The sequence below is a fragment of the Desmodus rotundus genome, chromosome 3 (genome assembly GCF_022682495.2).
Source record: "Desmodus rotundus isolate HL8 chromosome 3, HLdesRot8A.1, whole genome shotgun sequence".
Taxonomy (NCBI): Eukaryota; Metazoa; Chordata; class Mammalia; order Chiroptera; family Phyllostomidae; genus Desmodus; species Desmodus rotundus.
In genome coordinates this window covers 11,626,659-11,766,872 of record NC_071389.1, presented here as the reverse complement: position 1 = coordinate 11,766,872, position 140,214 = coordinate 11,626,659, and the positions used below count along the sequence as shown (strand labels likewise).

At 50.9% G+C, this 140,214-nt stretch overlaps 5 protein-coding genes across 12 annotated transcripts; 2 read left to right on the top strand and 3 right to left on the bottom strand.

Annotated features, from left to right (window-relative positions):
- Positions 1-41,315: 41,315 nt before the first annotated feature.
- Positions 41,316-53,850, bottom strand: UBXN10 (UBX domain protein 10). 5 transcript variants are annotated; one of them, XM_045190759.3, is made up of 3 exons: positions 52,316-52,596; positions 51,172-51,504; positions 41,316-48,944 (listed from the first exon to the last, which is right to left on the bottom strand). In XM_045190759.3, the coding sequence occupies exon 3, from the start codon at positions 48,927-48,929 to the stop codon at positions 48,084-48,086; it is 846 nt and encodes a 281-aa protein (XP_045046694.2). In that variant the 5' UTR covers positions 48,930-48,944; positions 51,172-51,504; positions 52,316-52,596; the 3' UTR covers positions 41,316-48,083. The 5 variants fall into 5 exon arrangements, with proteins under 5 accessions (XP_045046694.2, XP_045046695.2, XP_053776979.1 ...); XM_045190760.3 differs by having other exon boundaries at positions 51,172-51,308; XM_053921004.1 differs by having other exon boundaries at positions 51,172-51,308; positions 52,562-52,577.
- PLA2G2C (phospholipase A2 group IIC) lies at positions 53,433-72,919 on the top strand. Of its 2 annotated transcripts, none has more exons than XM_045190763.2 (6): positions 53,433-53,563; positions 55,401-55,562; positions 59,178-59,288; positions 61,331-61,475; positions 63,242-63,345; positions 71,474-72,919. In XM_045190763.2, the coding sequence occupies exons 3-6, from the start codon at positions 59,252-59,254 to the stop codon at positions 71,641-71,643; spliced, it is 456 nt and encodes a 151-aa protein (XP_045046698.2). In that variant the 5' UTR covers positions 53,433-53,563; positions 55,401-55,562; positions 59,178-59,251; the 3' UTR covers positions 71,644-72,919. The 2 variants fall into 2 exon arrangements, with proteins under 2 accessions (XP_045046698.2, XP_045046697.2); XM_045190762.2 differs by having other exon boundaries at positions 55,282-55,562.
- Positions 72,920-79,958: 7,039 nt separating this feature from the next.
- On the bottom strand, positions 79,959-87,710 carry PLA2G2F (phospholipase A2 group IIF). The gene is made up of 5 exons (XM_024554089.2): positions 87,595-87,710; positions 86,846-86,895; positions 83,378-83,522; positions 82,327-82,436; positions 79,959-80,290 (listed from the first exon to the last, which is right to left on the bottom strand). Exons 1-5 carry the CDS (start codon positions 87,708-87,710, stop codon positions 79,959-79,961), a joined length of 753 nt encoding a protein of 250 aa, XP_024409857.2.
- An 11,475-nt stretch (positions 87,711-99,185) lies between these two features.
- PLA2G2D (phospholipase A2 group IID) lies at positions 99,186-103,292 on the top strand. The gene is made up of 3 exons (XM_024554101.3): positions 99,186-99,328; positions 100,206-100,312; positions 101,574-103,292. The coding sequence occupies exons 1-3, from the start codon at positions 99,225-99,227 to the stop codon at positions 101,723-101,725; spliced, it is 363 nt and encodes a 120-aa protein (XP_024409869.3). The 5' UTR covers positions 99,186-99,224; the 3' UTR covers positions 101,726-103,292.
- An 18,713-nt stretch (positions 103,293-122,005) lies between these two features.
- PLA2G5 (phospholipase A2 group V) lies at positions 122,006-139,300 on the bottom strand. Of its 3 annotated transcripts, none has more exons than XM_053921956.1 (5): positions 138,965-139,300; positions 126,898-126,947; positions 125,608-125,752; positions 123,972-124,078; positions 122,006-123,301 (listed from the first exon to the last, which is right to left on the bottom strand). In XM_053921956.1, exons 2-5 carry the CDS (start codon positions 126,935-126,937, stop codon positions 123,177-123,179), a joined length of 417 nt encoding a protein of 138 aa, XP_053777931.1. In that variant the 5' UTR covers positions 126,938-126,947; positions 138,965-139,300; the 3' UTR covers positions 122,006-123,176. The 3 variants fall into 3 exon arrangements, with proteins under 3 accessions (XP_053777931.1, XP_053777932.1, XP_024410435.2); XM_053921957.2 differs by lacking the exon at positions 138,965-139,300 and adding an exon at positions 130,382-130,455; XM_024554667.3 differs by lacking the exon at positions 138,965-139,300 and adding an exon at positions 130,115-130,170.
- Between the last annotated feature and the right edge of the window lie 914 nt (positions 139,301-140,214).

The window sequence follows — 140,214 nt, the reverse complement described above, 5'->3', positions numbered from 1 at the left end:
GTCCACTATTGCGTAGGAAAAAATAGATTTGAATCCTGCCCGTCTGATGTCAGGGCCCACACTCCTTCCATCAGACCATGAGATCTTCTCAGTGGCATTCTTTTCCTGGCTTCTCCCTTATTTCAGAGGTCAACCCTTGCATTTAGAGGTTTGACTTCTGGGTATTCCAGAAGGTGGGCTTCCGCCTTGAGTTTCCCTTCTACTTGTCACCCTCATTCTGGGCCACAGCAGTGGTTCTCAGCTGGGGCGGGGCAGAGGGGGAACGGAGGTGATTTTACTTCCCAGGTGGCATCTGAAAAATCTGGAGACACTTTTGGTTGTCGCAGGTGGGCAGGTGGGCTGCTCTTGCAGGTAGAGGGAGAGGCCAGGGATGCCGCTTAGCATCCTACAGTACCCGGGACAGCGCCCACCCTCCCCCCTCAAATTATCCCACCCAAAATGTCAGTATTGCTGGGGATGAGAAACCTGCGTTCAAGTTAGTCTTCTTTGGTCTTCTTACCACCAAGAAAGCAGGTTCTTTCTGGAAGGTTCCCTAAGTAGTTCTCACTGCACTTCCTTCTCCCCCTCTCGACTCTGGGCAAAGTAGTGAGATAACCCTGTGCTGGCTGTAGTTTCTACCTCTCTGCCCACCTCATACATTTTTGTTCATCTCAATTCCGTTCTTTGTAGTTGTAATTCTCATGAAGAGCCTGGCCTCCAGAGTCAGGCCTCCTGGCATTCTGATTGGGGTTCAGATGGCTTACCCATGGCTTACCTGGGACAAGTATTTAACTCCTGAAAGACTCAAGGTCCATCTTTAAAATGGAGATAACAATAGCACAAATCTTGTTAGCGTGGTTTTGAGAACTTAATGGGGTAATTCACGTGAACCAAAGTGCCCAGGCAGATGGTAAATACTCAACATGTGTCTGGCATTATTGTTGCTCTGAGCTTCTTACCTCACTTATTAGCTCTTTTTCTTTCTTTTTTTTTTTTTTTTAAGCCATTCCATTTCTTTGAAAAGCATCTGGTATAGTGTGAAGCAAGCAGACTCTGGCCTGAGATATCCCAGAGTTCCAATCCCAGAGCTGCTAACTTGCTGGCCCTGTGATCTTGGGCAAGTCTCTTCTCTGTGCCTCATTTTCTCATCTGTAAAGCTGAGATAATAATACTATTCATAGTTCTTGTAAGGATTAAGCTGCTTAACAGTCTGACACTTGATAGGCATTCAGTAAATGTTTGCCACCTACTCTTTCTATTTCTGAGTCTTCCTGGACATTGATAAATTAGCATTTTTGAAGCATCTTACACCAAGCTTGCAGAAATAATTCTTGCCTGAGAAATATTGGGGAGGACGGTCTACTATTGGGGGAACCAAAGAGCCCGTGGAGTAAATGTTCAGGGGCTCACCTCCGCGTGGTGTGGGGACTGAGACTGTGCACCTCTCTCAGAAATGTTCTCACTAAAGCACAGGGGAGACTCCATACCTGGACTCACTTGGGGGTCTGTGATGGAATTCAGTACTGAGAGCATTGTTTAGAAATTATGCTCCCAGGCTGCAGGGGCTAGGGATGAAAGTGGCTTTGCTTCATTTCTCTGCAGGAGTTAGCGAGCAGAAAAGCAATGCTTCCACAACTTGGTGCCCTTTGGACCCACTCTCCACGCTGCTCTCTGCTCCAGAAGGCCGACCACATGGGCCACAGGCGTGAGTTCTGTCATTTTTGAGTTTTGGCTGGTGAAGAAGGAGAGAGAGTAGGTGGGGGTATTTATTTCCCAGCCAGCTGGCCACTCTTCAAAGGCCACCACTTTTATTCAGGTGGCTCTCTATCCACTGAAAGTTCTCTTTCTTTGGCTTCCTGCTAACTGCCCCCTGCTCTCGCTCTCTCTCTCTCTCCTCTCTCTCTCTCTCTCTCTGGCATCCCAGGGGAGTAGTGGCTGCCCACAGTTGCTCCCCACGACATAGTGCATTCTCCCTGTGGTCCCACACCTGGCCTGAGTCAGATGGGTTGGGGACAGCTCTCTGAGAAGGCGATTTGAAGGCTTTTGCCTGAAAGGGACAGAGGAATCAGCCAGTTGACTACCCTGTTTGGGGTGGAGGATTCCTGGCAGACGAAATGTGGGCAAACAATAAGCAATCAGGTGCTTTCATCCAGAGAGCAACTTCTGCTATGCAGAGAGAGAGAGAGAGAGAGAGAGAGAGAGAGAGAGAGAGAATTTGGGAGGCATGTTTGTTTTCATCGGAGAGAAATTTTAAAAACCAGATTAAACAAGCCTCATTAGGGTGGGCCATTTTCCAGGACAGCCTGTCACACTGTCCCTGTACTTGGACTTTAGTTCTCCCCTCCTTTGCTGGCCTGCCCAGGAGCAAAGTTCAGCCTGGCTCCATCCTGTCTTAATGAGCTTCAGGCAGGGCAGGACATCACACGTCTCCTCTGTGTACAAAGACAACCAGGCAATCCCACCAAACCGATCGCAGCTTCCCCGTGGTCTGCTACATATCATGGAGGATTACTGTGCAGGAGCTGGGCTCATATGAAAATATTAATCTACATTTTAGATGTTTCCATTGTGCCCATGGGGATTCCGTTCCATATGTTTGTGAGAGCTCTGAGGCCGGCGGTGTGTTTGATTTTGAGTGTTTAAAATGAAGGCTAAATATGACTTGGAATAAAGCATGCAAGTAATAGCACAGTGGCTAAGATGCCCCCCTAGTAAATACTGGCTTCCGAGGCTTTCCTTCCCTCAAAGAACATCAGACGCTGCCAGGCTGAAACAGACCCCAGAGATCATCTCCTTTAGCTGGTTCGGCCTCTCAGTTTAAACTCTCCCTTTCCATCCTCCCTTCCTCTCTCCTTTCTTCCTTTTCTTCTCAAAATGTGAATTGACCACTTGTATGAGTTTCCTGTGGCTGCCGTAACAAATAACCACAGAAGTGGTGGCTTAAAACAACAGAAATTTATTATCTTTAGTTGTGGAGGTTGGAGTCCAAAACGAGTCTCATTGGGGTGAAATCAAGCTGTCAGCAGGGGCTGTGTTCCTTTTGGAGGCTCCGGGGCAGAATCTATTTATTTGCCTTTTCTGGCTTCTAGAAGCTACCTGCCTTCCTTAACTTACGGCCCCTTCTTCCATCTCCAAAGCCAAGTGTTTCTCATGCAGCATCACTTCCGCGCTGACTCTTCTTCCTCCCTCTTTCACTTACGGGGACTCGTGTGAGTCCACTGGGCCTGCCAGGATAGCCCAGAACAACCTCCCCCTCTCAAACCCTGAATTTAATCACGCTGCAAAGTCCCTATGTCACTTACAGTAACATACTCACAGGTTCGGAGGATTAAAATCTGGACAACTTTGGGAGCCCCTTATTCTGCCCATCACACCACCCCCATGCAGTTTTCTCATTGTTTATAGAATTTATTTTAAAAATTAAAATACTAGCCTTTTATTTATAAATATCACTTAATCATGTCAATAGTTTCAAATACAGAGAGTAAAAAGCTTTTCTTTTCTCTTCTTTGTCCCTCTCCAGTCTACTCTATAGGCTTTTCTGTGTATCTTTCCATAAATTTTGTATGAATATATAAGTACATGTGTGTGTGCTTAGAAATTATATAAATCAATGCTTACCATGTATCTAATTCTACCACCCTCATGCGGTTCAGTTTTTCCAAGCTGTATGTGTTCACAGCACCTACACTCCTACACTCGTTACTCTCATTGCCCATCAACACCGTCGTTCACCGCTTAGGTGTGAAATTATTACACAGCAGTTACATACACACACTGAACGTCTGCCCCCTAACTGAACAAAAGGCCTGATGTCAAGCCTAGTGCAACTCATACTTACTGAGCAGCTGTCATGGGCCAAGCACAGTGTGAGATACGGAAATAAACAACCCCGACTTGTTCTTTGCCCTTGTGCAGTTTGTTGTCTAGCGGGAGAATGAAAGGTTGAGCACACACACGCACGTGCATGATTTTACATGTGGTGAGCCCGGGAGGTTAAGGGTGCTCGGAGAGGGTGTGATAGGGAAGCTGACGAAGCCTGCACCACTGGTTCCAGTTCCTTTCCTCTCCTTGTAGTTTCAACCTCGTTGTGTGACTCTGAAGCTTCTTCCATAACAGCAGAGTGTATTTCCACAGCCCATTGACTTTCAGCTTGGCCATGTGACTTGCTTTGGCCAGTAAGATGAAGTAGAGGTGACAGTGAGCCAATTCCAAGTGCAGGTCCTGACGGGTCTTTGTGTGTTTCCCCTTGTTCTCTTGTGCCTCTGCCGTTGCCTTGAGAATATGATTCAATGAGCCCTCTGGTCCCATGAGGAGCCTAGATGAGCTGACCTCTGAGCCCTGAATGTGAGTAAAAGAGCCCAGATGAGATCAGCAGAGCTGTCAGGCCAGTCCCAACCCAGGCCAGCTGAACTCTAGCTAACCTGCACCCTTGTGAGTTCAAGAAATGCTTATGATGTAAGCCGCTAAGATTGTTGAAGGCCTTTTTAATGCAGAGTTATTGTTTGCAGTTAACTGATACACTGACTTTGTCTGAGCAGGCTATGGCAGGATGCCCTAGAGCAATGGCATCTCAGTGAAAGCTAAGGGGATGAATGAGAAGGAGAGGCATGTTCCGGGCTGAGAGATGAGCAAAGGCCCTGAGGCAGGAAGGATCTGGGGCAGGAAGGACCTGAACATTTGATAAGCTGAAAGAAATTAGGATTTTCTAGGAGTACATAGGTGACCAGGTGTGGTGGAGAGTGCCGGAGAGGAAACAGACATCTGTATGCTTCCCTGCTGTGTCATAGCACTAAGCAAAATTAATGTGCTGCTGTGTTGTGCATTTTTGTGATGTTTCCAGCTATAATTCCCTCGATGAAAGGGTCCATGATGTATTTGCCTTTGTCTCTTCTCACTCTTTCAGAGCAATGTCCTCCATCACAGTAAATGCCCAATATCGCAGGTGAATGAAATTCAGCTAATAAGGGAGGTGCTGAAAGAACAGCTCCCCAGCGTCTACTAAACTTCAGAGGGTGACTACAGTTTCTCTGTTTTGGTAATTAGTCCTTTGGTGAAGGCTCCTCTCCTTTACCCATCACTCCTTATTTTCCTATTGAGCTTTTTTCCCCTCATGGAACTTATTACTATTTGATGTCATATTTACAGGATTATTGCTTTGGTATGTCTCTTCCACTAGGACTTTATCGTCTTCATGGCTGTATCCTCAGTGCCTAGGACTGTGCCTGACACAGATTGTAGATGCAAAAACATATTTGTTGATGTATGTGTGATGAGATGCTGAAATAGTGCTGAAGAACCCTCAAAGAAGTGCAACCCAGAAGTTAGTGAACTCATTAGTTGTTAGTTCAGTAAGAAAGTGGGACAAAGCTTTCTCATATGGGATGGGAGAACCCATGGGCAGAGCAAAAGAGTGGTTAAGTCATCTGTGATTCTATGGTTCTTACTGGGATAGGCAGGGCCTTAGGGTTTTAACATACAACCCTGTAGTTAAGGGGTTACAGTATTGTATCTGTTACCTGCTGCTGTGTAGCAAACCGAAACTCAGTGGCTTACAACGACCACCACTGCATTTGCTCACAATCCTGTGACAGACGCATGGACAGACACATGGGATAAGTCCTGCTGGGTGGTTCTGCTGGTGTCCCCTGAATGAACTCACGTGGCGGCTCTCACGTGGCAACTAGACCAGGGCTGGAAGAGCCCAATGCTGGTGGTGATACGTGTTGACTAGGCCACCCAGTCTATGGGATCTCTCATCTTCCAGGATGATGGTGACCTCAGGGCAGCAAGGAGGGTGACCAGCCATACTGCTTTGCCTGGGACTATGTTGGGTTTTAGCAATGAAAGTCCCATATCATAGGAGACTGTGCAGGCCTAGGAAAATCAGGGTGGTTGGTCTCCCTAGCAACAAGAAAGAGAGTGGCAGTTACAAGGCCTCTAAGGTCTAAGCTTACAACTTGCACAGTGAGACTTCTGTTGCATTCTATTTATCAAAGCATGTCATCACAAGACCAGCCCAGATTCAAAAGTGTAGAGAAATAGACTCCGTATCTTGATAAGAAATGCAGCAAGCACCTATTGCAAAGGCGAATGCATACAGGGATGGGAGGAGTTTTACAGTCTGTTATAAGCATTATGGAAAGTAAGACCACAGACTCATAAGTCAAAGTAGGCTTCTTGGTTATTGAAAAGTCTACAAAGGAGAGAAATATTGAGAGAGCCATCACTAGCCAAATGTTGAGTGACAATGGCACTTCAGTGTCTTGTACATCAAAATTATAGGCTTGGTTTTATAGGTAAGTACAACCCAAGACACCCCTCCTTGGGAACAGTGAAAGTTAGGAGGGATGGTGAAATAATCAGGCAAAGGGGAAAAGACTTCTTGGTAATTAAGAGAGGGGAGGGCAAATCTTGTAATCAAATATTAACAATACCAAAAAAGGCTAGTTCAAGGGTAGTATTGATAACTTGCCTGTCCAGTAATATATTTGGGATAATAAACTTTATACTTCTATAATAGTGCTTACTGTGTTCTAGTGTGGGTGATTTATATCGATTAGCACGTTTAAAAGTCACGTTTGTGGATGAGGAAACTGAGGCCCGTGGTCACCAAGGTAGTAAGCGGTGGAGTTGGGAGTTAAACCCAGGCAGCCTGGCTCTTACCCGGCCTTTCCAGGAGCTACTGTTTTGCTGAGAGGTTAACTTCCTCTTTCTAACTAGTTGTCGGGAATAATCATCTAAAGGTCTATCTGTTGTGGAGGTTGCTCTTTCTCTTTGGGGTTAGAGAGAGGGGGCAGCCGAGAGAGTCTGGCTCCAGAACAGAAGTCCAAGGCTTTGGTTTCTACCCAGGCAGGAATGGAGGAGCCTCTTATGCGGGCGCGGTGGTTTAGTCTGTATTACAACTGGAGGTCTGCATCAGCCTAGAGTAGCCCTGAACCCCTGCACTCTGTCTCTCTCCCGCCCCCAACAGACATGGTTGTGGAGGTGGGTGAGGGGAAGTGGCTATCATGAGGGTCCGCAGGGCCTGCTGGCCTGGAAAACGCACGACCCAGAAGGGCCCTCAGTGCAGGCATGGCTGACGCTCTGGGGCCAGCAGGCGACTGCATGGGATTTCCCAGTCGTAGTAGGGTGGACCAGACCTCAGAGAGAATCATCTCAGCACCTGCCCGCATTGTACACCTGGGCAAACTGAGCACTGGCCCCTCTGGGAGCACTGGGAGAGAATTTAGCTTTTACTACCTTTTTTTCTGAGCCTGTGCTTCACATCTGTGAAGTGGAACAAACAGTTTCTCCCTGGCCTCTGTCCGTTCACCGAACACTGATTACGGTCTTACCAGGCACTGTGCTAAGTGCTACTTATTCACAAGATTATTGTGGGAAAAATAAATGAGATGAAAGTGAAAGCATTTGGCGTGCTTTTAAGTCTGTTATAAATGTGAGAGTTCTTAGGAACTCACATTTATGTCTGTAGCTTGTTTTTTATTAAGACACAGATCAAGCATTGCTGTTTTCTGGCCTCAGGTCATCCCACTCTTCCTGGACGGATTTCTTGTAAAGGGATCCAATTAGTCACTGAAAGAGCCGAGAGTGATGATTGGCTCAGTGCAAATATGACTATTGGTGCTGCCTTGCTCCGCGGTGCATCTTTACCACTCTTTCCAGGGGACTGAATGAGTGGGTAATTTGTAACTACCAAGTGTAATTTTTTGGCAAGTTTGGAATATATTTCAATCTCTTAATTAATTTGGGAGGTTGAAAATTGTTGATGTTGAAATGGAACATTTGGCTCCTGCTTCCCTTCCTTTCCTCGTTGGTTGATAAAAACCCATTAATAGGAAAAACACTGTTGGCATTCTCGTGGCTTCCTCTTTTCATTCCCAAGGCTCAGTGTTCCGTTTGTATAATATAGTATACATAATAATATTCATTCTTTTTGTAGATTAAAACATGTTTATACAGCCCTGGCTGGTGTAGCTCAGTGGAGTGAGTGGGGGCCTGCAAACCAAAGGGTTGCCAGTTCGATTCCCAGTCAGGGCACACGCCTGGGTTGCGGGCCAGGTCCCCAGTAGAGGGCACACAAGAAGCAACCACACTTTGATGTTTCTCTCCCTCTCTTTCTCCTTCCCTTTCCCTCTCTCTAAAATAAATAAATAAAATCTTTAAAAAGTAAATAAAGCATGTTTATACAATAAGTAATATGGACAACGTATTGTGCCAACCCCTCAAGACACAGGAAAATGACTATGTCTGGTCCCTGCTCTCAGGGAGCTTGCAGTATCGAGGGGAAAGAATGTAGTGTGGGGTCTCATACAAATAAGAGTTAAGTTAGGGCTAAATGGGGATTTCACAGCCTTCACTATTTTATTAAAGCCATGGGTTATTGTATTTCCTTCATGATTGGCATTATGTTTTTCAGTGAATGCTGTTTAGAGGCAAAGTTACACGCTTCCCTTATTTGTCATGAAAATGAATTTAAGTTCTTTACCTGCTCCTGGTCCACTGTACATTACCCCAGACACGCCCCTGACTCTGGGAACATACTCTCAAAGAACCTGTGTGAGGCACACGAAAGGGGAATTTCTGAGGCCTAAGTTTGCTTCTCTTGTTAGTGTTGTGGCTTTGGGGTTTGCTGCCCTGTCCCACAAACATGCGTTCTTGACTCTTAATCTCTCTGATCCTTATTTCAAGGTACAGCGGGTCTACCACCCTTTCTCGACCATCTGTATCAATATTGATCTTTCCCTTCTTTAAACTGTATGTAGCATTCACAGTCCGCTGCTCTTATCTTGACATTTAATCATAGACCATGTTGTATTGTTCATTGACTTTCATTACAAATTGTTGTTGAGCAGGGATTTGGGGAGAATGGGCAGTAGATGAAAAAGCACAGGTTTGGGAGATCAACCGATCTGAGTTTAAATTCTTGTCCCCCTGCTTATTGGCTGTGTGACTGAGATTTTGTGAACCTCAGTTTTTACAAATATCACATGTTCTGCAGGATTGTTACTCAGGCATGTAGTGAGAATGAAATAAGATGGGAAGCACCTTTCTTTCTTTCCTTCCTTCCTTCCCTTTATATTTTTGGATCCCAGCCCTATACACTGTGTCTATAGGTTCTACTTAACACTAGTTGTATGAATGAGGACCATTACATGCAGTTAAATTATGAGTGTGGATTAAAGGTTTTCTCTCACCCGGAATCATAAAATATTACAGTATACATCTTCTGATTTTCAGCCCAATATTCTGTCCACTATATGGTAGAATCCACAATGAGTATTTCTTTAGTGCACATTAAGCATGTTAAGTCCAAAGCACCATCTCTTCAAAGAAATAGATGTGGCAGAACTCCTGTTCTCGAGATGTTTAAGTCTGTCTGGGAAGCTAGGGATATCTATCTCTTACCTGTGTGACCTCTATTCCAACAACTGAACCTCTAAAATGTGGAGTTCTCTGGGCTATGGGCCGGGTCATCTTTTAGCATCACACTCTCCTTGGGTGAAATCATCCACTTCCATGGCTACCTGCCACATGCCAGGACCTTCCAAGTTTATGTCTAAAGTGAAGACTTCTCAACTTCAGACACATATATCCAGCTATCTACTTAACAAATGCATATATTCCACAGCTACTTCAAATTAAATGTATCTAAAACAAGCCTCCTTCTCCTCCAAACCTTCACGACCTCCCGTGTTTCCCATCTTTATCAACTGGCTAAAGCCAGGGACCCAGGAGTTATCCCTGTAGTCTCCCATCTCTCACGTCCCCCGGTCCACAACCCAATCACTAAACCATACAGCTTCTACCTTCAAAATGTAATGGAATCTGCTTAATTCTCCCCATCTCCTTTAACATCGCCAAAGTTCAAGCCACCATCATCTGTCCCCTGTAACAGTCACAGCTGCCTCTCAACTCTCCTCTAATCCATTTTCCAAGTGGCAACAAGAGTGATTTTTTTCAAGTATTGAGCTGATCAGGCTACTTCCCTGCTGAAAAATCCCCCTATGCCTTTGCTGGCTGATGAAGATTCAGTCATTCTAAATGTCAAGTTTTTGGAGAGTCCACAGAAGTTGCCCCTGCTGACTTCTGTAACTCCAGCTCCTACTGCTCCCCGCCTGGTTACCTCCTTCCAGCCACGGTGACCTTCTTTTTGCACATCGATGGTCACTTTTTCAGGAAGTCCTCCCTGCCCCACCCCGCTGTTTAGACTGGTTCCCTTATTTTATGCCTTCTTATGAAACCTTGACCTTTTTTGGTACTATGTATCTTAACTGTAATTAGATAGTACCCTGCATAGATATGTGGTTGGTGACCTGCCCATTAGTCATCAAGCTCCTTAAGAGTAGATACCAGGTCTCCTCAGCACCCAGCACTGAGCCTAGCACACATAGGTGCCCCTTAAATAATGGCTGAAAGAATGAGAGCCGTAGGATAGCTTAGGTCAAGTACCAAAGCAAAGCTGAAAATAGTGAATGTGATAAGAATTCAGAGAAGGGAGAGGTGACGGGGCTGTGGGTGGGTGAGATGAGTTATTTCTTAGAGAGAAACAAGACTTTTCAAAGGTGGCAATGGGTGATTAATATTCAGGGGCCAAAGAGAGTACCAGTTTGCAATTCAAAATAAAGTTGGGGGAGTACGTGGAGGGCGTCTTGTAGACGGCCTTGGGTGCCAGGCAAAGGAATTTAATCTTCATTCTATAGACAGTGGGAAGCCGTGGATATTTTCTAAGCGTGAGTGGTAACATCTGCAAATCGGTACCATGAAAACTGTATCTCCTGACACTCTCAGCTGCCAGCAGGAGGAACCCGTCCCAAATGGACTGAAGCAAAAGGGAATTCATTGGCTACCGTAACTAGAGAGTCTAGGGAGAGACCTCACTTTAAGCATAGCTTGATCCATCAGCTCAAATGATGTAACTAGTTTCTTCCTGAATCTCTCTACTCTGCATCCTTTGAGTAGGCACCTTGCTCTGGCAGGCTTTCCCTCATGGTGATAGGATGGTTGCAACAGCTCCAGAATCACGTTTTTCAAAGTTAACGTCTAGGAGAAAGAGATAACTTTCTCAGAGACGCAAAAAAACAAAAAATCTTAGAATTGAGTCTAGATGGTGGGACAGTCTAGTTTGGTTCGTGTGCACCTCTCAGGGCCAGTATTTGTTACGAGAGGAATGCACTGTGCCAAGCGGCTTAGGCCTAGTTCAAAATCACAGCCCTCCTCTTCAGCTCAGGGGAGGTCAGCCCTGACCAAACCTCACTGAGAGCAGGGATGGGAGTGAATTTCCAAATGAAAGCAGGATTATTGCTGTCACTTGGAGGCTGGGCCCCGAACCAATAAATGTTCATACAGGAAGAGGGTCAGCCTGGCAGCGTAGCGAACAGACTGAAGCAAAGAGAAACTGCTGCTGAGGTTGCTCGTTCTTCCATTTCCTGCAGTGTCCTGAGAGCATCGAACTCCACCACCCAGTTCTTAGCAGCCACCTCAGCACGTCCTACGAGGCCCTGCCTGCCAGGTGCTCAGAGATGTACTGATTATCTCCATGGAGACAACTCAGAAGGGGAAGATGGAATTAAGATGAATACAAGGTGCCTCGGAGGCCATACCTATTCCATGGCCGTACATTGGTCACATTCTGCCATTTAAGAAGAAGACCCTTACTGTTTCATTTTAGTAGCTATTTTAGCAGCAGTGCGTTTGAGAGGGGAAGGCTGCTGGCCTGGCAGGGTTATTCATCTGTCTAGATTTACGGTGCTATAATTCTTTCCGAATTTGTTGTTATCAAAAATGGGTTTAAAAAGATCAGGTTCTTTTTTAGTTTCCTCATGGCTTTTATTTATTGCACAAATAACACCACAACAACCTTAAAGGAAGGAAGAGCGGGGGAAAGAGTAGGCTATTGTAAATGTCATCTGAAAGAGATGGACAGCCCTTAGCAGACGTGTAAATATTATCTTCAATTTATCCTGTACCCTCTAAATGTGGACTTGTCAAAAAAACAAACCCTATTCTGTCACGGCACCAAGAGGTACCTTAGTACAAAGTACCACATAGCTCTGCTGAATATTTTGATACGTATCAGCCAGACAAGACGGGCCGTGGTCCTTCTTCGCCCAACTGAAGATGAGGAAGCTGGAGAACAGTGGGACTAAAGAAAAGCATCTGGATTCTGTTTATTGACCTTTTGCCTGCAGTTGTTTCTCCTACTACGTAGTCTCCCAAGTGAAGGAAATGCAGCTTCTAAACCATTTCCGGTCTTCTGGTTTAATCTCCTGAGAGGTAGCTGGGTCATTGAGTTCTCACCTTTCTGAAAGTCCCACGGAACCAAGAGAGCATTAAATACATGTTTGCGAACAAGGGTGATGAATCCTTTTGTTGTGATCTTGACTGTGAGGGGGATGGGGTGATATCGTGGTAAGATTTTCATTTGATGAACTGACCTACTTTGACACAGGTTTTTTTCCCCCTCCTGCACTTTTCAGTCTTTTAACAATTCGTGGCTCATCTATTAATTTAACGTGACCGAGACCAACCTCGAATGCTGCCATTTTAAGACCATAGTTGAAAGAGCACAGCTTTTTCCAAATGCGTGGGGAAGACTAGTAACTGCAGAGCCTCTGGACTTCAGTAACATTTGGCAGCTGTGCAGGTGGTAAATTGAATAAATAGGGTCTTTGATGTGTTAGAAAGTGGTTTCTATAAATAGGAAATTAATGTTGCCCACAATGAGTCAGGTCTGAAAGAATGGTGTTCCAAACTGTTGACTCCTACTCAGGTATTTTAAGGACCAAGTCGGCTATTCTTAACCCTTTTCAAAATGCAAGGTACGAGAAGAGATAGGAGGCAACCAGAAGCATTCTCTCCTGCCTTTGGGTTCATTTGCATAATACTCACTCAGGCTAATCCAATCGGCATGTATGAGCTCATGGCCTTCAACACTAATGGAGCCATTTCACAAATGCTTCTGTGGAATTTTCTTGTTCCTGTCTCTCCCGGTCCCGTGAAGACGCCCCGGTCTTTCCTCTCTCCCTAAGTGGAAGCAAACGCCATCCTGGCTGCCCCAGACCTCCTGGCTTTCCTGCTTCCATTCAGTGACCCGCCCACTGCAAACGGGGGCTCCCTCCAACGAACCATGTGCCTTCTGCCTTTCAGAGCTCGGTGTTCAGGAACATTGGAAGAATCACCACCAGCGTGTGGAAGTTTTAAGGCACTCTTTTTATGACGATTTTTAAAAACAAACCCATTTAACCTCCTAAGAATGACTGCAACCGATTCTGCAGGGCACGCACCTGCCGTGGGGACCAGTGGTCTGAACCTGTCTGTGGTGTGCAGACAGAGGTGCCCCGCACCGCTCTCCGTTCTCCCTCTGATCGCACTGTGCTCACGCTTGTCGTTGCTCCTTGTGGAGGTGGGACTCTGATTGCAGCCCTCCCCTGGGCTCTGCGTGCCTCTCGGCCTCGACTGCCCCCCAGCACTGTGCAGCACCTTGCACATCGCCGGCCCCAGTTCTGGGTGGGATGTGGGTACTTCTTCCCCACCACACGCTCTCTTTGTCAGCCCTGAGCACTTCAAGTGTAAACGTGGTTGGCAGGAGCAGATGTGCTGCTATCCACACCCCCACTCATCCTCATTTGCTGTCTTTCTTCAAGGCCATTCACCAGGGGGGTGTCAGCCCTAGTCCTGCCACCAATGCCGGAAGCCGGACTTAACTCCTAGCAATGGTTCCCTCTCTCTCCTCCTGTGCATCTCTGAGACCCAGTCAGAGAAAATAACACTCCTTTGGTGCCTCGGCCAGGAATGTTCTGGATGTACTGAAGTGCAGCCGTTTATGCCATTATGCAGAAAGCATATCCTCTCTACTCTATCTTGTAATCCTCACATCAACTCTGGGAGGTAGCTATGGAGTCAGACATACCTGGGTTTGAATGCTGGTGCTGCCATTCACCAGCTGTGTGACCTGAAGTATCTCAGGTGACCTCTCTGAGTTTGATTGTCCCATCTGTATAACCAGAACCAAACGGGTATTGCTTCTGGCCTTAACTGGAACAACTAAGAGAATGGGGGAAGAAGTAACATTCTCACCGATGACTCCACGCTCTTTAATGCCCATCAGTAGACCCCTTAATCATTTCACGTGTCTCCATTTCCTGCTGCGGAAGACACTGCCACATGGAGAGCTTGACAGGAGTCGTTACCCCATTGTACAGATGGCGACCGAAGCTCAGAGAGGTCACGTTCTTTACCCAAGGTCAGACATCCAACAAGTGGTCAAAGACAGGGTTAGAACCAAGGTCTTTCTCAAGGCAACACAAGAGAAATGTATCCACCTTTCACAGGCTTGGTGATGGGGCCCACTCAGGAGCACCAGAGTGTTTGCTTGCATTTTCTGTTGCAAGTTCATGGTCATTGAGCTCACTGAGTGCAGGTATCTTCAATAGCCTGAGAAAACCTGTCGCCCTTGGGGATGAGGGCGGTCCAGGGCCTGGAATCGGGCAGGAGAGGACCTTGCATTTGGCAAGCAGCCATGTGCCCACTGCTGCTTGCCCCGTTTGACATGGAGCTGCAGCTGTGCTGGGCCTGTCGTGGGGAGTGGGATCGGGGGGGAGAGAGGTGTCAGGACCTGAGGCTGTCCCAGGCATGCTGAGGTCATTGACCAGAGTGGTGGAAAGAGGAGAAGCCCATTGATTAGGAAAATACCTTTTGTGCCTCAGGGTTTTTTTTTTCATCTGAGAAATAAGGATGATACCAATACCTGCTCACAGGCTTGTTTTGAAGATGAAATGAGCTAAAGCTTGAGTGTCTGGAACATGCTGACTGCTCATTAAATGATAATTTTCTCTCTTCCTCCCCAATTTGGCACATATGTGAGGTCTGTCCAGAAGGTAACTAGCCATGTGCTATGAAAAATAGAGACATTTATTGAAGAAGATACAAGATACAAGAAACACCGTACATAGGACAAAAATGCATCAGTTACCTTCAAAGCAGGCACCTTGGGACCTCACACAGTTCTCCCAATCACCATTAGCTGCGCTGTTGTATTTTCCTGAATCTCATTGAAAGTCTGAAATCTCTTCCCTTTCAAAGGTAATTTTAGTTTTTGAGAAAAGCCAGAAGTCACAGGGTGCCTAATCTGGGCTGTAGGGAAGCTGAGTCACCTGGGTGATTTGATGTTTCACCAAAAAACTCTGCACAAGACATGATGCATGAGCGGGTGCATTGTTGTGATGAAGCTGCCAATCACCAGTTGCCCATAGCTACGGCCTTCTGAATGACCTGAATAGTTTCCACAGAGGAATGTTCAAACTTAACCCGAAATTTGATGTAGATTTGTTGCTCTATTCACTTAGTCATTTTGAATGCAACAGGCACACAGCGCACATGCTCACTCAACAGCATCTACCACCCCAACCGACTAGTACAGTGAAGTCATCATTGTTCACGCATGCACATTCCAGTCTATTCTCCTTGGCTGCCAGGTTACATCGATGTCGCATAAACTTTTCTTGTTATATTAACTGTGGCTGGGCTTTTTCTGGACAGATTTCAGTATGTTACCTTAAATCCTCTTCCCCCCAATCCCACCCTACTAAAAACTAAGTGATGGGAATGTAGTATCTTTCACAAATTAGGAGTGCCCTAATCAGTTGTAGTTGCTCATATTCTCCTACAAATTGTGGTTCACAGCCTGGTGAGGTACTTTTCTTTCTTTAAGAAACCCTTGGGCTTTCTGTCTGTTGCTATTCCAACAAGCAAAAATATCAGAGCGTCTGACATTTGCTGGGGCCACTGTTCTGTCTCGTATGGCATTTTCTGTCTCTTTCTGGCTGTGTTTCTCAGACCAGCTTTCCTGTGCTTTGGAATGTTGGAGTAAGTTGACTCTGGGAATTGCTGGGGTCACCCTCCCTGCCTGCCCCCACCACCCCATTCTGTGTCCTGCCTGACGATGCAGGCAGGGACCTTGACTAGGAGGACACGGTTGTTTTTCATGACACAAACCTCAAGGCTGTGCGGCCCAAACCTGGCGTTTCCTTCCTGGCCTGTCACGAGTTTGCTCTGTATGATTTACAGCAGCCCCTCGAGCTTCACCTTCACCTTCACCTTGTTCCTTTTCTGTGGAGTAGTGGGTTTCTACAAAACTGGGGAGGAAACGTTTCTTTGGCAGCATGGACTTACATACACTATCTCATCTACTTCTTCAACAATCCTCTGGAAAAGGTTCCATCATCGTTTTTGATAGATTAAGACATGGAGATGCAGGGAAGGTCAGCAAATGACTAAGATTGTACATCCAACAAACGACTGAGCTGGGAGGAGCCCTGGCACCGGCCAAGCCCCTACTGCGCCAGGTTAGGAAACCACGCCTTCCTTTTTAGACTCTGTGGTGCCCTGCCTGGGGGTTCTCTCCACCCCCTCAGGCTGAAGCCCTCATTTCTCCAGCTGCTGGGAGTGTTGGTGGCTGACAGCTCTCAACTGAGTCCCCTCCCCCAGCCAGCTGGTCCTAGGGCAGCACAACTCTGCAGGGCCACCCTGTGGCATCAGATGAGGCTTTAGCTGTGACTGCATCTCAGTTCTGTTTCTCCTTCTGCCCGTTCCTATGGCCTTCGCTCTCCCACAGCTGTGATGTGAGTGTACTCTCCAATAAGCTTCCTTGTACAACTGTCTGTCTCAGGGTCTGCTGCTCAGGGAATCCAGCCTTGAGTGGAAGTCTACTGGTGGGAATGCCCCTACCCTAGTGTCCCAGCATCTGGTACCTAAGCCTGCATCCTCCTCATGGGAGGCAGAGAATGGCCTGGGAGCCACGTGGCCTGGATCAGAATCACAGCTCTAATGATAGCAGCAGTGCAAACGTTTGGGTTGTTGAACCTTCTCGGAACCTCAGCTTTGTTATTTATAGTATGAGTATAATAATAACAGTATCTATCTCATCAGCTGCAGCAACCGAGATAACGTCAGTCGTGCATTTGAGCGGAGCCTGGCACGCAGTAACGAGCAGAAAGTGTGGGACATCAGTAGTAGCAGATGCTCTGGAAACACCTCCCCCCACCCCTGACTTCCTCAGTTTCCCTGAAATCACATTCTCCTGGTTTACCTACTTTTGTCACCGGTTGTCCTCTGTTCACTTTGCTGGCTCTTCTTCCTTCTGCCATCTTCTAAGGTGGGTATTCTCCAGGTTGTGCCCCTTTCCTGCCTCTGCTTTCTGTCTTTTCCCTCATTCTCTCTCGTCAATGCTATCCACCCTGCTGGAAAGTGTCCTGGCTTTTGAGCAGGGCTGTGTGTCGTCTTGAAGGGATGCAGTTTTACGGACAATGCGCAGATCTGTCATTTGCATGAATAACCAGAGCATTTCCCCCACGGCTGCTCCAAAAGTCAGCCTGTCAGAGCTTTTGAATTGTGTTAGTGAATTGTTTGCAACTTACGCCCTTGAGTAAGGGCACTGCCTGTCTTGTAATAGGCGGTATTGTCAAGGCTGCTAATGCAGAGGAGACAAGAGGAAACGGAGAGAAAGGTGACTACCATTTGACATTCTATGGCAAGAGACAGGGTAAAGAGATTCTTGGAAAGTCCTGGAATAGTGAGGGCAATGAGCCATTATTCTCAGGGCTTCATGTTTGGATGGTTTTGATCAGTCCCTTAATCTCAGTTGTTTGAATATGGAGTACGACTTCTAAGGGTGCATAAAACCCAAGAAAATTACATGCAGGAGATTCTACCGATGGCCTGTGATTTGGATTCAGTTGATCTACAGGTAAATCAATGGAAAAATATTTTCTGACTTTAAAAATGTGGTCCTAGGGGGCGGAGAGGCGGTGAGGACCCGAGAGAGGAAAAGACAACTAGGAAAAAAGATGGGAGAGAAAGGGGAGAAGGGAACTAGCATTTATTACTCATTACCATGTGCTCAGCACTTGATGAATGTTTTCTCATTTAATATTGAAAAACCTCTATAAGGATAGAGTCTGTCTGCTCCGTTTTACAGATAAGGAAACAGGGACTCAGAACAGATAACCACCCTTCCTAAGGCCATGCTCAGGCTGATCTGACCCCAGAGTTCCTGTCCCGAACACCCCACCCTGTGGGAAGGGCTAACTGCTGTAGGATGTTCTAACTTCGACAACTTTGCTTTCTGTCGTCACCCTTCTGATGCGTAGGGACCGTGCTACGAGGCCATGACTGAACAAGATATTGCTAAGAAGTGGCCTTGGTTTGTGTATAACACAAAGTAATGCTAGTTTTATGATGCATTCATACCTCCCACCCCTCCAACCAGCAGTGTCCAACCTGTGGCCCATGGGCTGCATTCAGCCCAGGATGGCTATGAATGTGGCCCAACAGAGAATCGTAAATTTACTTAAAACCTGTTTTTTGCTCATCAGTTTTTGTTAGTGTTTGTATATTTAATATGTGGCCCAAGGCAACTCTTCTTCTAGTGTGGCCCAGAAATGGTAAAATTTTGGACACCCAATACCCCCCTACACCCCACGCCCCCACCCACACCATCCCCTTAATTCAGAAATGTCCTTTGGAAAGCTTCAGTTTTGTTCCTTATTATACCATCTATGGTTCAATCAGTTGTAGCCAAAAGGATCAAACCCGCTTCCCATCTGCTTTCTGAGCTTCGAAAATTCCAGATGCAGAAAAACTTTTTGGATTTATTTATTTTTTATTCTTGTTTATTCTATGACAGTTGTCCCAATTCCCCCCCCCCACCCTCTTGGCCCTCCTCTGCCCAGCCCACCCCCTGCTCCCACAGTCCATCACCACATCGTTGTCCATGTCCACGGGTCATTCATACATGTACGTTGACTAATCCCTCCCCCTTCTTTCCACCATTTCTCCCCTCGCCCCTTTCCTCTGGCAGCTGTCAGTCTGTTCCCTGTTTCCATGTCTCTGGTTTCGTTTTGCTAGTTAGTTTATTTTGTTCATTAGATTCCTCTTATAAGTGAGACCATATGGTATTTATCTTTCACTGAAGGGCCTATTTCGCCTCGCATGACAGACTCCAGTTCCATCCGTGCCATCACAAAGGGTAGGAATTCCTCCTTCTTTCTTCCTGTTGCATAGTATTCCATTTGTAAATACACCACAGTTTTTTAATTCACTCATCTACTGATGGGCACTTAGGCTGTTTCCAACACGTGGCTGTTGTACATAGTGTGAACATAGGGGTGCATACGTTCTTTTGAATTGGTGTTTTGGGATTCTTAGGGTATTTCCCAGCAGTGGAGTCTCTGGGTAAAAAGGCAGTTCCATTTTTAGTTTTCTGAGAGAATTCCATACTGTTTTCTACAGTGGCTGCACCAGTCTGCACGCCCACCAACAGCGCACTAGGGTTCCCCTTTCTCCACATCCTTGTCAGCACTTGCTGTTTGCTGATTTACTAATGATGGCCATTCTGACAGGTGTCAGGTGATATCTCATTGTGGTTATGTAAGTGGTGGTACCCTAAAAGTCCTAGCAGAAAACACAGGCAGTAAAATTTCAGATATCCCATGTCGCAATATTTTTGCTGATATATCTGCTAGGGCAAGGGAAATAAAGGAAAAAAATAAACAAATGGAACTACATCAACTTGAAAAGCTTCTGCATGGCTAAAGAAACCATTATTGAAATGAAAAGGGAACTGACCATATGGGCAAACATGTTTGCCAATGATACATTGGACATGGGTTTCATCTCCAAAATATATAAAGAACTCATCTGGCTCAACAGCAAGAAGAAAAACAATCCAATTAAAAAATCGCAAAGGACCTGAATAGACCCTTCTTCAAGGAGGACATACAGAGGGCCCATAGACATATGAAAGGATGCTCAACGACAGAAGCAGAAAGTCCAGACGCAGGGGAGGGTGATAACACCTGGGTGCTATGAGAACACCGTGTGCTGAAGAGCCAGTGAAGTCCGTCCAGCACACGTGTGAAACATTCTTGCTTCTGTGAGGAGCCATACCAAAGGATTTCTTAACGTGATGCCCTTTTCTAATTTCAGCAAAGATAGGAAAAGAAGGACATTATTTGGAAGGAGAGAGTTTCAGAAAGAACTAAAGATATTTCATTTCCTCTGTGCTTGATTTAAAAACAAAACAAAACCCAGCAGTTGAAATTTGTACTTGCTCTGAAGGCTAAAATTCCCAAGCCTTTATGCTGGACGTTCATGGTCTCGGTCCTGGCTGCTGCCCCACAGCTGTCAGCTGAGCGTGGCCAGGGGTGGGGGTGGGGTGGCTAGTATTGGCAGTTAAAAGTCACATGTAGCTGACACCCAGCTGCCTCCACCTCAGAACCAACATCTCAAAGTGAAGTACTTTCAACATGGGGCGTGTGTTAGATGCTTGCCATCACTGTGGCGTCACAAGGCATGACGCTGGGGTTCGCGAATCTTAGGTCTGAGGGATTCTTCCTGGTTGCCTAGGGCCCCCAGGTTTCGTCAGGTCAGACAGGCATTCCAGACACAGCCTAGTGTGAACCAACAGCACCAGTTTTGCTTTCTCCCTTTATTCCTGCGGATGAAGTATTTTCCAGTTACTTTCCCATGCTGTCTGCAAGCAAGTGGTTCTCTGTGCGTTGCTGCCTAGATGTTCTAAGGAAGGGTTCGAACCGCTTGCCGCAGGAATAAAATCTTCATGGGACTCCCTCCACAGGGAAATCCACCTGCAACACGCAAGCTGGTGCCGCTGCCTCCGGTCAGGAAACCCATTTCCACTTCCTGCCAGTGGTCCTGTCGCCTTCGCTTCCCATTTCACACCCGGCTCAGGTTCTGATGTAAAAGCACTTAATTAGGGTGCTAATTAGGAGCTTATCTAGTTGCTAATGAAGTAGTTGACAGCCCAGATCAATTAAAAAAGGGAAAATCATCCTGGCCTTTTGTTTGCGGCCTCTACGGGATGACAGCCTCTTTTTAATTGCTTCGAAACAGGCTTTGCCGAGCCAATCAGCCCCTGTCACTGAGGCTTGGCTCCTGGTCACGTGGCCAGGGCCAGCGAGAGCCTGCACTGCAGCAGGAGGGGGACCTTCAGACTTGGAAAAGCAAGGTTTCTCTCCCCTCCGCGCATGCTGCTTTATAATTCGCACAAACCTAAGGGGGTTGCTCTACCCACCTGTCCTGCCCCTGACCACCGACACCCTGTGATATTAGCTATGAATTTCTACTAAGCTGAATTATTGTTTAACTGGCACATTCCCCATAGTATATAATTGCATCTACCTGAAAAAGTAGCAGTGAGCATAGAAATGAAACAAATGTTTTCATTCATATTTCTTCTTGTGTGTGTGTGTGTGTGTGTGTGTGCTGACCTGGATGTGGGACTCTAGACACAGAACTCTAGTGGAGTTTTGATGAATATTTTTGCAGAAATAACAGTACTGGGTGAACGGTGGCAGGGCAGGCACACTCAGTAGACAATGACGTTGCTTTCTTGCTGCAGTCCTCCCACACAGCGGGTGAGGGCTGTTGTGAAGCCAGGCCTGAGGACGGAGCAGAAGGGCCCGGTGGCCGGAAGCGGAGCGTGCAATGAGGGAGCGAGGAGAGCAGGGCTGCAGGAGAGGGAGGCGGGGACCTGCGGGCAGTGTGCGCCTACGTGGAAGGAGAGAAGAGATACGCAGGTGGTTTAACTAAGTACTTTTTAAAACACATACTGAGCACTGATTGTGGACAGGCACCGGGCTGGGCATGAGTTATAGAGCAATGAACAAACCCCGACCGCCCGGAAGACAGACAATAACCAAATGATTGCACATAAAACGCGCAAGAGCTGCGGAAGAAAAATGCTGCAAAGTGTAGGCATGTCCTCTGTGGGCCCTGCAGACTTCCCTGAGGAATGACCTTGAGGCTGAGAGGTGAAGGTCAAGTAAGAGGTGGCTGGGCAGAGGGGCCAGGACGGAGTCCCCATTGCAGGAATAGCGTGTGGAAGTGGGAGGGCGAGAGCAGGTTTTGCTCTAGGAGCTAAGAGAAGTCTGACTTGCCAGAGCTGAGAGAAGGGAAGGATCGCATGAGCTGAGGCCGGAGCAGTGCCCAATCATGCGGAGCCTTTTAAGCCACAGGAAGGACTTGGGACAGCAAGGGACAGTACAGAGGCAGTGACAGGTGTTGAGCAGGGGATTCTTACGATCAGATTGTGTTCCTGAGATACCCCAGCAGCTGTGTGGGGGGCGGATCAGACAGGGTCCAGATGGGATGTGGGGTTGGGGGATCGTCCTGGAGGTTTTTACAGCGGTTCAAGGGCAAGTCAGTGGTGGCCTGAACTAGGATGTTGACAGGGGGGTGGGAGAGGTGAGGAGGCCTGAGAGTCTGTTAGAAGATGGTTGATCAGGAATTGCTGGGTAAGGGAGCGCTGGAAGTGAGGAAGAGGGAGTCGCCAAGAAGCATTCCTAAAGGGACAGCTTGAGCAATGGGTTTCCCGTGGGAACTAATTTACTGAGATTAGGGTGCTGGGGGAGGGTACAACTGGGGTGGGGGTGGGGCAGTTATAATTCAAGTCTTGACCATATTTTTGGAGGCATCAAATGGTGATGAGGTCAAGATGGGCAGTGGGGTTGGTGGGTCTGGAGCTGGATGAGCTGGACATGTGGATCCCTCGGCCAAGAGAGGACCAGAAATCCGAGGCGCTCCATGAAGCTCCCTTGCAGGGGAGGCTCAAATCCAGGGCAGAACCCTGAGGAATCCCAGTGTTGGACGGTCTCTCAGCAGAGGAGGGCTCCAGAGTCGGCCAAGGCAAGTAAGAAGGAGCTGCCAGAGACAGGAGGAACCCGAGAGGACCTCTGCCGAGATTGTTTTCATGTTCAAGACTTTCCGTGAGGAGATTGCTGGGAACTGGTCACCATTCCAGGCCGGAGAGCACTGGCTTTCAAAGACACTTAAGCAGCACAACCTGCCTGAAAGTAAAATCTTACAAAGAGGACACCTGGAAAGGTGAGGCTGGGCTCACTCATCCCTTCCCTTGTCATCCCCCCTCCCACCCCTGAGCCCCAGGGCTCTGAGGAAGGATGGTGGAGCAGCCCTGCCCAAGAGAACAGTCACTGCGTTTAGAGCTACGCCTAGTAGAATCACCTTGGATCCTCTTCCAAGGCTGGGCACCTCGCTGCCCTGCGAACCAACCAAAGACCTGCTGCCCAGGACGCTCACAGAAATCTGACCTCTGCACTGATCCAGGTTAGGAAGTCTGCAGGGGCAGGTAGGGGGAGGGGGCAGTTACCAGACACCACCCTTCCTCCCGCTGACAAACGCTTCATGATCCTTCCAAACTCAGATTAGACACCCTTTACTTCAAGAACCTCCCTCAAGCCCCCAGTTCAGAACAGATCATGCCGCCCCACACTCCTTTTTCCTACACTCATCTCGCGACTACTAGCATTGTGTTTATTTACACCCCCCTCTCTCTACCAGATGCTGCGTTTCTCTAGGACAGGGGCCAAGTCTTTCCATCTCAAAGCCAGGACAATGCCCTGCATAGTGTGGCTGTTGAACAAACGTTTGCCCAGTTGGATTGAATTTCATTGAATTACACTTGAAAGGGCCCACAGTCAGCCGCCAGTCCTTCCGTCTTGTGTATAAAGGTGAAGATAAACTCTGGCTAGTTGCTGGCAGAACTGGTTCTGTAATCCAGAAACTGGATTTCCAGTCCAGTTTTCTTAGGATCTGTTCTTCAGTGCTCAGGAGTTTAGGGTGCTGAATTTGCATATGTAAATGTTGGAGGGAAAAAGCTCCCCAGTCTGCAAGCTGTAGGTGGCTCTCACTGGTTTAAATGTTGCTATCTCGGTATCACCCACCAGGCCCACGGCTTGAAGTGACTTTCTTTGGAGCCCTTTTTCATGGGGAGAAGTGTGATTGTCTCTCCTACTTGTCCTTGCCACCTGTCACGGTTCTGGCTCCTTCACAGATGCCTTGTCACTTTTAATTTTTACCTTCAAAAACGAGCCACTTCTCACCTTTCCTAGTGGAAATGCTTTGTTTGTGTGTTTCCAATCTCCTCCTGCAGGATTTGGCCCAGGATCCGTTCCAATAAAGGTTCTGGGGTTTTCTCAGAGTAGATGAGGGCTAGGAAATTCCTTGGGGAGGAAAGTGACATCCACTTCTCTTCCTTGGAGACAGAGCAACAGTTCTTTTTTGGAAGACCCGTGGAAGAGGGGCTTTCAGGGGGCACCTTTGAGCATAAAAGCTGCAAACATTTCTTTTTCACCACGAGTGGCGGCCGTGCTGGGACCCTCCAATCAAGAAGGAACCGGCTGAGGATCTGAGAACCTGGCTGCTTCACGAGTTCAAACCCCAGCTGTACCACTTACCAGGGTGCAATCTGCCTCTCCATCCATGAGCCTCACTTTCCTCCTCTGCAGAATGGGACCGAGAGCACCTCCCTCATCGGGTAGCTGTGAGGATGGGCACAAACGTGTATAAAGCCCCTGGCAGAGTGCTTGGCGCAGGTAGTTGCCTAATTAGTCGCCTAATTGTTTACAAACCAATTTTTGAAGGTGAAATCATTAGTTTTTACTTGCTTTAATCCTGCTTGCCCATCCAAAACTGTTTTCATGGGTGTGACGCCTGGTGCGATAAATGGTTTGCTACTCTAATTATTGTTGTCATCGCCATCACTGTTGTGATGCTTGTTGATGGGATGTCTCCTGTTAAGATAAATCCTCAGGCGATAAGTGGTTCTCTGTAGCGGAAGGCACACAAAGAAATGAAGCCCAGATTGCGTTATGTATTTTGCCCGTTTTACGTTTGAAAAATATGAATTAATCTGTCAAAATAAAAAGTGTTTAACCAATGGGGCCACTTGGACTAATTGAGTCTGGATTCTGCAGCTAGTCAGGGTATCCTTGGCAACGGTTTAGGCCAGAGCTGAGCTTCCCAGAGCTCTGCTTTCAGAGAAAGGACACATAAAGGTGACACTTGCAAAGCTCTTATGTCTGCCGGCTGGTGTCTGTAAGCAATATGTTGAATTACAAGGGAGACGTGGGTGGCCAGGTTCTCTCCTTTGAATAGAAAGATACATTGTACTTTTAAGCTAATGTCTGATTTTGATTTAATAGTGCTCTGTGAAGGGGTGCCGTATAACAGTATCTTAACCCCAGTTGAAGAGCAACCTGCAGAATTGCTCTGTCTGAGCGTCTTTATTCCGGAAGCCGTCAGTTTTCCATCCAGGGGCCCTCCCTAAAGAAGCTCTGCTCCTCGAGGAGGCCATTTGTTACATCAAACACAATGACTGGGTCCTATACTTTTTCTTTGCAGCATCGAGAATTTGCTGGAAACCGTTTAGTTTTGGTTGTACATGGGAGTATAACGCAAGAAAATAATTGGGCACACCAAAAAAAAAAAAGCTTAAGAAATTCATCTCGACATTACTCACAGTAGGACAACATCGGCAAGACCTGAAAAGTCCAGCACCGAGGAGGTGGGTAAGGAGGCGAGAAAACACCATAAGAGGAAGTTTTAGATAGTTTCTCAAAGCTGCATTTATGGAAAAATTTTCATGGAAGACACGGGAAAATGCTTATGACCTCACCTTAAAGTAGGATGCAAAATTGTATGTTGAACCTGACCTTAAGTTCAAAAAGGTCTATAAATGAAGACTAAAAGGATGTGTACCAAGCTGGCAACTGTACCAAAGTTGTTACTAGGGAATGGGGCTATAGTGATTTAAAAATTTTTTTATCCTTAACCAAGAACATTTTTTCATTGCGTTTTAGAGAGAGGGGAAGGGAAAGAGAGGGAAACATCAATTGGTTGCCTCCCAAACACGCCTGGATTGGGGATCAAACCCGCAACCTAGGCCTGCGCCCCATCCAGGAATCGAACCTGGGAACTTCCGGTTATGGGCGATGCTCCAGTCAACTGAGCCACACCAGCCAGGGCAGGACTCTAAGTGATTTTTAATTTTACTCTGTATATTTTGCCGTGTTTTCTAATTTCTCACAGTACACATTAAGAACTTCGATGGAAAGGAAAGTGTTATTTAGCTAAAGTAAGGGCAAAATCTCTTGGTTCACAGGGATGACAGTGGTAGGGTTTTTAAATGGCAGCTGCTGGAGTTTAATGTTTAGCACGTATATAACATTTCCTGGGAGATTTTTAAGGTGTTTTGTAGCAACCACACTCGTTTTCATGCCATCCCTGTGTGGCAGACAGCAGGAATCGTAATGATTTTGTGGGGAAGAAAAAAAGAGTGAACGATGCATTTTACATCTGATATTTTCAAGCTGTGAATGAAGAGCCCACGTGAGGACGTGTTGCCGCCATCCCCACCCACAGATGCGCAGACGCTGAGGACTGGCAGGGACCTTAGAAGTAGCATGCCATCCACTGCCTCTCAGAGAGGAAACCGAGGTGAGGCAGCAAGTTAGCCCAGCGTTTGGGACGATAATTCCCACCCCTTGTTGTTTAGCATGGAAGATACTCCAGAGGAGCTCTTTCCTTTATCATGTAGCATCATTCCTACTGAGGCCTTTAAAAGAAAAAGGATGGACGCTGAATCAGTATGTATTAGATTGAGATGAGGCTGGCAGGAAGGCCATTGGCATCTGGAGAAAGTGGGCCGCAACCCCTGCTGGCTGAATTCCCCTGAACCAGGGTATCTGGGGCCCTTCTGGTCCCCCCGGAACAGGCAGACTCCCCGAGCGCCTCCTCTGTGGCCCTCCAGTCTCCCAGACTTCCTGCTGCTGCAGTCTCCAGCCCTCCAGCCCATCTACGACAACTTTCAGATTTAGGTTTAACAGTTACCATCTCTGACATTCTTATCAGTGCCTAACTGAGGAGGAACGCTTTTCATAGCACCCAAGAGTTTGTAGGGATCCCAGAAAGAGGCAAATGTTCATCAATGATGCTACTTTGGGAGTTCTATAGATACTTGGGTTTGAATGGAGGTTCTCTCTTTGGCTAGTTGAACCTCAGCTTCTTCAAATGTAAAAAGAAGGTAATAAGAATAACACAGTAGTGGCTATGTTAGTCAGGATGGGGCAAGCTGTGCTGCAGTAACAAGTACATCTGAAGATGTCAGAAGCTTAGTCCAGCAAAAACGGATTTGTTTTGCTCATGTCAAATCTGATGCGCATCCTCTGGGCCCTGCTCCATCTGGTGACTCTGGGATGCAGGCATCTTCCTTCCAGAGTTGCCATCATCGCAACATATGGTTTCCAGGGTCACTGAGTCAGGGAAGAGGGAGCTAAAGAGTTGTGCACTGGCTTTTAACTATTGTGTTCAGAAATGACACAGGTCACTTCCACTAACATTTCATTGACTCAAACGAGCCACATGGCTTTGCCTAACCACAGGGGGATTGGGCATTTAGGAGAACACGCAGGCTACGGGGTGAGCCCCAAATGTCTCTGCCTCACTCCTGACATTCGCTGAGTCTCTCCTGTGCATCAGGCACTTTGGATGCTGGTCCCACTTGTTGCTAAACCTTATGAAATAGGTGCTAATACCTCCATCACACAGATGAGAAACTGAGCCAGAGAGGTAGGGCAGCTCACCACAGCCTCACGTCTGGTTAGTGATGCAGCCAGGATTGAAAACCAAATAGTCTGCCTCCAGGGCCTGAGTTCTTAACCTCTGCTGCCTGCCTAATAGTATCTCTCCTGGAGGGGTTTCTGTAAAACCAGAGGCAATGCAAATAAAAGACCTGGCAGGCGGTGTCTGACGTGTAACAGTTACTCACAAACAGCAGCTATTTCCATTGCTGCTGTTGTCGGCTGCCTCAAATCCTTTCTGAGTCAACGCCGGGTATACACAGATGACTGAGTGATAGAGCTTCATTAAGAGGGGGTCTCTTTTGTCCTGGCATCTGGGGTTGCAAGGAATGCCTTCATAGGACCTTGCAGCGAACTATCAAGTAATTGCCATCGTATGAAAGTGTTTTAGCAAGTCATGCCTATTCTTACCCAGTAATGGCATGAAAACAAAGTCTACATTTTAATTACCGGCCTGCCACGTCTCATTACTGGTGTCTGCTAAGGCTGCTCTGAGCAAAATTTAAGGACACGACAGTAGTTTATTTTGTATTTGTTGTAATTAAACAGTAGCGCTGATCTCGGCTTGTTCTGTTGGTAGTTCAAGTGAAATCACCATTCTGCAGAGTGACTTCTGAACCTCTTTGTGTAGCCAGAAATATATTTGGTGTTGAAATGACTCCCCTGTGTCTTTCCTGCCGTGAGCTGCTTGATGGTCTCAGGAAGCCTCGGCAGCCGGAGACAGCCTGGCGTGCGGAAGAGGGAGCAGGCAGCCCTGCCCTGAGAAAAACAGCTGTTGTGGATTCTCTCCATTGGCATAGACCAGGGAAGGATATCATGGCATTGCAGAAGGACTGGGGTGACTCACTGTGCACAGAAACCCGTGTGCTGTTGCAGTCGGTGCCTCTTCTCCTGGCCAGGTGGGAGATGGAAGGCAGACTCTTGTACTTGAGAAATATTTCTAACTCTCCCCAACCACTGGGGGCCGGGACATGGCTCCGTTTTATTTCTTACCTTCTTTCCGAAGCCCCATTCCTGCCATAGATCGCAGCCCATTGTCTCTGATGAAACCAGAGGCACCCCTAGGCATCTCTCATTCCCTTAACTCTCGAGTATCCAAGGTGTGGCGCTTGCACTTGGGCCAGGGTGGAAAGACCAGGAGATGCCGCCCAGCTCCACCACACTCAAGTAGTAAGCAGTAAACGAAGGGAGGGAGACCTTCAAAAGCACTAAATAGAATGCCCGGGGGAGTGCAGAAGAAGGGCAAATAACTCTGAGGGTGGAGCTGAGGGCCGCTGAGTCAGGTGAGTCAGGTGCGTGGATGCCTCAGAGTCCTTAGTATGCTAATCAGAGCCCGCAGGTGTTACTGTTGCTGGGAGCCGAATGGGTCGGGTGAGGTAACATAATTCCCCAGTATCACTTCGAGCTTTGACTGAAAATCATTCTAAAGGATCTCTGGATTAAGTACTGACACTTTTGTCCTTGGAAACCACGTCAGTGGACACTGGGTAAATTTTGGCAAGTCTTTAAAAAGAAGTATTCTGCACAATAGCGTGTATTCTGTGATTACAACCAAATAAAAATACCTTTGTATGTGGCCAGTATCCAAGTGGGAACACTCATGTGAAGGTGGTTATTTTGTCGTGGTGAGATTCTGAATTCACTATTTATGAATTCCTTTTCAATAGTGTATTGCCTTCCATTTAAAGAGAGAAGAGCAAATAATGATTCTGTTATAGCCAAAACATTACATCTTTAAAAAATCAGTGGAAAAAACATTAATGGTGAGCTCTAGAAAGGGAATCGTTAAAAATAACTCAGGCAGAGTCACACGTGACGGGAATTCTGACCTTTGGGTGGAGAACTTGAAAGGGGTTTAAAACTGAAACACATGTTTAGGGAAATACAGGAAGCTTTCCCCCATCACCCCCAGTCATTAGGAATTTGCTATTGATATTTTTCAAACATCAGAGCAAAACTAAAAAAAAACACAACACTTTAAATTTAAGAAAGAAAAACTCCCCCATAATCACACAAAAGCCACAAACCAAACTATCTTTCATTTGTTCCTTATACTCAAATATTTGCTCACAAAATGCAACACAGCTTCAGAGACATTTAGACCAGTCTCCACCACATAAGACTTTAAGTATTTTGACCCAATACTGCATTGTTTTAAATATTCGAAAAAGAGTTTACCGACTGCATTCTAAAACATGCCTATTCTAGAACATCTGTTGGCCTGAACTATTTGACCTTCTCTAAAAGAAATAATATTGAGATTATAGCTGCAAGGAGAGAGATGTCAGCTTTCTCGTCTTTGATTTGGACAGACACCAGGAAAGGTTCCGGTCACAGGTGACCTGGGCACCTGCAGCCTGTGGCAGGGATTGCCCCGGTGGGGGTAGGGGGGTTGGCCCTGAGCTTCTTTCCAATGCTTCAGAGCCTTTGATGGGTGGGGCTGGCATTCTAGAAAGCTGAGCTGAAAATGGAGGTGTAGCACAGAGCCTGTGCCAGAGTCCTCTGGCGACGACGTGTCCTCGTGAAAAGAGGGTACTCATATGTGGGGCCATGCTGTGGGGTTCAAGTCCAGGCCCTGCCTCCAGGAACCTGCCTGGCCTGTTCCACCTTAACCAGAGCTTTACCTTTTTAAAGCCAAAAGGATTTTTGAAGCGCAAGCAAGCTCCTGACCAATTCCTGTTCTGCCTGGAATCAACCTGCAGAACCAGATTGCACAATCTCAGCCTCCTGCTGGAAGGGCAGCAGCCATCCTGCCTGGCCTTGACTGTGCTAGGCCAAGTGGAACCACTCAACAAATACCCACAGGAGTGCTGCAGGCCCTGGCCCTGCAGTTGGAGGCACAGTGCCATCTAGTGGAGAAAAGGAAAAAGCCCCCATTGCTTTTTTTCTTTTTTTTAATTAGTGGAGAACCATTGAAGTACACCAAAGAATCAACTGTTCTCTTTGATACCAAAGGAGCTTGAGAACCAGAGAGTGAAATGAATTTTCCAAGTGTCACACAGCCAGCTAGTGGCAGTCTTGACACGGCAGGACCTTAGCATCTGAGCCTCAGTCTGCGTTCTTTACTATACCACAGTAAAGCAACCAGAAGGCGAAAGAGCCTCCAGTTTCGGCTGAGTGGCATTTCAGACCTCTGCTGAGGTGGAGGGGAACACGTGCTCGGCCAGTGTCTGGAGAGAAGGTGTCGTCAGTTATCTGTTGCCCTTAGGATGCCTCAGCGGGACCTTCGTGGATGGGTCCAGGCCAGAGCAAATTCTGGTGTGCACCTCACTCTTCCCCCCCCTCCAAATGGGCCGACCACGCACAGCACACTGAGTTGCAAGCAGGAGAGGAAGCAGGCCACCTGTGCCCTGAGGGGAGGGAATAGGGCATGCAGGCTGCCAGCCCCAGCCTTTCCATCCCTTTCCCCTGCTTTTTTAGAGCTAAGGAAAACTTTGCACATTCCTGGTCCCCAGGCGCTTCCTGGTCCTTCCAGGTCCTCGGGCTACCCAGATCCCACAAGGGGGCAGTGGGGAAAGCACCCTCATTTGCTGCACTCTAGAGCCTGTCTTGACCTTGATTAAAGCAGACTGGCACCGTGGGCTTCGCAGCCGGTCTGCAGCTGCAAGGCCTTTGACCCGAGCAGACTGTCACCCACGGCTGCGAAGGGGGAATGCACGCTGCGTGGTTCCATGTTGGTGTCCGTTTCAGGGGTGGGGGGGGGAAAGGTGGAAGCCAGAGCCGGACTTAATCCCCTCAAAATACAATTCTAATTGTTGCCTTGAAACATATGCCGGGGCTTTGGGGTCAGTCTGGGTCTCGTTTCTCGTGGATCGCCTACAGCAGTGAAAGGAGTCCTTGGCCGCGCTCTCTTCCTTCAGAGCCGGGGCCTCCCCTTGACTCCTAGACCCTCGTTCCAACGGGAAGGGCGAGCCCATCCTGCCTGAACGGAAGACCGCTGGCAGACTCGGGCCGTGTGTGTGACTGTGCGTGGGCGTGCTGTTACCCTTCAGATTTTCTCCCCTCATTTCATTTCTTCAGAGCTGATTAGAGTAAGGGGAACTTTTAGCACCATCTGTTTTTCTAACCCACAGAATCTGACTCAGGGACTTCTGTGGACTGGAATGTCCTGAACTGGCTTAAGGTGGGACGGAACCTTCTGTGCCCAGGGCACTGGCTGAGTCACAGGGCAGTGTCACGTGGGCTGGTTTACTCCAGGCAAAAACGTCCACGTTCTCTGGTGACAGAACAGCCTACTGAGGCCGAGCACTGAAGGACTATGCCCGGGGTGGGGCCCCCCCAACAGAAAGCCCACCCCCAACCCAGGTCCTGCTTCTTCTGTTCCTAGGGCCTCTCCACTCTCACTGGCTTGCTCTCCAAAATTATTTCTCCTTCCAAGCCCTGGGTGAAAACTGGGCGTTGTCACCGTGTCGGGAGTCTGTTGAGACGGAGAGGTATAGATGGCCCTGCCTTTCAGCCCAATCTGTCCCCAGAAAAAGAGTATCTTCGTGACAGAGACCATATTTTCCCACAGAGCACTGTTATAATTGGGCTGCATCTCTCACTGGCGGCCTGGCACCAAATGACTCACAGTGACATCCAGCGACACTTCAGCAGAGCCCACAGGTCCCCAGAACTCTGTAATCACCTACCTGAGGAGCGTCTCTGACAAGCCTTTTTCTCTTGATCCTGGCAGGGCCCTCTGCTCACCGCTCAGTGTCCCTGGACTGGGCTGTCCTGCCCTAGACACACACGCTGGAGCCCCTGGCTGTCCCCTCCTGGCCTTGACCTTGAGGCTGTGAACCCTGCCCTAGTTGCTCCATTCTAGCGGCTCTTGTCCTTTTCCCACTGAATTCCCTTAACTAAACGACCTTTGCCCATTTTCATATGTCCCCCCTCCCTCCCGTCCCCACATGGATGTCATCTGTGGTGTGATGAGCAGCCCCCCAGATCGTCCTAACAGCATCCCTCCCCCATTATTGACACAGGACTGTTATTAGCACGTAAAGAAAACCCCTATATACGTCTGAAACACATGTCCGAGCCCCTAAACGGTCTGTAAAGAACTCCATTCCTCCTTAAGGAGAACGGGTCATGAAACAGGGCATTCATTTATACCAGAGATACTGACTGATTTCCTTCTACGTCTTAGACACTTTCCAGGGCACTCGGGATATAGCTGTGAATCCAACAGATAAAAACCCGCGTGGAGGGGAGGGCACAGCGGCATTTGTCTCACAAGTAGAGAGCCCATCGGCTTGGGAGGCAGGAAGCCTGAGGAGCTAGTCGAGAAGCCTCCACTAACCAGCTAAGTCACTTCTCCCTCTCTCATCCTGTCTCTTCACTTGACTCCCCCCTACCTGTGACCATCTAAGGGTGCTTTGATTTGTTACTCTCCTTATGCTGCAGAATCTTTGGCTTCCCAGCCAAGAGAGGAGCGCTCCCCTGCTTCTCCTTAAGTGGGGCATTCACACCAGGTCCCCTCCTGGCCCTCACAACTCTTTTCTACTTTGATATTCTTTGGTCTTAACAAAGAAAGAAGCGAAAACACCTCTCCATCAGGCTAACCTGCCTGCCTTCCCCTCTTGTTCCCCTGTCTCCTCCCCTCCTCATTTCCACGTGGTCACAAACATTTTTCAAGTAACCCCTTCCTCAGAGATGGTTGTCATGAGTGGCACACTCTTTGGGGTCCCTGAGGTGTCTTTGAGGGCATCTGTGCCCGAACAAGCTCAAGAAAGCCAGCAGACAGATCACAGGGAGGAATTCAGTACAGTTGGTACCGTGAATCACTGGAAACCAATTAACAGGCTGAACACCAGGGAAAGGACGGTGGCCAAAGAACAGGCACCCCGCGGTAAACAATTACCAGTGTGGGCAGGGACGGCAATGTAGGGCAGCTCTCAGCCAGCAAATAGTTTTCCAAGTGCAAAATGTGACTCCCTTCTGGAAGCTGAATCTAGGCAAAGGTTTTCTTTCTATATTTGGGTAGATGACCACCTGGTTCCCTTGTACCTCCCCTAGGTTTCTGAGACAGCTGGTCTTGGCTTCCACCTCCCCTCCCAAAAAAAGCGGCTCAGGGGCCTTCTAACCTTGACCTTGTGGGTGGTGGTTATGAGAGAGCGGGCTGGGTTCTGCTTTACGAACCGGGTCCAGACAGGGTGCTCGTATTGTGCTCCCACATTTTGAGGACCCTGGGTATTTTCTGGCGCAGGTGTGGCAGATTCTTTGTTGTTCGTTTGTTGAGAGCATACTCCACGGTGCTTGTAAAGAGTTACCAGTTTTGGATGAGTCTCTGGGCGCCCTGAAATTAAGATCGACATCCAAGCTTTAAGCACACTTCTGGTGGGAATGTGGTCAAGCAGAAACAGAAGACTCTGGGGTTCAGACCCAGGGGGGTGTGAAACTGAGCCCCACAAGCCCTTCAGTGCTCAGGTCCGGAGGCTCAGGCCTGTCAGGGCCACGGGGATGTTAAACCTCCTGGGAACCTGTCACGGCCGCGGGCATTTGCAGAGTACAATGCGCAGAGTCTGCATTTGTTCTCTGGTTCCTCAGAACAGGCTGGGGAAGTAATCGGGCCAGGTATTAACATCTGTGCTTTGTGGAGGAGACTGAGGCCCCAAAGGCTCTGGGGGTGTGTTCATCAGTCAAGGCTGGAGGACAGTCTCCCAGTGCTGAGGCCAGGAGCCTCTGCCCCCACCCTCACCGTGATGTGCAGGGAAGGGTGGGTGTCTTCAGAGGCCCTGGCTCAGACAGGGCGGTGGTACTCACGAAAGCAAGTTTCCGGTTTCTCTTGCCATCCTTATTCTGGGTTTGCTAGTCACCCACGGAGGCTGGTCCTGGCATCTGGCTTGATAGCGGAGCTTAGCCCCCTGGGTACCACATTCCCTCAGAGGCCAGAGCCCCAGGACCCTGACTGGCTTTTTTCTAGTGTGGGCTCTATTTCAACAAGCCCGGAGAGGAAACCGCCTCTCCTAAATATTAGGGCTCCCAGGGCCTCCGCTCTCGGGTCCCCACTCTGGTGCAGCTTTGATACGAGGCTCTTTTCCTCTCTGATGCACTGTGACCTCTGAATTATGTGGAAGTGTTGACCCCACCCCGAGGTCCCCTCCTCTTTGGCACTGAGTGGGGAGTTTTTGTGGGGACTTCCGGCCTTGGGCCCTAGCAATGGCTGGACTTTCTGCTGGTCTTTCCTTGGAAGAACAAAGAACCGTCAACCTTGACTTAGCAACATCAGCCTCCTTGCATGAAAAACACCTGCTAACAGATACTCATGTTGCGTTTCTTAAAATGGCCTGTGAGAAAGTGTGCAAAAGCGGTTGTCCAGAATCCCTGTCTTAGTTACCGTTGCCAGCCGAGGTGTCTCCCTAAACCAACGCCAGTAGAATCCTGCTCAGACTCTCCTCCAACCAGAACGTCCTGCCTGGACTTCCTGTAGCTCACGCTGGCCCCAGACATTGCTCCATGCAGTAAACGCTGGGCATGAAACAGTTCGCTTCTGAGGCGCTCTCCAGGGCCTCGTTCTCGGGGGGGTCAGAGTTAGGAATGAAGGAATTCATTGTGCACCCGTAGGGGTTTAATGTCTTTTGTAAACCAGGAACTGAGAAGTGTAACTAATGAGCATACTGTATAAACCACCGACCACTTCATTAAATGTTGGAGCCGTTTCCCGGGTGGGCTGGAAATGAAAATCCCCAAAGAGAGTCTATCCCATCAGTTAATGAGGCACTTAAAAAAAAAAGTGTGATATATATTCAGGAGACATTTGGACAAAGAGGGTTTACCACACACCTCCGAAAACAAGCCCCTGGTTTCCGGGGGGATGTTGGTGGGGGTGAGGGAGGATGAGAGAGGTGGGGAGGAAGTCACTTCTCTCCCTGATACAGTCTTTGTTATCGAAGAGCGGCTAGTTTGGGATTTCAGGGTTTGGACGATTATGTACCATTTCTCCCTTCTCTCCAAGGACCCCTTCTGGCTTTTGATGCCTCTTTCAGAGCCCACCCCAGGGTTGCTATGAGGTTAAAAGAGAGTCCCCAGAAAGCTTGTGCCTCAGTGCTGGGCACACAGCAGGTGTTTTGGGTGTTCGTCGCCTGTGTTATTCACAACAGCATCATCGGGGGCGAGGATATGACCCTTCTTGTGACTGGGGAAACAGAGGCAGAAGTCGGGGAGCGTTGCTACCACGGCCCCTGCAGAGGGTCTCAGCAGCTCCCAGGGTGACCTGAGCAGGCCAGTCTGGCTGGAGTGTTAGTGCTGGAGGAAGCCCAGCCTGCAGGTCGGTGGGCTGCCCGTCAGGGTCAGGGTCAGGGTCAGGGTCAGGGTCTTGTTCTGCTGCAGCCCTGGCCCTCTTCCCAGGCACACTGGCGATCTGCATGGTGCTGAGACAGCGATGCCGACCCACCAGCATGGTTGTAAGTACAAAATCTGCACTCTGTCCTTTATAAAGAACCTCATGCGTCGCCTAATGGCTTGGCGTGAGGCTGTGCTTTCTGCTGCCACGAGCTCAGCTCAGGCCCTGCACGCTCATCTCCCTGCTTCCAGGCTGCCTCGCCGTCCTCGACCCTTTGTTCAGCTACCAAGAGGTCTTCCTAGAGCCAGCTTCTGATTTGGGTCACGACACATGCCTGCTTTAAAATGTCTGCTGGCTCCCCTCTGCCTGCCGGGCCAAGTCCACTGTCCTTTGTGGGGCCTGCAGGGCCCTTCACAATCACCCTCCTGACACTCCCCCAGAAGGATGCCTCTGGTCAGTCAGTGTGCTCTCATTCCCGGCAGGGCAGGGCTTTCCCAACTCGGAGCTTCTGCACACGGCCTCCCACGGCTGGAGGGCTGCTCCCCACCCTTTCTCTGCCCAGCAAACGCCCTCTGCCCCATTCCAGGCCTAGCTGGAATGATGTGTGGCCTTTCCTGACTTTCAGGGCAGTACCCTCCTGCCTGGTGAACGGCAACATGTGCCTGTCGTTCAAGAGCTGGCCCTGCCCCATGGCCACCAGCTCTGCGCTTGGGCACTGCTGAGTGGCCAGCCTGGCCTCAGCAAATGCTCCTCCGGCTTGTCCTGTGCTCCCTTTTCACTCTCCTCATGGTGTGAACGTTTGTCCCAGAAACTGTCCACAACGTGAAAATTGTGTAACTGATGATTCAGAGACAATAAACATTGTTTAATTGTCTCACCCTTCTGTGCTAACAAAACAGAAAAGCCTTGAAATGTTCTCTGAACTCTAGTGGGGTCTCAACGTGGAGGTGCAAAGGGAGATATTTCAGGATCACAGGGCTTCCCTGCACAGAGTGGGTGCTGGTGGCCCTCCCCCAGAATCTGTGGATCCCTTTGTTATCCAATCGCCGCTGATTCCACCCCCCTGGTGCTGAGCAGGGTGTCAGTGTCAGAGACCCTGGGGACACTGGTCTGCTGGGCAAAGTCACTCTTCCTTTCTGAACCCCCATTGCCTTGTGGACAAAAAGGAGGAAAGCCATTCTTTTTGTCCCTTCCTCACCTCAACTACAATTCACCCCGGGCTCCACAGGCAGCTGTGGAAGGAAGGAAGTTCTGGGCTGTGGCACAGAGGGGGTCAGGCCGAGGGTGGGAGGCCTTGGGCAAATACAGCCCCTTTTCCACTTCTTTCTCCTGCTTGGAGAAAAGCTCTGACCACAAATACTTCATAGCAAGGGGCTCCATAGGTTTTAACTCATGTCTGAGTTCTCATACTCTGGGATCATAGCTGTGCAGTGACCCCAGGGCCTGAAGGGAGGGACCCAAGAAGGAGCACTTTGGGAAGCAGACCGCTGAGGGGGTTGGGGGATTATGCTGGCAGGGACAGAGAGCTGTCAATGGCCTACCAGGCACCAGCGCAGGTTCCAGCTTGGGAGTGACCCTCTGACTGTGATTCCATTTGAGCTCATGCACCACCAGCAACTCCACCCGTTCTCCTTGCAGAGTTTTCGACAAGAGTGGTGACCACATGCCACGGTCAATTCTCAGGGCTTTCTGTGTGAGCATTCGTTTAATTCCCACCACCCTGGGAGCTAAGTGCACTAACCATCTTCTAGGAACTGGGAAACTGAGGCACATAGAGGTTGAATAACTTGCACGAGGCGACCTGGCTTGTGGGTGGGAAGCTCGGGATCGAGCCCAGGGGACGCGCTCTTCATCACTCGTCGCCCCAAGGCTAGCTGCTCGAGGGTAAGTCAGTGGCAGCAGCTTAGAGAGGATACTTGCAGGAAGCTGGGGAGCACCTCCTGCCTCCCTTAGATAATGTGCATTTGTGTTGCCATTTTTGAGAGGCCAGAAGCCAGTGTGCCAGGGCGCCACTGGGCTGTGGGATATTCGTTCATGTGTTCGGTACGGGTTCACCTGACAGTTCCTGGGTGCCAGGGGTACAGACAGGTGAGGGCCCGGCTCTGAGGAACCTTTCCCATTGGGAAAATAGCTAACACATCCATAAGCAAGAAAATGTCCGATAATAATAAAAAGCAAAGGAACGTGGAGGCAGGTTATGGGGCATGTACCGAGTGGCGGTGGGAGCAGGGGTGGGGAGAGGAGGGGAACGCTGTGCAGCGGGCAGAGCATTCCGTGTGAGTTCTGAACTAAACATTCCCCAGTTTGTGATCTCCTTCTGGCAGAGAGAAGGAAATCATCTGACTCGTACAGCAACCTCTACACACCCCCACAGGCCACCACCCTCTCCCATCCCAGCATTGCATTAAGTCACGGAAGGCTCATTGTCCGGGCGCCAGAGGTCCTGGAGCTGGCTCAGGCTGTCTGTGTGCCCCGCTGTTCACCTGGCCCCAGGTGAGCTGGTGTGGGGGGCAGGCCCATTTAGGCTGGACAGTTGGCCACGTCAGAGGGCTCCATGGCAATCCTTGAACCTGAAGCTCAGACTTGAGTGTTTTTCAGGCTTACAGCTTGGCGGAAGTGCTTGCTTTTAGCAAAATCTTCAGTTAGGAGTCATAAAGACCCAACCCCAGGTGAGCTAAGGAGTCGTGGAATTGAAAGGATCCTGAGAGACTGTCCAGCCTCTGTCTTCAGACAGAGAATGTGTCCCAAGACCGCCCTGGTCCCAAGGTTCCACTTCTCTTCCTGGCTAGATCCAGGGACAGAGATCATAGAGGGAGCCCCAAACCGTACCCACCCAATGTCCTCCCATCGATTCTCCGAGCCCGGGTCCTGCGTTTTCATTCAGAGATGCGGTCCTGGGAAGGGACCCGAGCAAGGGCCATTAGAGAATTTGATTGCTTTTAGGGTGGCTGTGTCACCTGCAGACTGGGCTTCTTTTCTTGTGAAAATGTAAACTATTTCAGAACAGGAACCCGCCTGTCTTCACGGGCCCCCGCTGCGAAAAAGACGTCCTGGTGAAGGAACGAGAGGCCTGCGCTGAACTCCGTGGAGGAGACCAAAGCAGGTGGACTGCATTGCCCTGGGCTGGCCGGCTCTGCACAGAGCACCGTGAGGACCTTCCAAACCATGCCAGGCTCAGCGGGGATGGCGTCATTGTGAGGCACGTCGCTGTGGACTGGCTGAAGGGCTTGGTGACCTGAGTGGCCCAAGTTAGGTGTGTGCCTTCCACGCTGAGGAGTTGCTTTGTATTGCTTTGGAAGCAGGATCTTGAAAAGTTTCACGATGGGGAGGTGAGCACGTACCACGTGCAGGGCCCACGGCTCGGCACCCAGCAGAGCGCAGATGAACCTGTCACAGGCCGGCACTGAAAGGCCTCGTGGCCTCTGAAAGAGGCCCGCTGTGCGCTGGTTCTCTCCAACCCGGCCCTCTGAGCCTCTGCTCCTGCACTGCTTTCCTGAGGCGTCCCCATCCCCGATCTGAGACTCCATCATGTCCTTTAATGTGTTCATTCAGTCCACAATCACTGCTACGTGCCAGGCGCTGTTCAGACAGCTGTGCTAACCTTGTGATGTTGCAGTTTTCTGTGTCTCAGTCTGCCTCTCGCCTGGGACGGGAAGCTCCGTGTGGGCAGGGAGTGCCTCCCTGGTGCCTGGTGCAACGCAGCTCCTCGGCAAAGGTGTGTGGGGCAAATGAAGAGAGATGACAACAATGTGAGATGGGTGGTTACTAAAATAAAAATCAGCATTTATATACATATATATATATATATATATATATATATATATATATATATATATATTACAGGTGTCAAAACATCCTTCGTCGACATTACTTCTTCATCTGATTCTTCACAGCAGCCCCTTGTAAAACAATCATTCCCATTCGCAGGTGGGAAGGTTGAGGCTTGGGCAAAGCATGACCCACCCAGACCTAGGACACGGGACTTTGGATGCCAAATCTGATGTTCTTTCTCTTCCATACAGAAGCGTTTCTTCTATGAGGACTTGAGCCACAATGAGTTGGGGACACCCAGGGAAGGAAGAGGTCACCAGAGAGACTGGGCCTGAAGCTGGGACTGACAGGTGGCTCCCGACGGGCAGAGCAGGGGTTGGCGAGGAGCAAGTCCACGCACAGATTTGAGAGCCCGAGGCAGCCACTGGCCTGCCCTGTTGAGACTGAGAGGAAGAGAATCCCAGATGATGGGTGCTGGAAGGGCCCCTAAACGCCCCGGCCCAGCCCAGCAGTGCTTCGCCCGGCTGCCCATAGGATTTCCAGGGCTGGGACAGGGGAAGAAGGCTGGCTCTAAAGGGCGGTTCCCAGGCTGTAACCCCAGAGACTGAGGCACATCTTTTTTTAAAAGCTCTAAAGCCTTTTGGATGCTGAGGTCCCCTTAAAAAGCCCATTACTCAGTTTCTGCCTATTGGACGCAGTCTTAAGAGCTCAAAGCTGTTTGGGAGGCGTTTCCGGCTATGCTAAGTCAGAGGTTTGTTGGTGATGGGCTCCGCCCCTGCAATGCTTGCAGCCTTACCCCTGTCTGCCAGCTGCACAGCTGCCATTTTGCACGCTGGTCTTCCCATCCTCTGCCCGAAAACAAAGGGACGGCCTCTGGGGTTGACTGTGAGTGTGTACATTGACTTACTTTCTTGGGCAGGTGGCTCGCACCGTGGACTTCCTGGAGGATGACACTGAGGAATCTAGATTGGTTGGCACCAGGTGCCTTGTCTGGCCCAGCCTTGTGGGAAATGGTCTGAGCAGTGTGGCATGGCCTGGAGAGCCAGGACCAAGTCCAAGAGCATTTCAATAAGCCCTAAGCGTTTCTCCTCAATGGCCCCTTTCTGGTATAAATGGCACTGGTGGCGAATGCCCTCTGTAGAGTGGCCTAATTTTCTGTGCTCCCAGACTGGCCTTTGCCTCAGTCCACCTCCCGTATGTCCTCCACCCTCTTTTTAAACCCCAATTAAAAGGCACTAGGTAGCCCAGGTGTTCAGGTGGCCCATGGCTTTGACCAAGCTCCTGTGTGGCTGGGCATTCAGACATCCTCCCAAGACTATTTGTTGCAGATCAATGGAGATATTTTCTGCCACTACTGTGCTTAGTTGGTTTCAGACTATTGTCAAATGAGGCAGAAGACAAGCATACTACTTACCACATATGGTGTTTTTATTTACATGCCTCTCCCCTCTAGATTGGAAAGTCCTTGAAAGCAAAGGCCTGTCTGATTCATCTTTCTGTCCCATTCTGGTGCATGCACTCACTCAGTTTGTTGGCTCCGTAAAGCATAAAGTGATAGATATTTAAATAAGACTTGGTTCATGAAAACCCAACAGGCCTACAGTTCAGTTCATGAGTATTTGTATTTTGAAAAGCGTAATGCTTATATCAAGTAGAATGCATGTTTCAACAACTATGAATTGAAAGACAGAGAAATTTATCTCTCAGCCCCCGTCAGTCCCCACTTTCCTTGGCTTTCATTGGATAGTGTCACAGATTATGACAACGAATTGAGTTTTTAATTTTAATATTTAAATTATATTAGAACACATGTAAAATGTTGATATTTAATAGCAATCAAAGACATACAAAAAAAACCCCTTTCAGTTTCTATTTTCCACCAACAAAAGTAAGGAAAATTATAAATAGGAGTAACCACAAAACTGCAGGTGCAGCAATAAAACTTAGGGGCTCGCTACACAATCCTTTGAACAGCAAAGCAAAATTCATAAAGTCTTTTATATAATTTGACCTACCTACCCTATCCTTACAAATTTGTCCTAAAGAAATAATTCAAAAGATGCAAAAAGTTATATCAATGAAGATTTAGCATTGACTTCTATAGCAAAAAACCAGAAATGTGTAAATGTGCCAAGGAAGGGAAATAGTTTAATAAAGTACAGTACAGCATATTGAAATATTACTCGGTCTTAAAATAATTATGAAGACTGTAGGCATTTGAAAAAAACAATACAAAATTGCTGTGATCGCTGGGATTACAATGTTAAAAATGTGCACGTGTGCCTACTGTCAATCCAGGAATGTGCAGCCCTGACTGGGTGGCTCAGTGGGTTGGGTGTCGTCCTGTAAAGTGAAAGGTCACCGGTTCGATTACCTGTCAGGGCACGTGCCCGGGGTACTGGCCAGGTCCCCGGTGGGGCCGCCTGCCAGCGGCAACCGATGGACGTTTCTCGTGCACATCAGTATTTCTCTCCCCCTCTTTCTTTCTGCCTTCCCCTCTTGCTAAGAATAAATAAATAAAACCTTTAATGAAAAAAAGAATGTGCAAAATAAACTTATCTTTAAGAATGAAATAATAAATGCCAAAATATCACAGCAGTTATCTCTGACTGAAAGGAGTTTGGACGATTTTTATTTTCCTCTTCAATCTTCTCTATATTTTCCAAGTTTCCCATTGACGAAGAGAATGTGTTTTGTTTATAGGACAGAGTGATATGGATCCTGTAAGAGCGAGCCTCTTCTGCCTGGAAAAATGATGCACATCATGCGCTGGCATTCACTCGGGTACTCTTCTATTACAAAATCAGGTATTACTGGTTTAAGTAAATGGATTATGTACTCAGAAGCTGACCACTTCTCATGACATCTGTGGCTATCATTCCGGTCTTCATCTCTTCCTTGGATTCTGGAAGTCACAGCTTCTACTTGGTCTTCTATCCCATACCGCCACCCATTCTCAGCACAGCAGCCAGAGTGCTGATTTGAACTAGACCGTCAGGTATGATTCTGCTGCTCCGCACCTTGCAGCGGCTCCCCATTGGTGCTAAAAGGCCCACTAATCTGTCTCCCCACCTTCTGACAGCTCCACCCCTCCCTAGCTCCAGCCACTCTGGCCACCTGCCTTTTCTCTAACAGGCGAGATGTGCTCCCTCCTTAGGACCTTTGTGTCCCCTCGGCCAGAAACCTGTCCCCCTGCCCATATCCACACAGCTGACTCTCTCATCTGCTTCGAGTTCTCCACTCAGATGTCACTTTGTCAAGGAGGTCTGCCTTGACCACCCATGTTAAATCTCATCTTCGCCCTGGCTGGTATGGCTCAGTTGGTTGGAGCATCATCCCATACACCAAAAAGTTACAGGTTTGATTCCCAGTCAGTGAGGATTAAAAAAAATTCTAAAATCTGCAAAAAGACAGCTCATCCTCTACCACCACCTGCCTCGTACTCCCCAGACCCCCCGCCCCCGCTCTGCCTCTCTGTTTTCCATTTCGCGTAACCTTCTCTATCACACCACATCATTTGTTACCTGTATGGTTTCTTTTCTGTTTCCCCCCATCAGAAGGTAACCTCCACAAAGGCAGGGATTTGGGGCCAGCTCTGTTCACTGACAGACCTCACATGTACCTGATATACAGGTGCTTAATATGTATGTGGCGAATGACTGTTACAGATGTTTGGGGTAAGATGAGGGGCTGCTGGGAACTCCACGAAGGAGGACAAGGGCAAGCTGAGGCCCAGGCCTGGGTTTGGGAAACTTGAAAACCCCCTATGGAGTCTGGAGCCATTTAAGTCTGGTCTGGATTGACACTGCAGTATCCCAGGGCCGGATGCAGGGCTGGCGTGGGAACAGCAGGTGATTTCGAGACTGCGTTTTCCAGCTGGGAGGGTGAGAGGTGCCGCCACATTCCCATGGCTTGTCCACAGATGGCTGGCCACTGTCGTTAACCGGGCAGGGGCCTGAGCAGACCCAGGCGCCCTGTCGGTGGTGCTCCAACAAGAGCGGACCCCTGGTCCCTACCTCTCCATCAGAGGATGGACGTCAGAGGTGGTTCTCAGCTGGTGACAAAGACTAACTGCACAGAGGTCCTCATTGTAAAGAACAGTTAGGCATGAAAAACACAAAACCAGAGGCTTTGTTAATGAGGCCAAAGGACAGTGGTTTTGTCTGTCCTCCCAAGAAAACATGGTCCCGAATCAGCTGCTGGGTTTGAATGACTGGAAAGGGGCGGCAGGGGAGGCAGGGGAGAAGGGGAGACAGAAACAATGTGTTATTTTACTGGAACAAGGATTTCTTTCTGAGCGACCTTGGTCAGTATTCATACCCCTAGAGTTGCACGGTAACTGATTTTGTTTAACGTGCACATTAAGTGAAACAGTGACCTTCGTAGCTGCATCTCTTCTTAATTAAAGCAGTTAGTGGCTTTGGGATTCTCTGCACCCCTGTCCAAGCTCATTCACGCGTTTCCTTCCCATGAAGGGAAACTGCTGGGAAGCATCTCTCCCTGGTCACCACGTCACCACGTGTGTGTCTCGTTGCTGCCACGTATGTTTGTTTGTTTTTGCAGAAGCAGTCCCCGCTGCTGACCTGGTCAGCTACGTCCTCTGGAGTAAACCCCACCTGGTCCAGCTATCTTGTTCTTTTTCCCCTTAAGAAAATAGATCGTATGTTCAGAAGCCGACCACCTCTCCTGGCACCTGTGGCTACCAGCCTGGCCCATGCCACTGTCCCTTCCCCTGGTTACTGTCCCCATGCAGGAGTTAGCCTCGAATCTCCTTGCTCCGCCCCCCGCAGTCCACTCAGCACAGCAGCAGGGCCGTCCGAGCGAGGCCTGCTTCATTGTGCCCACTGGCAGTTGTCACATCGGTGGTTCAGACTCTTCGGATGGGATTTAAGTGGATCCAGAAATACCAGCACAGATCTGTGCTTGCACAGCGGCTGTTCAGGAGCGCTGCTGCTTCCGCAGCTGCTCGAAGGTCGAGGAACACAGAGGGACGTCAGGAAGGGCTGGTAGAGACTGCCCTAGTCAGGAAAGGAAAATGTCACATCACCGGTGGAGACAAAACAAAACACCCAATTTTATTTTTGTAATGTGAACGACTGTCTGTCTTGTATGTTGTGAGTCACCGGGACGGCTGACTCCTCCGCGGGGGCCTCTGATCTCCTCTGCTTGTGGGGCGCGTCTGGCTGGTTCTGGTTTGGGGGCGAGGGTAAACAGCTCGCAAATGTTTCACCGTGTTGTGGGGCGCTGCCTTGGCAGACGAAGAGAACCCATGTTCCTGCCTAACGCTCAGAGTGATTTCCAAACTAGTGCTAAAGTAAAACAATCTAGTTTCCTTTGCAATTCTGTTCAAAGGTAACAAAGTACATCCTCTTACGATAAAATAGGATCATCTAAAATATATCCCAAGCCGCAGGAAACCGTGCACCCATTTATCCCAACTTATTATGAAGCTCTTAATACAACATTCTGGAAGGAGAAACTTTTTTGCCCCTTGGACAGGGCTTTGACATGAAAACCCGTTTAAAATGGCAGAAGAGCATGAACAGAAGCAGAGTGCAGTTTGTGGAATGTCTACTTTTGTCACGCGTGACGGCGATCTGTCACTGGGCCACTTCGCCCACTTTCTCTTTGTGCAGGATTGTCCCTGGGAGCTCTGGGGTGACTGCTGGCCCGCGGTCATGTCCACAGGCCGTCTCTTCGGCAGGGCTGTCCCGGCTTGATGGCTGTTGGCTAGGTCCCCCGGTACTTTCAGGGCACGACTATTGTGTTAAAACCACCTACCATCTGTTGGTGAAAATGTTTTGGATTCTAAATAATGAGTCACTTATTTCTCCTGCTGTTCCTTCTGCTGCCAGGACTAATTTACCTGTTGGACTCTATCGGGGGGTATCCCGGAAGACCTTATCATATCCCCAATGAGCGGCCTTCCTAGCGCCATCAGTAGAATCCATGGCCTAGAGTTGCCATTTCCACGAGGTAGGAAGAAGACACAGTGGTGACCTAGCCTGATCCTCCTCTACGGTCTTTCATGGAAAAAGCTAACAGCAGCCAACTTCAGCCGGGTTTGAGTTGAGAATCCAGAGGTGGTTTCATGTTTTCTCACCAATGCTGTCTTGCTAGGGTGCCAGTGCCGATCACCCAATGTGGCACAGGGTAGGCCCTCCATGACTGCTGGTTAAATGAATGACTGAGGTCTGTGATTACAAGTGGGTAAAGCTGGCCCTCCAGGGGCCACCAAGAGGAGTGCGCTGGGCCCAGCTTTGCCCAGGAGGCCAGAGTGCAGTGCCCTTGCCAACCTCAAGAGGAGAGTCCGTGGAACGATTTTTAGGAGAAATTCAGGAGCCTCTTTCCATAGACACAAGCCTCATGCTATGACAGACGCCGACAATGAGAGCTATAGGGGCAGAAGTCTGGAGCACCTGGGGAAGAGGGCTTGGAGCGAACAGCAGAGCTGAGTGCTTGCCAAGGAGAACCCCGAAGCTCAGGTTAACAAACCTTTCCGTCCACCGGAGTGTGGTAGCCGCAGCGTTGGGCTAAATGAGAAGATGCGCTTCTCCATCGACTCAGTTTCACACAGATCTGTTTTATTGTTAGAATCATCACCTCTTGTCCAAAAGAAAAAAACAATTATTAAGCTGGTTCAAATCTAGTTTTATTTTTATAGCCGAAAACATTTCTATGCTTCCTGCCTTCCCTAGTTTCCATCACCCCCAAATTCGAAGCTACATAGCAGCAGCACATCCTAAGTGCAGCAGGTTCTAGCTCGTTTGAGCATGCCCCAGTCCCCTGAAGCGTTCTAAAGATTTCCTGCCTGGAGAAATTATCGAGTCCCAGGTGGGTGGCATTTTATTCTTACCACTGTGTAGGTGTGATCTGGTGGGAGGCTCTTCCCCCAGCCTGCTAGATCAAAGGCAGAGTTATGTACTTGAGTCCTGGGGGGGAGGTGCAGCTCCTATACTGCGAGTACCAGGCTCGAGCCACTGTCCCTCTGTCATGGTCCATGATCGAGAGACCCGGTCAGTCGCATGGGCTGCCTGGGCCGACCTTTGCAGTCAGAGGAGCTGTTGACCAAACCCTGATGACTTAAGAAATTCTGCCACCTACTCTAGATTGAGCTGGGAGCTGTGGGAAGCCAGCAGGACAAGGCGAGCCTCCGTCAGTGGAAATGATGGTGGTGCTAATCTCCATGGCTAAGTATCGATTTTCTGGAAGCCACGTTTCCAACCACATTCCTTCTCTGTGGCCAAGATGCACTCGCTGTGGAGGCAGTGGCAATGACCTGCTTCTAGAACTCCTGCCTTCTCTGAGTGTGTATCTGTTCTCAGGGCTTCACTATGGTGGAGCGGGGAGTTGGGGGGCCAAGTTTCCTTGCCCTGAGTAGTGATTTGGCCGTAAAGGGGATCCAGATGAGACGTGGGAGTCTTGCTAAACTAGCAATACAAGAGAACTTTGGCAAATTGTTCACGTCACCACTCATAGTTGGAAAAACAAGACTGCGGTCTTCCATATAGCTACAGGCTAAGGCGGTCAGAAGTGCTTCATGCCAATCAGCCAGACACGTGGTCACATGGTCTCTCAGCAGAGGCACAGCATGTGACACCGCACCCAGGTGCCCTCCCCCCATGGGGATTTCTAGATCAGAGAACAGGGGCGCCCCTGGAGCCTCTGTGTTCAAAGTTGAGGACTAGCTGAAACTGGGGATGAAACAATGTATCCACCCAGATAAGTCCAGCAGAGCCTGTACTGCAAACCTGTACAGACTTGTGGGTTTATACAATTCCAAAACAAAAGATTCCATTGCTGACCAAAGCAAAGGAAATCAGATTACACTGGCTTTTCTGAGTTTTGGAAGAATTTTGCACTCAGAGATTGGCTACCAGAAGTTGTAAACGCAGACAGTGTCTATTTCAAAGTAGCTACTGGCTAAGCTATGGCTGTGGAAGCAATTTGCTTTCCAGCCCTAGGGCTGTTTTAGACATGCTGATGTAGTGGGAGATTTGTACTAGCAAAAGACCTGTTCTTTCCTCTCCGGCTGTTCGCATAAACAGAAAACCCCTAGAAACTCTAGCCACACGAGCCCAGAAAAGGGGCTGCTTCCTAAACAGGGTCACCACCTGTTTCTTAAAGATACTTGCAAGAAATACAAATGCCAGTTCGACATTTTTTGAACCCTGGTTATTTACCAGACTAGAATCCTCTCTGGGAAGTGTTTAATCCTGTGTCAAATACATAAAGGCAAACCACTGGCTGAGTGAGAGAGAGAGAGAGAGAGAGAGAGAGAGATCATTGTAAAGGCAAGCTGGTGCTCCAAGAAGGTCCCAAACTCTAGGAAGAAGGCGGCCTGGTCACAGCTGTTCCAGGAGCAGCCCTGGTAACTGACCAGTTCACTCCAGGCGTGGAGGTAATTTAACAACCGGAAGAGGATCTTCTGAGTGCACTTGGTGCAGATGCACATTTCACTGCTTCAAAGGAGACGCTGCAAAGACGAGAGTCCCAGGAATCATAGCTGTACCAGGCTCCCAGGGCACTTGGAACCCTCTGCCCAGGAGGCCATGGCACCTGAGCGTGCTCCCTGCTCAGAGACCCAGGACCCAGCCGGGGGGGCTGTGGACTCAGCTCCACTCCTCCCCGTCTTCCTGGGAGATGCCCAGCACTGACTTGTGGGGGATCCTGCACTCTTGCAGAGACTTGGTGAGGTCAGAGAAACGTCTCCTGGGCACCTCCATCGTTTCGACGCAGCAGTGTTGGTAGGTAGCCTTGTTCTTGTGTTCAGCCACAGCCACAATGGTCTGTAAGTCATCGGTTGGCCGGAAGTGGCGAACGAACCTCCGGCCTGACGGCGATCTCACAGCCAGCAGCAGCCTTGGCTCTTGATCTGATGGTTCCTCCAGGACTCCAGCCCCAGAGGGGCTCTGTCTCCTGGTTTGGACAAAGAGTTTCTTCTCCGGGGAACGAACTGGAGCTCTGGAACCTTCTTTGCATGTCTTCATGATACAGGTTTCCTCTTGGTGCAGAGCCTGGATGTTGCTCAGTTGCAGGGAGCCAGCCTTTTTAGCGACTGTTTCCACAGCCCCCTCCTCCGGGGTCTTCCTGTTGATGGAAGGAAGGACCGGGTATTTATTGAGGGATGAGGAAGCCCCTATGGGCACCTGCTGCAGCAGCTCGGGGACCTCGTGGGGAGCTCCCTGATTTGGCGATCTGGGTGCACAGGCTCCTGGTTTCTGGCTGCCTGGCGACTCGCAGGGAATGGCTGGAGGCGGAGAAGATGGCGTGAGGTGCGAGCACAGTCCCGCGCCCTGGGGATTGTGCAGACTCGGCCGCGTACGCCCCTTGGCAGACTTGGGCCGTAGGACGTGCATGTTCAGTGAGCTTGGCGGCCAAACGAAACCGTCGGCTGCTGTGCTGACAACGGGGTTGCATTCAGTGGGGGCGACATTCACGGTGGCTTCTGTGGCCATTGCTTCTCAAGACCCCTAAGGAGGCAGGAGAAAAGAAAGGAGGCCATGGATTCACCTTCCTGACACTTCGGGATCCCAGCCAGGTACCAGAACAAGCCAACTGGCCACGATGGAGGGGGGCACCAGCTGCAATTCATTCATTCATTCATTCCAGGTATTGGAATATATCAGTGAACCAAAATCCTAGCAACTTAAATTGTCATAGTGAGGAAGTGTTAAACCTACATGTAAATAGTAATAACTGCAATGAAGAAAATAAAGTATTGCCTCAGGGAGTGACTAGGGTGGGGCCTAACTCTTATTCTTCATTGGGGAGGGGGAAGCTTTAAGCAGAGAGACTAGAATGATGAGAAGGAACATGTTAAGACCTAGACCAGGGCCCGGCTGTTTCTGTCAATGTTTTTGGCGTTGGGAGCCGTGAGATGATCTTGGTTCCAGCTACTGAACCCTGCCACTGCAGCACGAAGCCAGCCCCAGTTACGGAAAGCGGTGTTACTAGGGCTGCCTTGGCTCCAAAGAGCTGAAGTAGCCCTGTCAAGTCACCAAGCAGGAAAGCCAGGCTCAGCTTCCCTCCAGAGCCGAGGGGCAGACCAGCCGACTTCTCTTTGCTCCCTGGTGAGAGATGGTCCTGAACCAGGGGACGGCGGTGGGCTCTGCTCCAGTATTCACTGTGGAAGAGCCACTCTCTCTGACCCCCATTTTCCCTTTCTCCCTAAATCCTTCTCTTCTTTACCAATCTACCCCTAGCTTGCTCTTTCTTCATTTTCCTTCCTACTGTCATCTTAGATGGCCCGGCACTAATCACTTAGTGCATTGTCCCTCCACTGCCCCGCTTTGTCACCAGGGGTGGAGGGTGGCAGGGAGGTTCTGTTCCTGATCTGTCCATTGGCCAGAACTTTCGGGGATGTCCTCGGGCTCTAGATTAGGGGTCAGCAAACCTTTCTGTACATGGCCAGATGGTAAGTATTTTCAGCGTTGTGGGCCGTACGGTATGTCAGAAGCGCTCAGCTCCGCCCTTTTGGCGTGAAGGCCATGGGAGACACCATGTAAATGAACTGTGGGGCCGAGCTCCGCCGACGACCCTTCACTGATGGGCACGGAAATTTGAATTTCATAGAGTTTTCACGTGACACAGAATATTCTTCTTCTTTTGATTTGTTCCCACCATTTACAAGTGTAAAAGCTATTCTCAGCCCACGAGCCACACAGAAACTGGTGGTGAGCCGGATCTGGCCTGCGGGCCATCGCTAACCAACGCTGTCCTGGACCAACCGCAAAGGGGGCTCAGGGCACATGCAAATACTATAGACGCGTGCGCCAGAAAGGCAGAGCGACTTCCCTGCGGTCACACAGCCGGCTAGCGGCAGAGCCTGAACCCACCCAGGTCTGTGACACCTGGCCTGTTCTCGAGCACCAGCCTGGGCGTCTCCCCCCGCACCCACCACAGCCTGTCTCCTACTGTTTATTTTTCTGTCTCACTGTTTATGTTCCTGCCTTGGAAACACCGCGAGGGCCTCCGGATTTGTCTCTGGCACCTGGGGTGCTCAGGAGTGCCCGTGAAATCACACGGAGGCAGTGTTCTGAAGCCTGGCGGGAGGCCTGTGCATTTCTCTGTGCTGGCCCGCCATTGCCAAACCAGGCCTTTTCCTCTTTTCCGGCCATCGTGGTGTCTCTTTCACTGACACCGCTACAGCCACCTCCTCCTCCCAGTCCCCGGTTACATCTTCCCAGGACACGGCAGTGTCGTGGGCTCCCTGCCTCCCTCTGAGGCCCAACCACCATTGGGACTGCTGTTCTCTCCATCCACAGGCTGACCATCCCTCTAAACTCCTTCTGGTAACTTTCCAGTGCCTCGTGGCCCCTGAAGAAGCAGTGGTTGGGGTGCTAAGAACACAGGCCCCGGAGGCATAAGACCTGGGTTCTAGGTCAGGCTCTGCCCGGAGCTAGCTAGGCGACCGCAGGGCAGTCACTCCATCTTTCTGCTCCGTCACTTTCCTCACCTGTAGAATTAGCTCTATGACCTTGAAGACATTACTTACACACCTCTGCTCATCAGTCTCTTTATCTGTAACATGAGTTACAAGTAGTAATCTGTAATAATGTAGGTCAGGCCGTGACCACCAGGCTCGGGGCATAGTAAAGACAATTAAATGGTAAGGATTATTTATTTACTTATTTTTGCTTTTGTTTTTAGTTTTCCGTTTGCTTAGTGCTTTTATTATTTTAGGTCCAAATGCCTTACCTGTTGCTTCAGAGCTCTTCCCCAGGGCGTAGTCAACTCTAACTAGCCTGGTGCATCATGGGACTCGTGCCTGCCCCGCCCACTGCACGGAAGTGCTGGAAGGTTGATTCCAGTGAGCTCCGGCCTATTGACATTGCCTCAGAAAGATGAGATAAATGCTTTCTAATAAACCCCTTCTAAAGCCACACTTTAATCGAACACCACAAATCCGCTTGCTCTAAGCTGCCTTCATCACGCAATTCTGAACACAGCTCTGCATCCTAACATTGCCTTTCTGTGCGCGTTACCACCGTTGCCTGGTTACAGGGGGCTTCCTCTTCCTCTCCATTCCAACTGCAACCAAGCAAAACACGACATTCCTGTGTCTTCCTGAAGTCCCACTCAGGGCAAACTCTTGCACAGAGCCACCCTCTCTTTGTGACCCCAACGGCCTCTGTGTTTTCTCCTTTCTGCTCACAGAGCCTTCCCACGCTTGCATCTCCCTCTCCTCCCCAGTCTCTCACACCCAATCTGGCAGCTGGGAGTCCAGGAGCCTTCTCCTTGGCATCCAAAAAGCCTGCCCATCGCCTCGTTAATTGAGTCTATTTTCTGATCAGCTGTGAAGAACGTGTTGGGTTTTCTCCCTTTGGGTTTAGTTCTAAAGTCTTTCACTTGTAATTAAGCAACTCTGTACTTTCAGTCTGCACAGCGCAAGGAGGGCACGCCGGCCCAACTGTTCTGCCAAAGATAAGCTCACCCGGCACACCACCTCCCCCTCGCTGCCCACCCAGCCCCCTGGCGGAATGGCTATTAATTTGCCACAGCTTCTACAGAGTTATCACAGACTCGGCTTCCCACTCCCACACATGCCTCGGGAAGGCTTTACTGTCAGCAAGTTTGGTAACTTAGAAACCTCTTCTTTAACAACTTTGAGGAGGAAAGTCATGTGTTCTCCCAGGCTCTCTGCTGGCTTATTTTTAACAACCTTGAGTATGTGCGTGCACTCTCCCTATACCTTTCGGGACTATGTAATTATCCATGTTCAGGGGGTGTCACATTCAAGGCACAGTGGTCATAAGATAACTTGACTGTGAACGATCTCAGAAAAAGCCTCAGTGATGACTCATTCTTATAAGCCCACTCATGCTTATTTAGAGACTCACACCTCCTTCAGGTAAAACCGCTCCATCGAACCTGCTTTCATAACCCTCTGCCTCCCCTCTGGCGCAGGGACCATCTGTTACAGGGCAGGAACACCAGCGCTCCCCGGCATCTAGTACAGGGACAGGGGAGGTGGGGCCAACAGGTGTCTGGGGCCCTGGGACACCTTGTGCCCCGAGCCCTGCCCACCGCCCTCAGTCCAGAGAGGCTTCTGCAGCCCTCCTCACGACCCCTGCTCGGCTCATCTCACCACCTCTCCGCCTGGCAGACACACCAGAGGGCGATCTGACAAGATCTAGGCGCAGGAACCCATCAAGCTGCCAGCCCAACAGGCAAGTGGCCTGTTTACTTAAACAGAAAAGCTGCACCCAACAGGCCTGCTAGGAGTCAGGAAACAAACACTGAGGACTGTTTCCAAGGAGCTGCCAAAGGGCAGGTGCTCATTCCTTAAGATTAATCACCACGTCCACTGGAAAGAAGGAACATGTGATAGGAGGGGCTAAAACCATATTCCTGCTCTGCTAGGGCCCACCTCCCACCGCAGGGTCAGGCCACCCTATGTCACTCACAACACAAAGCTAAGCCTACAGTACATGCAATAAAATACAGCCACCCCCACACCATCTGCTGGTATGTGCCAAGGATGCATACATCTGAATTGGTCTTTTAAAAATATTTATCAGTTAATGCTACCCCCTGCCCACACCTCCCCTCCTTGTGAGGCTTTCGGGATGAAAAATGCTCAGAAGAACCAACAGGAGATAGCAGTGGGCCTGAGGATGGGAAAACTTTGGGACCATTCCCAGTCGGAACCAGGAGTAATGATGAGAATACACTGTCCTCTGCAGAGCCCACGTTAATGGGGGAGTGGAGAAATTGGACCACAAGCCACCAAGTGATCAAATGTTTGGAAAAGGAAGTGGGAATGATTCCAAGGGGGATTGGTGGAGGGGAATAGCTCAATTATCTCCCAGTACTGGAAGCTCCAGAAGGAAAGGAGCCTAAGCAGCAGGGGATGTGGGGGAGGGGCGAGAAGGAGAGTCTGGAAAGTGAGAGCTGACTTGGGCGAAAGAGCACTGGTGTGGGGGAGGCTCAGATCTGGCTCCGGTCTCTCCACGTGACCGATGGGATGTCCTTTCATCCCTCTGGGTCTGTGGCCCGTGTCTACTGCCCTGCCAGGAGGGCATGGCCCAACGGATTCCCAGGCCCCTCGGCTTCTGCAGAACCCTGGCGCCATCCCGTTCCTGCAACGGTGAGCTCGGGCAGGGCTGGCTTTGCCACTGGGGCGTCGCCACCACTCTCAGGGCCCCCGTCCTGTCTCCCACGGTTCTTCCTGTTCAGGTGTGGGGAGGCTCACCCGGAAGGGTCTGGGCTGGAGGGTCCGGTCTGGCCTCTCCCCGTCCCTTTCAGGCCTCGGGGGCATGAACAAGACAGGGGGCCAGAGGCCTGGGCTTCTCACCTCGCCTTTCCGCTCCATCCGCGGCAGCCACCGGGCTCAGTCCCCCCTGGTAAACAGCTCCCGTCGCCGGGGCAACCGCGCCGGTGGGGGTGGGGGGCACGTGCTTCCGGTCTGGCCAGAACTGGCCTGGCCCGGGTGAGGTGGGGCAGGGCCAGGCACGCAGGTGGAGGGCGGGGTAGGCGACCCAGATACTGGCTTGGCTTTTCGGCTTCCCTGCCTGGTTTCCTGTCTCCTGCGGAGGGAGCCTGGAGGTCTGGCCTGGAGGCTGGGGGCGAGGCACAGTCTGCCTGCCAAGCCTGCTTTGTGCCGTGACCCTGTCAGTGTCCCCAGGTTTTAGATGAAGCTGCAGGACTAACTGATTCCTGGTGTCCCTGGAATCTGAGTGGCTGCTTTAAGCACGTCTGTTTGAGTTGGGGACCACTTTTCTGCCTTATCTGCCCTCATTTCCCCATCAGCCTTGCACTTCCCGGCCACATCCCATCCGGGACCTTGTTTTCAACCACATTTCCACCTGCTTTGACCTCTCTGGCCAGGACCTCTCGAACTTGCAGCAACTCCAGTCACTTCTACCACATTTGTCTCTCAACACCTCGGAGGCTCCAGTCCCCTTCCCCCTCTCTGCTTTCTCCCTGCCTCTTAGCCTGTTCTTCCCTGGCCTGTCACCTTGGCCATTTCCTTGAAAGATGCTGCACACCCTGGCTGCTGCTCTCCATTCCCCCCACTTGATGAAACCCCTGTCAGACCACTGACAGCCAGGTACTGAAGAAATCTTGAGTAGCCACGTGACTACTGGAAAGGTGTGGTCTCTGACTTCAGCTGAGCCCTTAACCCTGCACAGAAATCCTTCCGCTCTCTCCAGCTCAGTTCTCTCTCCCTTCTCCCAAGGGGCTGTTTCAAACCTTGTTCTCTCTCCTGCAGCCTCCCACCTCTCCCCTTACCTCTTCCTGTTCAGAAGGTAAACTTCTGTCTCCAGAGAGAAAATAGAAGCCATCACATGGAAATGTTCCCGGCTTTCTGCCATCAGGCCTACAAACTTGTCTACTCTTGTCTCCCTGCTTTCCCCTCCCCCTCCTGTTTTAACGCAGGGGGACACGTCCTCTGGTTCTGTCCTGGAGTGACTGCTCCTCCACATCTGCGCTGAAGCCTGTTCTCTGTCACAGGGCCACACGTATGCACACGCTCACCGTAGTCCAGGCCTTTGTTCCTGCTGTCCCTTTTGCCTAGAACATTCTTCTCCAATCTTCCCAACCCCTCCTCCCCTTCCTTTCCCTACTGCTCACTTACCCTTCAGAGCTCACGTTGGAATTAAGATAGTTTCAGAAGGAGTCCTAACTGGACTATCATCTTCCGGCCATTGTTCTAGACTCTTGGAATACGCAGGTCAATAATTTAGTGACAATAATATTAGAAGATAATGTTAGTAGACACTCAGGAACCCTGTTAGCAGAGGAAAGAATTAGGATTCATGTCTTAGCATTGTGGCAAAATATTTGCTATCTCGCCTGTCCCAGACACATGGAGCAGGAGTACAATACGAGCCTGACGCCAACCCTCCTCAAGATGTTCCCGTTCGGCTGAGAAGACACATCGCACACCCAGACAGTTACAGATCAGATTATTTTCAATTCAGTCTGAGCCAAGTGTGGAAGAGCGGGCAGAGGCCGGACGGGATGACGTGCAAAGTGACTGGCACCGGCACAGCGGTCTTTGGGGTCTGCGACGGAGGCGACCATTCCAGTGGCGGTGTTTCTGCTCATCTATGAAGGAAGCGCTTCATCTGTGGGAGCTGCTGGTGAGGGCCTGGCTGGGAAAGCCTCCTGCTCGGGTCACCCCCTCACCCGCCCCGGGACACCCAGGGAGGTATCTGAGGCCCCAAGAAGGTGCCGGAGGCGGCGGTTTGGGGGAGCTGATGGGTTTGCAACTCTGTGCTGGTGGCTTATTTCCTGTAGATGATTCTGTCAGAGTATCTCAGCAATGCTCTTCAGCCCCTGAACGCCCCCGGGAAAAAGATGAAAGTGGGTTCTTCAGCTATTTTAATAGCACCTAAGAGTTCTGCAGTCTTTTGGAAAATCAAATTGGCTTCTCACCCCTCTTTGTGTGTGTGTGTGCGCGTGCACGCACGTGGGCAGGCCCTGGGGTGGTGCTCATGCCTGGGGTCTCTAACCTGTAGTTGGCCGTGTGAGCCTTCTGCTCCAGGTGTCATGTAAAGAGCAGGTGGGCACAGCGTGAAATGAGAGGGAGGCTGGGGGGAAGGAAAGGCAGCTGGCTGGTCAGTTGCTGTGCTCACCTGCTCTTCAAAGAGAGGCTGACTCTGCCGCCCTTGTCTCCCACCGTGCTTTAAAGAAGGTGTCTGCAGCCCTGGCCAGTGTGCCTTAGTTAGCTGGAGCTGCGTCCCGTAATGAAAAGGTTGAGGGTTGGATTCTCCATCAGGGCGCGTACCTAGGTTGCAGGTTTGATCCCCCATCCGTCCCCGGTCCAGGAGAGTACGGGAGGGAGCCCATCAATGCCTCTCTCTTGCATCAGTGCTTTGCTCTTTCCCTTCCTCTCTCTTTAAAAGCGATGAAAAATGTCGTTGGGTGAGGATAAAAAAAATAAAAAAGGTGTCTGCAAAGGACGAACATTATAATGCACACACGCAATGCAGGTTCTCGGCAGCGTGGTCAGAGGTCACAGTTGATGCCCGCTCACACGTAGACTCACTCTCCTTCCCAGCCACGGTTCCCTCTACGCCCCAGGCCTCTCCCTGAGCATCAACCAACTTGTTTCCCAAGTGGGCCCTCGGATTTTTCACCTCTAGGGAACCTCTTCGCTCATGCCTACCCCACCCTGCTCCCTTCCTTGAAGTTTATCCAAAGTCACTGATCCTTCAAGGCCCATCTTAAAAGTTACCTTTTTCATGAAGGCTTTCCCAAAACACCTTCTCTCTCCCAAAATCTCATGTCCTTTTTCTGGTCCCTTTTGGTCTGGTAGAACATGCCAGCCAGAAAGGCACCGTGCACCCTCACTAGGTCAGCCCCTGTCATCTTCTGTCGAGACAGCTTTCAAAAAACGACTGAGCCCGGCGGCCCCCCACTACCGGGGTTTTAAAATCCCAGTCCGGCTGACTCCAAAGCCCGCCCTGGACCCAGAGCCCCACCCCGCCCCCTGCACACCTGCAAGGCACTTCGTCTGTATCCTATCCACCTATTGCCCCACCTCAGGTGCTGCAGGTGTGGCCTCTGGAGTCAAATTGGAATTTTGGCTGCACCGCCTGCTAGCAGGGAAGCTTGGGTAACTCGTTTAACTTCTCTGGACCTCAGTTCCCACATCTGTGGCATGGGGATGATAAGAATAGGGTTGCTGTGAGGTGAAATGAGAGAATGCATTCGAGGGTCGTAGTGCATGGTGAGGGCTTGGTCAGGGTTCATGCTCATCATCCTATTTTTCATGTTACACTGCACGTCCGCTTCAGTAGGTCATGAGCCTGTGTCTGTGCCCCTACTTGCTCACACAGTACCTGCTTCGTGGTAGGCGGTTTGCAAAGGAGAATTAAATTGATGGTGATGATGATGATGTTGACTCCACAGCTGGCTTTTCTATTGAGAGATCCAGCAAGCTGCCAGTTGGTACCCTCCACTGCCCCCCCGCCCTGCCAAGGATACCTGGCTCGAAGTCTAAATGACCTCCCCCCAGGGCTGGGCTGAAGGCAGGAGCTCATTTGCTTTTCACCTTTGCAGTCTCTGGCAAAATGAAAGCTTTTCTTGGCGACACGAAGTCCCTAGTTGTGCATCAGGAGCAGTACTGCTGATGTGGCTAGGGCCGTCTCCCTGCTCTCAGTGGCCCCCGTTCGCAGGCTTGGTCAGTTATTGTTTTAATCCTTTCTCCCTCTCCTTTGCCTTCCTACTGAGAGCAGCCGCTCGGGCTTTATTCCTGTTCAACTTCTGGCTCTGAGAAGACGAGGCTGACGCATTGCTAGTACTGGCTCTGAAATAAGAGTGCTGCGGCGTCGCTCAGATGCTCGGGTCTTTTGGTTTTGTGTTCTCTGCTGTGTTTTGGATAGGGGCAGCTTTCTGCTCAACAGGTAGGCAGGAGCACTGCTAAGGGCTCAGGTGCCACCTCTGGAGTCAGACACACTTGGGGAAAGGCCTGGCTCTGTCAATTTTCAGGGACGATACCTGATGTCCGCGCATCTCGATTCCCTCCTCAATAAGCTGGGGCTGATTGTCCCTGCCTCCTTGGAAGTGTTCCGAGAGGATTCAAGGAGGTAAACCACGGACCGTGCTTAGCCCTGTGCTGGTCCTCAGTAGGCTGTATTTTGTTTTTATTTCTGTAACTTGCAGCATGATTGTACTCTGGCTGTTCCTTCTTTCATTCCCCAAATACTTCCTTAGTGCTCATCTCTCCATGCCTCGCCTCCTTATCTGCAAAATGAGGATAACATCAGTACTGATCTAGCTGGGGGATGTGAGCGCCTAATGAGTAAATATTTGTGAAGTGCTCAGAAACTGTGCAAAGAATAGAATAAGCGTGATGCGAATGTTACCCACCCTTATCATTACTAGTTTGTCCTGGGCACTTAAGACTCTGCAGATAAAGACATGAACGCATTGGAATGAGCCTTGACTCATGGATCTTCCAGCTCTTTCCTCCTCGTCTTCTCCATGGGGGAAAAAAAGCCAACCGACGTTTCCTCACCGTCTGAGATGAATTGATGGGTCTGAGAGGGTAGCTCTTAGACACCCGCCGTCATGGGGGCTGCTGCCCTAGAGGCTGGCATAGGAGGCCGTGCCACACTTCCTACTACACTCTTGCCCTTCATCAAGTCCCTGGGCCTCAGTTTCTCCATCTCTAAAATCATGATAAACCCTCTCCCGTTTTTCTGAGGATTAAATAGTGTAATACCCATGAAGCCTTTAAAGAAAACAGCACCCAGCAGTTAGTAATTTCTTAATAAGTGTTGGAAATGGTTGATAGGCATTTTTGGTCTCACTATAAGGACAGGAAGCCTAGGGGCTAAGTTGATGAATAAGACCCCGGGCATTAAGGAAGGAAACATGGGTGGGGTGGGGGGTAGCTAGCATGCAAACGGGGCTCAACTTCCCTGCACTGGGTTTCCATCGCGGACCTCATATACACCCTTGAACGTGGGAACAGAAGGAATACTGACTCCTCAAAAGAAAAAAAATAAACACGATGAAGAGATAGTGTTGCCAAAGAAAGAAATTAAAAGAAAAAAAAAACCCATTTGCACTTTTCAAACAACTGAAGCTTTCTTATCTTTATATTTAGGTCTAAATACCAGAAAGAGTATCATATTTAGAGATAATTGGGTTTGAAAAAGATTGGTTTGCTCTGAGCTCCCCACTGAGGGCCTTCCAAGGTCTGCACTGCCGCTGGGGCCTCATTTTGGTCTTTTCTTCCCAAATAGGAGTTCAACAACTGGCCCCTGGGGACCAGAGGAAGCTGTGATTGAGGGGCCTAGGACCCCCTGGCTCCACGGGAATGAGGGTCCTCGTTCTTGCTGTCTTCGCCTCCTGCTGTGAGTAGAGAGCAGCTGAGGGAGTTCCAAGGCGTTGTCCTCCTGCCTGTGTGTGTGTGTCCTTGGGGTGGTCCCTCTTGGGGTGGCTTCAGGTGAGGGGACATCAGGTGTCACTCAAAAGAGAATCAGGAGTGGAGCAGGCTCCCACCCACGTCCTCCTGCTTCTGTCTCTTCTGCAAAATGGGCTGATCCCAGTGTTGGGGCCTCCCAAAACTTCTGGGAAATCAAAGGTTGCAACCATTTGCTAAGAAAGAGGCTGTTTGACTCTGTTTTACCACACGCAGCCCCTCAGGGGTCTTTCCTTTGGATGCTAGTTGCCTTTAGGTCAGGTCACGTGGATTCCAGAACACGACCACAGGCATCTACCTAGCTAATCGAATCTCCATCAGAAAATCTCCATTCTCAGGGTGACTTATGAGATAATTGGTAATTAAAAGTCGTCGCTATATCGGGAGATCCGATTGCATACCTCTGCAAAGTGAAAAGAGTGTAGTGGGAAACAGTGTTAGTTCTGTTGGACAACTCTTCAACTCTTTGATTAGTTAAGTAAAGATTTGTCTAATTCCATTCTTCTACCTGTTTCAGCCGTGAAGCAGTAACTTTCAGGTCCCTACGTCAAAATGTCAAAAATGAGGTTCTCGTTTTCTCTTAGTGGTGGAATGTACAGTTTTCAAGATCACGGTATGGGGAACCCACATGCGGGAAATGCCACTTCTGCTGCCCCCCACCCTGTGGTGTGCCCAGAAGATCCCACCCTCTCTCTAGGGGCCACTGGTGCAGCAGGGACCACCCCCAGACTCCAGCCCCCTCTTTGGTGCTTTGTAATCCGAAACCACAGTATGTGATGGGAAGGCTCCTGGGAAAATTTCCCCAAGCCTTCTGTCTCTGTTGTTGGTTCTTCAAGTTCATGTTTTTATTTTATTTTTATGGCAAGATTAACATACGCTTGCAATTAAAAAATAAAGTAAATGAATATAGAGTAACACAGTGAAGTCCCTTGTTATCCTCCCCGACTCCAGGGTTTCTCCTACACCCAAGTGTAACCATTTATAAGAGTTAGGTATACATCCCAGCCCTGGGTGGTGAGACTCAGTGGATTGAACGCTGGTCTGTGAACCAAGGGGTTGCAGGTTCGATTCCCAGTCAGGGCACATGCCTGAGTTGCGGGCCAGGTCCCCAGTAGGGGATGTGCAAGAGGCATCCCTCTCTCTCTTCCTTCTCCCTCTCCAAAAATAAATAAATAAAATCTTAAAAAAAAATTAGGTATACATCCTCCGGGACTTTAGACACGCACACATTTTGATGGAAAAGTAATACATGCTCATTGTAAAAAATAAAAATCAGACAGCATAAACATACACAAAATTAATGTTGCCTGCTTTTCTTTCCACCTACCTACTCAATCCCATTGCCTTGGGTTATTGCTATTAAAAGTAGGCTGTTTCCAAGACATCATTTAGTTATAATCCCCCGCCAGTGGATAGGTGGGTAGTTCCCAGTTATTCGATATCACAACGCTGTAGCAAACCACACCCACACACGTTTCCCCCACACTTGAAGCATTTTTTAAAAGTAAAAATTGCTGGACCCATGTGTGTTTGCCCTTAAGAAAACAGACTGAGGTCATCTTTTCTGCCTCTGAAGTATTTGGTGTCATCTGTGAGACTGTTAATGCCCTATGATATCTGTAGGGCCTGGCATTTCTGGCTTTGAACTTGCCCCGTTCATGCCGAATGTCAGACCCGCGGGAGTTTCTGCCTGGCCTGGTGGGTTTTTACTTCGGGGAAGATTGCAGTTGACGGGGTTGTTCTGAACCTCACGGAAACTGGCTTCTCATCCTGGACTAGCAAGAAACTAGCTGTGTGACGCGGTGGATCTGATCCTAGGTCCTTCTCCACGAGAGGGGCCGGCGATCCCAGCCTGCTGACGCACCTCGCGCAGGGGCTCCCTAGTCCCGGCACGCGGGGCATTGCCGACGCGAAACACCACAACGGCAGGGCTCTCACGGCGCTCTGTCTTCTCCCTGATTTCCTTGTTGGCAGTGATAGCCCTCAGCCACGGCAGCTTCTGGCAGTTTCAAAGGATGGTCAAGCACATCACGGGGCGGAGTGCCTTCTTCTCCTATTACGGATATGGCTGCTACTGCGGGCTAGGAGGCAAAGGGACCCCTGTGGATGACACTGACAGGTGAGTGCCGAGGCTCCAAGGCCTCCTATCATGTGCTTTGCATTGAAACCCATGTTTGAAGAGAGGGGATGTATCAGGACTCTTGCATTGCAAGTAACAGAAACCAATTCAGGTGAACCTGAGCAGAAACTGAATGGGAGCTGGAGGGAGGTCTCGAGGAGCCTAAGACCAGGGCTGAGTCTCTGAACGTGTGGCCTGTGCAGCTGCGTGGGACCAGCATTCCTGGCGCCCGCACCTTCTTATCTTTTCATTTTGTGCCAGGCCTCGCAAATGGTGAAGTCAGCGGGCTCAGAGCTCTAGAAACACTTTCAATTCTCACGACAAATGTGGTCTTCTCTCAGCTCCCCAGTTGTTAGGAGTACGGGCGCAGCAAGACTGACCCACTGTCTCACAGCCCTAATTCCGTATTCCAGGAGAGAGAATCCGAGTGGCCCAGCTGGGAAAGTCACCCATCTGGGTGAGGTCACACGGCCCAAGTCTGGCTGCCAGGCCTACTCCAAGGATGGGGGTCAGGGAAAGTGAGTTCCTGGAAAAACAGAGTTTGGTGTGATCTGGGGAGGGTCTGGGAGGCCGGAAATGGGGGGGCCTGCAAGCCATTTCATTGGAAGAAGTAAGAAACAAAATGTTCTTTGCCACTTTAAACCTAGAGAGGATAAATATGTCCCCATGGGCCTGAAGTATCACTCCTAGAGCTTGATTTCTCTGGGTTGGGCTCCTGAGATCTGGAATGTTCCAGCTGGAAGGGCCCAGAGCCCTGGAGGGGACCTGACACTAACAAAATGCCCGTCATGTGCCGAGCCCTGGGATTGGTGATTTGCACATGGGACATCATTCAATCCTCACCACGTGTGACCGGGGCAGTGTGCCATCCTTGTTGTAACAAGGAAACAACAGGGAGGACCCACAAAACCCAAGCAGCGAAGCCGAAAGACATGCAGCGACGACTCTGTGGCAGAGTCGGGGTTTGAACAAGAATTTGCTTGTTTTAACGTCAAGGCCCTTTGATGCTCTGTGCCTCCCCTGTTCAAGTTCAAAGGCAGATGAGGAATTTAACACAGTTAGCCAAAGATGACAGATGGCAGAGAGCCTGCTTGCAGATGGGCACAGGGAGGGGGAGGACTGAGCATCTGGCCAAGGGCATCAGCCAGAAGCCTTTTCTTTTCTGTGTCTTAGAGTCCAGCGCCAGGTGTCTGCATTCCTGCCCCTTGTACGCTAGTTGAAGAAATGAGCCAAGGCCATTCCCGAGCTGTTTCCTTCCCTCAAATGTTCTTCCCTCCTGCCTCCGCCCCCATCCCGTCACTCTGAGCGCCACGAGAGCAAGAACCGAAGCATTATGTGTTTTTGCTGACAGCTGTCTCTTCAGAGACTGTCACAGTGCCTGGCATGTAGTAGGTGCTCAGTAAAAAGTCATTAAGTGAATGAACGAGTACACAGACCTGAAGTGGAAGCCTGCGTCTGTCAGTTTCCAGCTGTGTACTTTTGGGGAATTCACATCTGAGTCTCATTTCCTCCCCTATGAAATGGGGACAGTGGTTGCACTTCATAGGGTTACTGAGAGGATCTAGTGACATAGGTACTGGACAGGGCGCACTAAATGTGAGTGGTTATTAATAGTGTTTTTAGTATTGTCATTCATTTACCTCCCTGCTTCCCACGCCTTCTCATCCAGGGGAGGACGCAGGTGAGTCCTTTCCACCCTGGTCCTCCAGCCGGCTCCCCAAGGCCCGCCCATGGTACAGCCCCGCCCCCTCTGCTGTGACCCCCAGGTGCTGCCTGGTGCATGACTGCTGCTACGAGAAGCTGAAGCAGATCGGCTGCCAGCCCCTGCTGAACAGCTACCAGTTCCACGTCGCCAACAGCACCGTGGTCTGTGAGTAGTCTCTCTGTGGGGAATGTCTTTGAACCTGAGCCTCCCCCTAACATCTGCCTCCTCGTGGACCCACAGTTCCTTTAGGGAATGAGATTTTTCCAAGTGCTTTGAGATGGCAAGCAGCGGCAATGCCGAGAACCAGAGCTTCCTGGGAGTCCTTGCTGTGGCTCCCCCTGGTGGCCCCTCTCCACAGCTGCACCCAGCACCCCATAGGAGCTCGAAGCCGGTGCTTGCAGTACATGCTCAATAAACTTTTGTTGACTTGAGATTGTGCTGGATTTGCAGCTTCACTTGGCAACTGTTGCTGCTGGGAACTAGAGTCTTCCTTCTGTCTGTCATGCGCTAACAAAGCAGCTCTGCTGCCTTTCAGTTGAGCAAATGTTTGTTAAGGGTGATTGCATGCCAAGCACTGTGACAGGGACCCTGGGGGACACAAAAGTACATAGGACGGGGTGAGGAGGGGAATTCACATGTCATCAAGAGCATTCAAGGAAGAGAACAAAGAACAAGGGCAGGCAAGTACTGAATGTCCAGCACGGGGGGAGTGGCCCTGATATCCGGGGAGATGTTCCGGGGCCGCCAGGGTGGGATGTGGGCAGGGCCGGTTCTGTCTAAAGAGCTGCACGCTTGAGAGCCTGAGTCAGGACTCCTGGGGAGTGCCGCTCCTTCCAGCGGAGTCGGCGGTTTGACCTCCCCTGGGAGTGCGCCACTCTCTTCCTCCTCGGCCAGCGGAGCAGCAGGAGCCCCTTTGGTCCCAATGCGTGTGTATTCACAGCTGTGATGTGCCTTGAAGCTCGTGTCTCCTCCCAGGGTCAGGAGACCGCTGCCTCCCTTGTCCTCATCTCCCCCATTATACGGGGTGCTCAGCGCTCAGACCCAGGTCTCCCCTGCGTCCCCAACCTGGGTTCTGGCTCAGAACACACCAAGATGGACCAAGGACACTGTGCAGTCTCCCCAGTCCCCGTGCTGAGACCTGAGATGCGGTGGGCTGGAGGCTCAGGCCCCTGCCTCGGGTGGGCCAGCTGCAGCTCGTCTGCTTCTTGGCCCCCAGAGCCTCCTGCCCCCAGGCACACTGCCAGTGGGCAGAGAGCCCCCTTTTTCCATGTGAGCTCAGGGGGACTTCCAGTGTTGGAGCTGTCTGGCCATGACCGCCCTCAGGCCTAAAGCAAAGTGTCTCTTTTTTGAGGCCCCAAGGTCACGTCCAGGAGATGGGAAGAAATCAGAGCCCGGCGAAAGGGCAATGGGGTAGGGTGCAGAGGAGGTGGGCCCCAGAGTATTGTTTGCTTGGCTTCTGATGCCCTCTGGAGGCCAGACCAAGTGCCTGCTCCCCCAACAGGCCCCACCTCTGAGATGTGGGGCAAGCCGGCTGCTGGTTGGTAAGGGAGGGGGCACAACACAAAGATGCCCCCCCCCCCGACTCTTTTCTGAGGCTGGCTCATGGTCTTGCTTTCTTCTTACTGGTTTCTCCTCACCTCTTTTCACCTTGATCTTACATTTGTCCTGTAAGTGTCATCTTAAGTGATTGGAAAGGCAGGTGTTTTAGAGAAAATATACTCAAGAAGCTCTCTCCTCTGATGTCTCTGTGAAGCATGGGGACCAAGGAAGAGGGACAAGGTGCTCTGAATGGGGAGTGGAACTTCTATAGGTACAAAGACCGTCACACACATCAATCCCAGGCCCAGACCGAGCCTCCGCCCTCGGCTCCTGTGGGCTGGCTGTGCCCACAAGGGCTGACCTGGGCATGGTGCCTGGAGTGGCTCCATTATCAACCTCTTCACTTCCCATTGAGGGTCGGAGCCACCACCCAGGACCCCAGGAGATAGAGGAGATGGAGGAGTGTGACCTGGAACAGAGGCTGGAACAGCAGGTGGTGACATGTTCTCTGCTTGGCACGTGCAGAGAGGTGGCAGAAGGTGCAGGTAGGGGCTGGGAGCTGGACAGCCCCTGCTGAGCGGCAGTGACAGTCACTTCTGCAACTTGATGAGGCTCCCAGAGGCCAGGGCCCTGCTCGGGGGATTAGCATGCAGGGACGCTTCTCTGCCACCACCAGGGTATCAGCTTCCCCTTTCCTCAGCTGACCCAGCCAGTGAGTCCCAGGCAGACCCCCTGTCATCCTCACCCCACCTTGCCAAGGCCCTGATCCCTGGAATAGGGCCGAGAGCTGGGTGATCTGGGTTCTAATCCTGAGTCTGCTGCTATTAGGTGCTGAGACCTTACGGGAGACTCAGGCACATTCATCCACTTGTGCAGTAATGCCTGAGCACCCAGTGGGTGCCCTTCCAGGGCCAGTGCTGTGCCAGGGACCAGGGGCACTGAACAAGGCAGCCTGGGGCCCTGCTCTCTTGGTGTTTTCCAGAACCTAAGGCACCCTTAGCAATCATCCAGACTAACCCTTCTTTGTAACAACAGGGAGACTGAGGCCCAGATAGGGGACAGGCTTGACCCAAGTAACTGGCAAGATAGGACCGTGCTCATCTGGAGCCTTTCCAGCGCTCTGGAACACACTGCCTGGCCGGTGTGTTCTGCACCTCGGTCTCTTTGTCCACAAAATAGGTGTCATAATAATAGCTGTGGGTTGTGAGCATCTGTGCCAACACCTGGGACCCCCATGACAAGCCTTTGAAGTGGGCATTCTTCTCCCCATTATTGAGGAGGACCCTGAGGCTCAGAGAGGTTAAATGAGATGCCAAGATCATACAGCCAGGGAGAGAAAAGCTGGGCTTCGGACCCAGGTCCTCTGACCCCAGAGCTGGTGCTCCTGCCTCACGCCACACTCCGCAGTGGCAGGGGGCTGTCGGGAGGGTGACGGGGTGCACTTGGTTGGAGGACTCACACAAATGCCAACCTTAATGTCTGCAGCACTCATTAGGATGCTCAGCCGCGGCCCAGGGGGACAAAGAAAGGCAGATGGAGTTTGCTCCTCTGCATTGCCCCAGATCCTTCTGTCCTAGCTCTAGGTACCCTGCTAAGAGGCCCAAAGAGAGCAATGCTTTGGAGTTGGGCAGAGCTGGGTTTGAATCTTGGCTTCACCCCTTCTAGCTGGATACTTGCAAAACCACCTGGGCCTTAGGCTCCTCATCTGTAAAAGGGAGATAATAGTACCCACATCATGAGGTTGCTGTAAGGATTGACGAAAGGAACCCAACTAAAGGCCCTGGCCCATAGCAGGTGCTTAGGTAATGCCCTTCCTTTTAGCAGCCGAGCTTGCTTTTCACATCGAAGTTTTCTTCTCCCTTTTACTTTGTGCAAAAGCACTGGGATTTTCCTTATTACCATGGAGCCATTTCTTTGAAGCATCTCTGCACTTGCTTCTCCTTGAGCTCAAGCCAGGCCCCCTCATAGGAGAAAAGCTCCCCACCCCCACCCCAGTTACACTGAAGTTCAAAGAGCTCCCCTGCAAGGGTTAATTGCCTCCCCGGTTCTGAAATCCTGCACCCAAGCCCAGTCACAGGTTGCCTAGCAACCAGTGGCTGCTCTGGGATGCAGTTGGTGAGCAAGGGAGGGAAAGGAGAAAAACAACTTGGTCTGTCCACCTCTCTAAATGTCACTGGGAGATCAGTGCAGAGATAGGCCTGTAAACTGAGCCCTCTGGCCAATTTGCCTGGTGAGGAAGGCTGCCCTCCGGCAATCAGGGAGGTGATTATCTCTCCTGTGAGTGGGCTTACATAAGTACTTGGCATTTGCAAGGGACTGTTGGATCAGCCAGTGGTGACAGCCCCCTCCACCCACACAGGCCCACATATGTTGTGAGGGGAGGAGCCTGGCTGTGGGAGGGAGGCAGGGGCCGGGTTGCCGCCCACAGCGGCGTCTCCCTCTGCGGAAGGGGGTGAGGCGAATCTGGTAACCAGTGGACTTTGTTGTTTGCCCAGATCTTCCTCCTTTGCTACTGGATTTATTCCTCACAGCACTTGCACTCGCTGACACATCACCAGTTTTCTCTCCTAGTGGTGGCCTCCACCTGAAATTACCTTGTTTACTTGTGCACCACCCCCCTCCCCAACAGAATGTGGGTTCCAGGAGAGCAGGGATAGCCTGTCTTGTTTGAAGGTGCTCATTCTCAGAGCCCACAGGGAAGGATGCCCCTGGAGCTGTGCCATGTGGGGTCTGCTCACTCAGACCTCTACCCCCAGATTCTAGCCCAAGACCAGGCCCATCCTAATAAATGAGAGACCACAGTCCGTGCAGGTGTCCTCATCCCCATTGGAAAGCTGAGGAGCAGCCTTGGAGAGAAGCTCCTGAGATCCTGGAGGGTGCAGGCAGCAGGTCTGGACCCAGAGCCTGGCTTCCTGCTTCCTGGGACGGGGCTCCTTTTACTGCCCCACAGCGGGCAGAGGTCCAGCCAGTGAGGTGGCAGCAGGCAGCGATGGCGCGTTGACTGCGTGCGCAGGGCTGGAGATCTGCGAGGATAAGGCAGACTCCCTGCCCAGAAGGAGCTTGCGTCTAAGGAGGGAGACAGGTCATAAAATATTCAGAAGTAAAGACACGTTCGGGTGGTGACAAGTGCTATGAAGCATTTAAAATAGGGCATCAAGGTAAAGGAAGACGGAGGCGGGGGGAAGGGAGGATGGCTACTTTAAGTGGCTGAGGAAGGCTTCTCTAAGGAGGTGATATTTAGCCACTGTGGTGGGCACAGAGGAGACAGGAAGGAGGGGAAATGAGGGTGGACCTTGGACAGGGACGAGTCCTGCAGGGCCGGGGGACAGAGTGAGGAGCCCGCTTTCTGCTTTAATTACAGGGGATGCTGTTGGATCCTTTGAAACAGGGAGTGATCTGCACTAATTTTGCTTTAGAGAGCTCACTGTGGCTACTGCAGAGAAGTTGGGGAGCAAGGAAAAAAGGGGGAACCATGAGTGGGGAGAAGTCACCACTGCGTGGACGAGGGTGATGGCGTGGAGGTGGGGAGCGGTGTCAGGTGCTGGGTGTGTTTTGGAGGTAAATTGGCAGGACCTGCTGATGCATTCCATGTGGGGTGGGAAGGGCAGGGAGGCTGAGCCCGAGGTTCTCTGCCTGAGCAGCGTGGATAACGGCAGCATCCTCTGGGCCCGTGCCGATGGGGGAAGAGCAGGCTATGAAAACACAGCGAGGGCTTGTCGTGATCCAAGTGGGGTTTGAGACGCATGTCAGACGCCAAGAGGGAAGTCAAGTGGACATCTAGAGTTCAAGGGAGCCGTCTGGGCTGGTGTGGGAACAGAAGAGTCGTCGGTGGTCCTTAAAGCCCTGCAGCCAAACAAGCACCCAGGGAGGGGACTGGGAGACAGGAGAGGACTCGGAGGCCAGCACAGAGGCCTGGCATGCAGACAGGTAGAGGCCTGGCAGGCGGTCCGGGTTAGCCCTAGGCAGGAACACAGACCTCGCTTTGTCTCATTGGTGGAAGCGCGTTTTCATGGATTGAGAAAGAATATCCTAAATTGTCAGTTCCAGTTTTCATGCCTCAGTTTCCCCATCTGTAAATTGGAAGACGCAGGGTCTGGATTGAGGCTTATTTTTGAAAGGATGGCTTCCGGAGGTGGCCTTTCTTGGCCGAGGGCTGTCTCTTCCTGCGGGCCACGGCAGTCCTGATCCCCCCCACGGCTGTGAGGTGCCTGCACAGATGGCAGTCCACAGTCACAGACCACTCAAGGTCACTTCCAGACAGCCCTGGGACTGGGCAGGCCTTTAGAAGCAGAACTGAGTGTCAGGAGAGATTATACTCCATGCTTTGGAAAGGATTGGAAGACAAAGCAAGAGTGGGAGAAGGGTGTGAGAGAAAGGAAGGGGAGGTTTGCAGAACCGAGATGGAAGAAAGGAGAGATGGGAAAGAAGAGAGGAAAGGGAGAGGAGGGGGCCGAGGCAGGGAGAGAAAGTGTCTCAACTCAGGTTTCCAGAGACACAGCACCTGGGTGAGTGACAGCATGTGACACCAGGCTCTTCTCCGGGGACAGTGAGGTTGAATGGGCTGGGCCCTGTGCCCAAGTAGGCCTCCTCCCCTGAGAGGACCAGCCATGGACCAAGTGGGCCCCTGCAGAATGCCGTGGCTGCCCAGGGACGGAAGCAAAGGACGCTCTGGGTACAGCCGAGGTGACAGACCTAGACATGGATATGAGCTGGGGCTCTTTAGGGAGTTCCTGGGGGTTCTGGGGCTTGTTGGATCTTGCAGGATTTTCGCAGATGGGGAAGGGGGCATGTGAGGGCAAAGGTGGTCCAGGTGGCAGGCACAGTGGGCGCAGTGGGAATGGAGAACCAGAGGTGGGGACGTCCCTGGCACAGCCTGTCATGAGGGTGAATGAAGAGGTGGCGCTGAGGCGTGGGGTGGGTGTCTGCATCTCTCGAGAACTCATATGTCCAGGGAGACGGGGGAGGACAGCTCCTGTAGGAAATGTGGACCTTGAAGAGGGAGCGAGGCCCCGAGTATAGCCCCCCACTTGTTCCCACTTAAGAGGAGTCTTCTTTGTCCTACCCGTGAAGCTAAGGGCATGCCATCGTCCTAATAGTAGGCATTCACACAGCACTCTCTCTGTGCCCAGCGCACCCAGCCGCTTCATCTGCCAGCAACGACGGGAACCCTCGCAACCCTGGGAAGAGGACACTTACTTGCTTTTGACACTATTATTTTTTATCACCATTTTAGACATTAGGATACTGACGCTAACTTGCCCAGACTCGACAAACCAGGGCATCTGGCTGCCTCCCTTTCTCACTCAACCCTCAAAAGAGAGTGGAACTGGGTGGAGTTATCTATAAAGAGGGAGATGTCACAAATCTCTGTGCCTTAGGTCTCTCTCTCTCTCTTGCAAACACACAGCATTGCAGCTCTGACCACTAATAAAAGATGCTTGTCTAGTGGCATTGGCCAAAGGGAAGACACTTCATCTCAAAGGCCCATGGAGGCTTCATTCATTTATTCAGTGACTGTTTGTTGAGCACCTACTATGCGCTGGCATTTGTTCTGCATGCTGGGGGTACTGCGACGGACAGACAGACAAAGTCACAGCCTCGCACAGCTCACACTCTGCTGAGAAGGGACAGGCACAAGCAAGTAAATGAATGAGAAGCACCAGTTACGACTGTCCAGCGGATGAAATCAACAGGGAGGCGAGAGAGAGTGGCTGAAGAGAGCCTTGCGTCGGGTGTTCAGGGAAAGCCTCTTGGACGAGGACAAATTTGACCAAGACCCAAAATGTGGAATGGATCCAGCCCCTTGAACATCCTGGAGAGAACTGTTTCAGACAAAGAGGACAGCACGTGCAAAGGCCCTGGGACAAGATAGAGGAACCTACATGTAACCTACAGAGGCCGGCATGCCTGGACAAGAGCGAAGGTGGCCAAGTGATGGACAATGAGGAGGGACAGTTTGGTGGGGGCCAGATCATGGCAAGCCTGCTTTGGAGTCTGTGGCATGGATTTGAGGTGTCTTCCCCAAACAGTGGGAACCCACAGCAGAGCTTTAAGGAGGGAGCAAACCTAATTCAGGTTACATTTGGAGAAGGCACCTGTTTATTTCCTTCCATTAGGGAGGAAGAGCCAGTGAGGACGGGGATTGCGGTGCTGGCAGAGAAAAATGGAGAGAAGAGGGCAGAGTGTGAAGTATTTTAAACAGAGAGAAGTCAGTGGGGTGTGCGGGTGGACTGGGTGTGAAAAGTCAAAGCGGGGAGGGCTCAGGGTTGGCTGCTCGTTTTCTGGCTTGAGTAGGAGGTGGTGCCATTCACGGAGCCGGGAGTGTGGCTGCAGGACAGGCTTGGTGGGTGGAGGGAGCACTCACATCATGAATTCCCTTTCGGACGTCGTAAGTTGTTGGCGACTGAGGCATCCACATGAGATGCCAAGCAGGTGGTGGGAAATCTGAAATGAGTTCTGAGGAAATGGCTCCCACACCTGCCCGCTACCCAGGGGCACTAACTCAGGGCACCTCTCCATGCAGCCCACGCTCCCCTACTTCTCCTGTTTTCTTGTAGGTGGCTCCTTATGCCAGTACTTGTGACATGTCCAGGTGTGATCAGGCCTTGCGGACAAAGGAAAAGGACTCCAAGTGACCTTCCTTTTCTGTTTTCAACATCTGGCCCCTTACAGCAAGCTCTCTGTTCTCCCAAACCTTAGACCCAAACCTAGGGAGTGAGCTGGGAGCTCCCAGTGACCCTCTGTCTCTCTGCAGGTGAATGTGCCCTGGGTCCCAGTGTCAGCTGCCTCTGTGGGCTGGGGGCCTGCGAGTGTGACAAGCAATCTACGTACTGCTTCAAAGAGAGCCTGCCCACCTACGAGAAAAACTTCAAGCAGTTCTTCTTGAGCCGGCCCCGGTGCGGGAGGCATAAACTCCAGTGCTAGGGAGGCCGTGGGATCCTTTTGTTGGTCAGCATCTGCTGTAGGATCGCTTCGGGAAGCCGCCTCCCATCATCCCGACCAGCTCCAGTTCATGCACTTTGAGCTCTGGCATGTGGCCGGGGGTACCTCTTCGTCACTCAGCATCAGAGGGCTGGGGATCAAAGACAAACTCCTGGCATCCTATAGAGAGACACAGACCATAAGTATATACATAAATCAGGGACACATTCCCATCGTAGAAAGTGTTGGGAGGCAACAAAACAAGGTGACAGCATAGAGGGATGTCCCCAACTACCATCCCAGGAAGTTTCCAGGAGGAAGAGGCCCCAGGATCTTCCCTGAACTCTCCCTCCACCCCCACCCCAGATCAGGCTGTAGGGTGGACTTGGGAATGGGCCCACAATCCAGACCTAGCTGTGAGCAAAGCAGACATCCTGGAGAACAAACATGGTCTTGGCACAAACACCATAGACCCCAGGGGCACACTTGGAGTTTGTTTCTCATTTGCTCAAGTTCTGCCTTCTGAAAACCCCTGGGTGGGAGCCAATTGATGCCATTCTCACCTCTCAGGAGACAGAGCATGGGAATGTCACCCACTGCCACATTGATGTCGCGGCCAAGAAGATGTCGAAGAAATGGGGGAAGAGGGCGTGGCAGAGGGAATTAGTGACATCCCAAATTTCCATCCAAACTTAGAAGCTCCTAGCTACATCAGACATAAATTCTATTAGATGTTAAAGTGATCTAATCTGGGTGGACCCTGATCTTTATAATGCCCGACTGGTGCGGTGGATTGCCAAATCGGCCACAGTTATCCTTCCTTCTCTGTATCCTCACCTCCCACTATGTGACACTCAGCTTTTCCCATTGAGGGGCAGAGTATTTCCCCCACCCTCTGAATCTGAACTATGAACTGGCCTTGGGACTGGCATTGTTCAGTAGGATGTAGTGGAAGTGATGGTCTATCAGGTCCCCAGTCCAGGCTTTAGGAGGGCTAGTGTGTTTGACTCTTTCTCAGGATATCTGCCTCCATCATGAGAAAAGGCACGGGCCAGCATGCTGGAGGATGGGCGCCCACCTGGATCAGAGTGAGTCAGCCCAGTTGTCTCAGCTGAGACCTCAGCCAGGTGAGGATGCTCTGCGAAGATCAGCAAAGCCAACCCTTAGGCGACCACAGCCACAGGAGAGGACCTTGCTAAGACCAGAACAACCGCCTGGCTGAGCCCAGACTAAATTGCCAACTTGCGGGATTGTGAACTAAATAAAGGCTGCTGTTGTAAGTCCCTCAGCTTTGAGGTGGTTTGTTATGCAGCAGAGCTTGCTGTGTAATTGGTCTTCATTCACCAGGACGCCTGGGTTCCCAGCACTGTGCTGCACTAGGAGGCCATTTGAACTCCGGGAGTCCGAGTTCAAATCCCACTTCTAGTGCATGACCTTGAGCTTCTCTGGGCCTCAGTGTCCTCTCTGTATAAACAAAGCTATTCACAGCCCCACCTCATCGGGTTCGTGAGCCGGCACACACAGAGCTCTGAGCACAGTGCTCAGCATGCAGTAAGCGCTCACTAAATCCCACTCTGCTCACTGGGCCCCGGCAGCCTGAGACCCTGGACTGCCTGCCCTGATGGAGCGTCGGTGTTCCGGCAGGGTTTTGGTGGTGGGGCCAGGCGCCGGTGCCTGTTGTATCAGACACCCCTGCCTCCCAATGCCCAGCTTTGGCTGTTGTCACCCTTGGTGATGTCACTGCTTGTTAGAGAGCCACAGTGGGGGAGCTGACAGCCAGCACGGCCGTGCCAGCCTCTGGGGAGAGGGCAGCGCTGTCCGTCTGCAGTCAGAGTCTGTCCTGAGCGTGAGGAAGCGGTGGCCCCCAGCCCAGCAGAGGCCAGGGCTGGACAGGCTCCAGGTGCCTGGCTGTGGGCTCGGGACAGTGAGCGTCCACAGAACCCTGCTCTTCTTTCCTCCCTCCCCCTCTCCCCCCACCCCCGATTTTCCTGCTAAGTCACCGCTTGGCTTCTACGAGGTTTCCATCTGGGGAAGAATGTCCCCATGAATGTTCTGTCAGCTCCTCCTTCCTCCCACCTAGTGCTGTTTGCCAGTCGGCCCTGAGACCTTTGGTCCCATATGCCTGCTAAGGGCCCCAGTCACCAGCGACAACAGTTTCCATTCTCCAGTCCCGGCCCTATGCTAGGGACACGCCCACCTGTGGCCTCAACCCTCACGTTGTGCTCTTCATCATTACCCAGTCTACAGACGGGGCAGGGGAGTGGCCCTGACGGGGCAGAGTCAGGGGTGCACCCAGTCTGCTTTGTGAGAGGCGGCGTTGGTGGCGATGAGAAGATGGAGGGGGTGGAAAGTGCTCATCCTTTCTTCCCGCTCCGCTGGGCCGTGCCAGTCTGGGCCAGGGTCTCTCGCTTCAGGTCCAGAAGCAGAAGGGCGGAGGTGTGGAGCAGTGTGCCGCTGGTGACCTATCATGACCACTAGGTGCCGCCCAAGCTCTAGAGAAGTGTTGCCAGCCTCTCCCAGGACACTTTGAGGACTGACTGCCCGGGAGGGGCAGAGATGCCCAGAGAATGGAGAAGAGCCACCCAGGTCTGAGCAGGGACAGTGTGGCAGCCAACAGAGCCGCACAGATGTGAAAGCGGTAAAAACAGGTTTTATTCAAGAACTTTTGTGATGGGGGAAAGGAGTATGAACTGGGCTCAGTTCTGAAAAGAAGAATAATGAAGGTATATGGCTAAGGGCAGGGTCAGGGGTCGGTGGATAGGAAACTACTAAGAGGCTGGGGAAATTTTTGCTAGGCTGCTCTCACAGGATTCTTGCTGAAGGCTGGCCAGGGTGATCAGACAGCATGTGGAGGATGTGGAGGGTGAGAAATCTGCTCAGATATCGAAGGAGGGCGGGGATTCTCAGTACACTGACAGAGCAGGGCTGTTGCTAAAGCGCGTGACGCGAAGACGGGCACAGAAGCCCAGCGGTGGGGGTTGTTGAGAAGGTATCTCAGAGAGGCTGACTAACGTGTGGTCAAGGAGTGAGTTCACCAGGCCGTCTTCTGAACGACATTTAGTTTAAGTCCATTTCTGTTCGGCCACTTTGTTCATTAGTAACAGGTGGAGCCATTTGCTGAGATTTGGTCATAGAGGGTGTTTGCTGGGTGGTGTGACCCATCACCACTTAAATGAGGGGATTGCTCTGGAAACAAAAGAAAAACAAAGATCACAGTTGGAGCAGACTAGAGCCAGTGTCTGCCTGCAGGGGGCAGCCCGTTGACCTCTCTAGACTTTGACCTTGAAGCATCTTTACGGGTGAAGCGAGGTGAGCAGTGGCGCCCCAGCGGACGTCCTGGTTTGTCGTTTTGTTACAGAACAGACCTGGGGGTGCTGAACAATACAAAAGACTCCCCCTTTTTCTCCAGGGGTGCTTCCCCGTACTAGGTTCGCTTTGCCCGCCGCCAGGGGAAAGATGTCTCTCAATGCCAGATATTGGTGAAAAGGAAAGGAATTACTATTTATTTGAAATTATACAGACTAAAGTTCTTCAGAATACCCACAAACGCACACAGTCCTTCCTTCTCCCTCTGCCTAGTCTGGGGTACCGTATCCATGATTCAGGCTCCCAGCACCATCCACGTGGCAAAAAGGGAGCACTTCCAAAGCCACGTGGTCCCAAAAAAGAGATGCCAAATGCCACGTGGTCCCCAAAAGGATGTGTGGTCCCAAAAAGAGACCCCAAATGGCTGCGGAGCCTGGGTTTAAATCCCAGCGCCAATCTTCCTTTGCAGCCCTACTTCCGGCTCCTCCCACAATTGACCACAGCTGCCAGCATTCCTAGCAGGTGTGGCCCTGTGGTGTGAAGCCAATTATCTCCAAGCTCTTGTGAACCCCATTACAAATCCCTATTTGGGCCCCCCCTCTTGGCTGCACCCTGCTACAGATTGAATGTCTCTGGTGATGGCACAGCCACCAGTGTCAAAGTCATGGCATGAAGCTTCCAGCTTCCGCTTTAGGGCTCCTTTAGATGGTCCCAGTAAGGACTGGGGCAGTCGGGATTCTGTTCTCTGCGACTCCACGTCAGGAAGATGGGAGGAAAAGTGGAAATGCTGGTTTGGAGAATTGTAACCAGATCTTGAAGGACACCAGAAGAATCGACAGGAGGTGCAAAATGGCAGGATCCAGTGCGGTGTACAGGTGAATGGCAGAGTAGAGTGGAAAATGTAGCTTGACTCCACGGCAAAAATTAGCTCAAAGACAATGCATGTGACTTTCCTAGCCCGTGAGGGCAAGCCCTTTATCTAGAAGAGGAACCCCCTCTTTTTGATCAGTGTTTACAAAATAAGTCTGATCTCATTAGGTTATTTACATAGGGGCAGCAAGGATGGTAATTGACCACATGGGCCTTTTTGAGTTTGTGTTGCTAGAACCTTCCATGAGGAATCTCAGATCAGACTTTTAAAAGCTTCTCGAGGCCAGGAAGCAAAGCCAAGAACTCCCCACCAGATTTCTCTTGCCATACCCATACATTTGGGTGAAGTCCTCTCCTCTCAAGATTGCCAAGATATCCTGTCCCCTGGGTCTGCCAGAAACGGACTTTCCTTACTCATCTTTGTGGGGACCGGGCTGGTGTTTCCCGGAGGCCTCTGTAAGCATCGGCTCCATAGAGTCATCTCCAGTTCTTTAAACGATATTCTGGGTACAGCATTCTCAAATATGATACTCCAGCCAGGCCTTGGTGATGTAACCAGCGTTTCCAATTATGCTCTGTTCTAAGGAACCAGAATCCTATTGAACTGATGCAAACAATTGTGTTGTCATGAAAATAAGAATACTCAAGAGGAGTTTCCAAATTCTGGAAGGATCAGGCAGGGAGAAAAGATCAATGTTTCATTTCTGTTTGTGAAAACATAATCTACTAAATTGTCGTGGGTTATAGGTAACTGAAGATAAAAGGGAAAGAAGTTCCTTAAATCCAAAAAAAAAAAATAGAACATTCAAGAACAAGAAATGTTCCGGGCAAAGTGTTCCAAGCAATCACCCTCACTGGTTAGTGCAATCTCGTGGAATGAACTCTTGTTCTGCCTGGTCCGGGGTTAGCAGGGTTATGATCCCATCGGAGTCTCTGTTGGTTCCGGAAACCCTTACTCAGTCCAGAGGGATACGATGTCAAAATTTTCTGTGTCCTCGGAAACCTGTCCTTTCCATGGGTCTTGGAAATAGTGCTTTTTGATGAAGACCAAATATTCTGGCTACTTAGTCAGAAAAGCATCGAAGACAAACAACATCCGTAAATGACAAGACTCTTAAACTGGCCGTGCTTAAAGATCTGTTGAGACTTCATTACAATGCAGTTGACAAGGAACTGTGGTTGTCTCCGTAGAATACAATATATTCAGGTAATAACTGCAATCGTGATGGATAACTTTGTACCAGGACATTTTGTGGACTCAAGGCCATTGACAAAGTTCTATGAACTTCATACAGTTTTTAAAACACTCACACACGTAAACGTAACTTAGAGAAGGTGAAATCGTCCCGTCTTATTTGACGCCTGTCATGCAATTTAACATGTCAAATAAACCAAATTATTTTTAGCATCTATCTTTTTACAAGGCGAGAGAACAAATCTTTTGAGATTTTTCAGGGCCCTCTGAAAGGGCCAGTTTGAGATCAAGATTTCATTTAAGATTTGATTTGGGAAAAGCAAAACTGTCAAAAGTGTAAAAACAAAAAGAAACCAAAATATCCTGGGCTATTTTAAGAGTGAGAATTCTGGGCTCTCTTAAAAAGTCGATGACACAGTGAATATAAGCACAGGTGAAACACAGAATCATCATTTTCCTGGGCAATTTACTCAAAAGGTAAAGAAAAATCCTTTACAATCTCGTGTAAAGAGCAGACAAATAATCCAAGAAAACTTTGCTGTTTTAACAGAGACAACCAAATTTGCACTTTGTATTAATATACTGTTGTGCTCAATTTTAAAATCCTTATAAATAAATCAGTTCAGTCTTATCCAGCTTGACTGCACATGAATTTTTTTTCACAAATCCTTTACAACTTTCTATATTCAGTAAAAGGTGTTTTTGTCCTATATTTTTCTCTTTTTCATTCTGTAACAGTTTTTAAATGACTTTTCAACAGCAACTTTAAAACAAAATCACTCACCTTTTTTAAAAAACAAAAATGTATCTTACATTCTTCCATACAGAATTTTTTCTTCATTCGCATTATTCTTAGTAGTTTTGTTTACATGTGTCTAATAGAATTCTTAGCCCTTAGTAACCTTACTTCCCATGGGAAACAAGGAAGTAGACAATTGTTAACTGTCTGCCAAATAGCAACATTCTACAGTAAATTAGCAAATTTTATACATATACCATCTCACAATTTCTAAAAACATAGGCTTCCTCTAGTACAACTTTTTACGCTTAGGAAGAGACCCAAATATATGTTTCTATCCCTTACAAAAAGAAGCCAAAAGTATATAAGCCTGAACTTGTGCTTAGTAATTAATGTTTCAGTAGTTTTTCATCTTAGAAATGATCTAGCAGGGTGGACAGAGGGGTGAGGAGGTAGAGATTGGAGGGGCTCCTACCAACAGATTCATGGGATCGGCTAGAACACCAAAGGTTTAGAGGAGATGGGAAGGGAGCCAGTTTGTGGAGGTCTCCAGTTTCCAAGGAAGTCGTTGAAGTTCCAAAGTCAGCAGGGTTTGAGAAGCAGGGTTTCAGGTGACTGGGAAGTTCATTTGGGAGGAGCAGAATCAAGTAGAGAGAATAGAGAAGCTTTCCAAAGAGCCAGGAAAAAAAATTCAGCCTAGAGAGTCAGGGAGTGGATCCCTACTAAAAGAAAGAGCTAGGAAGAATGGCTCCTAGCCCAGCAGGTACTTCGCAGACAAAGCTGCCCGGAGCTCTAATCCAGCTTCAAGAGAGCATGCTCAGAACCTTAGGAATCAAAGCCTGTCTTCCCGCACTTCAGCAGACAGGAATCCACAGCGCTGCTGGCTCGGGAGTCGGGCCTCATCCATCAGACTAAGGCTTCCGAGGCGCACACTTGGGGTCCTGGGTGAGAGGTCCAGGGTCCGATGATGAATCAGACATCCTCTGAGTCACGACCCCATGACCATTAGAAAGCCAGATGCTGGACAGTAGTTTAATTGGTAGAAACAGATTTTATTCAAGACTATTGCATCAGGGGCCAGTATAGAACAGGACTCAATTCTTAATGCGACAATTACAGATCCTTATTTTTCTTAAGTGGGGATTTATAGCCGAGAGGAGCAGAGAGGTGGTTGCTAAACCGACCAATAGGATTCTTCAGACATCACCTGAGGTGGGGGGATGGGGGTGTGGATGTGGAATCTGGTCAGATATTGAGGGTGGCCGGGGATTCTCACTACCATTACCTGGCAGGGTTCTTGCTAAAACTGGATGATGCTGAGATGGGGCCGGAAACCCAACGGTTGATCAAAGGTCTCAAGGAGCCCAACTAAAGTTTGGTCAAGGAGGGCCTTTGTCAGCGGCAGCCCCCAGACCACTGTGACACAAGAGCAGCCCCTTGCTCAAGCCGGAGCCCTGCAGACTGCACTCGCTTGGAAGGAGCCCTAAGGAAGGAGAGAGCCTCCAGAGTGCAGGACCAAGGAGCCCCTTCCTCAGAAACATGGCCCTCACTCCTCCTCTCCCCCTTCAGAGACTTCAGATACTGCCCCCCAACCCCAGCGCCACACCTCTGGCCTAGACCTCTGACCCTGACCTTGTCTCCCCTCTCTCCCACCTTCTCTCCACCCTTCCCCCTCCCCCCAGGCTGCTCCCTCCCGCCTTCCTGAATCTTCCACACAGCTTCCCGCCTGGGCCTTCGTGTCCCTGGTCATCCCGGTGGGTCCCAGCCTTCAGCCCTTCTTTGCCCGGGGCTAAGGCCTTTCCACCCACTGGCCCAGCTGCTGCGTGGGGGGAGGTGCAGGAGAAGAGGCTGAGGGCTGGGCCCTGTCTCCTCCTGTGTTTGTCAGGGACCTGGAGGTCTGAGGCCTCTCTCTCAGGCCTTGCCTTCCATACTCAGAAGTGACCCCAACTAGCCACACGTTCCCTGCCAAGTTCTGGACCAACAGCAGGACACAGCCATGCCCAGTGCTGGACTGGAGGAGCCAGGTGGCCACAGTCAGGGCCCAGGCCTTCCTGAGTCCTCTGGGGGCCAGCCTTGCCAGAGGGCTCCAGGGAGGAGGTGGCAGGGTAGCCCACAGGCTCTGGATCCATCCCCACCTCTACCTACTCCATGTGTCTGGTCCCAGAGCAGGAACCACCATCCTTCTTCTCTGTCAGAGCCCAGAGGGTGCTAGGGCAGTACAAGGGGTGCTGGGGAGGTGGGGCCACAGGGTGCAGGAGGTGCCAAGGGAGTGGAGCGGCAGGGTGCAGGGGGTACAGAGGCAGTGGGGCTACAGGGTGCAGGGGCTGCCTGGGAGGTGGGGCTGCAGGGTGCATGGGGTGTTGAGGAGGTAGGGCTCCCCCAGGGCTGCTCATAGATGCTGCAGTTGGGGGTGGCGCCCTGGCAGTAGATATTGAGGTAGTTGCGATGCTGCTCGTTGTACTTATGCTTCTGGAAGCACAGGGCCACACCCTTGTCACACTCACAGGTCTGCCGGTCGCAGTCCGTCTCGTTGAGATCTCCTATGGGGAGGGGAGTGCATTGCTCTGAGGGTCCAGCGGTCCCAGGGCTGGCCTCCCCGGCACCACCGGCGGGCCCACCCCAGGCCTGCGGGCCGCGAATCTCTGGGCCGGGCCAGCCCCCTGTGTTTACAGCCCCCATGCAGCTCTGCTGGGTGCTAGCCTCAGAGACCCACTCAAGTCTAGCATGTCATTGCGTTGTTGAGAAACTGAGGCCCAGAAGGGGATGGGGTTTACCTAAGTCACCCAGCAAGCCCAAGGCAGAGCTGGGACAGGAGCTCAGGTGTCGGGAACTCCCCACCCCCAGGCCTGTTACTTTCTACCATCCCGGGCCTCCTGTCTTTGGTCACAGAACCACAGAACACCCACCCTGGAGGGGGTTTGTGGCCAGGATCCAGTGAGGAAAACACTTGAAAAGAGCTTAGCTCTGTTCCACTCACAGAGCAAATGCTTAGCACGCTGTAACTGCTGCTGCTATTGTTGCACTGTGCATATCAGCCTCCAGAAATGTTGATCCCGATCATTCCCAGCCTCAGCTGTGCATTAGAATCCGCTGGGAGGCTTGTTAACCAGACACAGACCTCCCAACCCCGCCCCTGGAGCTTCAGATACAGCAGGTCCGGGTGGGGCCTGATCATCTGCATTTCTAGCCAGGGCCTGGGTGGTGCTGAGGCCACAGGTGGGGGAACACCCTTTGAGAACCACCCACTAGCCAATGGTTTGCAAATACTTCAACCAAATGAAACTCTTTGCAGAAGGCTAATACAGCAATTGCTGACAGAGAAGCTTCCTAAGTTGTAATATAAACAGCAGCTGGACCACTCAGGGGCCATCGCCCACCCACTGCATCATCCCCTCTCATAGCAGCTGTCCCCTGCCCCCAGGAATCCCAGAAGCCATTGCCGAAACCATTGTTTGGGTTCTAATAGAGGGACACCCCCTGTCTCAAACCAGCCCCTCCACCCCACATTTGATCAGCAGAATAGGAGGGTCACAGAGCCCTGAGCTCCCGAGGGCTCCAGGTGTGCCCCGTTCTCCCCAGACTCTTTCCCAGAGAATAGGAGACTTGAGTTTCTTTGCAAAGCTGGGGTTGCTGGTGAGCTGTTAGTGAAGGACAAGGAGCAGAGCCTGGTTAGGACAGAAGACGAAGGCGGCCCCAGGCTGCCCACAGCACTGGATCAGGGGGCAACTGCTGCCCAGGGAGGGGCATGAAGGGGAGGGAGGGCAGGGACACCTGGGCCATCAGCTTGGCTGCCACACCCCTCCTCTGGGGAAAAGCCATGGAGGGTCCATGGCAAAGGCGGGAACTCCACCAGGCCTGGCTCCAATAGTTTGAATTCTGGAAAAACTGAGGGTCCTGGGATGGGGCCACCTTCTGGTGGGGTCCCAGTGATAGAACTGGAAGGGAACTGGTCTGCTCTGGTCCACATCCCTTCCTGTACTGATGGGGAGGCTGAAGCCAAGCAGGGAAGGGCCCCGCCCAGGGCTCCATGACAAGGAGATGCTGGCAGAACCCGGGTTAGACCCACAACCCCTGAGTCCCAGGCCAGTGTGTCAGAAAGCCTCACAATCACTGGAGGACCGGGTTAAAAGCAGGGACTCCTGGCCCCACCCTGGCCCACTGCATCAGAATCGCTCTCTACCAGGGACCAGTTCAGGCTTGGAGATGAGAACACACCAGGGACACGTGCCAGAGCCACAGTGAGGGTTGTTAGGTTTGCCAAGCAAACAAACAAAAGCAAGAGGCCTGGTTCATTTGAATTTCAGACAAATATTTTAGTATAAGCATGTCCCAAATATTGCATGAGACATACTTATGCTAATTCTTAGTTCTATACCAACACGAATTGATTTTATGTTAACATTTAATTTTAGTATAATTAGAACTCATGCAACATTTGGGACATACTTATGTGTAAACATGTTTCATGGTTGATCTGAAATTCAAATGTAACTGACATCCTGTGATTCATCTGGCAGCCCCACACAGGGTCCCTGCACAGGCTGTGGGCAGGGCAGACGTCAGGGGAGAGACTCACTGCAGACAATCGTGCTGTTATTCTCGACGGTGTATTCGTAGTGGTCCACGTAGGTGTGGCAGCCCTGGTCAAAGAGCTTCTGGTAGCAGCAGTCATGGGCGTGGCAGCACCTGGGGGCAGGCAGAGGAGAGCAGGCCCGCAGAGCCAGGCTTGGCCCATCTCCCACCCTCAGAGACCCTGATCATCTGCTCTATTTCCTCACCGGTCAGACCTTCAGACGGAGGCCCAGAGAGGGGTAGTTACTTGTCTGAGGTCACACAGCCAGGCAGAGCTGGCCAGTGCCCTGGGTTCTTGTCCACAATTCTGCCCCTTTGTCCTGTGCCCAGGGCTCCTGCATTCTCCTTGGAGCCCTGGCTGCAGCTGTGGGAAGGGTCAGGTGGTCCAGCCACGTGGTCAGGGTGGGAGGGAGGGCTAGGGTTATAGACTGACTGTATGCAGAGGCCGTACCTGGCTGTGCCTGACAGCCAGGAAAGACAAGGGTCTGAAGGGCTGCGTGGGGTTGGGAGTGGGGGACAGGAGGCACATGTGCTGTGGCTGTTCCTGTACCCTCTGGGGGAGGGAAAACAATTAGCCAACAGGTATTTATTTAGCTCCCGGTGGTCCCGGACTTGGTGCTGGCTGCCTTGGGGAAAATGGGAGCGGATGGGAGCAGGGCTTCTGGGAACCCCTGTCTGATGGAGGAAGTTGCTACAAGCTTGTCCTCCAGGGCCTCCAGTCGAGGGGTGGGGCAGGGGCCACAGCCCTCGTCTATGTCAGGTGGGAGCTATATGAGTGCTGCTCTCATGGGTTTGGGGAGATCAAAGGTTCCTTCCTGGCAAGAGTGGGAGCTCAGGTGCCTCCAAGCCCAAGACCTGGGAGATGGACAATAGAGATTGTCCAAGATAGTTGGAGAGGACACGGGTCAAAGGTCAGGGCTCATCATCACTAATTCATCAAATAAGCTTCATCCTTTGGGGAACAGGCCCTCTCCCACCTCTCGAAGACACAAATCAGTCTGACCTGCTCTGCCCCCACCCAGTTCTGACAGTGGCCCAGGCCTGCTGTGACCTACCAGTCCACTTCATCCATGGGCTGGCCACCACCCCCCAGCCCGCAGTAGCAGCCGTAGCCCACGAAGGACAGGATGGCATTTTTCCCGGTGATGGCTTCCACCATGGACTTCAGGTTGAACAGACTGCTGTGCGCCACGGGCAGGACTGCGAGAGAGCCGAGGGGATGCTATGAGCAGCCTGCCCTGTGGGACGGCTGTCCTCCCCACACCCAGGGCCAGGGGACCGGGCGCCAGCGGGCGGGCAGAGCAGGAGGAAGGAAGCAATGCACAAAGCACTGAATATGCTGCGTTGCCCACCTTCTTCCATTAAGCCCGACGGCCCTGAGAAAATAACCGTAGCTATTATTGTGCCGAGGACTTCTCGGTGCCAGGCGCTGTCCTCGGCTCTTTCCTGGGCATTAGCTCATCGAGGGCTCTCTGCAGCCCTACGAGGGGCTACTGTGGTGTAGCTGTCCCATTTTACAGATGAGTACACTGAGGTCCAGAGCACTTAGTGAGTGCATGGAAAAGCGGTGGAGACAGAATTGGGACCCAGGCTGGGAGAGCCCAAAGCTCAATCGTCCCGGGAAACGGTAAGGGGCTTCGCACGTGGATGTGCTCTTATGGATACTGGGGTTTGACTCTGGGCCCTCCTGGCTTGGCCTGGCTCCTGTGCCCCCCACAGGGGCTGGGGCATCTCCGGATAAATCCAGAGACAGCTGGGTGCCCTGGTCATTCAGGGACGACACACATACTCACACACACACTCCTTTCTCTCTGTCAGTGTTGCACAGGAAGCAATAGTGCAATGACCCCTCCTGTACCGGCAACATCAGCTTCCCGGCATCTGGCAGCCAGCCAGCCCGCCGGCTCCCAGCTGCCCTGCTTACTGGGCCCCCAGCCTGTGCTGCCTCTGCATCTCCTCCTGGCTCACCCCAGAACCAACACCAAGCCCGCCGCTTAGGTCCTCACCTGGGTGTGGCTGTCCCCTCCCCCACGCAGGCAGGAGAGCCGCTCTATCCCCATTGTATGGATGAGCAAACCAAGCCTCAGAACACTGCAGGTCATACAACCTGGAAGTGGCGGAGCCCAGACAGGCCCCCAGGCTTTTGTATCCCAGAGCTGCAATGCCACCACCAAGAAGGGCAGCTCCTGCCTGCCTCCCCCACCCTGGTTCCTCCAGCTGGGACCAGGGTTGGGTGCCCAATTCAGCACCTGCCCTATGCTCTCCACATTCCCCGCCCCGCTGTGCCACCCAATATAGGAAATGTACCAGGAGAGGGAGGAGTCAAGAACATCAGAAACTGGATGTTAGATGGGATCCCAAAGGCCGCAATTACTTGCTTCTTGAGACGTGGTTGTTCCACATCACTAGTGATGGGGAACTCACCACCTCAATGTGCCTTAGTGAGACAATCACAGACGTTGAAGTCAGACAGGCCGGGCCCCATAGCTACAGCTCCCTGGGGCTCCGTGTTCCCATCTGTAGAATGGGAACAATCGTACTGACTTCCTGGGATCCCTGGGGCCAGCACGCACCAGACCACCAGACGCTCACTCCCCCTGCGGCACCCGCCAGCTCCTGGCTGGACACCCCCAGCACCAGAGAGCTGATGTTGGGAACCCTGCTCCACCTGGGTCTCCCTGTGATCGGCTCTGTGATTTTCGTCATTACAGAGAAAAAGGAGCAAATGAGAGAGGACATGGGGGAAGGAGTAGGGAGAGTGACAGGTAGGTGACTTTAAGAGGATGGTTAGGAGCCATGCCAATGTCTACCCTGGGGCCCGGAGCAGGGAGAGAGAGGGCCCTTCCTCCCGTGGCCTGGGCCTATTTCCTGAGCTGCACAGAGATGTGATGGAGTTGGCTGTCAGAAGGCTGGGAGGGGTGCCTGGGGACATTAGTTCTCCCTCCCCCTCCCCAGGTCCTCTCTGCTGGCTTCTTGGTGCAGGAGAAGAATGTGTGTGCCAAGCAGCTTTGGAGTCAGACGGACTGGGTGTGCAAACAGGTTTCTCCGTTAGCACTGTGAGACGTTGGGCAGGTTGCGTAACCTCTTTGACCCCGATTCCTAAATGTGACGACAGCCAATGACGACATTCTCCTGCAGGGTGCCCTGTGCAGAGACCCGTGAGGTCCTGGCCTCCTATCCCAACCCACCCTCTAGTTAACCCCCGTGGGGGCGGGGGAGGTGCATCTTTCATACCCAGAGTGCACCACGTAAGAGAAGAAGAGTGAGAAACACACCTGACCACACAAAATGTGGACGGAAACACAGACATAAACACACCCGCCTTATCCTCTCCTTCACATCCTGCACACTTATACACACACTGACACGCAAGCACACACCCGTGTATACGTCATGCACACATCTCACACACAGATGCACACTACCATAGTTGCCAATCCCACCCACTCATATGCAGGGTCACCCATAAACACCTCCCACACTCAGGCACAACTTATACATCTCACTCTCATACATGCACTCACACATCACACATACACTCCCAGGCAGCACCCAGAGTGGAATCCGTGGCCAAGGCCACATCCACATTGGAAGACATGAAGTCCTCATTCGGTCAGGCTGTAAGGCTCTGTCCCTGGCCAGGGGTTTAAGCTGAACTCAAGTGTTTATTTTCTAAATAACAGGTTACGTTGCCTGAATGCAGCCAACAGTTTCTCTTGTCCAGCCCCATTTAGCCTTATTTTGTTTCTGCTGTTTCTTGCCCTCAGAGCAGGCTGTGTCCAGGAGACGGGTAACAGGCTGGGTGGACACCCAGCGACGGGTTCAGTCTATTTTCCATCAACCTCAGGCACCTGCCAGCAGAACACCTGGATGTGTGGGGGCTCGGTTTGTGTCAGAGGCCTCAGCTGTCCCCGATCCATACGCCCAGGGTCAGCACCCTGGGTAAGAAGTCCCCAGACCTGTTTCATCGTCGTTTTATAAGCTCACATAGATGGCACGGCTCCGCACACACCACATACAGATATACACACCCCTGTGTTCGTACACACCCATAGACACACACAACTCAATGCATACACAAGCACACGTTTTCTCCAAGTGTGTTATGCACGGGGCCATCACACACACAGAATGTACATTCTCGCACAAACTATCAGCTTGTCTACACGTACACATGTGCACAAACACACGCTCCTACGTACACAAACGCCTAGGTTTGCCGGGTGCCCAGACGCCCAGCTCACACCACCACTTTACGATGCTTGCTCAGCTCTGGGCCCTGCCTCTTGAGGCTTGTAAATGCCAACTGCTCGTGGCGTGTTTACAGGTGGTGGAGAAATTAACAGCCCCAGAGAGAGGGTGAAGCCTGACAGGGCTGAGCGGGGCTTTGGAGGCCAAGAGAGACGAAGGACAGGCCCAAGGTCTTGCTGCCGGTCAGTGGATGGAGAACTAAGAAGGCCAATGTCAAGGGAGAGAGTGTAGGGTTGGGGAGAAGGAGGCATCTCCCTGAAGCCTTTACTCACTGCTGCTGGCCAGGATGGCGATGGTGAAGAACTTCATAGCCAGGCTAGACCTGGGAGAGGAAGAAAACCCAGGGCCTGAGCAAGGCCATTCAACCTTCCTGCAATCCCAGGCCCGCGGCTCCCTCCCGGGCCTCATTGTCATGACAGGTGGCCTCAGTGCTGTCCCTTGATGGCCTTGGTGACATTGATGCCCTGGTTCCTGCTGCCCCATCCCTGTGATTAACACCTCCAGGGAGATTTGAGCACCTCCTACCTGCCCTGCACCTCCCGAAGGCACAGCCCCCAGAATGGCAGAGCCAGGAAGCAGCAGCGCGAGCCTTCTCCCCTCCCGCCCTGAGCGGGAATCAGCTTTCGAGACAGGCAGCTCACTGCCTTGTGGGGGTCAGATCAATGGTGCAGATCAGAACCAACCCCCTTGCATGCTTGCACCAGAAAGTCACACTGGGCCTTGCACTCGAAGCTGGAGCTGAGAGACCGGGGAACCTGGGTTCTAGTCCCAACTCTGCTTCTAAAATGCTGTGTGACCTTGGATAGATTTCTTAGCCTCTCTGGGCCTCAGTGGCCTCGTGAGGATTGACTAGATGATCTGTAAGGCCCTTCAAGTGCTGACAGAGTGGTGACATTTCTCAGCCATCACTCAGAGACTCAGAGCTCTCCTTCCCAGAGAAACCGGATCAAGGAGCCAGCTCCCCGCCTCCATCCCTGCTCCTCTCCTCAGAGGGCTCCATCCCGGGGGAGCGGGCACGTACCTGGAGGTCCTTGAAGAAAAAGAGGCCCTGAGATTTGAACCCCTCCATCCAGAGGGATGTCTAACCAGCACCTTCTTCCTGAACCCTTTGGGGTTGGCCTGCGCCCCATCTGCCATGCCCTGGGTTCTGGGGGGCCAGCGACATAGGGCTCCAAAGGTCTGCAATCTGCTCCAAAGGCTCTGGGGAGTAGGCCCCAGCTTCTCGCTGCCACCTACACTGGCAGGGTAGTGCCAGGGCAGTGCCCCTGGGCAGGAGGCCAGTGACACATGCCCTAGAAAAAGGAGGCTCCACCCCCTCCCTCCCACCACCCCTGCCACCGCCCCGCCCACAGATGCCACAGCTGGTAAAGTCCCCACCTGGGGGTGCTCTGGCCTGCAGAGGGTGCGGGTTTATGCACCTGACTGGGAGTTGGCCCCTCCCCGTGCATCTGAAAGAAAGTTCTATTCCCATCTAAAAAGGATGTTAAAATTATTCAATGATGCTTCCTAAAAGTGGGGTGGACTTTACTCAAGGGGGGCAACCGTAATAGGTTTAGGGACAACTGCATGGGGGTCTCACCTTGGGAAAGGGAGATTGGACTCAACTCCAAATACAACAAGGAGAAGTAGGAATATATAGCCAGGGAGGAGGTGGGGGGTCAGTGGGTGGAAAATACCAACAGGAACCATCAGGGGTTAGGGGGATGGATGCTGGCTGAAGGCGGGCCAGGGAGCTCAGACGTCACAGGGGAGAAAGGGGGAAGCAGGACCCCATCAGGTAGGTACTGCAGATGATAAGGTATTGAGGATGGAGATCCTGGCTGAACTAACTTAACAGGGTTCTTCCTAAAACTGGACGATACAAAGACGGACACGGAAGCCCAGAAGTCAAGGCCTAGTTGGCAGGGGAGCCCGCGTGGAATTCGGTGGAGGAGAGAATCTTTGTGAGGGTCTCTGTGTGGCTAAGCGTCATCCATAAGGGTTCCCTCCACGTCAGCAAGCGTGTGGGTGCCCACATTGGGCTCAGATGGGAGGGGCACAGACACACGCCTCTGGCAGGAAGCCCTCCACTCGCATGTGAGAGGGTGAGTCACCCTGACCACTGGCATGTGGCCCCACGCCCCTTGTGCTGAGCAGACCCCTGACCTCCACGCTAGATCCAGTAGGAGCCCCCTCCGCACCGAGTCTGACGACCAATGTCTCCAGACATCACAGATGTGTTTCTGGTTGGGAGCACGGTGGCCTGGAAGCACGGCGGCCTGGGCGTCGGTGACATGTGCCTCTTGTTAGGGGGTGGCATGTGTGGGGAGAGGATGGTCAGGAGAGAAGCAGAGGGACCTGGAGCTTGGGGAGCCCCTGGAGGCTGGTGCAGTCCCACTGATGGGGCTCTGACTCCAGCACCCCCACAGTGTGGCTCTGAGACCCTGGACTCTGTGCCCTCAGCTATAGACTGGCTGTCACCAGGCTTCACTAAGAGAGGATGGTGTGGGCAGGTGGCAGTGTCATGCCATGTGGGCACAGGGTAGGTGCTTGGGGAGGGACCCAAATGTTGCCAGCTAAGGATCCTTCTCCAGTCTTGAGGTGAACTGGGGTGGTGGGGAGGGGAACAAGGCCTGGGAGAGAATTAAAACTCCAAGTAACCCCCACCTTCACATTGGCCCTTCTCTCCTAATGTCCCCAAATTTGCTGACAAGGGACTGCAGAGACCCCCTGGGCCTTCTCTTCCTACTTGGGGCTCTACAGTACCAGTTGGCCAGCAGATGACACATGTCCCTCCCCCCTCTTCCTAGTCCCTGTCCTTCCTCTACTCAACTTCCTCTCCATGGGTCCAAGCCCTCCTCCTTCCCAGAAGTTCCAGAAAAACCCCTGCATCCAATCACACATGCCTCCCTGGAAAGGCATTCATCTGCCCTTCCTTATTCCTCTGTAGGTAGGTACGTGGCTGTGTTTTAGTATGTGGATCTTAAAAATTCACTGAGACTGGGCATCCTGGAAAACAGAGGACTTTATTTCCTCCAAAGCCTGGGGGGTTTCCCAGGGGACGGGACCTGCCTTGTCAGACAGGGCACTCCCTGAGGACTGAAAGTGGGGGGAGGAGAAGGCTGGGCTCTGCCTTCACTTGTCTGCACAAAGCTTGGTTCAGTTTTTGCTTGGATTTTGCATATGCTTCATAGTGATGTCACAACACTCCGAAGGAGGAAGAACCCAGAAGGAAGGCCCGGTACAGTCCACACATTGGAGATACAGCCTCCAACCTGTAGGTGACCCAGAGCCACTTAGGTCCATCTAAACACATGGCCAATAAACATATGAAAAGACACTCAATGTCATTAGTTATTAGGGAAACGCAAATCAAAACCAAAATGGGATACCACTTCACATCCATTGGAGTGGCTGTAATGAAAAAAAAAGACAAATGGTGACAAATGGTAACAAATGTGGGTGATGACGTGGAGAAACTGGAAGCCTCATCCGTTGCCGGTCAAAACGTACACAGGGGCAGCCACTTTGGAGAACGGTCGGCAGTTCCTCAGCGTGTGAAGCAGGGAGTTCCATACGACCCAGTGATTCCACTGCGCGGTACGTGCCAAAGAGACATGAAAACCCGTCTCCACGCAAAAACACACCCACAGATGTTTAGAGGGCATGATTCACGATCATCAAAAAGTGTGTCGGGGGGGAACCACTGTCTACCAGTTGATGATGGTATATCTATACAATGAGATAGTATCCAGCAATGAAAAGGAATAAAATGTTGTGCGCTATAACCTGGATGAACCTTGAAAACATGTTAAATGAAGGAAGCCAGTCGCAAAGGCCATATAGTAATATGATTTTGTTTATATGAAAGGTGTATAAATAATTTTATTTTTGTAAAAAGGCTGCAGCATATTATGTGATTCCACCTAGAGGATATAAACAGGCCAGTCTATGGAGACAGAAAGTAGATTAGTAGTTGGCCAAGGCTGTGGTAGCGGAAGATGGGGAGCGACGTCTGATGGGGAGGGTTTCTTTTGGGGGTTGTGGAAAATGTTCTAAAATTAGATCGTGGTGATGGTTACATAACTGTGAATATTAAAAAACCACATTGAATTATACACTTGAAATAAATAAATGGTCCCATATATCAATTATATTTCAATAAAGCCTTTTTTTAATGGATCATGTTACCCAACTTTTAAAAGGAAGAAAATTGTGAGGCATGCCATATAGATGAATCTTAAGGACATTTGTTAAGCAAAATAAGCCAGTCACAAAAGGACAAACACTGCATGACTCCACTTATGTGAGGTCAAGTTCAAGTTCATGAAGCCAAGTTCATGAAGACGGAAAGTAGAGTGATGGATGCCAGGGCCTGGCGAGGGGAACAAGAGCTTGCAAGATGAAGAGCTGTGTGGATGGGCCGTGGCGGTGGTTACACAGCAGTGTGAATGTGCTGAGTCCCGCCGAACTGTGCACTCGGAGATGGTTACTGTGGCAAATGCTATGTATACTTTACCAAACAATCTAAAAATAAATATCAAAAACAGATCAGAGACCTAGATGCAAAACCAGACAAACATCTTGGGGTCCACAGTCATCCCCCCCATTCTGACTGCTCAGGCAGATCAGCTCACCTTGTGCAAATCAGCACGAGGCCCACAGCCACACCTGCCAGATGGGCACCAGAGGTCTGTCTGCACAGCCCAATTTTCAATCAGCTCCATTGTGGCTGGTCACTCCAGGCACACCAGAAGTCCCTAGCGAGCAGGGATTTGGCTTGCTCCCCCCTCTCTGCACCCTCCCTGCCCAGTGTGCAGGGGCTGCCTAGGGGGCGGGCACACATTCAGTGCTCAGAAAAAGCCCATCCTGTGCTGGGCTGCTATGGAATTTCTTGGAAATGTGGTTTTTGTCTCCCACCCACTACCACTACTGAGCATTACTGTATACAAGCCAAGCGTGATAGAGGCGCCATGTCTCAGCATCCTTGCAAGAACCCTGCTAGCTGGGCCTTCTCATTTTCCTCCACCCCATTTAACGGACGAGAACACAGACAGGAGCCAGGATGCAGGTCAGGTCTGTGCGGCCCTGGCTTCCTCCTGATGACCACGCAGGTGCTGCTACCTCCCAGCAGGACGGGGCCCTGGGGAAGCCAGCAGGGGCAGCAGCAGGTCTGAGGACAGAGCAAGAAACTTCCAGCCATGATTGTGTCAGAGCTGCTGGGCATGGGGATTGTGGAGCAATTTGGAAAGAGCGTTCTGTGGCCACTAGTCTGAGCCTGGGTCACTCTGGGTTAATTGAGAAGTCACAGGGGAAATCCCTTTGCTGTGGGTGACCAGCTCTGTAGCAGTGAGAAACAAAAGCCTCTGGGACTGAGAGGTATGGGGGGAGAGGCCAGATTGCCCAGCCCCTTGCTTTGGTCTGAACTTGGGCCTCTTTCCTCCTGGGAAGAGGGGTCTCCAGGTGCCACGAAATCACTGGCCACCAAACACTGTACCTATGGCCGTGACAATAAACCTTCAGGGCATGCGTCATTGGCCCATATCTTGGATGGAAAACAGGCTCAGGGGGACCATGCAATGGGATCAAGGCAGTGCCACTATCGAGCTGGAATTGGAACCCGGATCCCTCCGATGTCAAAGCTGGGTTTCCTTTTGCCTCACAACCTCAGCTCAAAATCTGGAAGGCTCTCCGCAGTACTCCCCACTGCCCATTTTCATCATCACTCCAACTTGCAGAAGTATGATATACATGGAAAAATGCACAAATTAAAATAGCTGGATGAATTTTCACAACAGGCGCACATAATGTAACCAAAGCCCAGTCAAAGAAAGAGGAGCAGTGGCACCCCAAGCCCTCCTTTAGTCACCCCGCCCAGTCCCCACCCCTCAGGGGTACCTGCTTTCCTGACTTGTGTGATAAAAGCAGTTTGCCTGTGCTAGAGGTTCCTATAAACAGTCCTTCTCTCACAGTCTGTACTCTTCACTGTCGGCCTTGTTGGTTCAGCGTTGTGTCTGTGAGATTTTTCCTTGTGTCTGTGTGTCATTGTGGCTCGCTGACGTGTTATCCCAGAGTGGCTCTGCCACCCCGTATCCACTCTGCAGCAGGCAGACACTGGGGGGCCTCCAGCTGTTTAATCCCCTCGCTTTGGTTCTGTTGGTGCAGCTGAAGAACAGTGGGCCATTCTCCCACAAAGGACTGTCAGGCCTCTCGCTCCCCTCATCCCCTGCCAGGGCCTATCAGAGATGAAGCTGGGGGTGGGGCAGCTCCTTTCACTTTCCTCTCATCCTGCAAACGTCAGTAATTCTAGGCTGTGTCTCTCATACCCTATGGCAGCCTCATCACGGGTCAAGTCCAGGTAGGGGGACCACCTTAGTAAGTGGGGCTCTGCAGGGAGGGATAGGTCAAGGGGAGGGCCTGGCCACTGGCCGAGAGGAGGTGCTGTCACCCATGGGGTATTTCTTAGGAGATGGGGGGGTCCTCTTCCTTTTCAGCAGTGAGGTTGGGGACTGCAGACGTCCAGGCTCTGCCAGCTCTTCTCATGTCACCTCCATCCCCATCGGGAAGCCAAGGAAATTAGAGCAGAGACCCGGGGAGCAGTGACAGGTCTGTGAAACGGGCTCAGGGTGGTAACCACTTCCATTTCCTACGTGGGACCACTTAGGACAGTGCCTGGTCAGGGCAGGTCTGTGCAGACAGACCTGTGTCCTAGCCCAGACTCGGCTGCGTACCTGCTGTGTGACCTGGGTGAGTTTCTAGTCTCTCCGAGCTCCAGTGTCCTCGCCTGTGAAATGGACACAGCAGTATCCCCCTGATGGTGTGCATGTGAAATTTCAACAGCCCGGTGCCTGCCACTCGGTAGAGGCTCAGCAGATGGGAACGCTGCTTCATTGAGTATGCACTCCAGCATCTCAGCCCCACCCCTCCTTCCACCCACCACTCGGAGATCTTGATCGTGGCCTAACACGATCATCGAGTGTTTTTCCTACTGTCACCAAGGAAGTAAAAGCACACAGATTTGCTGACAAGCCTAAAAAAAACCCCCAGGCCCAGTGAATGCTCATGAGCAGCTGACGGAGGCAGAAGCAGGGGGTTTCTGGATTTTTGGGACTTCAGGCAAAAGAAGAGGCTCAAAAACATATTTATCCTCTAACCCAGCAATTTCACTTGGGGAAATTTACTTGAAAGAACAACCGTTTAGAAATAGACAAAGCCCTGGCCCCTTTGCCTCAGTTGCTTGGAGTGTCGCCCCATAAACCAAAGGGTCAAACGTTAGATTCCCAGTCAGGGCACGTGCCAGGGCTGCAGGTCGGGTCCCCTCTAAGGGTGCATTGGAGAGGCAGCCAATCAATGTCTGTCTCTCACATCGGTGTTTCTCTCTCTCTCTCTCTCCCTCCCTTCCCCTCTCTCTAAAGTCAATAGGCGTGTCCTCAGGTGAGGACAAGAACAAGAGAATAAAAATGGACGAAGCTTTACCATCACAGTGTTTTCTATGACAATGAGCAGTGGTGACCTTCAAGGCCATAGTGAGAAAAAAATCAATCAATAGAAACAGACCCAGAAATGACCCAAATTGTAGAATTCATAGATACAGACAGTAAAACACTTATTATAACTATATTCTATATGTGTAAGGTGGGAAAGCTTGTGCATGTTAAGTAGAAACATAGAAGATATGAAAAGACCCAGATCAAATTACTAGAGAGAAAAAATACACTGTCTGAGCTGAAAGATACAGCAGATGGGACTAACAGCAGATCAGACAATGCAGAAGAAAAGATTAGTCTATTTAAGCAGTGATGGTGTGGATGATGAAGAAGATGATGTTGGGAGTAACCATAAATAACACTTATCTCTAGCCATGGACCAAGCCCTATTCATATATCATCTTGTTGCATCCCACAAGAAGGCGATGAAGGAGATAGTATCATCACCCTTAGTATACACAGCAGGAAACAGAAGAGATGTTGCTGAGCACCTTGCTCCAGGTGAAGCAGCTGGAATCCAGGCCATCTGGTTTAGACTCCCACCTTCCCATCCTCCTCACCTCCACATAACACTATGTAACCCACGTTGTGGTCGTTGAAATGGCATTCTCTCCATGGGTGAGGCTGCGTGCAGTGTGCTGTATACATGTGATCTCTGGGCCCCACAGCAACACAGGAAGGACGGACTGTTGTCCCCATATTGTCCCGCGAATGTGGAAGCTGAGACTCACGGAGGTGAAGGGATTTGCCCAGCGTCCCACAGATGGTAAGAGAAGGAACCAGAGTTCAAATGGCATCCTTCTGATCCCAAACCCAGCCTTCCGGATGGGCCTTGGGGACTTCAGAGGTGTCCAGGACAACTTCTTTTGAGGTCCCTTTACAGCATCAATATCATGACTTCTTTCCCTCTGGGGAAAGCTTTCTGGAATCAACAAAGGCTCTGGTCCAGGCTACTTTTGCTCCTGCCCAATGATACCACTAGCTCTGGGAGGTAGCCACGTGCCTCATCAGGGGCCCAGATCTAGAAGACTGCTTGTAGGGTAAGGTCTGACTCTGGTAAGAGTGTAAGAGAATCACTACTGAGCACACATGGGGGGGGCTTGCCAAAGAATACGCCAGAGACACCCATTTTGCCTGCTGTTTAATCATTTTGTGTGTAGATTGTTTTCTCACACAGCAGGTGATCAGCTGGTGATGGGGTCGAGGAACGAAGGAAAAGTTAGATTTAGAAGAGAGAAGGAGAGTGGAGAGAGAGGACAACTCCCAGCAGCGACTCTTACTGGGGCACTTCTTTGGGTGGACTGATTAGCTGGCAGCAAAAAGGTCAGCTTGGGCACTCTGTCCTTGACCAGCCATCTAAGGGACATAGAAGAAAACCGATTTCCGCTCCCTATGGACAGCCCATGAAATCTTGAAAGGTAATATCAGTGGAGCCTTTGTGGGGGACCGAGACCCTCTCTTCACGATGCCTCCACGTGCCCTGCGGTCAGCACCTGCTCCTAGTGAGGCTGGATCCCTGGAACACATGGATCCCCACCATTGTTGTCAGTTGTGACCTGGGGCAGAGCTTCTGCAAGTTATCAACGCACGTCAGTCGCCTTCGAATTGTGCATGTGCTTTGCCTCAGCAAGTCCACTTTAGGAATCGATTCTATGGCAACAATTCTGGACATGAACTGAGATTTCGCCTTAAAGGTCCCTTTCACTGTGCCACTGTCCAGCCTAGAGCTGTCAACACTAACCCACATGTCCATCAATAGGGGATTCATTAAATGAGCGGCATAGCCATATAATGGAACGTGAGGCTGCCTTTCAAAATGTCACTGCAGAATATTTAACAATGAAGAAGTATGCTCAAGTTGAACTGGTAAGTGAAAAGAGAGGCGGCAAAGTACTAGAACGTACCACCTATAACATTTCCCTGATTCAGCCAGGGAAGAGTGTGGAGATGTATAAAGAGCAGTAGAACCCGAAGGGTATGGTACGTGCTTAGTTTCTTCTTATTGTTAATGTTTCCCACATCTTCTACATGAACATGTGTTTCTTTCACAATCAAAAAGTTAAAATAAAATAAAATTCCCCAGTGCCAAAAAAGAGGAAGGACAAAGAAGGAGCACACATGTGGCCTCCTCAAGAGCTAGAGCTGGGAGAGCAGGGTTGGCTCGCCGGGCCGGGGCTCATCTTATATAAGGCAGTGCCTGCGTGAAGAGGACTCCAGCAGCTGCTTCCACGCTCTGCGCCAGATCATGGAACTTCCCCTGCTGTGCGCGCTGCTGGTGCTCGCTGGTGAGTGGAGACAAGAACCACGGTTGGGAAGGGAAGGAGGGATGCCAGTAGGCCCTATATCTTTTTCCTAGGCTGGCAGTGATCCCCACTGCCCTGGCCCCTCAAGCCTCCAACCCTCTAGAGCCCCTTTGCAAACAACCATCAGCAGCTTCCAGTCCCCTAGAACATTGGCTTTGGCCAGAGAGGTCTGAGTGGCCAAGCCGGGTGGCATGCCCCCGGGCTGCTGTGAAGGCCAGAAACTAAAGGTTCAGAATCCAGGGCCTGCTGAGCTGACACCTATGGTACTTTGGACAAAAATTACAGAAATGGATCTCCCCGCCTGCCTGTTTGACCAAATGGTAGCACTCATTTCCATAGACACAGCATAGTATATTTTTACAACCCATTCACACTCACTATCTCCCTTGAACCTGGAAAGAGCATGCGTGGCCACCCTTCAAGGCCAGGCAGGTTCATGGTATTCATGCAGACGGAAGAATATTCACAGAACTGTTGGGATGTCTGGCATGCCTTTATTCACGGGTGGGCAAGCCACGCAAGCTGCAAGCTGCGTGTCTGCATGTCTCATGTCGTGGCCCTTGATCCCAGTGTGGCACCTATCGTGACACCCGTCCCCTTGTGTGTGTCTCTCATCATCATCGCCCCCAGCAGGGAGTCCCTACCTGTTTAAGTACTAGAGGGAAACAAAGCCAGAAAACTGCCAGAACATTACATAATATAACACAGTTCTGCGCATGCGAGCCCACTTCATGTTACGGGAACCATTTACCGGACCCAGTCTCAAGGCTGTAAGAACACTGGTTATCAGGCCCTTCCAAGGCTATGGGAACGCTGCTCCCCTTAGTTACCCAGACACCTGGGTGAGGAAGCCAGACTTGCCTCCACTTACCCGGCAGAGGGTTCTGTGGACTCTTGGTGGGAGGTGGAGCAGTTTCTGTTCGATCTTTAGCAGATCAAATGTAAAAATGTGGTTGCTAGCGAATGGGCATTTTGTTTCCTGACTATCTCAAAAATACGTGATTATAGAAAGGATGTATTTTTAAATGTGGTTGTGTGTTACCTGGGGACTCCCAAATTCTGCAGAGGAACACATCTCCCGAGTTACAGTGAAAACCATTAGGAAAATTGCAGTCAAGCTACAGAAACCCATCTCTCAGACGTAAAGAGGCAAGACAGCATAGAGGTTAAAATACACAGATAAACCCGACTTACCGTCTGCTGGCAGCATGACCTTGGCCAAGCCACCCTGTCTCTCTCTGTCCTCATCTGTAAAATGGGCATGGGAGCACCCTCTTCATGGGGTTGTTAGAAGAACTTTATTGAGAAAATACATAATAAAATTGTAAGTATAATTAAGGAAGCAATAGCATAACACACAGCACACACACGAATTGGTGGCAGTGTTGCCTCCCACCTCCGTGGGAGCCCCTGAAAAAGAGGCTTCATCTCCCTTGGTGGCAGGTAAGGATGGAGGAAGATGCTAAGACAGGACTTGCTGAGAAGCTAAGCCAGTTCAACAAAGCCCTCATAGCCACAGGTTGAAGTCCTCAATTTCTCAGGGCTGGCTTCACCTCGCTGTAAAACTGGAAGAAATAAGACCACACAAAGGCATCCTGAATCAAGGCTGAATTTATGGATTGCCTGTCAAGAGAGAGCTGCATAGTTCAGGTGTGGGTTGGTTTGTGCACATTTTTCTTTTTTAAAAAGCATTTTATTTATTTATTTTTAGAGAGAGGGGAAGGGAGGGAGAAAGAGCAGGAAAGAAACATCAATGTGTGGTTGCCTCTCGTGCACCCCCAACTGGGGACCTAGCCTGCAACCCAGGCACACGTCCTGACTAGGAATCGAACCAGCGACCTTTTGGTTCTCAGGCCAGCACTCAATCCACTGAGTCACACCAGCCAGGGCTGTGCATGCTTTTCTAAGTTGAAATGGAAAAGGGTACATTTAGGGCAGAAGGAAAGATGGAGCTATACCAAAAAAGGCAAGATTCTGAATTCAGGTCTCTGATTGGCCCACATGTTGGACGGACGGTCACTCTCTGTCTTTGGGTTCCTTTAGCACCAAATCTGGGGGTCCAGAGAGCCTGAGATCATTCATCCGTACCGTTGAAGCTTACAAGATTTCTCTTTAACATCCAGACACCTGGAGCCACACTGAGGGGACACAGCGGGGACACAACAGGCTTGCAAATACCTGACACCACCAGTCACTTTCGGCTGTAGCCCAAGGCCACCTATTTGTAACCTCACCCTTGGTCCTCTGCATGAGTCCCTCCCAACCCCCTTTGCACTCTGGCCTCCCCCAGTGCGGAGCTCACACCTGGGCATACTATTTAATTTGTTTGCGTGAGGAACTTTCATTATAACATCGTTTCCCTGGGGGTCAGGGTCTCTATAACTAGGGTCACCCCAAGTCTCCCCGAGATTCGCGGCTCCATCTGTGTTCTTGAATCCTCTGTCGAGGCAGCACACACGTTCATTTCAGTCCCCTTCTTATTTTGTCTCTTTCTCGCAAATTCTCCCTGGAATTCATTGACTGCATATATTTCATTCCTCCTAACTCATCGTAACACATTTCTCTCTCCCAGTAAAATAAATGTCCCTTATGACCAATTCCAACCAGAGGCCGTTATGACAGAAATGAAAACTGTCCATGAAAATCACTGATTTCTAAATCACACCGCCTCCCAGAGAACCAGACATGGTTTTTACTACGTGAACTTCTCCACCAAATGTGGTGTTGGGAGTGGGGGGAGGGGGCAGTTCAGGAAGCAGGGTGAGTCTTCCTGTGGTTGAATGGGACCTCAATGCCCGGGACAGAGAATAAAACCGAAGTGCCTTGGGTCTTCTGTGGCAGGTGTGACTCCAACCCAGGGCGGGATTCGGAACCTGAACAAGATGGTCAAACAAGTGACCGGGAAGACACCCATCACCTCCTATTGGCCCTATGGCTGTCACTGTGGACCTGGTGGCAAAGGCACACCCATAGATGCTACGGACAGGTAACCCCTTCCCAGGCAGGCCCACAGGTGGTAGTCCTGTCCTGCCTGCACCCCAGGACTCTCTCCTCTCCTCTCCACCCATTTATTTTTTTACTGAATTTATTGGGTGACTTTGGTTAATAAAATCATACAGGTTCCAGGTATGCAATTCTACAGCACATCACCTGTATGTTGTATTCTGTGTTCACCACTCCCTGTCATCTCCCTCCACCACCGTTTATCCCCCCTCTACCTTCTTCCATGCCGTCATTCATTCTGTGAATTCGTTCTGTACTATGTGCTGGGAACTCTGCCGAGCTCCGATACAGCCCCTGCCCTCCTGGGGCTTGCCTTCTAAAGGGTTCCCCAAAGTCTCTGAAGACGCCCCCTTGCACTCCCAACCCCTAATCTATTTAGAATACCCCCACACACTGCCTGCTGCCATGGCACCGTGTTTTTAAAAAGTCCTACCTCTTTTTGCCACATTATCCCCTTTGATCTTCACCACAACCCTGGGAATCCACCAGAGGAGAGATGCGAGCCTGGCCAGGCCCAGGTCACTTCCATGATCCACCCCTACAGGCTGTGTGTGCTTGTGCATGAGGCTTCACCTCCCTCAGTCTCCGTTTCCTCCTCTGTGAGATGAAGATAACACGAGCGCCCCTGTCGGAGGGTGGAGGTGAAGGTTAAAAGAGCATTCCTAGGAAAGGCCTGGAACCTAGGAAACACCCAGTAAAGGTTCGTTAGCATGACCATGAGCAAGGCCGGAACCCTGCAGGCCTGGACTCCTCCAAGGGGGCCCAGGTTCTCCTCTGGGGCAGGCGTTGCCAAAGACCCGAGTCAGCTAAGGCCCCGCGGGTCTGTGCTCCCTGTCCCACCTCCTGTCCTCTCCCTCCAGGTGCTGCCATACTCACGACTGCTGCTATGCTCACCTGAAGCTCCACAGCTGCCATTTCTACAGGGACCATTACGAGTACAACTTCACCCAGGAGGAAGTCCAGTGCTGTGAGTGCATGGGCCTTGGGACTGGACTCCGAGGAAGGCGGTTCTGACACTCACTGCCTTTCCATGCTGTGCAGTGAGGCACAAGCTACTCAGCTTCTCTGTTTTTCTCGTGTGTCCAGTGGCAATAGCTGGGCCATGGAGGAGTGGCAAGGGTGGGGGCGGGAATATAACAAGGTCCAATGCGGGTGGGAGTAGGGAGATGTCCCATGGGGGCTTTGACCCTTTTAGCCGACCTCAGCTTAGATCCCAGACCCACCACTGACCACCTGTGTGACCTTGAACACATTGCTCACCCTCTCTGAACCTCAGTCCCTTAATCTGTAAGCTGAGGACAATAACACTGTTCTACCCCAGGCAGTTAGTTCAGGAACTCAAGTGAGGGCTGACAGAATGAACTTCACAGAGGCCTGCTGCAGTGCGCATGCCTGAGAGATGACAGGGGCTGCTGGTACCATTGTCACCACTCTCCTGTGACTGATCCTCACCGAGGGCCCAGCCAGGAGGCAGCCCCACCCAGATCGCCTCCAGGGCATAGGAGGAAACTGAGTGAAGAAGTGTTTGCCCGGGGTCACACAGCTACGAATAGCAGAGCCTGGGTGGGATCCCAGCTAACCTGGCCCCTGGGCCCGCGCTTGAGCACTGACTAGGTACTGAGTGCTCGTCTCCTCACTTAACTCCCCCTACAGCCCCCTGAGGCAGCACGTGATCAGCATCCCCATCTTACAGAAAACGAAGCTGAAGTACCGTGGTCCCTTCTGCCTCAGAGTCTTTGCACATGCCGTTCCATCTGCCTGGAACACTCCCCCTCCTTCACCCTGGCTTTCTATAGCGAGAGCAGACCCTTCCACGCTCAGCTCAAATGGCTCTTGTCCCACTGTTTCACTGTCCTGCAGCCTCGGCATTGCTCCTTACATCCGTGGAGCGCCGTTTGTGATGTTCGTTTCTGTGGTTCTCAAATACCTGCTGCCCCCATGGGAGTGTGAACCTCACAGGTCCGCTGTGTTCAGTCCTGTGCCCCTCCAGCCTGCCACAGGATAGGTGCTCAAATGTTTATTTAATGGATGAATAAATAAGTAAAGGCACGATGCCACAAGGGGAGGTCACGGTACTGCCCAAGGTCACGCAGCTAGAGACAAAGTAGCTGGGAGGACACCCTAAAGCTGAGCAAGGACGGCACTGCCTTCAGAGGTTCCCTCCAGGGACCCCGGACTCTGTCTCAGGCAGGGGCAAACACTGACCTCCCTCCTCCTCCAACCCACAGCTGACAAAGGGAGCTGGTGTGAGCAGCAGCTGTGCGACTGTGACAAGGAGATAGCCTTCTGCCTGAAGCGCAACTTGGGCACCTACAACAAGAAGCTGCGCTTCTCCCGGCTCTCCAAGTCCCGCTGCAAGGGTCAAACCCCTACATGCTAGGAGAAGCCTGCCCAGTTGTCCCACATCCCCTACCCCAGCCCCTGGAAGTCCAGCAGGATTGTTGACACCCCTGCCCCAAGGGTAGCTAACCCCCGAACCAGCCTGGCTCTTTTAACACACTCCCTAGAAGAGGGAGGGTCTCGGTTTCTTTCTCACCACCCCCCTTGCCCCTTGGACCCTCCAAATCTTCCCAACCTAGGCAGCAGTTCTCCACTTTGCGGGTGGATTGTGATCTTAGGAAAAGCCAAAGCCAGGGAGCCCTGGGGGATGGTGTTTGACCAGAAGCAGCAGGTGTTGGGGGCAGAGCCTGGGGGCCAAGGAGTGGCAGGTTCTCCCTGCCAATGGCACTCACTCACCAGGCCTTCCAGTCCCAATCTCACTCCTCCAATACACTGTCCAAGCTGCAGCCGGAGTGGCCTCTTTGAAGGGCAACACTGATCTTTCCATCCTCATGACTCTATTTCTTAAAAACCTAAGGTCCTCTATCACCCGAGGACAGGGCCTCGTGCAGGAGTTTGGGACCAGCACTGTCCGGCGCTGTATCCCTCTCCCTGCTAGGCTGGGAGGTCCTGGTTGGCGGGGCCCATGCCTGTGTTGGGCTCATTTGCATCCCTGGTGCCCAGAGTAGTGTCAAGAAGAGGCTCTGTAATGGTTTGCTTTTACTTGAAAGAGAGCATAGAAGATGCTCTTAACCATTTACTAGTGTTGAGTAAATGCCTCTGGAGTAAAAGGCCGAGGGAGCCCCTGCTCCTCTTGCTCCAGGCCCGCAAGCACTTGCCACATGTCTTCCAGGCTTTTTCCTTTGCTGCTCCCAGGCCTTAGCTCAGGTGGGCTTTCTGAGGAAATGTTCCACTTGCCTTCTCCAGGTGGCTAAGCCCCCCCTGGGCTCCTCAGAAGGCTCCAAGGAAGTCTCCGTGGCTGATTCCTCCCCCGCTCCAAGGCCTCACTCCCTCCTCTGAGCTCCCATAGCACTTTTCGGGTCTGCAATTTACCAAACTTCACCTTGAGTGGTAGATCATTGTCTGGTCTTCTCTGATCTCTCCCAACTAGACCGGAGCTCCTGGAGGGTGGAGGCCATGTCTGTCACATCCTTGTTTCCTCTGCGTCTCCACATAACAGGTGCAACCAATTCATGCTTTTTGATTGAATGAGCCCATAACAGAGAAGTGGAGGTTGTGGCAGATGTTGTTGGTGGCCCACTCAGATCCCCTCATGGCCCAGTTCCCCAGCTAAGCCAGATGTTGGCTCTGAAGGGCTCACATCTGCCTCATCTCTTAAGGAATGACCTTGTCTGCTGGGAGCTACCTTGTCTATCTGCCCACCCCCACCCCATCACCTCTAACCAATGAGAGTGGAATATAATGCCACGGAGAGTATGATTGCCCACCCTCTGTCTGTGCAGGACCATGTGGCCAGTACCTTGCATGTCCAAGAGCTCCTCCTGGGGTCAGGCTGAGGGTAGACATCTGGAGCCACCTCTTTGCTTGCTCTGTCCCCCTGCCTATCCTGTTTTCCTTGTTCCCTTACAGGTTTCTCCTGAGAGCACTCCCTCAATAAATCCTTCACTTGCACAAGAATCCTCATGTCAGGCTTGGTTTCTAGGGAAACTGACTTTGGATGGAGGGATGGATGGACGGATGGGTGGATGGATGATGGATGTACAGATGATTGAAGAATGGATAGCTTTTTCATATAAGGATTCACAGTCTGTCATTCATATGTAATTAGCCATATCTCCAGCAACAAGGCTGGGGTACCTGAAGCCACCCATGACCTCCAGCCTGGGACACACGTATGAAACAAGTGACCCAGCAATCTTCCATCTATGTGAAGTTCAGTGCCTTGTGCAAAGTAGCATAATAGGAATTAAGAACTATAGGTGCTGAGTTCAAATTCTAGTTATACCACCCACTAGCCACGTGCCTGCCAGGAGGGATCTCGGTTTCCTTGTGTGTGAAGTACAAATGAAATTAAGAAGAAAATAAGGTGAGGTTAGTGTATTAACAAGATCAATGCCTAAGTCTTAGCACAGTGCCTGGCACACGGTAACCCCTCTTCAAACGTTAACTGTATTGTGATTGTGACTGTTGTTGTTGTTGCTATGGAGAACCCAAATCTGGTCACCCCCACCATACATCAGGAGAGAAATCATGTTTCCCTCTTTCCACCCAATTCCTCTCTCCCTTCGGCATGACTGAGTAAGCTGTGTCGATTAGATCCTGAAGCACGATGTCCGGTTTATTCAAGGTCAAGAGCTGGCGACTCTAGTTGTCCATCAGAACGTCCATGTTGCAGGCTGTGACTTGGACGACATCAATGTTGGTGGATATGAGCATTTATTCCCATTTTAAAATTGAACAACCCGATGCTCAGAATAGACACAGGAACCTCCTGAGGTCCCACAGTCAGCAAAAGACAGAGCCAGGATCCCACCTCGGACTCTTGCCACTCTGCTCCCTTGCACCCCACCCCATTTGTACTAATCAGGAAGCTTCCTGCCGAAAACTGACTCAACGGGCTTCAACAGTGAGGGCATTTATGACCTTACATGACAATCATTCCAGGGGGGAGGTGGATCTTCAGTGGCTTGATGATGCCATCAGCCCTGGTTTCTCTCCTGCCCCTGGCTGGCCCTGAAGCCTTCCAGATAGCTGCTCCCAGCTCTAAGAGGGCGGCTGTGACCCAGACCTCAAGCCAGGACATGATAACATCCAGCAGAGAAAACGCTGTTGCTTTTGTGTCTCTTTTTAATCAGCCCCCCCCCTACTACCTGCAGATCTCCCTGCTCAGGACTGGTCTCCCTCAACCATGGTGGCCCCAATGAGTACCCTGATCACTTTCGATGCCTCAGGATTTATTTATCTCTAAGATGGGACAGGGTCAATGTCTCTGAGGGGTGCGCAGCTGCTAAAATGGGGGCTGTTGGGATTGTCGATGGGATCGGCATTGGGTGGGCAAACCTGGGGCTGGGGCAGGAGCAGGGCTGTGTCTGTAGTGCCCCCCTCTGTGAGCTAAGCACCTAGTGCAGGGCCTGGTGGTCACATAGTAGGTATCAATAGGTATCTGTTGCCATGAATGAATGAATGAATGAATGAATCCCAGGTTGGTAAAGACATGGCACTTTGGAACAAGAAGAAGGATGGGCAGATGGGGTCTCAGGGCAGCCGGAATTGAGTCCCTGAAATAAGGAAGTAAGTAAGCAAGTGAGTTCCTGTTCTGAGCCAATTTCCAGTCGCTGGAATCAGATGAGAAGCACCAGAGAGAGACTCCCAGGCACCTTCTGTTCTCTGTCCCCATCTCTCACGTACGCTTGGATGTAGGAGGCAGACAGAAGGATGCAGTCACTGAGCTTCCTGTTCCCTTGAGGTCAGGTTCTGCACAGGGACACCAGTGGGAGAGGGGCAGAAGGGACATTGGACATCTGATATTGAATACCTGTGGTGCCCACTTACCTACTTCCCTCCACTTCCTCAAGCCACTGTCACCTGCATTTTTCAGCTGCAGAAACTGAAACTTCAGGATGAATCATTTGTTGATGAGTGGCAAGGCTGGGATTTGAACCCAGGTCTGTCTGGCTCCAGGGCCATGTCTCACCCTACCTCCCACACTCTTTACTGGGACAATTGGTGACTCAGCCCTGGTGCCCCTTAGGGGGAGGATAGGCACACCCAGGGACAAGGAGGTGAGGTTGGGTGTGGCAGGGCAGCAAACCTGGGTAGGAGGGCCAGCGAGTGATTTACCGACAATAATAACAGCACTCTATCCCACACAAGCCCCTTCCCACCATTGGCTGGCCCAGTCCTCGGGTCCCCTGGATCCAGGGTTCCACCTCTGGAGCGTGGGGGTCCCACCCAGGGGCCTTATAAAATGATGACCTCTCTGCATGTTTGCCTGTTTTTCTAGCTGGATTTTGCTTCCAGATACCCGGGCTCCCTTTATGCATCCTCTCTTCGTGGTGATGTGCAGGTAGGGAGGGGGCTCCACCACACCTCAGTGCCCCTGGAGGGGGAATGGGGGCATCTACACTGGGGCTCCCTGCATCCGTGCTCACTACTGAGGTTGGCCGAGCACCAGCCTTTGACCCCAGGGCAGCCTGGGCAACCCAGAGTCAGGGATTATCTCTCTCTAGCTTAAGGTCCTCTGGGGGGGTGGGGCTTGTTTTTGGTTTTCTCACTGAAAATAAGAAGAGATTTTAAAGTGGTTTATGAGAACTTGAAGCTGAGAAGGCCGGTGGAGGGATCCCCCTCTGTTTTCTCTCTGCCTTAGGGTCTTGGCCAAGCCTTGCCCACCTTGGGGCCCCTCCGTGAAGGTTCCTTCAGGGCTCTCTGCGAGACTGGCCTCTGCCATCCAGAGCTCAGCTGACAGTCCCTCCCTCAGGAAAAGGTCCCTGCGTTCTCAACCAGAACCGATCCCCCAACCCCCTTACTTACTCCCAGTCTCTCTGCCTTATTCTAATTCTCTGCTTTCTACTTTCTGATGGTTTTCTTCTTCACTTACTCACTCAGCCATTAGCGCGTCTCACTCCAGCACTCACTGGAATGTAAACACTCCGCATGCGGGAACCCCAACATCCCCAGGATCCAGAACAAAGCGGGAGGCATATAAAATAGCTGTTGAATAAATGAATGGAAGAAGGAAGAAAGGAAGGAAGGAAGGAAGGAAAGATAATTGGTACGAAAACCCACCCTGTTTCTCTCAACTGAGCTCTCTCCCAGCTGTGAGACCTGGGGCCAGTGGTTTTACTTCTCTGATTCTAGATTTGTGGTCAGTAAATCGAGGTGATCACACCTACCTCTTGGGGTTGTTTGTGAGTCCCACGAACAGGATTTTTTGCCAAACCCTCACCTCTTTCTCGGTCAGAGCTTCCGGTTGGTGAGAAGTGTGGGAAAGAGTGGAAGGGGTTGGTATACAGAAAGGGGACACACATTTCATCACCTCCCAGTCCCCTCCATCACAACTATCACGAATCAAGAACACTTCCCTACTCCCAGGAGGCCTTGGAAGTGAGGTTGAAGGTCATTCTCCAGGTGGGCTGCTTCCTCTGGAGTTCCCTCCAGGAGCCAGGTTGGGCTGGGGTGAGCCAAAGGCAAGGCTGTCCCCTCTGCTCAAATACCCAGCCCGGAGATGAGTCTGCGCTGGTCTTGGTTCTGCTGACAGCCTGCAGTAAAAGCCCCTCCCTGATCCTAAACCCCAGGTCAGGGAACCCCAAGGTGGAAGGAAGAGGAGGAGATTTACCTGGTTTCCTAAGGGGGAGATGGGAAGATGCAGTTTTCTGGGTTCTCTTGTGCTGAGAACCTTACATACTTTTTTCTCATTCATTATTTCGCAGATGAGGAGTCAGGCTCCGATAAGAAATATCTTGCTGGAGGTCACTCTCTCAGTGAGAAGTGGCAGAGGCCAGCCGGCTCGGGAGGTCAAGCCCTGTAAGTAAGCCCGCATCCTGGTGCCGCACCCCCAGCCCAGGTGGGGCCTCCCTAAGGTCACGATTCTGAGACTTCACAAGAATCCCTCAGGGGAGCTTGTTTAAAATGCAGGTTCTAGGGCCCCGTATCCAGAGGGTCCAATTCTGGGTCTGGATGGGGCCCAGGAACCTGCCTTTTTAACAAGCACTGCTGGATGAGGATCACACCCCACAAAGAGAGCAGTCCCCCCTCCTCTCTCGCTGGGCCCCTGGTATCTAGAGCAAGAGGAATCTGTCCCCTATGCCTGGCATCTAGAGCAAGAGGAATCTGTCCCCATGGCCAACCCCAGGGCTGACCAGCTCGTTAATACCGAGGCATGCTCCCTTTGCGCTGGCACAGCTCCCAGGGCGGGGAGACTGGTGACCCACATTCTGAATCAGACTCCACGCAAGCCGGCTCTCTCGGCCTCCTCTGCTTCACCTGCCAGAAAGGAGGGGACGAGGGTGGTGCTCCCCAAACCTCAGCCTTTCTCACGTCACCATCCTGATGTCTGCTGTAATATTTCACTGTATGGAAAGCTTTTCCTACTCTAAATAAATTTACTTCAGAAAGAAACTTATTGCCTCGGCCGGTTAGTTGGAGCATCGTTCTTTGCACCAAAAATGTTACAGGTTTGATCCCCGGGCAGGGAACATACCTAGTTTGCAGGTTCCATCCCAGGTTGGGGCAGGTGCAGGGTGGGGGGCAGCTGATCAATGTTTCTCTCTCTCTCTCTCTCAATCAATCAATCAATACACACATCCTCGGGCGGGGAAAAGAAAACAAGAAGGAAATGTGTTGCTCTGGTATAGGGAAAACCAAGATCACTCGTCATAAAGGGAAGATGGCTGTAAGAATAAATACAACAAAAATAAAACTCTCATTGGGCAGAAGAGGTACACTATCAACAGCGGGGTGAGCCAGCAAGCGCCCGAGAGATGCTCAGGGTAGCCGGGCTCCACACTGACACCACCTGCACCTCGACACCGTCCGCAGGCTTCCCGTGAGTCCCTGTGGTCTGGATTCCTCTCTGGAGAGCCCCATGCCAGGGGAAACGAGGACGAGAACGTGGGATCTGCCAAAGTGGCAAGGCGAGCGCGCGGGGCAGGCAAGGAGCTGGAGCCAGGAGCCAAGAGGCCTCACACTAGGCCTGCTGGTCACTCCTTTGTTCCTTGGCCTCAAAAGGGATGAGCGCGTGCCACCCAAAATATGTGCCACATTGGAACTAGAATTACTTTGACCTGAAGGCGATTGAGAAGAGTTCTCTGTGCTCCCTTTATCTGCCTAAAAGCAGGGCCTAAATTTCACTTTGAAGAGGTGCCCACCCTCCGGCCCTGCCCCTGTATCTAATCGGGGCGTCAACACCATAGTGACTTTGCATACACTGACTACTAAAATAGCCCTTATCTTCCATTAGTCCCCCCCCCCATATTTCCCAGCCATTTCCCCCTAGTTTATGGTCCCACAAAGTCTAAACCCTCTTTCCTTTGCTAACGAGTTCGAGAAGCCGCTGAGTCCAACCACGGCGCCGAGTTGCGCTTCTTTTCCGTGCGTGCCGGTGCATGGAAATATTAACAAATACAGTGTGCCTCTTGTCCCGCTCACCTGTCCTTTGTCAGTTTAGGTCACAGGCCCTCATTCAAAGGCGAGAGGAAAATTTTTTCCTCACCAACACTGTCCTGCAGATCCCCTTTAACACCGCCGCCACCAAGGTGAAAAACGCAGGTTATGTGGAAAAATAAGTATCAGTACATCCTTCTTGACTCGCTGGGGAAAATGCATCACATGTTTGGCCAGAGAAACGCTCTGACTTGGTGGTCAAGAGTGTGGGCTCAGTGTCCCAAGGGTTGCCAGCTCCAGGGTCTCCCAACTCCTGGGGAGGGGATCTTGGGAACAAGTCATTAAAACTCTCGGAGCACAGTCTCTTTACCTATGAAATGGGGATTACGATACTGTCTTCACAACGTATTGGGAGGGATGAACGACAGACCCTTGGGAAGCACTTAGCAGCCAGCCTGGCACGTAAGGACCAGCCCGTGGGACGGGGAGCCGCTGCCATTGGGACTGTCGTGGCTGATGAGTGAATGCTGTCAGCTGCCACCGCACCAGCGTCGCCGTGTCGCTTTCTTCCTCCCACCCAGGGCTCGCCCGCCCCCACGCCGGCTGGCTGGAGCTCTCTGGCATGATCTCGCAGGCCACGGGGAAGGGACCCTTCCTCAGCTACCTCCTCTATGGCTGTCACTAGGACAGCCTGTGGATGCCACCAACTGGGACAGCAGGCAGGCTAGCCAAGATCTGAACTGAAACCTTGCCTGGGCGTCCTCGGAAGCAGGGGGCAGCCACACTGATTCGGGTGGGCTCTGGGGTTCACACACTTTCATCCTGCTGTGGTTCCTGGGCAAACTCCTTGACCTCTCTGCACCTCAGTCTCTTCACACACGGGATGGGGAGTTCGCGGTCCTTCCTTCACGGGTCAATGAGAAGACCGGTGGGACGAACACTGCGGAAGCACACTCGGGACACTGTCTGTGTTGGGTCTGCCCCACTGCGTCAGGCACCTGCAGGGGTCATAAAGGAGTCCCAGTCGCGGTCCTCATGAGAAACTCAGATGCTGCAGTATGGAACCAGCTCGGGCTGGGGAGATTGCCCCAGACTGTAGGGTCCAAGAACCCGGTTCAAGTCCTGGCACCACGAACTTGCATGTGACCTTTAAGCAGGATACTTTTCCGTCTCTCATTTTCCCACTCTGTAACACGAAATGTCTGGAGGCTGTACTGGGTCGTGGATATAAAAACACTTTGAAAAGCACACCATATTGAAAGGATCTGGGGTGTTCTACACAGGAAGGAAGTCTGCAAGCTGAAACGTGTTCAGACCTGGGCTGGATGTTCAACATGATATCACAGCTGTCATAGATAAAGAGATCCTTAGAGAAGATAATAGCAGGTTCAAGGTTTATAACCCACAGGTTTATTTGGAACCTGAGTAATCCCAGCGTCCAGCAGCTGGCTCACTTTGATTTAGAACAGCAATTATGCAGCATTCCAGGTTTTTTAAGTCATCTGTTTAGAATTGGTGACTCACAGAGTTTTAGACGTGGCAACTAAACAATTTTAGGTTCTCTGAATAAGGGGTTCTCAGGCTTGATAAATCAGTTGTTTGCCAATTCTCAGAACCTATCATTTAGGTGAGTTTGAGATGTGACTTTGCTTTCCATATGATTTATTCCACCTTCTCCCCAGCTCCCTGCTGGAATGGGAATGGGACGGCTGAAGTACATTGGGATGCCCCATGCAGAGGAATCGACACGATGACCAGGAATCTTCCAGATAAGGAGAAGGTCAAAAGAAAACTAGAGCCAGACAGTAGTTAAAGCCATAAAAGCAGATTTTAACCAGGAATGATTACAATAGAGGAAAAGGGACCTCGTATGGAACTGGGCTCCATTCCGAATACAGCAGGGACAGGTGGGTGGAGATTTACAGCCAAGGAACAGGCAGGGGGGTCAGTGGATGGAAAATTACTGAGAGGATGCCTCTGGGGTCAGAGGAGACTCTGGCTAAACGAACTCAACAGGATTCCTGCTACAGGCAGGCCAGGGTGATCGGACAGCACCTGGAAAATGGTGGGGGATGAAGAATTTGATCAGATATCAAGGGTGATCAGATATCCAGGGTGGGGGTTCTGGCTAAACCTACTTGACAGGATTCTTGTTCTTGAGGATGAGGCCCAGTCAAAAAAAGGTTTAGAGGAGTCTGACTAAAGCCTGGTCAGGGAAAGAGTGTCAGCCACCCTTTCTTGTTCAAGGAAAGAAGGAACATTCTTCCCTCTGAACAATTTAAGTCTGTTTCTCCTTTGGTCACCTTGTGTTCATTTAGGATCAACTACACCATCTGTTGAAGCTTGGTTATGGAGGATATTTGCTGGATGGTATAGCAGTCAATCATGTAATGGGCGGATGTCTACGAAGATAAAAGGAAAAGAGAGATTAGCCATTGGAAACCCAGTTTCTGCGTCCAGAGGGCAGACAACTGAGAAGATTTCTAGCTGTTGGACTGAAAGCATCTTTAGGGGATGGAGTAGGACAGGCAGTGTCAATCTAACACATTTCCTGGTTTGCAGTTTAAATGACTTCGGTGACGGCATCTGGTGTTCGGGTGAACTGTCTCAATGGCCCCCATAATAACAGGCATGAAGGTTGCCCATTCATGATCTCTGGTGGTGATTTCTCTGAAGTTTATATCCAGTCATCCAGCCCCTGCTTGCCAGGCTTCTGGAAAAGGGTGGTTTTAGTGCTCAGTGATGCCAAGTCAGGGAGATGGGAGAGTAATTAGAAACTTTAATTTGGAGAACTGTAGCCAGATATTGGAGAATTCCACAAGGGTGTACTGTAGTTTTTCATTGAAACACAAAATTGCTCTCTATAATTACCTCCCTTTTTGATCAGAGATAATGGAAGTAAAGTTATTCCTGTTCACACAATAAGTCTGATCTTTAGGTTACTTCCAGAAGGGCAGCAAGAATGGTACTGGACTACACAGGCCTTTTGGAGTTTGTGTTGCTGGAACCTTTCAGAAGGAACCTCAGACTAGACTTTTAAAAGCCTCTCAGAGTGAAGAAGCTAAGCCAAGAACTCCTTACCAGGCTTTGCCTTCAGTACGTACAGCTTTGAGTGAATTCTTCTCTTCTCGAGGCCCCCAAGATGTCCTCAGTTTCTTGGGCCCTCCAGGAAGTGACCTACCCTACTCACCTCTAAAGCTAGAAGCCCTGGAAGCCAGGTCCTAAACTATCATAGTTTTTCCAAGAGGGCTTTGTAAGCACTGGCTCCAATAAAGTCAACCTAAGCTCCTTAAAACTGTCTTGTCATACCTGAATCTATGCACACCATTCCCAAATATGACATCCCAGCCAAAGCCTTGGTGATATAGGCAGAGTTTCCAATTATTTCCTGCTGCAAGGAGAACAAATGCTGTTACCATGAAAACAGGAACACTCGGGAAGGGTTTCTGAATATCGAAGGCATCAGGTCAGGAGAAAACCTAAATGTTGCATTTCTGTTTATAAAAGCATAGTTTACTAAATGATTACAAGCACAGATACCTTAAGAGACAAGGGGAAAGGGTTCCTTATGTGGAGAAGACCTGGAAAATAGAATATTAAAACTCCAGCCATGCTGTAAACAAAAACCATAATCACCCCTCGATTCAATCAGTCCCGTGTTATTAATTCTTGTTCTGCTTGATCTTGGGTTGGTAGTTATATGAAGCCATCAGTCCCTGATTAGACGTGAAAATCCTTACTCAGTCCGGTGGTACGGGCACGCAGCTCCTCGAGCAATACCATCGCGAAGGTGTTGTGATCTGGCCTGTAGCTGATTGCAGATGTTTCCAGAGATGAATGGGAGTAAGACAACAAAAAGCTTAAGGTGGCTGTGGCTAAATATATGACACAAGTTCATTCAACAAAAAAAACCTGGCTATTTCTGTAACACCCAACATTTAAAAATAATAACCGGAAATATGACTAATAACATCAAATCAGGACATGCCACGGACAGCAAAAACATTGACACATTTCTGGAAATTTACACAATTTCTGAAATAACATTTTACATATGGAAATATAACCTAGGGAAGGCTAAGTATCTCTTCTTATTTGACACTGTTTTTCATGCAACTTAACGTATGGAATAAACCAAATTATTTGCAACATCTCTCCTTTGATGGGGGGCGGCCCTCTGGGAAATCTCAAGGTCAGTTCAAGCACGAGAAGATTTCATTGAGAATTTGATTTTGGGAAGTCTAGATTGTCAAAAATGTAAAAAAAAAAAAAAAAACCCCAAGATGTTACGTCTTTTAAATATGAGAACTTGGTTTTGGTTCTCTTCAACAACCAAGGACATGATAAAGGTTAACTTAATGTACAGGACATAATTCTGTTAAGATAAAATCTAGATTCCTAGGCTGATTACTTTTTATAATCTCTTATTAACAGCAGGCAAACAATCCAAGAAACCTTGCTTGTTTTTACAGAGAGAAAACCAAATTCTAGTTTTACATCAGTGTATTTTTGACATCAAAGCTAATCTTGAAAAGAACTTATAAATAAATCTATTCAATCACAGCCAACTTGACCACACATAAAATTCTCGTTCTGCCACCCTACAGTCTTATATATCCATTTAGGTTTTGTCCTCTCTTTTCCTGTTTCTGGAATGACCTGTTGTCTTATTTTAGGACAAAATTACTCTCTTTTTCCTTAATGAAAACACACCCTTCATACCTTGTATACTTTTCCATATTAAAAACACATCCTAATTTCCTTGCTACATTTTTTCACGTGTTATTTATAGTTGTTTTACTTTCACATGTGGGTCATAATGCTTAACTACGAATGATCTCTGTCCTACGGGAAAATCGGGAGGTAGAGGGTCGTGAACTGCCACACGCTGTGACATTCTGCGGCGGTCCAGCACTTTTTCTGATGACACCTCACCGTTTCCAGAGACGTATGTTCCTCCTACTGCAATTTTCCAATGTCTCAGAAAGAATATGTTTATTAACAGACTCAAATATATTTAGCTTCTCTATACCACATGAAAATAAGAAGCCAAAAATATGTGAACCCAAAGTTATGTTCATTACTTAGTGTTTCAGTAGTTTATCTTACTTATGAATGGTCTAGACTTTTAATAAATATCTATTGCTTCATCTAACTTAGTAGAGGTCTAAGGTTTCCAGTCACTGAAATGACTTGGAGAACTTTTTAAAGCTGAAATGTTAGAATATTAAACAAGGTTTAATCTCAACTTACTTTCCTGTTCACTATTTTTACAGCCCATGCATGTTAGGAAAGTATCGCCAAAGCAGAAAACAAATAAACAAAAACCCCCAAAACCAAAAAACAGTTAAATGCATGGGGTTTTTCTGTTTGTTTTACTGCTGTGTTCGATAAACATGAAATAGTGCATATTAGACATTTATCTTTATTGCATCTTTACTTGTATATTGGGTTTTAGGTTTAATTTATGATTCTAAAATCTTGACTGTCTAGTTGGTATATTAGCTTATTGAAATAGTAAACCCAAAGAAAATTAGAATGTATGCTCATTCCATGCTTAATGCTGTTACTCAGAAGACATAGCTGGTTTTTTAACCAAAAATACGTAACTAATTGTATTCACCAACGGTTTACTCAGCTCACATGAACTTGAAAACATTTGAGTTAGTCTCTGTATTTCTGGGAGTCTCAAGAATTTAATTTTTATAAGCGCTTGTTTATCTATATGCCAATTTGCATCGAACTCCTTTAAGGGACTTTATAAATGAACTTGGTCTTACCATCTGGAAGTGGAAAAACAGCACACATCCATCACATGTATACATAATCACACCAACACGCACAAAGTAGAAAGCTTAGGCTTTCGCTCTAAAATATCTGCTGTGAGTTAGGCAAACGCAGTATTAAACTCTCCCCTTTGCTTCACTCTTACGCTTTTTATTAGAATTGTGTTTCTGGCAGGTGGGGCAAGTAGAGGTTCCTTCCTCGACATGAGAGCTAACAAACATGTGGAGGGGACCTTTAAGACTTTCACTTGTCCCGTGTGGAATCTTAAGAAGGCTGTGGACTACGTTTTGGGTGAGAGACAAGAGAACGTCAAGCAGCTACCTGAATGTCTCCAAACCCATCTGAATGGACAAAATAGTCAGTCGGTTTCCAAGGAGACTTCTTCGCTTTCAGCCTCAGTAGGGTTTGGGGGTCCCTGTGGCCCTTGAGCGCCCCACGTCAGGATTTGAATTTTCGAGTGACCAGGGTGCTGGAGCAGGCAGGGAAAGTTCTGACAGGTGGACAGAGGGATGGAGAAGGTAGGCGTTCCCAGGGGATAATATCAAGGATTCAAGGGGACTGAAGGGAAGCTGAAGTGGTACGACGGGGAGACGGGAAGGGAAGTTCTGAGAGGAGCCAGTCTGGGGACATCTCAAGTTTCCCAAAGAGGCCATTGAAGTTCCACATCATCCTTAGTAAGGTCACGCCACCAGGAAAGGAAGAAGACAGAGTTGGCAGGGCATATAGTCATCAGGGGTTCGAGAAGGGAGTTTCCAGTCCACTGAGAGCTTCTGTGTTCTTAACGTGCCTGTGCACGGCGAACAGAGACACGCAAGGCTACACCGGCAGCCATTCCTCCCAGAGACCGGCCTCTCACAAACTCAGAACTCTGGGACTCTGACCCAGCTTCTAGCGGAGGTGGCCAGCCTTTTGGCGTCTCTGGACCACACTGCACTGGAAGAAGAGTTGTCTTGGGCCACATATTAAATACATTGAGACATATGACAGCAAAAAAAATCTCATCGTGTTTTAAGTAAATTGATGGTTTTGTGTTGGGCCACATTCATGGCCATTTTGGACTGCATGCGGCCCGCGGGCTGCAGGTTGGCCCCCCCTCAGAACCTCAGGGATCAAAGCCCGTCCTCACCACGCTTCAGCGCAGGCTCACATCTCGGACTCTCAGTGGATCCCAAGCCGTCAGTCAGGAGTGAAGACAAAGGCTTCAACGGCGCACACTTAGGGTCCTGGGCGAGAGGTCCAGGGCCCCGAGGATGAACTGGATCCTATCTGGGTCTCGGGCCCATGACTGTTAAAGAAACCAGAGCTGGACAGTAGTTTCAGCAGGAAAAGCAGATTTTAACCAGGAATGATTGCAACATGGGAAAAGAGGCCTCAGTAGGGAACGGGGCTCAATTCCAAGTACAGCAGGACAGTGGGGATTCAGGGCCGATTAGCAGGCTGGGAGTCAGAGGGTGGAAAATTGCCGAGCAGAAATGTCAGGGTACAGAGGGGTGCTGGCCAAACCAACTCAACAGGATTTTCGCCTGCAGGCCAGGATGATCAGACATCATCACCTGGGGACAGTGAGCGATGAGGAATTCAGTCAGATACCCAGGGCAGGGGATTCTCCGCAGTAAACTCACTTAGCAGGATTCTTGCTCCAAAGGATGAGACGCAGGGACAGGCCCAGTCCGAAAAAGTGCTTGGAGGAGAATGACTGACTTTGGTTAAGGAGATTTTGTCAGTAACAAAGGTACGAGGGCTGTGCTCGATTTAAAAGGCAGGCAGGTGAGTCACACATATTAAGAAAATGTTCTATCATAAAATGTGGAAACTGTTTGAAATACACATTTAATTAGAAGAGAAAGTTACAAGAGGTCCAGAGGCTAGGTGGATGAAGGTGGTGATGTACACTTCTGTATTTGCTAAGAGGGCATACCTCTTCCACTCCTCCCCCAGGGGCACCATCCCAAATTTAGAAATGTGGAACATGAGGACCAGGACCACAGGTTGCCCCAGTCTCTGTGGATGTCATTGGGCTGTGCCAAGGGACAGATATGAGTATATCCAGTAAGCTTTGCTCCCTTTGGTGACGCACACAGCAGCCTCCCAGTGTCCCTGCTGTCTGCATCACCCACGGAGCTTGTTTACAAATACAGACTTCCGGTTCCCAGACTAGAGCTTCTGATTCAGCTTGGGGATTTGTGTTTAACAACAGGTACTTGTGAAGCAGCCCATCTACCTGGCAGGCCCCAGGGTATCCTTAGAATGCATCAGGCTCCGCCTATGCAGAGCTCCCCCCCTGCACTAGGACTACATCCCTAGCCTTTCCCATCCCAGTAGAGAATGTGCACAGCACTGGGAAGCTCTGGGCTCTGAGCTAGAGTCACGAGGTGCCCCTGTATTGGCAGATGGGGCCGGGTGACCTCTTCAAGGCCTGAGATGTGTGATCGGGTCCTTTATGAGTCACACACGCACTCTTTGCTCGCTGTGGTGGGGACGGAGTACAGCAGTCCACGACAGACCCCGGGAAAATCTGGGGGGTGCCTGGCCCGCAGTGTCAGCCCACCACCTTCCTGCTTGGACAGTAGCCTCTGGTTCAACCCAAACTCCTTCATCAGACATCCCATCCTCACTGTGTTGTGGTGTGCTTGTCTGTTGCGGGTCTGTCTCCTTCCATTGACTGAGCTTCTGGAGGGAGAAACCTATGTTCTGTGGTTATTGTTCAATCTTTCTGTGCCCAGGGCCTAGGTAGGCCTGGCCCCTACAGGGCCTCCATCAGTGTGTGTTGAAGAAGTAATGGTGGGTGTGTGAGTGGACAAATAACTGGTGTTCTCTGGGAGCCCAGAAGAGGAAGGATGACCTCTGCTGGGGAAGATGTCACCTGGAACAGGTGTCACCTGGAGGTAGCATTTGAGCTCAGCCTTGGTGGGTGGGAGGGACTGAGCTGGTGGGGAGGTTGGAGGCACGTTCCAGGCTCAGAGCACAGCACAGACAAAGGCTGGAGGTGCCGAGAAAGGTGTGGCCCCTGGCCAGGCTGCAGCGCCTGCTTGCCCTGGGCTCAGTGTGGGCCTCTGCAAAGGTGCTGCTACTCCCTGCTGAGAGCTCGCCAGTGCACCCCAAATAGGACCGTGGTGCCACCCATGGCCACATCCAGTGTGGTGAGTGCTTCACGGGGCAGCTTGGGAAGACTAGGAGAAGAGGGCCCACCTTCTGCCCTGGACACTGACCCTGGCCCTCAGGGCTTATGTTTGGGGCCGACCATTTGCCGTCAAATCCCGTGGCCTTGGGGTGTGGCGGTTCTCTTCCATGGCAAATACCATTTATTGACTGCCTACTGTACGCCAGGCACTGCAGGGGGTAATTTGTGTGCATCGTGTCATCAAACATTTTTAACAACCCATTGGACAGCTGAGAAAACTGAAATCACAGGCCTTGAAGTTACATGGCAAGGAAATATGCGGAGTCGCAATATGCGCCTCTATCTGATTCCAAAGCCCTTAAACACTAGGTCCCCATGATTCAACCCAGGGGGCCGGATCTCTGCTTCCCAGTGAGGAGCCAAACACGAGTGTTCACTTACATCTAGGTCCTGTGCTGGATGGTGAGCGAACATTTAGAGACTGACGTCATCACAGACGTGGAGCACCACGGCCAGAAGCCCAGTTCTGATCTAATGGTGTTTGACGAGAAGGCTGAGGGAGTCCAGGGCATTGACCCAGGCAGCCTTTGGTATAAAGAAGGCTAAGGCACAGAAGCCACTGAGACACCCACCACTTCGGCGCCAGGCAGGCCCTGAGAGGTCGTGTGAACAAGGGTTTCTCACATCTTTCTGAACTGGACCCTGTCAACCCACACATACACACTCACAACAGAGACACAATTTGCTGAAACGGCTACTTAGTAAACACGTGCACACGCATGAACACATGCACACGCATGCAGACATGCCAGATACAACCCTCCCAACTGATTTTGTAATCCACTAATGGACCAGGGGTGCAGTTAAAATGATTTATCAAACTTGTTCCTGTACAATGGGGAAGCTGAGGTCAGGAAGGGTCAGGGGCCTGCCCAACGTCACTCAGGACATGTGCCAAGTTGGGACCAGAGCCCAGAGCCTAGTCCATGATGCTAGTTACCCACAATTCTGAGTAATAGAATGTGAACCCGGCTGAGTGCCAGGAGGTGTTTAGATGGCTTGGGTGCAAAATGCGTTCAGTTAGTGAGGGTTTCGTTCTGTGCTTCTCGTGGGTTCGGGGGGCACTTGAAACACTGCAGGGCCTCAGGGTCATGACGGCGGTCGTCCGTTTTCACTGAGCTAGTGGGGTCTCGGTGGCCAGGCTCCCCTAAGGCCAGGTTTTCTGTACTGGGTTTCTAATTTTGACTCCTAGCTGCGGCGCCCAAGAAGACGCAGACATGACTCCTGCTCTCCGAGCATCTGGGGTCTAAGGCAGCGCTGATGGAGGTAAACAAGGAAGCAGCGCGTGGGGCCTGACTCAGAGGACATTTACTGAGAGCTCCCTGTGTGCCAGGTGCCCAGACAAGCAGGTAGGGGGCGCTCAGAGCACAGGCCCTGCTCCCAGGGAGCTCAGGCTCTGGATTTGCACAGTCCTGGGTCCAAATCCCCACTCTGCCTATCACAGGTTGCTTGGCCAAGGCTAAATTCCCAGGCTCAATTTACTCACCCATTAAATGGGATAATTGTATCTACCCGTTGTGTTTTGGGGAAAATTAAATGAGATAACCTGTTTGAACATCCCTGGCACATGAAAGGCAATCAGTAAGTATTAGCTTTTTAAATTATGATTATCATTGTTATTATTGATAGGAAAAAATGCAATTCACAGGTAAGGATAAGGGGTGAATGTTCCAGAGGGGGAGACACCACATGAGCAGAGGCAGAGCTGAAATCAGAGGGCAAGATCCACGGGGTGGAGGTTTGGGGACGTAGGGAATAAATAATTGGGAGATCAAACTGGAAAGGCAGTAGAGCCGCTAGGGGAAGATGCTAGATGTCAGGCTAAAGAACTTGGCAATGGGGAACCACCGAAGGCTTTAGAGGAAGAGAGCAATGCAATTGGGAGCATGAAAGAAAAGATGGGTAGAGAGCTCTTGAGTGATAACAGCAAACCCCTGCCGGAGGTTCACTCACTGCATAGTTGTGGGCTTCCTGAATTCCACATGAAAACAGATTCTGTCACCATCCTGGGAGGCTTCTAGGAAGTGGCAGGATTTTTAAGGTTGTTGAGTGAGGCTCTTGCTACCTGGGTGGTGTATGAGTGGGATGGGTCTTTCTGGCAAACCAGAGGTGAGCACTCCAGTTTCCTTCCCAGGCTGGTACAGGTCCCGGGAGCAAGTACCAAAAGCAGGTCTGCAAGTGTGACCAGGTTGTCCTTTGTCTGCGGCAGCATCTGGACACATGCAATGGCTAGGACCTCACTACCAGGGACAGGTCACGTAGGAAGTCCACACCCCTTTGGGACATCTCCGCTGGCCTCCTGAGAACACCGCCTGGTGTGGCCATCTAATGGAGCTCCCACCCCCTCATCCACCACAACTCCAGACCAAGGAGACATCAGTGACTGGGAGGCCAGTGGGTGAGCCCAGCTCGTCCAGACTGCCCCACCAGAGAGGTCAAAATGTCACGACCGCTGTTTTGCCTGCTCAGCTTCTCAGTTCCTATTCCCAGACTTCTCTATGAGCGAGCTCTTTGAGGGCAGGAACTGTTCATCTGTTCATCTGTTCACTCATTCACTCAACAAACACTTGTTGAGCACCTGCTAGGCGGCAAGCATGCTGTTGGGCACTGGGGAGCCTTCTGTATCAACCAGAGTTTGGTCAGAGCAGCAGAACTACTAGGGCAGTGATTCTCAACCCTTTTCATCTCGTGGCACACAAAAACTAGTTACTAAAATTCTGCAACACACCAAAAAACCATGTTATAGTTTTGGCCGATCTGACAAATAATTTGGTATACTTTTGATTCATTTACACAGACAGATATTGCTGTGTTGGCTGTTGTCATTCTTTAATTTGACAGCGTGAGGGAAGAGAGGCCCATGTCCCTGACCCCTTTTGGTCAGGCGCTGCACGTGTGAAAAGTAACTGTGGCACACCGGTGGCACACTGGTTGAAAACTGCTATACTAGGGGATGCCTGTGTGTAAAACGAGGCACTTGTTTTACTGGGATGTGACATCCGTGAGGGAGGGAGCCAGTAAAAGCCTGTGTAAGGCTATCTCTTTCTGTGCCGGTGCCGCTGCCTGGGGTCTTGCAGCCCACGTGGGAGGGCAGACGGGGGCTGGGGAAGCCCTGAGGACAGCCTGGGACCCCCTTCAGCCTCACTGCCGCCAAGTCTCCAGTGAGAGAAGCTAAGGAGGCCATGGGGCAGGATGAGTTTGAGATGCCATTGAGCAGCCTGTATTTCTAAGGCTTCCTGTCTATTGTGTGTCTATGTATCTGTGCTGTCTGCCTGCTGTTATATAAAGTTCTACCCAGGGAGGCGTTGGAGGCCTGGTCTGCATATTTCAGTATCTGCCCTGAAAGGGCGGCCCTGCAATTTTGGGAGAGATGAGTCTCCTGATGGTTCTCTTGCCAGCCACAGTCAAATAAAAGAGTCAAGGAGCCCCCTCTTCCCAAGTTTCAGCCATCATGTGGCTTTGATCATTTCCCCCAGAGCTGTTTGCAGCAGTGAGGGTGGATCCAGGCAGTGGGCATAAATGATGCCCGTGGGGTCCCCTCCACTGAAGATGAAGGTCAGGGCCCCAGCCAGGCTAACCCCTCAAGGACAGACTCTGGAAGCCAGGAGACACTTAGGTCAGAGAAGAAGTGGAGCTGGCTCTCAGGTGGAATCCAGGGAATCCTTCTGAGAACCCCCAATGTGGCTGAGTCCCTGATCTATTCCAGGTTCTATTTTCTCTCCCTGTGGGAAGACAGTGGGAAAGTGGTCAGAGCCCAGGGTTTAGAACCAGCCATCTGTTTGTCGGTGTGCTGTGTGGCTTTGAGAATGTCTCCTAACCTCTCTGGGCCTCCATGTCCTGGTAGGTAAATGAAGGTTCTCCATGGGCCCTTCCAGGTCAAACCCATGTCAGCTTGTAGTGTTGCTTTCATAACTTCACAGCACCCCTAGTCCACAAATGCCTGTCAGCACCTGTCTGAGTACCAGGTCTCTGAGCTGGGATGCCCCAAGGAGAAGGGCCTGTTCACAGCCCCATCCTGCAGAATGTACCAGCAAGGCACCACCTTGCCTGCCGGGTGACCCTGAAGGGAAGGGAGAAGCCTGGGCTGGGTCTCTTCTCCATCATCCAGAATGCTGCAATCGGAGAGAAATGGCGTTAAGAGTAAAGTTCCTCTTTCCTCCATGTACCTGGTTAAAAGTGGACGTGGGAAACGGCTTCACTCAGGAAAGTGCTGTGAATGGTTGGACGTCTGAGCCCCATTCTGTGTTACACTGTCGAATGCAGACACGCGTCCACATCACACTTTTCTAAAACCCCAGTGCATTCAGGGCATTCAACAAATCAAACTTTATTTTGAAAACGGTTAACATTGGAAGTTTTTAAACATAGGTCCCATTTATCATGTGGCTATTTTGGGATCCGTCGGTGGAAGAAAGCCAAAGGTCTTTTCTTGGATAGGACTCTCCTTTGTTTTCAAATATGCCCTTTCTTCCTGCTGTCTGGGTGTTCTCATGAATTACTGGATGAGTTGGGTTTTTTAACGTCCTTACTTGGTAAAAATAAACCTTGTAGCTAAAACCTATTTTAAAAAACATTCTGCTCTGTGAAACCCCAGGACCTCAGCATCCCCGCGGCAGCATCCAGGTGGCTTCAGGTTTCCCAATTACGTGGTGTGAAACGTGAGTTTCTTTTTGTCAACGACAATGTTGGAGAGGTTCAGAAGTGGGCTGGGCTCGCCCAGCTGGAGAAGCCCAGCTGGGACTTGACCGTGGCCCTCTCTGGCCTGGAATCCCCGGCTGGTAAAATTGTCAATTGTCTTCTCCCCACCCCCTCAAGGAAAAATGAGACCCAATGCCTGGCTCCAGAGGACCCCCAAGATTTAAGGAGATGAGCCCCAAAGAAGGCCTGACACTCATCTCAGAAAACCTCCTATCTCAGAGGGCATGGTTAACTTTGGGTTTGGTACCCAGAGACTGAGAAAGGCGCAGGAAGCCCCCCACAGCAGAGAAACATGCCTGTGTGGTTTGTGTTACTCCTGAGGAGACATTTTGTTTAATATCTACATGTCAGATTTATGGAGTCAATTTTGCTTCTTGTTGAGTAATGGTCCCTAGAGGGGGGCGGAAACTGAGAAGTAAATGCATCCCGGGGAAGTCTTCCTCCCGGAGACTGGGCTCTGTCTTCAGAGGCGACAACGGCAGGCCCTGGAGTTAGGAGGGAGCTCTGGGCACCAGAAGGACTGACCTCACAAGTGGAAAGGCCAGAGACCTTGACCTTGTCGAGTCCTACGACCAGAGTCAATCTCTGGGGATTCTGTGGAGAGTGAAGGGTGGCCATGGGGCTCCTCCCAGGCCAGCGGACCATCAGGAAAAAAAAAAAAAAAAAAAAAAAAAAACAAGGGGCAAGACCTGGGAGCCTCTCTCAGGAGCCCAGAGTTGGTAAGCTCTGTGTTGTAGGAGGAGGGGACAAAAGTCATGATCTGGGAGGAGCTCACTGAGGGTCATTAGGTGCAGAAGAGGTTGGGGAAGTATTTGTAGTTAGGATTGTAGCTCCTTAGGTTTCTCTTCAGGCAGTAGACAAACTTCTGGTCACAGGCACAGAGCTGCACCTGGCAGCGGGGCCCGGGCTCTGCAAACAGGATGCCAAATGCAGAATGAGGAACAGAAGGTACACCCGCTCTGCCGACCTTGACTCCCAGGCTTGCTTCAGTCAGGACTTGCTTCTAGGCTGAGCAGATTCTTAGTCTGCTTCCTGCTCTGCGGGAGCACTCAGTCTGATGAGGGAGGCACAGCGCCTGCACTGGGGGTGCGTAATCTGATGGAAGAGACCCAGCTGCTGCCCAGGGGGAGGGTGCAGCCCAGGGAGTCACAGCTCCTGTGCTCAGGGAGCTCCTGGTCTGGTGGTGGGGATGGGCCCTGCTCTGAAGGAACCCTAGCTCCCATAGAGACACCATACCCAGACTTAGCTTTGAACTCAGATGGACCTGAACTTGAATCCCAACTCTAGCTATGTGTACTGGCAAGCCTTTGAGTTTCAGTTTCTTCATCTGTAAAATGGGGAAACTAAACCTACTCACAGGATATTTTCAGGGAGCAAGTAAAAGGAAGTATGCAAAGCATTTGGCACCTACTGAATACTCATTCTAAGAGGTCAGATACAGCTGCAATATTTCTGCCCCCCCTGGCCCCCCAGCTCTGTCTCCCAAGATATAGGCTGACCAACATCTAGGGGCAGCTGAACTCAGAGCCAGCAGAGGCCCGGGCTCTTCCAGCAGCCTGCATGGGAAGCCCCGCCTTACCGCAGGTGACCAGGCCCCGTGAGAATCTGTACTTGTAATACTGGGTCCAGACGTTGCAGTCTTTCTTCTCCAGCAGGTCATAGCAGTGGTCGTGCATCCAGCAGCACCTGTCAGTGCAAGACACTTAGGTCCTAAGTGGAAGGGGCGTGTCACTTAGGCAGAGGCCACACCGGCAGGTGTAGTCTGGCAGAGAAAGAATCGAATAATAATATACCCTTCCTCTAGGCTGCCTACCATTGGCTAGCAGCCCATAAGTGTACTTTGTCTTCCTAAGCTCTTGATGAGACTACATCCCCCAGCCTCCCTTGCAGGTACATGTGGTCACATGACCAGGTTCCAGCCTGGAGAATGTGGGCAGAAGTGATGCACACCACTTCCAGACCTACCCATAAAAACCTCACACATTATCCCCCCTCCCCTCTTTCTCCATCTCTCAGCTGGATGGCGATCCGGGTTTTGTTTGGGCGCGTCCTTACTTTCTGCATGTAAGAAGCTCCAGACTCATCTTGTGTATTTCCCGCCCTGCCCCTGGCATCGGCCATGTCTCCAAGGAGCCTTGGTCCCTTGCAGAATGATATTAGAAACCAGCTCTGGGCACTAATAGCTGTTGCTTATTGTGACTGAGGGGTTGTTTCTTTTAGGTCCTGCCAGCTGACAGAGTAAAAAAATATACAGGTGTCTATATTATCAACAACCCCGTGTACACACATGTGTATACGTATTTCCACATGTGACCCCCCGCATCTAGATGGAGCTAAATGGGTTGCATACTGAAGTGTCCACCTCTAATTCACCGCTACACAGAGCATTCCAGGGCCCTGTCCCTGCGTGTCCGTGACCTGCCGCTCCAGCAGGGAGAAGCTCGGCCCCCGCCGTCCGCCATCCGTTTGCTCCGTTGCCCCACTCCTTCATGCGTGCCTCACAGTGTCAGAACTGTCAACCCACGCATTGCCTTTTCCAAAGAACCATCACTCTCATCTCACATGCTCCGGAACTTGGACCCTTCCCGATCCAGAACTAGCTAGAACCTCCCCCTTAAAGCCACTGCGACTGCCTCAACCTAGAGTTTAATGGAAGGACCGCCATGACACTTCCGAGGCCTAATCACATAAGTGTGTTACTCTCTGCTCTTGCAGCCTTGGGATACTGTCTCTTGGAGCCCGAGAGTCACCGCGCCTGAGACAGTCCAAACAACCTAGGAAGGGTCTGAGTGTGAGGAGTGGGGGCCCCCAGTCCCCAGCCTCCTCTGAGCTCCCAGCCAGCAGACAGAGACAACTTGCCAGCTACTGGGGGGAGCCATCTGGGTCACCCAGCCTCAGTCAAGGTGCCCAAGCTGAAGCCGCTTGGAGCCATCCCACCAAGCCCTGGCCAAATGGCAGATTCTTAGTGAAATCAGCAGTCATCGTCACGTTGAGCCATTACATGTCAGGATGATTTGTTATGTAGCAATAGATCATCTGATTCTTCAGGCCACTGAGATCTGGAGGGTTACTAGATGTATCTTGGGCAAGTGGGTTAACCTCTCCAAGACTCAGTTTTCTTATCTATAAGATGGTGCTTTAATACTTGTGGGGTCAGAGGAGATAATGTGGGTGCAGAGCTTGGAGCAGAAGGGTAGTCATGAGGCTCAGCTCACCAGTCGGTACCGTCCTTGGGGGTCCCTTGACCGCCCCAGCCGCAGTAACAGCCATAGAAGCCGTACTCCATCAGGGCGTTCTTTCCCGTCACCTCCTCGATCATCGACTTCAGTTCCAGGAAGCCTCCCAGCACAGCGGGCGCACCTGAAAGACGGCCCGTCCCCAGATGGAACCCAGGCCTGCCTGCTGCAGGCCCGCTCTCCCAGCATGCCCCTGCCCTTTCCCCCACCCTGGGGCTTGGGGCAGGGGGTGGGGTGGGAGGGCAGAGGTCTCTTTTCGTATCCTCCCCATTAGTGGGGCAGGGACAAGGAAGGCCAGCGCAAGTAGTGTAGGGAAGTGGTTACAAGGTTGCACTTGGAGACTGAGCAAGCCTGGATCCAGACCGCAGCCCTGCCAGTAATTCACAGCATTCACATTGAGTGGGTCACTTATCTCTCAGAGCCTCCGTTTCCTCAGTTTCCTAAAATGTACGCCTAGCTCTTAGAGGTGTGATGAGGTTAAAATGAGATAAAGCATCTGTTGTAAATTTCGAGCACAGTGGCAGGTGCTGGAGGGATCAGAGACAGGAGGTGGAATTGACATGGTATCTGCGCGAAGCCAGCAGCCTGGCCCCCCTACATCTCCCCACCACGCGCCTCTCCCTCTGCCCCCTAATGGCACCATTGGGAACACAAGGCCCTGTGAGCAGGATGGGCCCGAGAGGTCACCGAAGCCAGCTCTCTCGTCTTGCAGACTGGGAAACTGAGGCTCGCTCCACAGCTCACCGTGAGCCAGAGGCTCCAGGCCTCCTGCTCCCCCTGGAGCCCCCAGGGGTCTGGAGACCTCCAAGAGCAAGACAGCCTGTCAGGGGGTGCAGGGGAGGCCTGAAGACAGACCCCCGTGCTGTGCAGGCACTGCCAGCTGGGAGGTGGCAGCACAGGGGTGAATAGAAACCTGGACAGGCCTGAGCAGAGAATGACCAAAGACCCTGGGGTGGGATATTTCCGTAAGGTGATTGTTTTTGTCTGCCTCCTGCTTTGATCTCAATACCACATGTTCTCCATGTAGTACAGCCCTCACGCACCACCCGGGACCCCGCCACAGCCCTGCCGGTGGGCTGTCAGCGACGTCTCGGACAACAAAACAGAGGCTGGGAGAGGCCGAGACACTGCCAATATCCACATAGTAAGTGCGGGGCCCTGATTCATACTTAAGTTCTCCCTCCTCAAAGACTAGTCTCTTTTCCACTACCCTATTGTTCCTAGAGGGGAGAAGGTCCCAAGTTCAAAGGCCATGGGGCCAGCACTTACTACAAACCAGGAGCCAAGCCAGCATGAGGAGGCCCTTCATCTCTGAGACTCTGGAAAAGAAAACACACCCCATGACATACCTACCAGATGCCCCCTCGGCCCATTCTGACCCTGCCCCGGGCTACCCACCAAACCCGACCTTCTCATGTTGCTCAAAAAATGGGCAACTCCAGTGAGAAAAGATGAGGCAAACACCTCGAGGACTTGACCCAATGGGTTCTGGGGGCAGAGGGACAATTGTGGGGTGTTGTCCCCCATAGAGGTGGGGGAGAACAGTCCCATCACAAATGCCCCTGACCACAAACACACCCAACACAATGGCCCCTTCCGCAGACAATGGCTGACAGTAACCAGAGGAGCAGGCAGGGTTCTTCAATATGTGGAGACATGGTGGCACAAGTGAGGGGCAGGAGCAGGCACGGCTGGACGGGGTGCTTGATGAAGGAGGTGGCGGGGAGAAAAGAACCCCGGACAAAGGCTAAGACAGGGGCAGGGCTGGGAGGGCACGAGGGAAACCGATGGTGTGAAGTCTTGTCTTCCTTTATCTCAGAGTGCAGAGCACCTGTTCGAGACATTCTTCTCTGCTGTTTTTTTTTTTTTAAAGACTTTATTTACTTATTTTTAGAGAGAGGGGAAGGGAGGGAGAAACAGAGGGAGAGAAACATCAATGTGTGGTTGCCTCTCGAGTGGCCCCTACTGGGGACCTGGCCCACAACCCAGGCCATGTGCCCTGACTGGGAATCCAACCAGCAACCCTTTGGTTCACAGGCTGGTGCTCAATCCACTGAGCCACAGCAGCCGGGGCTCTGCTGGTATTCTGAGGGCAGAAGCTGGGGGGATTCACCCCTGTCTCCCATCACTGAGGACAGTCCCCACCCCGAAGCAGGTGCTCAGGGAGGAAGCAAGGGCACACTTATGTGGTGCAGCTTTCAGGGCCTTGTTAGGGCTTTTGTGGGTCCCAAGCACTTTTGCCTTCATAGTCCTCTTTCTCAAAAAAAAAAAAATTCTCCTTACATTATATTTTATAACTGCATTTGTATAAAAACAAATGCAATCCACACTGGATTCACTATCGTTATATGCATTTTTTCTTCGATGTTAAAAGAATTTAAAACTGAAACATTTTCGTGGGCCCCAGGCAGGGTGCCTACAATAAGTTGACCCCGGGCACCCTTGAGCACTCTGAAGGGTAGGTATCATTGTTGCCATTTTACCAGTGAAGAAATGGAGGTTCAGAGAGCTCAAGGAACTTGCCAGAAGTCACATAGCTAGTAAGAAGTGGAGGCAGGGTTCAAACCCAGGCCTCGAGCACCCCTCGGTGCACCACACAGCCCCCTCCCCACAGGGGTAAGCTCTCCTTTGAGCCATGGAGCTCTACCCCATGGGCCCCCAGGCCCCAGCTGCCCTCCACACAGACACATGAATCACTGGCCTGCAGTGCAAAGAAATCACATCCAGATGCAGAGGAAATTCCATGTGTCTTGGGCCAGTGCCTGATTCTAACTTGGCCTCTCACGGGGTGCTTTACTAGCGGCTGCCTGCTTCCCTTCCCTCTCTTCGTCCCAAAGTCCTCATTCATCTGCAGCTGCTCAGCTGGCCAATGGTCTGCCAGCATTTCCGCTTCAGTGCCCTGCTGTTTCTGATCCCTGAGTTCAGTGGTCACTGCTGCCCATGCTCTGCCCAGAGCCCCTGGCCCCTCCCAAGGCCTGAGTCTAAATATACAACCTCCAACTCCAGGGCTCCTGGCTACTGGGATGGCCTCTTCATGCGGCTCCTCTGAGTTCCAAGAATATTCCTGAGTTCTGTCCACCCATGGCCTCTACTCTGAGGGCTCTAAATATCCGAGCCAATGGCCGTAGACCCTATGCTTCCATAGCAATCTTTATCACAGCTTCCCGGGGCTGTGGCAGGAGGAGGATGCCAACTACCATGTACTGGGCACCTACAGTGGGCCAGGCACCGCCCACTGTCTCTTCAAACCTGCCAATGACCATGGCAGTTGAGAACCGTTAGACCTGCTGGCATAGCGTCTGTCCCTTCAACAGTCATTTGTTGAATGAGAGAATACCACTTGTCAATTTTACAGACGAGGAAATCGAGGCACAGGAAGGGAAAGTGAGCTGCCCAAGGATTCAGCCCAGGGGTGTGGCTCAACTCCTTTGACTGAGTGGACTCCACTGCCCCGGAGCAGCCCCTGCGTAGTAACCTTGTGGCTCCTTTTCTGTATCTTAGGGCGCTTTGATCTGTGGGGCCCTGCTGGGCTGGGAAGAGACAGCCCCTCCCAGGACGAGCCCATTCCCAGAGATAGCCGAAGCCAAACCAACCAATCCTGAACCCCCTTGCCCAACCACCTCCTTTATTTAACATTCCGGCTCCTAGCCGATGTTTCCTCTGCCCTAAATCACCCCAGGGCCACCCACAGACAGACCGCCAGCCCCCCGCCCCCCAAACTGTCCTTCCCTGCACTCTGGATCACGCTCTTGCTCATTTCTTTTGCCTCCTGATTGACCCTGGTGCTTTCCGAGTGGCCCTGCCTGGTGCGGTGTGTTCCCGTCTCTTGGAAACTGTGAGTAACAAACTATCTTTTAAACGGCGCCTCTCCTGTGGGCCTCATCATACCTGAATAAGACAAAAACCCCGGTGCATTTTAGAACACCGTGGGGCATGGGCTGTGGATGTGAGTGGAGGCCCCATGCAAAGGGTCTGAGAGAACGGAAGTTTCCCAAAGGAGGTGGCAGAGCCATTGAAGCAGCTGCTCTGGGGACAGGGAGAACGGATGTCAACGAAGCCCAAAGCAGACCCCCAGGGGAAGGGTGTGGGCTGGCTATTTTTGTCAAGCTGCCACAGGGGACAATGAGTGTGGCCAGGAGATAATTTCGGAGTGGAGCAGTGGCTGCGGTCATGAGAGGTGGGGACAGCGGAGACAGACAGTGACACAGCGTGAAAATGTGGGAGCCGGGGAGCGGTGGGTCACTGGACAGACTGATCCTCCAAGTCCACATGCAGCAGCCCCCCTGCGCCCAGGACCCCCTCAGCTCCCGTCCTCCAGCTGGAAAGGATGAACAGTCCCTGGCCCCACTCACAGGAGGCACATGAGACCTCCCTGCCATTTGTGGGGCCAGCACTGGAGGGCCAGGTGTCCCGTCTGACAGCCCCTCTCTGTGCCCGCCCCCTCCACCCCCTCAGGTGAGGCAGCCCCCAGAATGAGACTCCTCACCAGGGAGACCGCCTCTGCGTCGTCCTTGTCGGGCCTGGAGAAGATGCAGGGGTTGGGCCCTGCCTGGTTTTAAGGGCCTCCCTGCCCGCCTCTCACCTCCCCGCCTCCCCACCCCCTGGCCGGCTCCAGGATTCCTGGTACTCACATTGGAAGTCTTACTTCTCCCCTTTTGACCCCTGAGGATTTTCCCCCCCGCTCTGTGTTCAAAAACAGCTATTTCCTGAAGGACAACACGGGGCCTGGGTGGATTTCAGGAGGGATACTGACCTCAGTCTGGCTGGCCTGGCCCAGCCCCAGTCCAGAGTTCCTCTCCATCCAGAACTGGAGATCTAGAATCCTCCTCTGAAGGAAGCCGCCCCCCGCCCCCACCACTCCCACCGCTCCCCCACCTCGGGCCACACCAGGGTCTCTGTCAAGGCCTCCGGCCCACGCTCCTGCTCGAATTTCACTCTGTCTCACTGGGCCTCATCCCAGGGACAGCCAGGCGGCACCCCCTCCAGACTCTGCCCTGCTAGCTTCCTGTTGGTCCCCATCTGCCAACCCCAACTCCCTCTGTCCTGGAGTCAAAGCAAAATGTTGTGTCCACGCCCAGCTGGCACCTTTCTTTGCCCCAAACTCCCCACCAAATCCCTGCATTTCCTCCCTCTGAGGAGAAACCACCACCTTGCAGTCAAAGAGTACAAGCGAGAGTCCCCCCACTAAGTGGCTGCAGGACCCCGGGCAAGTCACCGCTCTTCTCTGTTCATGTGACACATGAGAATAATGACTCCTGGCCACTGGAGAGGCTCATGGAGAGGAATGGCCTGTAGAAAATAAGGCCGAGTGGGGAGGTGTATGGCTCAGCGGTTAACATCACAGCTCCAAGTCCTGGGTTCAAATCCTGGTCTCCCCACTACGAGCTATTTCACCTCAGGCCTAGTTTTCTTGCCTAGAGTTACTAGGATTAAATGATTGCATGCATTTGTAACAGAGCAGTGGCAAAATCATGCTAACAAATAACAACCCCCTAGAGTGTTCTCACAAGGACACGGGTAGCTGTTATTATTCTCCATTCTCCACTCGGCGTTAACCCCCACGTCCCCATCCTGACCTCCACTTACACACACTTTTCCGAGAAGACGGGGGTACACCTACCCTGCTGTCCTAAAAGCCCCTCCTTCAGACCCTCACAAGCCTGCCTCTTCCTGGGACCCAACCATAAGCACCCTGAGAACCCTGGGAATTCATTTGCATACAAAAAGTACCCACTGAGTGTCTGCTCCATGCCTGGCACTGCTGGGACCCACAGTGAACAAGAGACCCCGCCCCTACAAGCCGCCTTCTGGTTGGGGGACACGGAGAGTAAAGGCATCAAGCAGGGGAGTGGGAGGGAGAGAGAGGGGGGAAAGGTACAGGGAATAAGTAGCATAAATGGTAGGTAGAAAATAGACAGGGGGGAAGGTAAGAATAGTATAGGAAATGTAGACGCCAAAGAACTCACATGTATGACCCATGGACATGAACTATAGGGGGGGGGGAATGTGGGAGGGAGGGGGTGGGCAGGATGGAGTGGAGTGAAGGGGGAGAAATGGGACAACTGTAACAGCATAATCAATAAATATATATTTTTTTAAAAGGCATCAAGCAAATAAATATACAGCATGTCCAGGGCAGTAACTGCAGTGGAGAAACTCCTCTGTTCTGCATTTTTATTTCTCTTTCACCACCCCGTTCCTTCCTGTGCCTGAGGGCACCAGCCTGGCCATCCTAAACCCAACAAACAAAAGGCAGCCGGAAAAGGGAAAACATCCCTTGCCTCTGCTGGCCTCTCTTCAGCTTTCTTTTTCCTCTAAAAGCCTCACCTCCAGGCAGGGAAGCTTCCACTCGCTCATCGCCTGCTCCCTTCTGAATCCTTTGCTGCCTGGTTTTGGCTGCAACCCTGAGCCAGCTTTCAGGGGTCCCCCAAAGCCTGGTGTTGCTCAAGGCTTGGGCTTCACCCCCTCAGTCTCTCGGGCACTCCATCCTGCTGACCATCAATTCCTTCTTGAAACTCTCTCTCCCCTGGCCTTTGAGAGGCCACTGTAACCTGCCATCTGCCCTCCTGCTCCTCAGCTCCCATCTCTGACTGCCCCCAAATACTGGTGTTTTCAAGGGGGTCTGCTCCCTCTCTCTTCATCTCCCTGGGCTGAGCTCAGGGATGAGCTCAGGGATTTGGGTCTTACTTCCATGCAGAGTCCAGGAGCTTTCGCTGGCTGAGCAGCGTCTGGCACCAGCTCTGACTCAATAACACCAGGTGAATGAGTGATTGAATAAACGAATGGAGAGAAAGCACAGGGTTGGGTCAGACAGAAGTGGATTCAAATCGAGGTGTCACCTCTGACTGCCTGTGTCCCCTCTGGCCTCTTTAGGTCTCAGTTTAGTCATCTGTGAGGCAGGACAGTAATAAAACCTGCTTCATTTGGTGATTTTGATAGTCCAATGAGATGAGGCAGGCTGAGGGGCTCGGCACAGTGCCTGGCACCTAGCAGGTACTCCGTGAGTCATAACAACTATAAACATTATTGCAGTTATGTCTTTCCACTAAACTGGGGGTAGGCACTGTATCTGCCTCATTTCTTTATCCCAGCACTTGGCACATAGCAGGTGCTCAGTTAGGTTTGCTGAGTGAATATGTGACTTCTCACGTCTAGCTTTCATACTTGCCCCATTGCCCCAGCCTACACTTCTAATATAATTTGAATTAGTATCAAATTTAAGTATCAGGAAGGTATTTGAATATCAGGCAGGTACTTGAATTTTAATAATTATACTCTAATTAATGTTATATTAATTACATATTTAAATAAGTATCACTAAAATTCAAATACCTGCCTGATATTCTAGCTCAGTAGCCCACAGGAACCCTAAAACTAAATTTACTGTCTCCCCCACAATCCAGCCCCTTTCAGCTCCCCTCTCTCTAGTAATGGATCCAGGCCTTAACACGTTATCAGTTAAAATACCCTGACCAGAACAGAAGACTGTCGAGGGCAGGAGTCTTCTCTGATTCATTTCTGATCCCAGCACCTAGAAATATCTGTGGAATGAAGCCAGGATCCCACAAACATGCTTGTTCTCCGGCACTTGCTGTATCTCTCCTGTGTAGGCTCATCCCTGGGCTGAAGCCCCACTGAGGGCAGCCACAGACACCTGGCCAATCTCTGGCCCTGGAACCCAAGCTACTGAAACATCCCCTGGCCTCATCAAATTTTTTGATGACCCCCGGGAGTCTGGCACATAGAACAGGATTGCCTCAGGCTCACTGGCAGAAAGTCTCCATTGAGTTCTCCTCCTCCAGGAAGTTTTCCCTGATTGCTCCTTCCACAAGAAGCTTGCCTGGCTCTGGAATGTTACAGAACTTATCACACATACTGTGTACTCTGTCAGTATAACCCCCTTTCTTTGGAGGGGCTTACAAAGTTGATAGCTCAGAAAGGAACAAAAGAGAAACTCGGTATTCAATGAGTGTACAAGTTCACAGCAAGTTCAGCATTTGTGATTGTTAATCCTCACAAAATCTTGTGGGCGTTACGATCCTACTCTGCAAGTAAGGAAACTGGGGGGCAGATGTTAGGTAGTTTTCCCAAGGCCACACAGCTAGTAAAAGGTGGACCCCGCACCTTAAGCCTGACTGATTATCTGTCCCCCAAGTCCATGGTCTTTCCACTACACAAAGGGGTTGAGATACAGTAAAGACATAATGATTGGGATTTTCACCAGAAAGCTGGCCCAAGTGTCACATGATTTCTTAGTAGACAAAATGGAGAAGTGAAAGCTGAGTTAACTGTTATTGCTCCTAATTCCCAATAATTCATCGCTTGGTGAGTGGAACTGGATCCATGGGGATAAACTTTCGGCCCAGGGCTCTATGCAGCCCTAGGAAATGCTTTGCTTGTTCTACATGGTGCTTTAAAAAATTGGATCAGTTGCTAATGTATAAACATTAGGAGATCTCTCAGAAATCCAAATTTCTGGCTTCTCTTTTAAAAATCTGGCAATGCTGGCTCTGGATTTCTACATGTCAACAAGAGGCCAGAGCTGAGAAGTAGCTGCCCCCACAGACTGGACAGGTGCTTAGTTTTGCCTTAGTCTCCACCATCCCTTATTGTCTTATGCCCAACTTGCCTCACTGTTGCTCTCTGCCTGGAGGACTCTCTAGTGGCCTGGCATAGGACTCAGTCTGATCCTATCTTTTCAACAAGTTCATCACTAATGGGGCAGTGAGTGTCTGAGAGCAGAGGTCATCTCTTAAGCAAACCTTTGTTTCAAGTACTGAGCTCAGAGTCTAGTACAGAGCAGATGCTCAAGAAATACTGTGTAGCCCTGGCCAGGTGGCTCAGTTAGTTGGAGCATCGTCCCATAAGCCAAAAAGTTGCAGGTTCGATCCCTAGTCAGGGCACATGCAGGAGGCAACCATTCATCAATGTTTTTTTCTCTCTTTCTCTCTCCCTCCTCTCTCTCAAAAATCAATAAACATATCCTTGGAGGGGGATTTAAAAATAATAAATAAATAGATAGATAAAGAAGTAAATAAATAAATACTGCGCAAGCACATGAGAGACACCCATCCCAGGATCGGGGTCACCGAGGGCTTTCTGGAAGAGGAGGTACCTGCACTGCATCTTTAAGAGGACGGGAGAAATGGAGCCCTTGTGCACCATTGGTGTGAACATGGAATGGTACAGTGCTGTGGAAAACAGTGTGGTAGCTCCTCAAAAAATTAGAAGAAAAATTACTATATGACCCAGGCATTCCACACCTGGGCACGTGCCCAAAAGAATTGAAAGAAGTCTCGAAGAGGCGTTTGCCCATGTTGACAGCATATTATTTGCAATGGCTGAGACATGGAAGCAACCCAAGCGTCCATCAGCAGGTGAATGGATAAGAAAAATGTGGTGTTTCTGGATGATGGAATAGCACTCCGCCTGAAAAGGAAGGCAGCTCTGCAATATACTACAATGCAGATCAAACTTGACGACATTACACTAACTGCAATAAGCCAGGCACAAAAAACGACACATTCCATGTGATTCCACTTACATAAGATTCTTAGAGTCCTCACGATCACAGAGACGTGAAGGAGAATGGTGGCCACCAGGGGCCTTGGGAAGGGGGAATGGAGAATGATCGTTAATGGGTTCAGAGTGTGGGTCTCACAAGGTGAGAAGAGCTTTGGAGAGGGATGGCGGGGACGGCTGTGTGACGTCACACATGCACTAAACCTCACTGCGCACTTACGGTGGTTAAGATGATGGAGTTTAGCTTGTGTGTATTTTATCACAATGGCAGTAGAGTGGACTGGAGTGACCCGGACGAGAATGTGAGGAAGGGCATTCCAGGCAGAAGAAGCAGCAGCCTGCACGAGACTCCTGGGCGAGCATCTCTTGGCTCATGAGGTGGCTGGGGGTGTCAGGCAGTGGTGCTGGTACTCCAGTAAATATCTCATCACTGGCTCTCCAGGGGGAAAAGAAGCCCTGACTGCTAACGTTTGTCGAATTCTGTAACGTAAATACTCCCACACGGGCAATGTCATGCTGCTAAGGTAGCGTCAGAGTTGGGGGAAGACGCGCAGAGCCTGCCACGGACTGAGGCAGGAGGCAGGTCGTTAAGAGCCCACGTTCTGGAACCACCAGTTATCAGCTCTATGACCTTGGGAAGGTTTTTTAACTGCTCTGTGCCTCAGTTTACCGACCTGAATAATAACGAGGTTGATCGTATTGCCTGCCTCATCCCTATGACAGGTTTAGAGTAGTGTTGGCGCACGGCAAGGGTGCCGTCAGTGTTTGCTGTTTTTACTGGAAGGATGAGACATGCCCCTACTTGACTTCTCAGAAAAGGGAAGTGTCTTTATGTGTTGAGTAGGAATTTAGGGACGGTGGGAAGGGCTGGCCGCAGAGAAGCAGCTGGGTAGGTCACACAAACCTTGGGTGCCAGGCTAAGGAGTTTGGAGTTTTCTCCTGATGGTGTCCCCGGATGATGGGAGTTTGGTAAGAAGAGACTGAAGAGGTCCTATCCTGAGGCCCACGAATCTGAACGCGCAAGGACAGGGCAGGGTAACACGCTGGGCAATCACGGGTGCGACCAAGGGTGGAACCAGTCAGACCACGGCCATGGCGGGAGTCGAGGGCCCATGGCTCCTGGCAAACCCATCCAGAGGGACGGGCCTGGTCCTGCCCTGACTGTAAGGGGGTCTCTAGAAAACTACAGACCCTCTCAGGGGCATGTCTGGGTCACGGGATCCTAGCAGAGGGAGGCTATGGGGGCTGACTGGTGTGTGGAAGGGGGCTCAGGGCACCGGGCCCCCATCTCCAGATTTCTGAAGACCTGTCAGGGTAAACAGCATCATAATTTCCCACATGCCTGCAGAGCCCGCACCGGCGTGGCTGCGTTTCCCCATTAGATTCTGACACACGCGGCGAGTCCTCGCTTGGCCTCGCTTTATGCATACGTATTGTGGCAGCTGCCGTTCAATAACAGGCACAGGTCCAACTTTCACCAAAATTTTTGCTAAAAATGCAAATCTAAACACCTGCTGTATCGCAAGTGCCCATGGTGTTTTATTTTTGAAAAACCAATTAAATTGTTCACTCTCTAGAATATTACCCCGAACTAGAGTATTATCTTTCTGTCTTTGCTTCTGGAATGTTCTTATTCTCTTTTGTACCTGGTAAAAGCCTACTTGTTTCTCCACGCCGTAGTGCCACCTCTTTTCTGGAGGAGGGAGAAACTCTAGAACAGACTATTACTCCGATTGGCGAGAACCGAGATGGCGCCCGGTGTTCTCAGCCCCTGAGCCTGACACTCACGCCTGCAGGCCATTCCCCTCGGCTCCAATCCCAGTCCAACCCAGCAAACATTTCCCGAGCAATTTCTGTGGGCAGAGCTCCAGTGAGGAGCCAAGGAAACAAATGCAAAGCTGAAGCTGTCAGTTGCTGCCCTCAAGAGTTTATAACCCATGTCTGGCTGTTGAGTTGGGGGCATTCAAATAAATAAAGGCAACCCCATTGGACATGGAGTCAGGAAGCCTCGAAGGGGGGACGTCTCACGCACACAGCACTTGTTGCAGCCTGCACAGCCTGCAGGAAGAAGAAAGGTAATTATTTTGACAAGGGAGAAATTATCGCATGGCAATTTCACCTTCTGCTTTAAGAAAAAGAAGGAAGACCTCTCCCGCCCGGCAACAGCACACTAACCACTGCTGGCAGCCAATGAGAAACCGCCACAACCTCCAACTCTTCTCCAATGAGCTTTTGTTCAAAACAACCCTCCGCAATTTCCTCCTCAAACCTGATAAAAGCAAGCCCCTCTCCTTTGTCCTCAGGTCTTGCCTATGGTTTTGCCATCGCTTACTTGTTCAGAGTTGCAGTTCTCTGCTGTTCCCCAATAAGCACATTTTGCTGGGAGAATAACTGCTGTTTTATTTTTAAGTCAACAGGGGAAATGAGAATAGGCCTTTGGAATGTCTGTGACACTGAGAATAACGTTTGAACTCTTTCCCCAGGCCTAAGTGGAGGTGCCGCCTCTTTCTAGATGCCTTCCCTGATACCTGCCAGGGAGAGTTCGTGGCGTCCTCTCTGCCTTCTGGTCAGTCTTCTCTGTGACAGCACACACCACAGGCTGCCCGAGTCAGAGGTACCTGTCTGCCCCACAGACACATGGGCCCTCATGATCGGGCCCCCTGCCCCCCTCTCTGGCCTTATATACCACCCCGCCCCACCCCACCCCCGTGCATTCCTGGAAGAAGCATCATGCAAGCCTTTCAATTTCCCAAACATGATTTCAAACCCACCCCCAAAACCCAGTGTTTGTTGAATGACTAATAAAACTAGCTAACGCTCATTAGCACACATACCATGTTAAGTTCTTACATGCTTATCCCATTTTATCCTTGAAGGGACCCTATCAGGCAGGCAGGCACTGCTGTCATAGGCAGTTTGCAGATTAGGACACCCAGGCGCAAAGGAGAAGAAGCTGCTCACCCATGTCACCGAGCTGGCAGGTGGCAAATCTCTAAGTTGAACCTGATCGGTTTGACTCCCAAGGCCACATTTACTTAGCCCAAAGCCTCCCTGACTTCTAGGGGGAAGGGGTGGGGGCCTGGGAGTGGAAGGAGAGGAGGGTTAGAGAGAGATGGAGGAAGGGAGGGGAACGGTCTTCCTATACGGGCTAGCAGTTGTAACTTCCCCATCTCTTATTTCTTTCTGCGTGTTCCAAAGAGTTGGAAAAGGTTAAGAAAGGTTAAATAAAGGGCCCAAACACAAATAACGCCCCTTTTTTATTTCAAAGATTTTTATTGCAAAATCATAAGCATGTAATTCTATAACATAACAATATCACACTCAGGCACACCATTTGACATTTTAGGTGAAATGTTCAAATTCAAGCTATAAATTATTACACCCACATTATTACCCCACCAACCACACTCAAGCAGGCGTTACTTCTGCCGGACCCTGGAGGTATTGACTATTCCTGTTCCCAACAACAAATATTTTCATGTGGTTGAGTTAAAAAGAAATTCCAGCAAGACCTCAGATTAACATAAACACAAGTCTCAGCTCTAATTGATTGTGACCCTGCCCAGCTCTGACCTTATGGGTAACCTCCGTCTTCCCTTCAGGTGTGGCCTTGCCTCCTTAGGAAAATCACAGCTCACGAGGGTTGACAGCTTATGGATAAAGGACCCCCCGCAGAGACCCCCCGGAGGTCTCCTCTCACAGCGTCTGCACCCTGCCCGCCCCTCTTTGCTCTCTGGACCCACCTCCTCCAATTTCTCCAGCTCCAGCTGGTTTGTCCTCCCTGGTCCAGGCAGCCCCCATGCCCATAACTGACCTCTTTGGCCTGGCCTCAGCTCCTGCTCCTGCGGCCTGTCCCCGGGGGCAGCCTCATGGGGCAGAGCGTAGAGCCCCTGGCCCTGCTGGCTCCCCACCTCCTGCCCCAACATTGGGGTCCTCAGGCTGCAGATCCCAACAGACTCGTGGGCTCCAGAACCTCAAAGCCTGAATGGGAATGAGCAGTGAAGACAGGCCTGGATATGGCGAGGAGAAACTCCGGCCTGTACCCAGGCGGGCATTCCTCCACTCAGCCTTCACAAATGCAGGAAGCCCAGCAAAATCCCGGAGAATGGGGCTGGCACTCCTGCCCAAGGGGCCTGGCCATCACCCAGAAAATCCCGGTGGGGGCTAGACTTGAGTCCTAAATTATCCAGGTCACAGCCTTATCCGGCTTCACACAGCCCTTGTTAATCCCCTCCGGCTGGAATAATCACCTCCACCTGGGCCCTGAGCGCAGCACTGTCGTTAGGACCTGACAGACTTGCTTATGTGGGTTGCCTGGCTGAGGCAGGAGCATGAACACACACCCCGGGCATGGGGTGTGCGATGCCCAGGAAAACAGGTGGGGAGGAAGGCAGGCAGCGTGGGAGGAATTGGAACCACCGAGGAACCGGATGAACTCCCAGAAGTGAGTTCTGAGAGTGGGGAATAGTGACTAGAAATTCAGTGGTGTCGTTCTTACAAAAATAATTTCCAGAGTACCTGTGTGGCGCACCAGGTATAGAGAGAAGGCGGGGGGGGGGGGGGGGAGGGTTGTGCCTTCTTGGAGTTTAATGGTGGAGACAGCACGTGAATGAGCATGCCACCAACACCATCGCAGAAGTGGGAGAGGGAAAAGCCCAGAGCAGCAGCATGAAGAGGGACGCCCTGCCCAGCCAGGCCAGCTGGGAATAATATTATCAGCAGTTGCAGCCATAAGAATGGTGGCATTAACATTTCTGGGGGGCTTCCTGTGTGCCAGGCACTGTGCTAAACACAACATACGAGTTATCCCATTTAATACAGACATTAACACTACGGGGGAAAGGGCCCTTCAGACAGGGGGTCCTGGAAGTTGGCCAAGGTCACACAGCTAACCAGAGACACGTGTAAACTTAGAGGTACTCTTTTTTTCAGATTTGCAACCCCTAGTTTGACTGCTATAGTCCTCGACCCAATACACATGGTAAATCATTTTTTCTCGTAACCAGAGAGAAGCAAAAAAATCATTAAAAAGTAAACCAGAAATGTATAAAGTTAAAAGGGAAA

Excerpts from the sequence above, each read along its gene's own strand:
- UBXN10 (XM_045190758.2), bottom strand. The coding sequence starts at position 48,929 with ATGGCCACAGAAGCCACCGTGAATGTCGCCCCCACTGAATGCAACCCC.
- PLA2G2C (XM_045190763.2), top strand. The coding sequence starts at position 59,252 with ATGAGGGTCCTCGTTCTTGCTGTCTTCGCCTCCTGCT. Across the intron at positions 59,289-61,330 it reads TGCTGTCTTCGCCTCCTGCT|TGATAGCCCTCAGCCACGGC; the intron begins GTGAGTAGAGAG and ends CCTTGTTGGCAG. Across the intron at positions 63,346-71,473 it reads CGCCAACAGCACCGTGGTCT|GTGAATGTGCCCTGGGTCCC; the intron begins GTGAGTAGTCTC and ends GTCTCTCTGCAG.
- PLA2G2F (XM_024554089.2), bottom strand. The coding sequence starts at position 87,710 with ATGGCAGATGGGGCGCAGGCCAACCCCAAAGGGTTCAGGAAGAAGGTG. Across the intron at positions 86,896-87,594 it reads TTTTCTTCAAGGACCTCCAG|GTCTAGCCTGGCTATGAAGT; the intron begins GTACGTGCCCGC and ends TTCCTCTCCCAG. Across the intron at positions 82,437-83,377 it reads CCCATGGATGAAGTGGACTG|GTGCTGCCACGCCCATGACT; the intron begins GTAGGTCACAGC and ends GCCTGCCCCCAG.
- PLA2G2D (XM_024554101.3), top strand. The coding sequence starts at position 99,225 with ATGGTCAAACAAGTGACCGGGAAGACACCCATCACCTCCTATTGGCCC. Across the intron at positions 99,329-100,205 it reads CCCATAGATGCTACGGACAG|GTGCTGCCATACTCACGACT; the intron begins GTAACCCCTTCC and ends CTCTCCCTCCAG. Across the intron at positions 100,313-101,573 it reads CCAGGAGGAAGTCCAGTGCT|CTGACAAAGGGAGCTGGTGT; the intron begins GTGAGTGCATGG and ends TCCAACCCACAG.
- PLA2G5 (XM_053921956.1), bottom strand. The coding sequence starts at position 126,937 with ATGAAGGGCCTCCTCATGCTGGCTTGGCTCCTGGTTTGTA. Across the intron at positions 124,079-125,607 it reads CCCAAGGACGGTACCGACTG|GTGCTGCTGGATGCACGACC; the intron begins GTGAGCTGAGCC and ends TTGCACTGACAG. Across the intron at positions 123,302-123,971 it reads ACGGGGCCTGGTCACCTGCG|AGCCCGGGCCCCGCTGCCAG; the intron begins GTAAGGCGGGGC and ends TCCTGTTTGCAG.